This window comes from Cynocephalus volans, chromosome 14 (genome assembly GCF_027409185.1).
Source record: "Cynocephalus volans isolate mCynVol1 chromosome 14, mCynVol1.pri, whole genome shotgun sequence".
In the NCBI taxonomy this organism is placed as follows: Eukaryota; Metazoa; Chordata; class Mammalia; order Dermoptera; family Cynocephalidae; genus Cynocephalus; species Cynocephalus volans.
The window spans coordinates 60,752,410-60,868,522 of NC_084473.1; the positions used below are offsets into that span (position 1 = coordinate 60,752,410).

At 38.7% G+C, this 116,113-nt stretch overlaps 1 protein-coding gene across 7 annotated transcripts; it reads left to right on the forward strand.

The window, feature by feature from the left end:
• The first annotated feature begins 38,231 nt into the window (after positions 1-38,231).
• AFTPH (aftiphilin) lies at positions 38,232-101,469 on the forward strand. Of its 7 annotated transcripts, XM_063078548.1 has the most exons (10): positions 38,232-38,451; positions 63,364-65,306; positions 76,334-76,485; positions 78,638-78,764; positions 79,313-79,369; positions 82,191-82,313; positions 87,755-87,815; positions 89,369-89,452; positions 93,606-93,729; positions 100,351-101,469. In XM_063078548.1, the coding sequence occupies exons 2-10, from the start codon at positions 63,396-63,398 to the stop codon at positions 100,493-100,495; spliced, it is 2,784 nt and encodes a 927-aa protein (XP_062934618.1). In that variant the 5' UTR covers positions 38,232-38,451; positions 63,364-63,395; the 3' UTR covers positions 100,496-101,469. The 7 variants fall into 7 exon arrangements, with proteins under 7 accessions (XP_062934618.1, XP_062934619.1, XP_062934622.1 ...); XM_063078549.1 differs by lacking the exon at positions 89,369-89,452; XM_063078552.1 differs by lacking the exons at positions 89,369-89,452; positions 100,351-101,469 and adding an exon at positions 88,810-88,849 and having other exon boundaries at positions 93,606-93,681.
• Positions 101,470-116,113: the final 14,644 nt, after the last annotated feature.

Consider the following 116,113-nt stretch of genomic DNA (forward strand, 5'->3'; position numbering starts at 1 on the left):
AAAACAAAACAAAACATTTTAAAAAATGGATAAAATTAAATTTTAAAAAAAAGCAATCATATTAAAAAATTTTTGTAACATAGGAAAAAGAAAAATACTATTCATATCATCACTGTTAGCATTTTAATGTATTTTTTCATAGGTTTTCTTTTCTGTGCACATTTGAAAAATTGTTATCTAGTATATCCATAATTTTCATTTTTTTCAGTTTTATATCATAAGCATTTCTGATGGATGGAGAATATTCAGGCAAGTGGACATACTATACTTCGCTAAATATTTCTGTGGTTGTTGGACATTTAGGAAGATCTCAATTTTTTGCTATTACACACAACAATACTATCTGATATATAATTATCTCATGGCATACAGCTTTTCTTATAGATTGTATCCTTATTATGAAACTCCAGCAATAAAATTAGAGAGCCATGATTATTACTACTTAAATTGTCACAGGACCAGCCCAATTCACTATTGCTTTACAACATTAAACATTATCATTGAAATAAAAATTTTTTTAAAAAATGGGTGCCTTTCTCAGAAATGGGAAAGCAGATGTTCTGCCTTCAAATGTCATACATCTAATTCCTTTGCAAATTTTTTTATATATATATACAGTAGGTCTATGCTCAATATTGGGTCCATGAATACATCACATTTGTCATGAGGAAAAAGATTGTGGCAATTAATAAAGAATATTAAAAATACAAATAAGAGGCAAAAGAAATTATGATACATGTCCCTTTTAGTGGGCACTGCTAAAATGTGATTCCTTGTTCTATAAATTGGATTTATGCTGAAATACAAGTGCAAGTCTTGTATTTCAGGACAGTGGGAGCTGAGGTCTGGAAACCTGAGTGAGGCATCACTGTATCCCTGGATCAGAGCAATGCAGGGAAGGGGAAAGCTATATCTTGGATAAGAAGCTGATTCCAAGTATTTTTTTCCCTTTTCAGGCCACTTTCTCAACATCATGATTATTAATTACCCATCTCTGTATTTCCTGTTAGAAGAAAGCCCCTCCAGGGAAAAAGCAATTGACCTTTAAAAAATGTACTCTTTAAAGGTTTAGACCTATGACCATCCCCTCTGTGATGTTCTAAAAATGCTTCCCTCAGCAGTTCAGCTGTGACTGCCATAGTACAGAATAGCATTTCAGGGAAATTACTTTTCTCTGTCTCTGAAATTAGGGCTATATATCATCTAGTCTCTGTCTTGTTCTCTTGCTCAGTCGTCCTGGTGAAGGAATCAGTTATATTTGCAATCCGAGCCTCTCCACTCGCACACGTGTCTCTGTATGGTATAGCAGGGAAGCCAAGACTGGAATTTCCTGCTTTTTGATGTGGAAGCCCAGGACACTCTCCCTGAGCCCTAAAATTCCTGATGAGCCTCCTCCACTGGGATGGGCAGCCCTCCTGAATAAACAAGGGCTGTCACAGCTCCTGTGGGAGCAGATGGCACTGTGCCCTCCCTGGCATGCTCAGCCTTTGGTTAGCACAGAAGCAATTTGACTTGGAGAGTGAAGAAGGGATTCCTTCCCGGGGGACTTGTTTCACTGGCAGCAGGTCTGGTTAGAAACTTACCTGTTGGCTTAGAGAGAAAAGAACAGAGTAATTCAGTGAAAGCTGTACAATCAAACAGGTCAGCCCTCTCTGAGTGAAGGCCTGATGTTGGAGTCATCAGACCCACCAGCAGGAACAAGTGGGCCTATTATTGGATAAAAACAATTACCACCTGCCAGGATGCAGCATGCTGCAGTGAAATGAATGTGCTCTGTTTATGTCCCAGTGCTGCCACTTCCCGGATGAGTCATCTTGAGCAAGTTATGTCAACTTTCCAGACCTCAATTTTCTTATCTGTAGAATTGAACTAATAAAACCAGCTTCATAGGGTTTGGAGAAATAACTAAATGAAATCAGAGCTGGCCAGTTAGCTCAGCTGGTTAGAGCATGGTGTTGATAACACCAAGGTCGAGGATTTGTATCCCTGTACTGGCCAGCCACCAAAAAAAATAAAATAAAATTTTAAAAAAGGAAACACTAATAACACTAAAGTCCAGGGTTTGATCCCTATGCCAGCCAAACACACACACACACACACACACAGAATAAATGAGATCAAGCATGGAAAGTGGTCTGCAAAGTGCTTGACACATAGTAGGCCCTAATTATTGCTGGTTTCTTAACACATTTCCCTTTCCTGCTGGTGCTTATGAAAGGGTTGAGAATAGGAAGAAATAAAAGGTGTGAAGGAAAAAAAGATAATCTAGGCAGGAAGGAAGACAGGACTCAAAGGAAAAGTCTGAGAAGGAAAGCTTAGGATATTTAGAAGCAAAACAATGATGGTATTTTGTGTTCTAGTAAGTAGGTTCTGTGGTGGCTACCTTGCATGTTTTCTCTCTGCTCAATGTCGTTTTGCCCTGTATTAGTCTTCTGTTGCTGTATAACAGATTACTGCAAAGTTTAGCAACTTAAAGTAACACACATTTACTATCTCACAGTTTCTGTGGGCCAGGATTTTGGGGGTGACTTAACCGGATCATCCAGCTTATGGCCTCTCACAAGGCTGCAATCAAGGTGTAGGCCAGGGCAGCTTTCATCTTAAGGCTCGCATGGGGAAGGTTCCAATCCCAAACTCACTCAGCATTACTGGCAGGATTCAGTTCTTTGTGGGCTGCTGGACTGAGAGTCTCAGCGCCTTGCTGGCTATTGGCAAGAGGCAACTAATAGTTCCTTGACATATGGGTCTTTCCATAGAGCAGCTTACAATATGGCAGCTGGCTTCATCAGAGAGAGAGAGAGATTACAGACTTTTGTAAAATAATCTCAGAAGTGATATCCCATCACTTTCCCCATATTTTATTCATTAGAAGTGAGTCACTAGGTCCAGCTCACACTCAAAGGGAGGAGATAACATGAAGGCATAGATATCAGGAGGTGGTGATCATTTGGGACTGTCTTAGAAAGCTGACTACCTCGCTGCCCTTCTGGTAAAAGCAACCCTCCTTCTTCCATAAAGCCACATATGATTCTGAGGGGCTGCTCTGCATAATACCTGCCACTGCCACTCTACCCCATCTTCACACCAGAATGTCATGAGACCTAGGTCTGGTGAATCATTATAGCACATCCTCTTGGCCACAGTGATTGGTTCAAGAAGTAGCCATGTGACCCATACTGGCCAATCAGAGCCTTTCCCTGGGATTTATATATACTGAAACAAGGAGAGAAGCATTTTCTCATTGATCTGAAATCATTATTATGGAATGATGTAAGCCTGAGGTTTCCTGTGGCCATATCTTCTATCAACCAAAAAGGAATTCTAACTGTACTGGGAACAATTGAAGCAATCACCTTCTGGAGCAAAGACAAAAGATTTGAGATTAAAGAGAGAGCACAAATAAACTAGCAACATTTTCTACAATTCTGAAGGCTAATTCCACTCCCAAAAGCTAATATACCTCCCTTTTTCAGCTGAATAGTTTAAATTAGGTTCTGTCAAGACTATACTTTCAGGCATCATTTCTATAGTTCATTAAATTGAGTTCTGTCACTTGCAGCAAAAAGAATCTTGATTAATTCAGCCACAGTTTTTGCATTTGTAAAACAAGAAGCTGAACTAAATGATCTCCATGGCTTTTTCCATATTTCAGGTTCCAAGATTCTGACCTAAAATGACTGATTCTTAACTAAGAAACAGATTTTTCAAAAGCAGGGAAACAGCAGGAGGAGCAGCCTGAAGGAAGCAGAGTGTAAAAGAGGGAGACAGGCTCACTCCTGTACCAATGGGAGCCAAAGACCAACTCTGCCTTCTTCATAATTTAGACAGGCTCTAAGTTTTAACTCAGAACTGTAAGAATACCACTAAAAAGGACCCATGCCTCCAGTGACACTGGGTAAGGCCCAGAGATATATTCCTCTCATATGCTGTTGGAGCCATAACACAGTAGTCAAGGGCATGGGTTTTATAGGCAGCAGCCCTGGATTTGATGATCATAATAATAAATGATAGTAACATTTACTAAGTGCTTACTATGTACCTAGCAGTATCTGAAGTCCCAGCTTCTTCACTTACTAGCTATATGACCTTAGGGAAGTGACAGAACCTCCACTGGCCTCTGCTTCCTCATTGATAAAATGGAAATAATAATAGTTCCTTTCTCAAAAGGCTGTTATGAGAATTAAATGAGTCAATGCAGGTAAAGCATCAGGCACAGCATCTGGCACATACTGTTCTTAAAATGTTCTTCCTTGCTTTTTATATCCAACTCAAATATCAACTATTACGCAAACCTTCACCGACTGCACTCTGCGCTCATGTGTCCCCCACCCCCCACAGCACTTTACTCTTGCCTGCTGGCTTTCTAGCCATATGACTCTGTATTTCATTTACCTGCTCACATATCCATCACTCCTGGATCACCATATCTTATCTATGGGTCCCTGAAGCCTAGATCAATACCAAACACACAGTAAGATCTCGACAAACCCAAAAGGCTCGAGTCAACAATATTATTAGTCTCTCAACAAGAAGAGCAGACAGTCTGAAACCTGCCACACCTTTCAGTTTCACCACCTCATTGAGCTTTAAGGATTTTTGTCAGGCGAAACCCTGATGTGCAATTGTAAAGCTGCTCCTCAAATGAAACCACCAATTGCTCAAGCTAGAGGTAACAATTCCTCACAACTGGCAGGCCAGGCCATCCACAACCAGCCGCGGAGTTCCCTGGTAACGGGTGCGGTGCTGCTGGTTTGGAAGCTGACCAAAGAGACAGTAAACATGATGGTTGCCTGGGGTTGTAAACACAAAGCCAGCTCCTCCTCATCTCACCCCTGAGACACTCCAGTCATAGCATCAGGGACACCACAAGTGACTACTTGTTGGCCCCTGTCAAGTGTAGTGCAAGGGTCTACCACCTCCAAAATGTAGATATTACAGACAAAACCACAGTAACTGCAGTTTTTATAAGAAGTTACACAGTGCGTGCATTCAGAAAAAGATTTTTCTAGGGTGAGTATAAAACAAGGGCCTGTGTTAAAAGAGGAAACATTTCCTCACTTCTGAGACCACATTGTTTTCACCAGTTAGAGGCTGGCAGGGATAGAAGAGAAAATCTATAGTAAGTACACACCCAGCTGACTACAGAAAGGACCTCTGGGTCTGCTATCTACATGGGGCTGACCATGGGGCACCTCCTTTCTCATTAGTGTAAATCTTAGGAAGCAGTGCAAAGTGCCTTTGGAATCTGTAAGGAGAGTGGGGAAGAAAATGAGATGTATACCTGGCTGGGTTTGCATGAAGTTTTCACGGTAAACAATGGCATAAAATGTTTTAAATACAAGTTTTATTTCCCTGTGTTGATTGGAATTCAACTCCAGGGCATGGTAGGGCTTACAGGATCACAGTGGGTGGTCTCCCAAAAGACTGGAATTCTAAAAAAACTTTCTTATTACCAATTCCATTTCTCCATTTCTTTGTTTTTATTTATTCACTCATTCATTTATTCATTCCTGAAAGCAATGCAGCCTTATATTCTACAGGCACTGAGGAGCTATCAATGGTTTTTAAGCAGGGGAACTCCATGATTAAATATGAATTTTAGATCATCTGGAATCAGTGTTGAGGATGGAATTAGAGAAGACAGAGACCGGTAGTCATCCAGATGAATCCTGACTAGAGGCCGTGGAAGGGAAAGGACAGGGATCATTTAAGAGGAAGAATAATCAGGACTTCTTGTGGCAGGGAAAGAGAGAAAAACAACTAGAAACATCCTTGTTTAGCTGACTTTGTAAGTAATGACACTATTAAAGCAGATTGACAATACAAGAGGAGGATCAGTTTTGGTGAAGTGTTGATAAAAAGCTTGAAGAACTGCTTTAGTGAAAATGCCATACAATGATGCTAACATTTCAATTATGTGTCCAGTTACCAGTACAGGTGACAGAATATGTTGCTAATGAGGGTCACTTGTTGCTTCTAGGGTCCGTTGTGGGTTGATCTCCGGCTGCATCACTTGAAGTTGTCTGTCCTACACCCACAGTGTGTCCTTACATCCTGATCATGCCCCAGCATCACAAAAGGAATTTTGAGAGAGGGCAGGAACGGAGCCGACAGCGCAGGGCCACCCTTACAGACCCAGCCCGAAGCCCTCCCCTAGTGAAAGTGGGACCCATGTGGTACCACTTTCACTTTTTCTAAATATTTGGAGGTTGGACAGAAATCTGTTGGACGTGGAAAACTGAGTATACAAGGATAGATGGTCTGACTGCTAGAGGAATCCTCCTTTCCAATCAGCCTAGTCTTCTCTCTTTTCCCCCAAAACACGGTCTGCCTCTCTCGGAGCCTCTGCTGCTCCTTCCATGTCCCCTGAATGTCCTGCTCTCCCACACTGGGCAGATCTTTCCTACTGGAAGAGTTGTTACCTGTTGGAGCAGTCTACTCTGGATTTGGTAGGCTATCTCCGATTGCTTCACAAATCGAAGACTTTCGTGTAGCTTGGGAAGTTTTTCGGGTGTTGTTTATTTATTCTCACCTTGTTTTTAAAAGGTTTGAGGCTTATAACAGGATTTTTCTTTTTAGAATAAGAATGGAGGGACTGGGAATGCCTTCCTTGGAGCTAAGAGCCTAAGGTATTAAAGGCAGAGGCTCCCCCTGCTGGCTGGGTTTTGCTCCGCCAGCCCTCTGGCTGTCGGATCTTGAGCCTTTGTGAAGTCATGTGCAGCTTCACAGGGCAGAAAGTCAGCATCACTCAGCTTCAGAAGACACTCTTGCTTTTTAGAAACAATGGTCAGTGTGCCTTTCAGACTGACCATGCTTAAAATTCATTCCATCACTTTCTGCCCTTCTCTTTCACTAGCTCTTGCACAAATATTCAGGCTGGATTGTGGAGCATCGATTGGGCCCTTCGGCTCAGCCAGCCACTTTGCTAGTACCGGGAACACTAAGGCAAGTGTGACACTCCCCACCTTTGGGAGGCCAGCACAAGTGGAGCTGTCCTCTTTCAGGTAGTAAAGCCCTTGCTAGCTCAGGCTGGAGACACTCAGACTAAAGGTGGTCTCCAGCCAAGGTCCCCAGACCCAGGCCCATTCAGGAAATGGGAGCATGTTATCAGGAGTTAACTTGTTATCCTGGTGCATCCTCTGGGCCAAGGCAGAACCAGGCTGACCCCTACAGGTGGGAGGGAAGGGTAGGCATCCTGAGGCTGCAACCCTGGCTGGCTCTGCTGCACCCGGGTGACCTACACCTCAGAGGGCTTCCCTTGCTGGGCAGTGCTTCACAACATGTGCTCCCCACACAGTAACAGCAGCATCTGGGAACTTGTCAGAGAAGCAAATTCTCAGAGTTGAAAGGCAGCTGGGGGTCGGGGTAGAGGGTGGAGGAGAGAGCAGCAGTCCGTGCTTTAACAAGCCCTCCAGGTGAGTCTGATGCACCCTCAAGTTTAAGAACCACTGGTCCAGACAGCACAGTGTGGCCACCTCTGGGAGCCTTAAGTGATAGTTCAGCTTCATGAGACTCGGCCCCTCCTGCTTTGCATCAGCCTCAATGCTGCAGCATTGCAGAGGTACCTATTGCATGCCCCTTCCCTTTACAGTGAGATCACTGGGATTGCACAGACGTGTGGTTTGCCTAGGGCAGTTCTGGCAGGGGATTTTTTTCCCCCAAGCCTCCCAATTTGCCTGAGAGGAAAACAGAGGCCAGTAAAAGGGACCCTCCCTATCTCAGATCTGCCTGCTCTGGTTTTCAGGGCTCTGCCCAGCCTCTTGCGTGGGTCTGCCTCTCCTAGGCCTGTGACTGGGTCATTGCAGAGCTCTGGGCACAGTACACAGCCTCTCTAGGCCCCTGGCCTAGTTTCCTTTCCTAGGGGGTGATGTTGCATTCAGCTTCCTCCTCTTTGATCACACTGGGCCTGGCTGCCACTTGCTCAGAGAGGGAACATGAAGGGCCCAGCTGTGAAAGGATCACAACAGGGTTTGGTTTTTCTAATCAATATCTAGCATCTAAAAATACTTGTCAATCATCAAGGTAGGAAATCACTAGAAAGACAGGAAACACTGGAGGATGGAAACGCATCCTTCCCAGCCTGGCCATGTGGCATAGATGTCTTTTCCGATAAGTGCCAGGGTCTTTTTAGAAGGCTAGGATTAAGGGTGTGTGCTGCCTCCCCCTCCCTGCAATATTCACAGTGTTGCTTTTCTAGATGGGAGGTGGGGAAGTGCCACACTGCGAGGTGCCGACTCAGTCACCAAAGGCCTTTCCACCCCCCTCCACTTACTGTGGTCTTTGCAGCAGGCCCCACGCTCCTTTGTTTCAGAACATCACCACATGCACCCTATCCCTTACCCGGTGGGCGGGAGTGAGGGAGCACAAAGGAAAAACAATACTTTCTCACCGAATGTGGAGTTGTTTTCCCGGGAGGCTTTAAACACATGCTGCAGCTGGATGCACTGAGGAAACACTGGGGGGATATCAGCCAAAATAAGACAATGTTTTTCACACTTGCCCTCTTGAAAGGCGCACTTGGGCAAGCTGTTCCATTCAGAGGTGTTGCAGCAGGTGTTTGCAGCAGGGTGGGATGTGGGGGCTGGAATTAAGAGAAGAGGGTATTACAGCTAGTTTGGGAAGGGGTGCTCAGGGTACACACACACACACTCAGAGCTACTTCATTTTGGCTATATGGATATCTCACCTCCTTATTAGAAGACATTGCCAACCAACCCTTCTATTTCCTGGCCTCAGGAGGGGTGGAAAGCTAATACTTCAAGAAGATAAATTATTTTCCTGGCCTAAATGGAAGTGTAATCTCATTGAGGATATTATATTACATATTCTGGAAGTGGTGGGGGGGGGTGTCTGGGGAAAGGATGGGGGTTGAGCTGAAAGAGGAGGAAGATCCACCTGTTCATTGAGGGTTGGGACGCACACTCTGTCCTCTCCCAGTGCCCCAGGATGTGGCAGGGCCCCTGGGAGGAGTGGCCATGGGATGTGCCTAAGGAAGCTGGATCTGTGTGTGGGGACACCCAGTTCACAAAAAGAAAGGGTAGTGGTAAAAAGAAATCAGATGGCCTGGGTTTGAACCCAAGCTCTGCCACTTACTGGCTATGTAACATGGGATAGTTACGTCCTATATTGCCTCCGTTTCCTCATCTGTAAAATGAGGATTATTTTCTCTGCAGATCTTTATTGAACTATATGCCAGGTACTGTTCTAGGGGTTGGGAGACAGAAGTAAACAAAATAAAGATCCTACCCTTATAGAGTTTACATTCTAGTGGGAGCAGACAGACAGAAAACACTGTTAGTACGTACAACAAATCACATAGCATAGTGTGTCGGAAGATAAGTGCTATGGGAACAAAAGGAGCAGGGAAAACAGGAGCTGTGGGGAAGGAGGCACAGACACAGGTGGTCAGGACAGACCTCACTGAGAAAGCAATATTTGAGCAAGGACTTGAAGGAGATGAGGGAGAGCCATGAGTTATCTGGGAAAGGAATGTTCTAGATCAAAGAGTAGTTGCCTCATACAAAACTATTTATGTAAAGCACTAAGTCCCTGGCACTTGAGTAACATTCCATAGATATTAATTGTTGTTGTTATTTTCATGCCCAAGTGTGGCCCAGGGAAGCAAAAAGCAGTTGGAGTCAGAGAGAAGAAAGATGTGCTAACAAGGACCATGTTGGAATCACTAGAAGTGAAATGCAGGTGGTTATATCAAGAGGGGCAGGTTCTGAACATGTAGCAAGAACAACCAATCCCCCCAAAAGATGGGAGCAGTAGACACCATAGGTCAATATGGTCAAAGGGGTTGGTGGTGCTGGGGGCATAGAGTGCTGTGTGGTTCCAGGGAACCTACTTCATCCACAGTCAGAAAAGGTTAGACTCCATAGAGGGGAAGGGGGCCTTCAATGTGTCAGAATTCTAAAATGTTAAAATTCTGGAAGAGATTTTAGTGCTCATCTAATCTGACCCCCTCCTTTTCATAAGTGAAGAAACAGACTCATAAATGTGAAACAGCTTGCCCAAGTCACAGTCTACTGGTCAGGACTCCTTCAATCACAGTGACAGAAACTCAACTTATTAACCAACTTAATAAGCAAAAAGGAATGTATTTGAGTTCATGTAACTCTGAGGACCAGAACTGGTCCACGAGCCAGAACTGAGATGGAAATTTGAGTGTGAATAAATCTAGGATTTACAGTAGAGACAAGATGAAAAGCAGACTGCTGTCCCAGTATTCTGTGAGGACACAGGCAGGCATGAGGCTCCCTGGAAGTTACAAGACTTTTCTTAAAGCCCATTGTGGTCTATATCCCAGAACAAAATAAATCAGACTAACTTTGTGGGAGGCAGGAAATTGCTTGCAACTCTAAATAGCACTCTTTTCCAAGGACTGCTCCGTAAGGGTCTAAAACAGAAGTTGTGAACTGACAGTCCCTGAATTGAACAAAATCTCCAGATGTGCTTTGTCTGAACCACAGGGTGGGATGTTTTAAAATTCATTTACTTAACAAATATTTGTTGAGCACTTACTGTTTGCCCGGTACTACTCTAGGCATTTGGCATATAACAGTGAACAAAATGGGGGTGGGGGGGTGGAATCCTCACCCTCATACACTTTGATTACAGTGCTAGGAAATGAGCAGGTAAATCAATGAGTTTTTAAATCTATTATTTTAGAAGGTGATAAATAGGCCAGAGGCAAAAGAAAAAAAAGAAAAAGAAGAGGGAGAGAGTACAAGTGGGAAGGAGGAGATGTTGCAGTTCTAAAGAGGGTGGTCAGGAAAGGACTTACTGAGAAGGTGACAGTAGGGCAAAGACCTAAAGAGGAGAAGGAAAAAAGCTTGCAGGTATGTAGGGGGAAAGCAGAAGGCACAGCAAGAGGCAGAAACATGCCTGTGATGCTTGGGAAACAGCAAGAATGTCTGTTTTTTATTTTTGTTTTTGTTCATCTGTATCGATTGCCAACATTTAAAAATGGGAAGTTTCACATGAAAAACTAGATTTCCAGCTTTTCTTGAAAAAAATATTCAATTAAAATCTGGCAATGCTGGCCCTTAATTATTTCATAAAATAATGAGCTAGATCTGAGCAGCAACTCTTCTCCCATAATGGGACATGCATCCCCAGTTTAACATAGTCCCCCTCCACACCCCTAGAATCTTCTCTTAGACTCCCCCCTAGCTACTATATTCATCTCAATTGGTGGGCAAGCCCCAGCAGACATTTAAGCCCTTGTAGCCTATGTAAGCAAGGCTAGGCTACCCTGACAGCTCAGTGGCTTAATTTAACAGAAGATTTATTTCTTGTTCATACAAAATCCAACAGGGGTAAGGTGATTTTCTCAGACATCTGTCTTTCATGCAGTGATTCCAGGATCCAGGTTATTTCCATCTTGTGGCTCTGCCATTTTAACTTGTGGACTTCATAGTCACCTTCAAAGGGGAAGAGAAAGTATAGAAGAGCCACATTGGCCCTTACATGCTTCACTTCAGAAGTAATGCACATCACTTCTGCTCACATATCCTTGGCTAGAACTAGTCACATGGCCTTGCCTAACCACAAGAGAGCAGGGAAGTGTAGACTTCCCATGTGTCCCAGGAAGGACAAAGAACAGGATATAAGTAAGAAGTATTAGTCTCTTCCCTACCCCTGTTTAAAACTGTGTTTAAAAACTGTGCATCTAGTCTCAGCCACCCAGTTACATCTATATGATGTGGTATCATTGAAAAATTTTCCAGAGAGCTGAGCTTCCCAGCCAGCTGGCTGACTTATCCGAACAATCTTCAGTAATTACATACATGACACAGAGGTTAAGTACATTAGCTCTGGAATCAGACAGCCTCTGTTTAAATTATGGCTCAATCATTGTTAACAGTATGACTTCGGCCAAGTTTTTAACCTCTGTAAACCTATTTCTTCATCTTTAATTTTTATCCACCACACAGGCTTAATGTGAAGATTAAGAGAGATTATACACATAAAATACTTTGAAGAATACTTAGTAAGTTCTTGATAAGTATCCATTGTCTTCAATAAATATTAGTGTTATTATTATGAGATGTTTCTAAACCTTATATTATGAAATAATTTCAGACTGACGAGTTGCAAAAATGGTACAAAGAATTCCCATATACTCTTCCCAAATACCCCAAATGTTAATACTTTACCTCACTTGCTTTATTATTCCCTCTCTGCACACACACAATTTTTTTCTGATCTACAAACCTTATTCAGATTTTGCCAATTGCCCGCTAATATACTTTTTGTGGGTCAGGATCCAATATGGAATCATATGTCACATTTAGTTGTCATGTTTCTTTAACCCCTTTTAATCTGAAACAATTCCTCATTCTTTCTTTTGTGAACTTGACATTTTTCTAAGAGCACAAGCTAGTTGTTTTGTGGAGAGTTCCTCAGTTTGGGTTTCTCTGATGTTTGCTCATGATTAGATTCCAGTCATACATTTTTGTCACGAATACTCTGGAAGCAATGTTATGGCATTCTCGGCGCTTCATGGCAAGAGACACTGATGGTTATTTGTCCCGTGAACGCTGATGTTTCCTTTGATCACTTCATTAAGATGCTATCTGCCAGATTCTCCACTGTAAAATTACTATTTTTACCTTTTAATTAGTATCTTATTGGGGGATAACTTTGAGATTATATAGATACCCTGTTTCTCTTCATACTTTTGCCCATTCATTTTAGCTTTTATTGATGAAGCAATTATTACTGGGGTGGTGGCCAAATGATAATTTTCTAATGCCATCGTTCCTTCCACATGTCCTCATTAGGTATCATTGCATGTTAATGCATCTGGAGCCTCTTAAAGAAACAGGCCCTCTGGTATGTGACTTGGAGACTTGCTTTGAATGAAAGGTCTTGGAAGTAGGCTGAACAATGAAAGAATGTAGCCACATCAAGGGACCTATGGAATGAGCATTATTGTTTCTGTATGAACTGATTATGTAATTTCTAACATGAAGGAATGTGACTGCCACCACCACCCACAATCTTCCAAATTGGTGAATTAGGGTAGGGCAGTCTGATGCAGGCTTGTATACCTTTCAAAATAATCCAAGATAAACCGTACCTCCTAGGACCTTGTATACTCTTGGTCACACTAAAGAAGCAGGCAGGTTCACCAAGATTCCGGAAAGCATGGGAATGAATGAGAAATCAAGGTTAGGTGTACTGAGAGAATAGGAATCAGCTTGAAGAGGAACCTTGGGATGTTTTGACTCTTACAGCCCGTGCAACAGATGAGCCAGTGAGAGAGAAAGGCTAGAGAGAGGAATAGTGTGGTGTTATGAGAACCGTGGTTAGCATCTGAACAGAGCAATCAATGTTATCTTTCACTCCTAGGTATAGTTTTGGATCTGAAATAACCAAGGTTCTTGAAATTAGAAAAGCTTGGGTGAGCATTGTCAATATTCCTAAATTCACAAAGTAAGAGGAAACCTCCCTGTGGGCTCTGGGGTATCTGTCTAACTCCTTTCCCCAAAGCAAAAACCACATGGCTATTTGTCTACCCAGGTAATGCTGCCCCCAAACCCACCAGGAATGTACAGAACCCATTGACCTGGTTCTGACAGCAAAAGCCTGGGAGCCAACCCTGCCCCCTCTGCCTTCAACAAAAAGGAACAAAGTCCAAGTCCCTGGTGTGTTTAACTCAACTTTACCTCTTCGATGGCTGCATGCAAAAACTTCCCTTTCCTGGAATTTATTTACCTCCCTCTCACTCCCTAATCTCACTGTCCCTTCTTTTCTAAGCACGGCCCACAGTCATGGGTGTTGAGTGTTCCAGAGATAAGCAGAATGATGTCTTTGGATCTGGAATTTAGGCAGTTTATTGATAACTTTTGAGAGGCCAGTTTTAATATAAAGTGTGACGATTCCAGATTGCAAGGGATTGTGAAGTAGAAAGCAGATAGAGAAAGTGGAGGAATTGATTATAGCCTACGCTTTCCAGAAATATGTTTGTAAAGGGAAGAAGAACAATAGGTTAGCGATCTGTAGCGAAGCAGGGTCGTGCATGGTACAGGCTTTTGTAGTCGGGACGTCAGGGTATGTTTTCAAGGAGCTAGAGAATGATGACCTAAAGATGCCAGAAAGAGGGAGATAATGGAAGATGGAGATGGAGGTGGAAAATCATTAGTAAATTATTCTCAAGAACCTCAAGAGAAGGTTAGCTTTGGGAACAAAGATCGGATGTGACTTCTCTGAAAATGGGGAGAAAGGAGATGAAAAAGGCAAAGCGTGGATGATGATTCAGACAAAATTGAGATGGTGGAGAGGAAAGCTGAGGCCTTGACCTTCTCAGTAAATTAGGTGTGGAGGTCATCTGTGGGGGTAGAGTAGGTCAGAACTTCTTTGAGAAGAATCAAAAGAACTTGGAACAGCCACCTTGAAGGATTCAGCAGAAAATCAGGAGGAATAAAAGGGCTACTCTGACAACAAACTAAGTTATGAATCTGAAAAACAAACATGCTTAGAAAATGCATCAGGTACACATTGATTTGCTCCAGAAGTCTTTACAGGTCTTGCTGATTGCAGTGCTTGTTGGAACATCTATCTGAATGTCTAAGTCTGATAGAAATCTTTGGCAGACTAACTAATGGCTGGGATAACTATTAGCATGCACTTTTCAATACTTAGAGAAATGAAATTTCCCATTCACAGCAAGCTGTTAAAATCCTAATTATCCCCTTGGAGGCTGACACTCTCCATTTCAGAAACTAGCTCCTTTACAAAGGAAGGAAATCACACATATGCAGAAGTACCCACTCATACACACCATGAATAAAACAAACCAATCTTCATTTCCCCATCCAATAAAGTACTCTAAGTCACTCCTTGACACATTGACTTTCTGGTAATCCCATCACTGATCATTCCAAAGTAAGCTTTGTGCCCATTCCAGTGATAGTAGTGGCTCGTTTTTGTTGGAAGATGCATTTATGTCAACTATGTAGAACATGTACTCGTACCACACTGTGGCCAATTATGAATGAAATTCCAGTTCCTCTATTCCTGGACTTTTGTGGAGAGACTGAGAAAATCATTTCTGGTATACATGAAGGCTGAAAGCCCTGGCAAGGAAGGAGATGGTTCTCTAGAGAAAGGTAAGAAAAGGTTGGCAGGGGGAGACATCAAAGATACTGATGGCAGTAACAAGGAACCGATGTTGATGACACCTTTTTCCAGAACCTCAAGGGCTTTTCACAAGTTTGCACTTTCAGCAAATGGCAGCCACCAGGCAGTGGCCAAGCAGTGACAGGAGTTGCGCTCACTTGATCCTGGGAACAAAGACTGAGTAATGTGGCCTGGGAAGCCCCAAGTCAAACCAAGGCCATGTGGCAGCTTGGTCAAAGGGAAACCCAAGAAGGGAGTGGAGGTTGGAGGAAGTTTGGGAAGCAGAGCCATGCTTTGACTAGAAGGTGAGCAACAATAGAAGGTAAGGGAATGCAAGCCTTCCTCTGCAGTCATCCTGCAGAGCAGATGGAATTCATAAAATTAAGGGACTCACATATTCTCTACAAAAATTTAGAATTTGCAGCATTTTGTTCTTTGGGAGCTGGAGTTTGATTGCAGTTAGATGTGTAGTTTAATACATACACATCATATCATTATATATTGCTGTTGCTTTGCCCCCACAGATTTGTCACCCCTCTTCCCCTGGGTGATGGAGATACAAAGGATTACTCAAAGCCCATTTCTTCTGAGCAGTGAGAAGCTCCAAAGTGGTTAACTTCTCTGGGACCCTCCAGCGAGAGGCAACCCTTCCTTGGGAAATTAACCCCAAATTGGGGTTCTCTTCCTGCATTTATTTTCCAGACCAGGAAGTTACAGGAAGAGAACATAGGTGGGGTTATAATTTAACAATCTAGGCTGTTAACTTTCAGTGAAACAAGCCAGATGACATTCCAGTAAGGCAATTAACAAAAGCTTGATCTTAGCAAACATTCCTTCTTACAGCAATTTCTCAGTATCTTTACATAACAATCAGTAACTAGTCTGTCCTTGAGCCAGCAACCTTGCTATACCACAAATCTTTATCTTACACCAGAGACTTATAGCCTGAGGAAAATTTCCAGTCCTCCACAAGGTCAATATTTGAATCTGCAGGACTTTGGAAAACCAGGCCCTGTGAGGTATATATGCTTTATAGTATATTCCACATATTGCTATAATTATCAGAATTACTTTGCTGTTTGCAGAACAGCAAACAACCATCTCCAAATAAGTGATGACTGAAGAAGTGATTCTGTGAAGAAAAGAAAAAAGGTAACTGTGATGTTAGATACTTCAGAAAAAGTCAAGCTTGGGGGCCAATTCGTATTCATCTCTACAAGATATGCTGGATGCTGCGAGTGTGCATTATGAATCAACCAGTTGTAGTTAGGAGGGGTAGGAACCAGCAGGACTATAAGTATGGGGGATGCCCTGGGGACATAGGTATGGACAGTTAAAGAGTGCAAAGAATATAGAGTTAAATAAATAGAATGGAGCTACCCCCAGGAGATAAAGGTAAGCAATTAGGTTGAAGCACAACCAGACAGGTGATACATTATGTTCTTCCTCAAGGTTGGCTTTTCTTTAATTGTGCTGTTTATCTCTTAAGAACACTTGAGTAATTGCAAAGCAAGCTTCTAAGCTGGGAACTGAAGTCTCAACGCAAGACAGTCACTAACAGCGTTCCTATTGCTGTAGACCCCTCGGTATGGAACTAAAGACCCTCCACAAATTAGTCTCAGGCTGACTTCCCAAATGAATACATGGAAGAGCCAGTAGTTAAAGCATTAGGTTGGGAAGAGATGAGTTCACATGGGGCCTCTCTAACCCCTCATTGGTAATTGATGAATATTACGGGTGGCCTAACAAGGAGTGGGGTGGTGGGAAGTGCAAGGCCCGCCTGTCCATCGATCAGGGCATTGTCTCATCTCCTCAGCTACCCTCTCCACTTCCTCCTTCATTCACTCCATCCCCATTTCCCAGGAGTCCCCCTGCACTCTGGAGGTGCTCTCTGACTAGCCCAAGTTACCATCACAGCCAAAACCAAGCTTGCCGGCCTTTGACGTGCTCCAAACTCACTACCACTTTCTACTCCACTCTCCAGACAAATTCATAAAGAAATCATGGCATCGTGAGTATTTGTCATGGTAAAACACCGTAGGGACTCTGTACTGTTAATCAACATGGGAATTCATTTTTTAAAAAATTATGGTCAACCACATTGGGGAGTATAATACAGCTGCAAAAAAAAAAAAAAAAAAAAACCAAAGGAAAAATCACTGTGTGAATGGATAGGAGGAAATATCCATAATACATTGTTGAGTTTTTTTAAAGAAGTAATTTGCCCAAAACTATGTCTGGAATAAAAAGATTTTATTTTTGTAAAAGAAAAAAAACAAAACAAAACCTGCATTGATGTCTTGAGACCCCCAAGGGTATGCATGAGGAAAAGCAGGTCAGGCTTGGCTAAGGCCCAAGATTCTTGCCTTGCTGGTTGGGTTGAACGTACACACTGAGTGGATCTAGAGGAGGAAGAGGAGAGGAGGAATGGGGGAGGGGAGGAGCAGAACCAGACCCAGTTATGGTGCAGGGAGGCTGGGAGGAGGCAGGCTTGGAGAAGGGGTGGGGAAGAGAAAAGAAAGGGCAAGAGAGAGGCAGAGAGAGCAGATGCCATAGGGAGAGGCACTTCTTTGGAGATGTCCTACCAGCTACCCTGACAGCCATCTTAGGGTTGTCGTGTGATCACCACTTTCTAGAGCCAGTTTCTCAGCTCAGAATATTTTTTAGCACGCTGTGGAAGAAACAAAACTTCTCATTGCTTTTTAGATTTATAAACCATCAGAAGAACTTTTTATTTATTTTTTAAACCACTGGGGAAGGAAGATAACATAGCTAGTGTTTGCTGCCTCAAACAGCAGAGATCACACTGTATGGCCTCAAAGAAGAAAACTGCAGAGAAAGGTGAGAAAGGAAAAGAAAAAGGCCTTGAATTTAACATGTATATATCTTCATGTGACTAATGATAGGTAATTTGTGAACCATCACTATCTGCTACTTTGTTTTATTACCTTTCCTGACTGCCTAAGCCTTTTTATCACAAGCCTTTACATCCATGCAGATGTAGCAGGTTTACATGGATAAGGCTCTGTAGAAAAACCATTTGACAACAATGACGTCCTTATCCCTTTATAATTAATGACAACAGAGAAATCTGTGTCTTGATGGATATCAGTGCACAGACAAATTTATTATAATTTGAGACCTTTACCACCCTCCCAGTAGTCAGCTAACAAAGGCTTTTTGTTTAGTTCATTAGGTCCTCACTTTGACTTCCTTAGTAGAGAGCAGGGTACTTACTACATAACATTGAATAAACAAAATATTTTAGATCCAAGTGATTTGTTCCATAGATTCCATTTTGTATAAACTGATTCCATTCTTAAGGGAAAATATACTTCTGGGGTTTTGATTAGTTTCAAATTCAAACATAGTCTTTTCTGTATTTTCCAAAATGTTTATAACAAATGTATTGTAATTTGTAACCACAAAAATTATTTTAAAAAATAATAGAGACCAAAAACAAAAAGAAACTGCTTTTTAAAAGCTTCAGTCTATATCCTGATTTCTCGCTGCTATGTCTTCTCAAAGAAGAATCAGGTTGTCTTCTCAGACAAGAAAGCTGATTTTAATGGTGGAGTCACTCTGTTGGTGACTCGGTCTGCCTGGCTGGACCATCAGCAGCTGTTGATATCCCTGAAAAAAGCCATGTCCACTCAGCAGTTTCCACCATTAATGAAAAAAAGAAAAGTACCTCAGTCGAGCTTTAGTTGCCTCCAGCTCCTGTACTTCTAACTGAGGCCACAGTCCTGCTCATTCTGTCACCATACCTCAGTTTCCCATGGAAGACAGAATGTAAAGCATCCAAAAGATATATTTATCAGTCAGGGTCCAGTCAGAGATCGATAGAGAAGATTTAACACAGAACCAATTGCTACAGTATTAAAAGAGCTGAGATGCCAAGCAGGGGTCAGTGACATAACCCAGCTACTAGCAACAATCAGAAGCCATCACCTCCCCTAGGCTCACATGCTAATCTCCTTTGGAAAACCCTCCCAGACACATGCAAAAAAATGCTTTATTAGGTTTCTAGGTATTCCTTAATCTAGTCAAGTTGACACCTAAAATTAACCATCATGAGCTGGCCAGTCAGCTCAGTTGGTTAGAGTGTGGTGTTTTAACACCATGGTCAAGGATTTGGATCCCTGTGCTGGCCAACCACCAGGAAATTAAAAAATAAATTAAAATTAACCATCATAAGGAAGTTCAGAAAATATTTATGCTAATAACCCCCATGAATAATTCCAGCACTTGCACACAAGGAGCAAGTACAAGAATATTCATTGCAGCTCTGTTTGTAACAGCAAAATACTGGAAACAATCTTACTGTTCACCTGTGGAGGAATGGGTAATTAAAATGTGGTTATTGAGTCTTAACATGAATGAAGTAGACCTACATGGATAAACATGGATAAATTTCAAAAATAACAGAAAGCAAGTTGCTAAGGATACACAGAGCATAAAATTGTCCGTGTGTATTTAAACATAAAACAGTATGTATGCCATTTTGCAATCTAAAAACATGCATGAGGAATATCACATACCAAACTTCAGGATGACAGAGATCTCTGGAAAAGGACATAAAGGTTGGGAGGTTGGGCTTATCTCTGTGAAGGGAGATAAGGGAGAGGGTTGAAATTTGTTAATAGATGAATAACAGGCCCCACGTCCTTCATCAATACTGAGTATGGGTAGAGGAGGGATCTCAGCTATCCTGACTCTATACTCTAGGGTGGGTGTTTGCCAAAGGTGGATAACCTGTTTTCCCAGCAATTTCTTTGTTTGGATCAGTGTTTCAGGTGTCACAAGGCCCTTCCTCCCTGGTGGCTCATAAAATGGTTCCTGGAGTGGTGTGAGGAAAGTCAAATCTTGAGTTGTTCTCAGGCGTAATAGTGAACCTGTAAAATTTAAAATCTATGCACTAAGGAACTGAAGTTGGTGGTTCCCAACACCTGGCTCGTGAGCTCTCTCCTCCTCTTGGTGATGCAGTTCTTATAAATAGCAAAGCCTTGTTTTCAAGTTCCAAATCTGACATCTTTTTTATCTCCACAACCTCTATTTACAATTTTTAAATTTTTATATTACATAATTAAAAATTAAAAATAATTCTTAAGAATGCAAAAAGCCAAAGAATATCTTTTGAAATACATTATAATGCAAAACAATATAGAAAAAGGGAAAGTGTCTCCTACCCTGTCTCCATAGTTCCCCCTCCTCAGTAATTAGCAATGTTAGCAACTTGATAACATAAACATACATATGTGTATTTATAGACTTTTTTGCCTATATAAACACACACAAACATTTTAAACAATAAAAATAGGATAATACTATAAATATTATTTTATGACCCGCTTTTTTTTCTGTTGGGAGTATATTGGGTACCTTTTTTCCAAGTAAATATATAAAAACCTATTCTAGCTTATTTAGTGGCTGTGTTGTATTTCATTGAATGGTAATATCTTATTAATTTAAACAGTCCCCTACAGAGGTATATTTATGTTTCAATTTTAGATATAACAAATAGATTTTAGATTCTACCACAACATTTCTATTTATGTACTTTTGAGGACTTGTGCCACCACTTTCCAGAATTGAAACTGCAAGATCAAAGGGCCTGAACATTTTGGATGATCTGCACTCCAACTTCTTAAAATTAGGTACAATAAAATTGTCCTGTGCCAAATTATAAAATCAACATACTAAGGATCAAAGCAGAAATACATGAGGTTATCCTCAAAAGAGTCAGAATAGGTCTTAATATGATTAAACATACAAACATAGCACAGGCAATGTCACTCAGAAAAGGACTGGCCAGCAGCAGACACGTGGGAAACAGAGAGTAGGAGAAGCAAGCAGCATTACCTTGTCCGTGGGACTGGAAACATGGCTCTTAACCATGTGACTAAACTGGTCTTTTCCTATAGTGGAGAAGGAAACTTCAAACTTTCACAGCTTGATAACACTCAGCTAATTCTTCCCACACTTAAGCTACCTTCTGACAATAATTGGGTTTCTCAGAAATGTTTATCTACAGACAGAAAGCGCTGACCAGAAAACACCAGTATCTCGGCAACCTGATATTTATCCTTCTTGTTATGAAGTAATTAATTGACACTCCAGTCAGTCTTTTGAAAGTGTGGTCAGCATGAGTCAGATTGCTGGAGCCTAGTCATCCCCAGGTGTCCACGTGACTAGGAATAAGAATGTAGAATCCCTTTTTGGGGAAGGAGAATAGGAAACTAGGGCATCACAAAATCCTACCACAAATATTTAATGTACCGGTGTCTTAGTCCATTTTCTGCTGCTATAACAGAATACCAAAGGCTGGGTAACCCATAAAAAAAAGAGAGAGATTTATTCGGCTCACTATTCTGGAGGCTGGGAGTCCAAGAGCACAGCCCCGGCATCTGGCAAGGGTCATCCCATGGTAGAAGGGCATAAGGCAGAAGTGAGGTCATGAGTGAGAAAGAGTGAGAGAGAGGAAGACAGGGTCACTTTCACAACAAGCCCATTCTTGTGATAACTAACCTATTCCAGAGATAACAGGATTAATTCATCTTATATGCCCCATCTCTTAATACTGTTACTCTGGGGATTAAATCTCCAACACATGAGTTTTGGGGGGACACATTCTAACCATGACAAGTGGTAACATTTTAAAAGCATTCTTTTTAAAATCAGGAATAAGACAAAGATGCTTGGTATCACTGTCTTGTTCTGCATTGTTTTGGAGGTCCTAGCCAGCACAGTAAAGTAATAAATAAAATATATATATGAACATTGGGAAGAAAAAAAAATAGTCAAAGGCAATATAAATGACCATATGGCAAACCTAAAGTACAGACAAATGACTGCAGCTCAACAAGTTTTCTGGATGTAAGATTAATATGCAAGAATCTTTGCATCACTGTACATAAGCAACAGTGAAAAAAGTATAATTTAAATATATGTCATTTATAATGGCAACAAAAATATAGAGATTTGTAGAAGTAAATCTAACAAAAGATGGACAAGCTGTCATGGAGGAAATTCATACATCTTTATTGAAATGTACTACAGTCAGCCTAAATAAAGAGGCATACTGTGTTCATAGAAAGGAAAACTCAATATGGTAAAGATTTAAATTTTTCATGAACAAATCTGCAAATTTCATGGATTTCTAATAGAAATCCAAACATGTTTTTTTGTGTTAAATTTAACAAGCTGATTTTAAAACTTGTTTGGAAGAGCAAAGTGCCAAGAAAAAGTACAAATTTGAAGAACAAGGTGGGATAATGTACCCTATAAGATATAAAGCCTTAACATAAAGCTGTAATTTTTAAGACAATATGTATTAGCTCAGGTATACACAGGTGAACCAATAGAATAGAACAAAGAGCCCAGAAACAGATCTGTACAGATACAGAAACTTGATATATAACAGGGCTGTCATTGTGGATCAGTGGCAAAAGAATGGATAATGTAATAAATAGTGTTAAAACTGGTTATTTGAATTTTCCACTAAGATATAAAGCTAGAACCATATTTCACAGTAGATGAGAAATTAATTTCAGATAGATTAAAAACCTGTATATAAAAAAGCAAAAATTTTAAACTTTTAGGAAAAACAGAATATTTTTATGACTTCATGATAAGAAAGTATTTTAAAAATAAAATACAAAAAGCACAAATCACAAAAGAAAAGTGATAAATTTGACTATATTAAAATTTAAGGCTTAAAACCTCAATAATTTAAAAAATACTATATATTAAAAGTGTAAAGATATGCCAAAAATTGAAAGGAGATATCTGCAATAAATATAACAAAGTATTAATATCCAGAATTGTGGAGTATACTAACATTTATAAAGCAAATGTATCTCACAGGGCCTAGCTTCCAAAGCCCTGTAGTTTCAGGTATAACCTGACTTTTTAAAATTACAGATGGAAATGTTAAGCTTGCAAAAGACAGGAAACTTTCCCCAGGCTAAAGTCTCTGATGTAGATAAAGAATTGTAACACAGCAAAATTGTGGGCTCAAGGACAGACGTCCTTGGTGCAAGTTAACCTAAAGTTGCTTTATTGCTATGTAAAAATACTGAGGAAATCTGCTGTAGGAAAACACAGTATTTGCTAAGAACAAGCTTTTCGTTGGTGGATCGACTTAGCCTTTTGCAAATTGCATTATGGAATGTCACTTTGTTATCTCACTGATGTTACCAGCCCCTATTGTTAAACTATACTTAGCCATAACTTCACCTATGTTCCTTTTCTGTAACTTTCTGGCCTGGAGAATAAATACTGAGAAAGGACCCCAGTTCAGGGTTGTTTTTCCAAGGAGGAATGCCACTCTCTTGAGGTTTCCTGGAAAATTAACCCCTTCGGGGTTTCTCACTGCTCAGAAGAAAATGGGCTTTGAGTAATCCTTTGTGTCTCCATCACCCTGGGGGAGAGAGGTGACAAAGAGTGTGCAACACAGAATATATAAAGAATTTCTACAAATAAATAGGAAAAAGGTAAACATTTCAATATAGAGTGAACAGAGAATATTAATAAGTAATTCACAGAAAACCAAAATGGCCAATAAACTTAAAAGGATTTCTAACTTAGCTGGTGGTCAGGAAAAAAAAAAAAATTAAAACCATAGTAAGATATAAGTTTAACACCACTTAGTTTAGCAAATTAAAAACAAAACAAAGCACCACACAACAAACCTACATCACTAAATGTTGGCAAAAATGTGGAGCAATGGAAATTCTCATTTTCCTGCTGGTAGGAATGTAAATTGGTATATTTGTTCTGGAGAGCAATTTGCCAATATCCAATAAACAAATAGCACACAACCCATGAACCAGCTGCAGCTTTACCTTAGAAGTACATTTCACAGAAACCCTTGCAAGAAAGCATAATGAGACAAGAATATGAATGTTGAAGGCCACATTGTTTGTAATAGCAAAAATTTGTAAACATGTTATTGTCCAGGAGAATAGAAAAATTATAGTATAGTTATATAATATGGAATAGATAAAATGAATGAACTACATGGAGTTACATGTATCAACAGGTACATATCTCTTAAATCTACTGTTGAGTGACAAAGTTGCCAAAGGATACATACAATGAGATACCATATATATTGCCCAAAAACCTACAATATCATTTATCATTTGGGAATACTTACATATGTAATGAAAGCACGAAGACATACCTCGAAATGACAAAAACAAAATTCAGGATGATGGTTTTCATTAGCTGTGGATCAAAGAGAGGAGTGTAATCACAGAAAGGTTACACAGGAGGCTTCAACTGTGTTTATAAAGTTTTATATCTAAAGATATAAAGACCTGGTGGTGAGTACATGGGTGGCCATCATATTACTCTGTGCATTTTTGCAAATTTTCACAAAGAAAAAAGGTGGTGTACTGGCCAGCTGCTAAAGTAAACAAGAAAAGAGAAAAAAAAAAAATGGTAAGGTTTAGTGGCAGTAGCATAGAACTGGAGATGGCTACTGGAAGAGCGAGGGTGGAGTGGTTGCAGGGTCAGATCAGGAGGACTGTGGAGCTGGCTTTGATTCCAGCTGGAGATCCTGAGGAGCCAGTGGGGAGTTTTAAGCAGGGGAGACTGGCATGAAGGCTGGAGAAATTGTCTATGAACCATCTATCTCTTGTGAGATAGATGCTGCACAATCAAGTTGGGAGACAACAGAGAGTGGGTTAAACTAGAGGAAGGGACAGAGGTGACAATGAGCAGTGAAACTGTCAGGTCATAGCGCCTCGATGGTCCCTCGATACTTCTCAGACTTCTTTGCCAAGTGTCTTCTGGATAGCTTCAGTTAACAGGAGGCACTGGTGAGAGGCCAGAGGGTGGGAGGGAGAAGGCTGGGTATTTCTCCCCCACCCCGTTTCTCTGTTTCAAGTGGCCTCTCCAACAGGGACTGTGCCTTTTCTGTGGCCACCTCCCAGGAGAGAGCCCCTCTCTCTGTGGAGCCAGCTCTCACCAGGCAGCCCTGGATTCTGAGCCCTGGTAGTAATGTCGTCCCTCCAGCCTGAGTGGACTGGGTGAGGAAAGATCTACCCTCAATATGTGTGGGCACCATCCAATCTGCTGGGGGCCCAGAGAGAACAAAAACAGAGGAAAAGGTAAATGGCTCTCTCTATCTGCTGGAGCTGGGTTACACTCTTCTCTCCTGTCCAGGGACATCAGAACTCCAGGCTCGTCAGCCTTTGGGTTCCAGGGATAACATCAGCAGCACCCCAGGCTCTCAGGCCTGAGAGTTACACCATCAGCTTCCCTGGTTCTCAGGCTTTTGGACTTGGACTGAGCCACACTGCTCTCATCCCAGGGTCTATAGCTTGCAGATGGCCTATCGTGGAACTTCTCAGTCTTCGTAATCTTGTGAGCCAATTCCCCTAATAAATATCTTCTCAAATATCTATATACATATCCTACTGTTTCTGTCTCTCTGGAGAACTCTAATACATTCCTTATAATGCCTAATGAACTCTGAAATGTTTAAATGAATGTCTTCATTGTTCTATGAATATTTGTGGTCTTAAATGTCTCTGGCTATGTATGGTTTGATCCCTTAGAGTATGTCAACCTAAACTTATCCTAAGAAGAGAGACAGTAAAGTCAGTAATAATGACCCTTGCACTTTAAAAAAAGAAGTAGGGTTTTACGGTATTATCTGACCCTTGTTTGTCTTTTTGTGTTTATCCTAGCCCCCCAATCAGACCATGAGCCCCTTGTCAGGAGTGACTATGTGTTAATCTTCCTAGAATTCCCATCACCTGGGACAGTGACCTTTACATAGCGTAACCTCTTGCTCCTCAGTGTGTGCCTCAAACCAGCACCAATGGGTGCTTGTTAGAAATGCAGAACCTTATATTCTGAATCAGGTTCTACATTTTAACAAGATCCCACAAGATGACATTAAAGTTTGAGCAGCACTGGTGTAAACTGATTGTTGCCTGGATCTTACTAACATGTGGGCTTAGTGTTGGTTGTATTAATGTCCATATCTCATATTCCCTGATCTACCCTTATTTGCTCTCAAGGATCTTAACTGTTACTGTGCCATATGATAAGTGCTACCCAGTGTGCTCTGGGCATAGAAAAAGGTCATTCTCAGACAGGTGAGTCAGAACATCTTCCTAAAAAAGGTGAAGTTTGAGCAAGTCTTATAAGATGGGCAGTCATTGGCCAGTAGAAAAGGGAAGGCTGTTGTAGGTAGAGGGAATGAAGTGGGAAAATGCATGCATGCTTGAAAAATATTTAGGGAACTCCAGGTAATTGAGTGCATATGAAGAAGTAGCACAACAGGAAGCTGATGGCAAATTATGAAAGAGTTCTGTTTTTATCATAGAGGCAGGCTGGGAGAATCTAGTGAAGTATTTTTGGTAATAAATTAGATTTGTAATATAGATAGGTCACTCTGGAAGCAGTTCTGAAGTTGAATTTGGAGGAGGCTGTACTTGCAAAAAAATAAACTCCCAACAGATGACAAGGTGGCCAGCATATCTGGAAGTGATCCACAGACCAGGTGACAAAGGGAGTCTTGAGAAATACCCCACCAGAGAGGGGTTGCCTACGTGGCTGAAAGACTCAAAATCTGTGTTACTACAGATCTAGATTGCTGATGTGTGATGGAACTGGAAAGACTGAGCTTCAATAACACTTCCCTAAGTTGGGTGTTAAAAAAGATGGATAACTGGGATTCTCTCAGCACGTGCCTTGGTAAGATCAGTGCTCAAATTGTTCAGAATGAACACATTTCTATGGAAGGTAACAGACTTACTGCTGATGCTTTTGTGATATATGTGCTCATTCGTTCGATAAACATTTGAGCATCATATGTGCACAACACTGATGGAACGGACAAAAGTGCATGATAAGCTCAGAAAAACTCACAGAGGCTTAGTACCATCCCAGATCCTTAGTACATGGATTTTACAGGTTCTTTTTTACACCAGAGTATGACCCAAGATTCACCCCGCTCTAGGAACTGCTTTGTAAACCCCAGGGAGGAAGAGCCTTGCATCACCTGGAACACCGATCTACCTGAACCTGTGCTCAGGAGTCATGAGAGCCACAGTTTTTAGAGGTATGCCATCCTCTCTTGGCATGTCTCGTCTGTTTCAAACTCCATGATGCTGATGTAGTATTATCTGAAGAATTTACAGTGGTATTTTATAAAAACAATATTATAAAATTCACTCTATTTTTATTGTCAGTAGAAACTTATTGATATTCTATCATGACAAGAATATAAATGGTTAAAAAAAATTTTAAATGATGCCTATTTATATTGCTGGTATAAACATACTAAATTTCGTACCATCAATTTTATTCATTCAATCACTCATTCATCCAACAAATTTTAGATGAGCACTATAGTAGGCACTAGAGACAGATAAAGAGTTAGTTTAGTGAGGTAGACACTTTAGGAAATCAGAAATTATGAGGGATATGATAAGAACAATATTATAGAAATAGACAAAGCATTGCAGGGCCTTAGAAGAGGAGCAACAAATTTGAGGGTGGAAAATGGGGAGATGTCAGTGAAGGCTTCCAGGAGCAGTAACACTTGAGCTTTGAATTTTATCTTAAAGGAAAAATAGGAGGTGGCTAGTTTAAGAGGATAGTCTGTCAGAGTTTTCAGTTACAAGCAACAGAAATAAACATTGGCTGATTAAACAGAAAAGAAATTTATTAAAATGACGTTGGAGGTCACAGATTTCTTAGATAACTCAGGAACCAGGCTCAGAGTTCACACAGCCAGAAACATCTTAAAAATCATGCCAGAGATCTGATCTATTGAGGATGCTGCTAAAGCTGTTATTCCAGTACCACCAGCCCTGGACATTAAACAGCAACCTGCCCCTGCTGCCTCAGAAGTTTAGTCTTGCCACAACTGCTAACATCACCATCAGAGAAAAGTTCTCTGTGGTTCTTGCTTCTACATATCATTAGCTCCTAAATCAAGGCCTGAGACAGAGACATCTGATTGGCCCAGCCTCGGTCACAAGCCTACACCTGCTGCAAAGGAAGGTAGGAAAGTAGGTATCTGCCTGTTTTCATTATCTATTGCTACATAACGAACCACCTTAGTGGCTTGAAACATCAACAGCCATTATTATATCTCAATGTTCTGTAGGTTGACTGGACTTAGCTGGACCATTCTTCTGCTCTAAGTGGTATCTGCTGGCTCTAAAATCATCTGAAGGCTCATTTGCCTGGGATGTTCAAGGCAGCTCATTCACATGGCTGGCTGCTGGCTGAAAGCTCAGCTAGAGTAAGGCAGTTCTCTTCCATGGGCCTCTTCATATAGATTGGGCTTCCACAGCATGGTGCCCCGAGGGAACTGAACATTTTACATAGTGCCTCCCTTCCAAGAAGGAGTGTTCCAAGCAACAAAGTCAGAAGCTTTAGACCTCTTAATGCTCATCCAAGGAAGTTACACAGCACCACTTGCACCCATTCTCTTGGTCAAACCAAGCCACAGGCTAGCTAGCACACACTCAAGAAGAGAGATAAGCTCCATCTCGCAATGCAAGAGTGGCAAAAAATTTGCAGCTGTATTTAATTCCCCACACTGGCATTTTCAGCTTTTATGTTGGAAGGAAGACTTTGCCTCCCATCCTGACTTATAAGTTGGAGATTTTCCAAAACATAGGAATACTGATACTGAGCTGTCAAAAAAGGACAATCATCCACTTTAAGAAACAGGAAGAAGGGTGTTCCAAGCAGAGGGAATGGTATTGGAAAGATAGAAAGAGGACTTCAGCTGATACTGCCCCTTAAATAGTGCACTACTTGTGATAATATAATTTTTACTGTTCTCTTGCTAACACTACATTAGAACTGCTCCTGGTTGAGCAGAGTTGTAATTCTACTGTATTTGTGCACATTAGAGGGTTTAAACTAATTACAATTGATTTGGAAGTTGCAGTGCTTGCTTGTTTTCTCCTTTCTACATCTTTAAAACCCTTTATAAGATCATTGTTTATTAGATTTGTTCCAGGATCGGAAATGTGTGTTTGACAATGATTGCCTAGGGAATGCAGTAATTTGGAAATAGGTAAATTCAGACTTCCTCTGAACACTCACGTATTTTTAATGGTCACTTTTTAATTTTTCACTATGAAAATATTTGAAGTAGCAGAAAAGTAGAAAGAATAATACAATAAACACCAGTGTATCTACCACTTAGATGCAATTCAACAATTGCTGGCATTTTGCCATACTTTCTTTATGTCTACCTAGTTTTTTCCCTGAACTATTTTAAAATAAATTATGGGCATTATGACATTTCAGCTATCTGCAAAAGTAAGAACATTTTCATACATATTCATAATTTCATTGTTATTTCTAAGAAAATTAACAATAATTCCCCAAGAGTATTCAATGCCAGTCCTTATTTAGATTTCCTCATTTGTCCCCAAAATGTTTTATATATGGTTTATTCAAATGAGTATCCTATCAAAAACCATTTGGTTTTTACTTAAGTTTTGTTATTCTAGAAAATTATTTTTGAAGACAACAAATTATCTGTCTTGTAGAATAATTCATATACTAGATTTGTATGACTGTTTCCTTATAGTGCTATTTAACTTGTTCCTCCAGTATTTCCTGTAAACAAAGCTAAATTTAAAGGCTTACTTAGATTCAGGTGAAATGTATTTGGCAAGAATACTGTGTACTTCTATGATCTGTATACTTTATCTATGATCTGTGTATTTCACATTGCATCCCATCTGGAGGTTCATTGTGTCCAGATGTCTTTGTCTTTTAGTTGGGGACATAGGGGGTGGAGGAATAGTATATACTGGGTTGGATGAAGCAAAATAGTCTAAGACAGGGCCACAACAGGACTAAAGGAGTGGAGAGAAGTGATAGTCAGCCCCAGGGGATGCTATCTACTTCTGAGCCCTTAGCTTTGGGCCAAATCCCTCAGCTGAGAGGAGAGACAATCATCTTGATGGTATCAATGAAGGGAGTCAAAGTGCCTGCCCACCCTGATCTGGACTTGGGTTTGATGACAAGACCCCCCGTCTACCCCAGAAAGGAGGAAGCTCCCAGCATAGCCCCTGCACAGGTGTCTCCTGCCCAGTTCTGGGTGATGTCTGGACTGATTTCCTAATAGGGAAAATAGTACAGCAACATTTATTTCATGGGACCTACAGAGCTATAAGAATTTAGAGTCTGGTGTACTTCATATGGGCTCAGAGACCAGAGTACCAGAATTATTGTCTCTGTCAGCTCTAACACACGAGTAGAGGCCCAAAACAGCAACAGGGAGTTCTACACTGATGATCTCTGGAAAGCCAGTATGGCAGGGAGGCTCCTAGAGTGATTTTAGGTTTGGTGGAGCAGCAGCACTTGAGGGTCCCAGGATTAGCAGCCGCAGTGAACAGAATTAGCTGAGGCAATATCAGTAGCAACTGGCAGCTTTAGGGTGGTCTGGATTAGGGTTTCTCAGACTCAGCAGTACTGACATTATGGGCTGGACAATTCTTTATTGTGGGGGGCTGTCCTCTGCATTGCAGGATATCAGAGGCATCCTAGACTTTACTTACTAGATGTCAGTTGCACCCCACCCCAGTTGTAACAACTAAAAGTGTCTCCTGACATTGTCAAATATTACCAGATTGGGGAGGGGGGTTGCTATGGGTTAAATGTGTCCCCCAAACGTTCATGTATTGGAAACTTAATCCCCACTGATTTGTCAAGAGGGTGTCAATAGGGAAATCCTATTTGGTCATTAAAAGGTAGGGCCTTTAAGAGGTGATTCGATTGTGAGTACTGTAGCATCGTGAATGGACTAATAATCGATTGATGGTTCAATGGGTGGTCATGGGCGTGGTTCTGATGGCTTTCTAAGGAGAGCATGTGAGCAGATTAGCTCTCTCTTGCTCAGCCATTTCACCGTGTGACATCCTGCATCACTACAGAGCCACCACCAAGAACAAAGCCCTCACCAGATGCATCCCCTGAACTGTGGACTTCCCAGCCTATGAACTATAAGAAATAAATTTTGTTCCTTTATGAATTACCCAGTTTCAGGTATTCTGTTATAAGCAACAGGAACAGACTAATACAGAGGTTGTGTTAAAATTGCCCCCAGTTGAGATTCAGTGGTCTGGGGGAAGGGTTAATTGAGTTACACTGGGGCTTCTTGTGAAGAGACTAAAACTAGAATCTATGTTGGAATATTTTACATACATTAGTTTATCCCATCTGGATAGCAGCTCTATGAGGTAGGAGCATTATCGTGAATTTTGCAGTTGAAGAAAGGTTCTGTGGTGTTGCTGAGGTTCAGACCTGGGTCTATCCTACTTTAACGCTAATCCTCTATTTATATACCAAGCTGCCTCTCTCACAGCAGGGAGCAGCCACCAGAAGGCCAGGATCCCAGGCCTGGCTGCAGCAAAGGAGTATTAGCGACAGTCTTAAAGGAGTATCAGCTTGGGGCCAGGAGCAGCTTCCAGGTCAGCAGCATTGATCTCGTTAGAGTTTCCAGGGGACAGCAGGAAGTTCCACTGGTGCTCTTCACCAGCCCACTGCTACATGGCAGTGAAGATTTGAAGAAGGGATAGCCACGAGAGTAGCTTTGGAATCGGGGGAACATGGAACATGTCAAAGACACTGAAGAAAAAGTGGTGGGCCCCTGAGAAGGAACAATGGAAGGATTATCCCCAGGTTCTTTAAGTAATGTGCAAATTCTTAGTCCCCCAAGAAGCCTGAGATAATTCAGGAGATGCAGCGTGAGAACAGTGCATGGACAAACCATACTTCACTGGACAGCATGGGGGTGACAGAAGCTCCCTCTGAACACCACCAGTGACAAGGCCTGGTGCTGCAGGGCGCAGGCCCTCACGTGCGGGGCATCAAGGGCCCTGGAGAAGTACCCCTCTGCAAAACCAACTGGATGCACTGGGGCAGACACATATCTGAAATGAAGCATTTCCCAACTCTTCTAGCAGATCTTCCTCTTCTCTGAACTCCAGTTACTTTTACAGTCAGTCCTGTGCATCTCAGCATTTAATTGTTTTCTGTTTGATAGAATCAGAAGTTTCAAGGTCGTGATTGTTTCATATTGGTCTTGTCTCCCTAACTAGACTGTAAATGCTTTTCTTTATGAGCAAGAGCCAAGACTTGTTTCTTTATAATCCCTCAGCACAGTGCTTAGTGCATAAAGGTGTTCAGGAAATTGTTAATTAATTTTAAAACGCAAATTGCAATAATCAAGAATAGGATCATAAATTGATATTAGACCTAGATAACTATAAAGCCATTAAAAAACAAGATGAATAGCAAAGCCTCAAGAAAGCTATTTAAAAAATACATTAATTTCTTTTTCTGGAACTACTCATTCCACTGATTCAGGAGAATGTCATTTGCTGAATAAATATTTATTGCCATCAACTATGTACCAGGCCACGTTCTTGAAGTTGGGAATATGGAAGAGAATAAGACAGACACAAATCTCTGACCTCATGCAACTCTAAGTTGCATGAAAACTATTTCTGTTGTATTTCCCTGCATCCTACTAATACATAGTTAAAGACTGATGTAGGTTTTTACAAAGGTAATGGTCTAGGTCAGCATTGTATAATAGAAATATAATGTGCACCACATATGTGACTTAAAATTTCCTAGTAGCTATATTTTTTACAAAGTAAAAAGAATTTATTTTACTTTGTAAAAAAATGTGAAATTAATTAAATTAAATATAAAATTTTAAAAAGGTGAAATTAATTTTAATGATTTATTTTACTTAATCAAATATATCTAAAATATTTTAACATGCAATAAATATCTTTAAATTATTAATGAAATAATTTACATTATTTTTTGCATTAGGGCTTCAAAATTTTCTGTGTATTTCATACTTACAGCACATTTCAGTACAGACTATACACATTCTTAGTGCTCAACACCATATGTGGCTAGTGACTACCACATTGGTTAGTGCAGCTCTAGTTATTTTTAAGTAGCACTTTAGATTAGCCAATCATTTGTGTAACCATTTCAACGTTAGTAAAACCAACTAAAGAGGAGTCAAATTTAGGCATTAACCCCTAAATCTAGGAAATGTCTTTCGGGGTCCTTGATTTAAACGTATATATTAATGTCCATTCCTAACCCCAGGAGCCTAGCCTTCAAAATTTTATCTTTGAAAAGGCCTATAGAATTTGATAGACCTTTGTACACAGAATTCAAGCCTTCGAAAAATTTGCTGAAAAAGTTTCCGCACCTTTAGAAATCATCTAGTCAAACAGCAGTCTCTTCTCTATCTCTCCCTCTAATTTTACAGGTAAAATTAATAATGTCCTAAAAGGTTGGGATATATTGAATATTTAAATATTTAATATTTGACTTGACATATTGAATATTTTTCCAGAAAATTCTAGCTATCCAGTAGTCCAGAGAGTACTACAACGACAAATGGTAATTTTCATTATTTATGCAATAAACTTGATAAGCAAGTCCAACAAACTTGATAAGCAAGACCAGTGGATGGAAACAAAATCTCTGTTGCTCATTACACTTTGGGAAAGTGATGAATGAAATCTCATCAAATCAGCAACAAAAACATTAACAACAAAAATGTTTGAGTATTCCTGTTTTAAAACAAGCTTATTTTTATAATTTTATTCCACATAATTAACCTAATTTATATCTGACATGAATGTTTTATCTTCAGTACATTCTTATATTTCGACCACAGGCAACTGATCATATAGAAAACAAGTTTATTTGGGTCCCAAATAGTTTTGTGTTATGTGCTTGGTGAAAAAGAGAAGATTGCAAGAAACATGAAATAATTTGGGGTAAAAATGGAAGTTACTCTGGATTAGGAATATGAAACCTGGCTTCTAGCACCTAGTTCTCTATAAACCAACTGGATGACTGAGGATATCACTGTCATAGGACAATATTAATTTATTTGTAAAACTGGAGGGGAAGTAAGGAAGAGACTGCAAGATGATTTTGAAAGCTGATAAAAGTTTTTAAGCAAATTTTTCAGTGGCTCAAATTTTATATACAAACCAGCCCAGCGACGACCACCAAGCTGCAACAAGAAGGGCCCCAGGTTCCTGAGCTGGGGTGGTGGGAGGCAAGGGCTTTTGCCACAACCCCCTGACATCTGCACCCAGCCTGGCAATGACCAAGCCACTGTTGGAACCCCCCGTCCCCTTCCCCCCACTGTCTTCTCTGTAGGAATGTGGGGGGTGCCACAGGCCTCAATCCCACTCCTCCCAGCTGCTCTGTAACAATATCATAGAATGTGAAAAATAATAGTAACAAAATAAAAATTTTAAAAAGTATATACAAAATATTTTACAATATTATAGTGAAGACTCACTCAGTTTATTAATCATACTACTTGTGAGAAGAAAAACAAAACTCCATTAGGAAATAATTTAAACATGAAGGAAATGGAGAAAGGGTATTATATGACAAAATGAGATAAGTTGTCTTTAGCTATGAGGTGACTGAGGGATTATAATATTACTGTTCTACAAAGTGGAAAGGTCAAATGGAATGGGGGTAAAGAATTATGAATCAGAAGAGCACAATTCTAGTCCTAATCCCATCTTTAACTTTTAAATCTTGTACAAATCCCAAAATCTGAGATCGTGTCTTCTGTAAAACAGTATTAACCTGTTCTAAAGGGTCTGTGTAAGAAACAAAAAAGATAATATAAAACATTTTGAAAAGATGTACAGATCTAAGATATTAGCATTATAAGAATACATAAGGAACTATTGATAGGATGCTATTCACAATTCATGATTTTAAACTAATTGGTTCTGGAAAAGGCTTTTTTAACCATAAAAAAAAAAAATACAGAACATGTCAGAGAATTATATAACAAACACCCTTCACCTAAAATTAAATGTAAATGGTGTGTCTTATTTGTTTCAGCTTTTTTAAAGACATAAAACATTGCCATTAAAGATGAAGTCCTCTTTAGTGCTTCTTGACCCATACCAGCCTCTAATGAATTTGGTGTGTATCCTTTCCATCTATATTTTTATACTTTGCTATAAAAATGTACTTCCACAAATAAAGTATTGGTTTTTGTTTAAATCACATACATTGTAAAATTCGTATTTTACTCATTCTGAACCTTCGTTCACTTTTCATTGTTTTTGTAATCTAACCATATAACCTATAGGTCTAGTTTACTTAACTACTGAGTAGCACTCTATAAATGTATTACAATATGTCCACTAAAAAGTACTTATTTAGCCAGAAAATGTTTACTGAGTTGTAACATAGAAAGGACCTTGAAGATCATCTAGGTTTCTTAGGCTGTGTGGTTCTTAGACTCTTGTCCATTAAAGAGCTTTTAGGAGATCTGAAAAATTTGAGTGTCTGTGTGGGTATGAGCATTTTCTACAGAAAGGGACAAAGCTTTGACTGTATTCCCAAAGAGAAACACGTGCTAACTAGTTATTTGTCTTAAGAAGGTTAAGAACCTGTGGTCTATTTCCACTCTCTCATTTGATTTATAAGGAGACTGAGGTCAAGAGAGGTTAAGTAATTTATACAAAATCATACGTGATAACAGAGTCTGCTTATAGACCCAGATCTATATGTATTGTCTTTCAAGAACACCACATTGGTGAGGTTTTGTGCTTGCTTGCTTAATTCACAATATCATGTGAATTAAGTTCCTTCCACTTTTTAGCCTCGTCAATCTTTTTTTATTTTTTTTCCTTTTAATTATTATCCACTGGTGGTGAGATGGTGGTAAAATTAGTGTACTTCTATATTACTGGTGTCATGTAAATTGGAAGAGTCTTTTAGAAAATAATACGAGATGATGACGTGCCAATAAAACACTCATAGCCATTTGGCTTGATAATTTTTAAATTGAGAAAAAATTCCTAAAGTTGGACAAAGCCACATGCACAAAATGTTCATCAAAGTATTATTGGTAATAGTGGAAAATATCCGCTAGTAGGGTAATAGATAAATCATGGTATGTCCACTCCATCGAATACTATGTAGACAATTAAAATTAAGATGTTATAATATATCAAACTATAGGAGGAAACACATACTACATAACATTAGGTGAAAAAAGGATACAAAATCTACTCATTATGATTACAATTTCGTGAAAAGTCTGCACAGGAGGAAAAACTAGAAGTAAATACAACAAATGATAACTGGTCATTAATTTTTTTTCGTAAGCCTTAGAATGCTGTCTTCATAATTACATGTAAGATTACCAATTACAGGTTGTTTGATTGCACTCACAAGTCGGGTGGCCAAATAACTACTCAATTTCCATACAGAAAGTTGGAAGCTGATTTTTGAATTGTTGTCCTTAAGTGAACAGGATTGGCTTCTGCATTTACCTGACAAAAATAATCAATTTGTAATCATATGTTATGTATGAAATCAGGAAAATATTCCCCAAAGCAGGGTTTTCTTCTTAACGTTTCAATGTTTAAATCTATTACTTTAGCTTCAACATTTTCTTAGAATAGGGTCTGTTTTAAGATCTTGTTATGTGTTCTTCTTATTCTTATATTTCTGCCCAGTTGAGCTATCAAATAAAAACAGGCATGTGTTCGTCGTCTAAAATCAATTCATTTCCAGTTTCCACACACACACACACACACACACACACACCCATATATTCATGCTTAACCACGAGCTAAACCAGCAGGGGGCGAAATACAATAGGAATAAATTTGACAAGTCAAATAGATTTTTCTCACTTTAGTGACTGAGCAGTAACAAAAATCCAGCGTCACCGCAAAGTAACTGGTACTCCAATTTAAAGTGATGCAGTCTCCGTATATCCTACAGCGACTGAGCTGTAAAGAGATTAATGCGGGTCTATTTTAGCGCTCCAAGTTAATTTGTCTGTAACATTGCAGAGGCGGGAAAAAACGTGATGAACTGCTATTGTCCTTATCTTTCCCCTCATTTGAACAATTCCTCCAACTTAAAGGGGTGGCCACTTCTCTGTGGCTGAGGGGGTGTTTCCCTTCCTTGTTTCCTTGCGTAGCTGCTGGGCTTTGCTGTTTTGGAACTATTTTAAATTATTAAAATTACCAATGCAGAGGTTTGGCAAATGTGAGCAGAATGAGGACCTGGCAGGGCTCACGTTTTGCAGGGTGGGAACTCATCCCGCGTTCATCATACCAGACGATTACTAAGAATCCTGTAGTCGTCTAGTTTGAGTTTTACAGTGGTCTGTGTTCTAACAGATATTCATAATAAAGGGGGAGAAAGGTTACAAAAACGCAAAGTGACCAACTGCGTAGGACTGATGAAACAAAATCTGTTATGACCTCTGTTAGAGAAATGCGTTTGAATGCATAAGTTGATTTGATCTCTTTAGTTTCATTGGATATTCTCCCGAAGAATCTATGAAAAACGACCACCGTCCCCAAACGTTAGCAAAATTCCGGATTATTTTGTTGTTGGTGGTCTCGAAGACGACTTGTCAGTTCGGTCGCTGCTTTCCCACTTTAAATTTTATTTATAACAATCTCTTCTTTGTTGTTAACTATCAGCTTCCTCCTCTGTTGGCCTAAATAAAAAAGAGGAAGAAATTTAGACTGTGAATGAAAAAGTCGTTTTAAGGGGCGAAAAGGGAAAGCTGATAAATGCTCTCTAGCAGGTTTTTGATGGAGAAGATATGGTTCCGCATTTCCAAACCTTTGCAATTTTATTTGAAGAGCGAAAGACTTCACTCGGTCCTGAGCTGAACGTTAACGTTGATGGGCTGAGAGAAACACCTGTCCTCGTCAGGAGCGCTGCCTCAGCAGGCGTCGGAACGCTGGAGGACATCTAGTTCCCCACAGTTCCATGACTCGCGAGGAAGTGAAAGGTAAGGGCAGCTTGCCCGAACCCAAAATGGCGGCCGGTGCTCTACGTGACAGCGCCTGCGCAGGAGTAAGCGTTCTCTGACACTAATTCCCCCGGAGTGTCCTCCCCCACCTTCAACACCCACCCGCGCCAGGCTCCGACCTAGCCACCTGCGCCCGGAAGTGACGTTTCGGCGGCAGCAGTTCCCCCGCTGCATGATGGGAGTGTGTGTGGAGTGGGCGGGGGGTCTCCGCGGAGGAGGAGGTGGAGGCGGCGGCGGCGACGGAAGAGGGCGGAGGGTAGTGGGATGGGGGTCCCGCGGCAGCGCTGAAACTCCGGGTGGGCGCCCATGGCGCTGCTGTGCTGACAGGACTGCGAGCAGCCTGTCTTCCGCTCTCACCAGTTCCGCGTCAATATAGCCGGTTCTTCCCCGGGGAGCCAGTTCCTCCCCGGGCCCCAGAGCCATGCCCATCGCGGCCGCCCCAGACGAGCCAGGTAAGCGCCGCCGCTCCGCTCCCGAGCCTCGCTGGGGGAAGAGGGTACGGGGACCGGGCCCGACCCACCAGCCGGACCCTCACCCTGGCCGGGAGCACCTGCCCGCCGCGGCGCCGGGGACTGCGGGGACCGAGCCGACTGTGCGGGCCTGCGGGCTCCGGGCTCCGCGCTCGGTCTCTGCTCCCTTCCGCGGCGGGTGCGGGAACGCTGCTGGAGGCACCCGGAGCGCACGGCCCCCTGCTCGCCATCCCGGGCACTCGCCGGGAAAGTGGGAGCCGTTCCCTCCGCGGCCGCCGCCGGCTCGTCCTGCTTCCACCTACTCGCAGCTCGGCGCCGGCCGCTCCCTCCTGGGAGCTATTGAGAAGTTTGGGGTTTGCTCGGGCTTCCTCTTTCTGCCTCCTCCTCCCTCGTGACAGGTGTAAACACTGCCTGCTTCGCCGGGGCCCGAGGTCGGCCGCTACCGGAGTGTTCTGCTTCCAAGAAGTCTCTGAAGCAAGCGGTTTTTGAGTCCTCCAGTAGGCAGAGGAGACGGCCCAAAGCTCGTGCCTCCTTCCTGAGGACATTTTTTGCTCTCTTCTTGCACTACTCAAGTAATAATGTGCTTCTCCTCCCCAGATTGCGTTCGAAAAGTTGCACCATTATTCTTTAAGCTCGTGTCTTGGTGGGTGCTTCGTCTTGCCTGGGACAGGGAACAGAGTATGTAGGGTCCTTTCTCCATTAGGAAAGTAGTGGAAATAGCTGGGGTTTTTTCTTGGTTTATGCAGGTTATAGCTTGGTTTCCCACTGAGTCTTGTATTGGGGCTGAGGGAAGGACTGACTCATACATGTAAATATTTTACGACGGGGGTGGGGGTGGGGGATGAAACAGAAGCAGTGGTTCCGTTTCAAAGTTCTCACTTTTAGAGAAGTAAAGTGTAACTTTATTTTTGAACTTTTCTCAAGATATAAATCTTCCCTTCCACTGGCTGCATCCTCGTACTCCGAAGTGGTAGTGGGGGACACAGAGTTTATTTTTGATGTTACACTTAATTGTTGCTTTTAAGTTAACCTCTTAGAAATATATGCTAAACTCTAGAGGAAACAAATGTTTCAACACTATTGTGTTGAATATAAATCTTACGGTTTACGTCCATTGTGTATGCTTTACCGGCTTAAATGTTGGCTTTGGTAGTAGTCATTTTTAACTTTGCAGAAGTATATTTATTCAGAGTATATGCGGTAGTCGTCTAAATTTTGTCCGTATTCACAGTGATTAAAGGATCCTGTGTAAAACGTGTAGCCCAGTAAATGACACCTAGTAGATGCTCAGTAGATCTCGTCGTTCCTCTGTGTATGTATCAAATTAGCTATATCAGTTCATCTTCAAAGCACAGGAATATTTTTAATTCTTAAAAAAGCTCTTGAAAGAAATTCACTACAATTCACATAATATGTACTCATTTAAGTTTTTATGTTTTCTGAGCTTCTTATGTAGAGACTATTATAAAAATAATCCTTTATCAAAACAAAGATAATGTGTCTGTAATCTCATTGGTAATTTTGAAGAATCCAGTTGTCTATAAAAATTATATTATCTAGATGAATCCTATTATAAAACATCATTTTAAATTTTAATTTATTTTGCTCACAGTTAGTAAAAAACTAGTTCAGAAAAGTAGTGAAATTTGAGTACCACCATATAATGTTTTATTTTGTGTGAAATCTAAAGTGCCTCCCTCAACAGGTGAAATTTTTGAATAACATGTCATTGAGGGATTTGCCCCTTCTCTCCCAACCCTTCCCCCAAATCTCATAAAAGGAGGGTGCTAAGTATTTAGATATTTTTAAATCAATTATTTAAATCAAATGTTTATATTCTAATTTAATGTTATCTACAACTTGTAAATTGAAAAATAAGGGCTTTTTCCTGTCTATTCTGAACGCTCTCAATTCCTAAGTAGGCTAGTGAATCTTTGTAGCCAGAACTTCATAAGTATTTTTAGTTTTTATGCAGTTTTGAAAGTATCTGGCATTATATGATTTTACATATGTCATTTTGGTTATTAATCTTTTCTCAATCAGTATATGTATGTATATATATAGATACACATAATCGCAGATTCATTTGCAGCTTTATATGATAATTAGAAATACTGATATACACTGCTTCCTGTGAGCAAGAAACTTTTCTAAATGCTTCAAATACAGTATTTTAACTCATTTAATCCTCACAACAACCCTGTAAGGTAGTACATAGTATTATTCCTATTTTTTCAAAGAGGAAACTGAGGCACAGAATTATTAAGTAACCTAAGGTTAAACAGCTGGTAAGTGACAGAGCCAGGATATAATATACCATTTATATAGTTTTAAAACATGCAAAACTCTAGTATATATTTTCTATGAATCTTGGAATATGTAGTAAAAGTATAAAAACATGCATGGGAATGATAAACACCAAGTCAACATAAAAGTTATCTCTGGAGAACTGGAGAGGTATGATAAAGGATCTGGGAGAGGCCCGTGGATTTTCAAACACATCTTTACTGTCTTAAAAATAAATCTGAAGCAGATTTGGTAAGTGATTAAAATTTAACACTGCTGTCTGGTGGATGCTTTATCATTCCTTATTTTTTATTCTAAGCTTCATTGTATGCTTGAAATCCTTCATAGTAAAATTAAAAACTTAGGTATTTAACTTTAAGACATATATAAAGTATCTGTCTATCTTTCAACATTGTGTATTTAAATAGAGGACAGGGAAAGAGTTAGTGTTATTTTGTGTTGACTTCCTTTTAAAATACAAGGAGGATCTAATGTAAAAATATTTGGATTAAGAATTATTGACCGCTCTAGGTTCCTCTGCTTTAACTTCCCTTTCCTGGGCTCTCTTCTGATTCTTTCCAGCCATCTTGACAGCCCTGTATTACACTCTTAGTTTCTATTTCTGGCCTTACGCTAAGGTAGGAGTTCATGGATTAGACCTATTCCCCTAGAAAGGGAAAAGGTCAAACTATTCAGTGGGGAGGAAGGGGTGATGTGGGGAATCATTGCTTACTGGTTTGAAAAGAAGTGAAAGAAGACCAAAATAAAGACTTAAGAGTTGATCCTATGTTGTCAGTCACTATCACCCCTATTCCAAATAACTAAGGTAAGCCTGGCGAAGATAAATTGCTAGTAAATTAAAGGTTGTCTGTATGTTCAAAGCTTAATTTCCAAGCAGTATATTAATAAATAGTTCCCAGAGGAAAATTACATAGTAAATTAGAATAAATTCACTGTAGGTTCTATTTATTTAAATATTTACAGTATGCCATAAACCACTTCACTAAATATCTAGTAACACCATGGTATTCTCTTCCTTTCATTCATACAGCAAATATTTATTGAACACCTGTTACATGTCAGGCCCTGTTCTAGGTGCTGGGAATACTGAAATGAATAAACAAGAAAAAATCTGCCCTCATAGAGCTTCAATTTTGTGTGTGTGTGTGTGCCCACACGCATGTTTACACAAGTGTCTGTTTGGGACAAATAAAAGAGCAATAAGATGGCAGATGATGTTAAGTGTCATGCAGAAAAATACAGTCAGTTTTGGGGGATGGGAGTGCTGACTTTTTTAGTTTGAGCCAGGGGTGGGGAGGTTGGTGAGGTTTGCTGTTTTATGTAGGGTAGGGTCAAAGAAGGCTTAAGAGCTGAGTAAGGGAAAGAGTGGTAGAGACAGAAGTATGCCCAGATTATTCAAGGAATTGTGGAAGGGAAGTCCGATGTGGCTAAAATAGAGTGAGTAAGCAGAAGAGTAGTAGGAGATGTGGTCAGAGTTAGAGGGTGAGGGGACAGTGTTGTAGGATCTTTATAGAAGTTCTAGTGACTTTGGCTTTTTACTGTGTGATGGGAAGCTATTGCAGAGTTTTTGAGTTCACGTATGAGATAATCTATGTTTTAAGGTGATCTATCTGCTGTAAAATGGCTGCTGTATAGAAAATATACTATAGGAGTGCAGAAGTAAAAGCAGAAAGATCCAGTTAGGGGGTGGTTATAATGATACAGCTGATAGTGGCTTCAACCAAGATGGTAGCAGTAGAGGTGAAGAGAAGTGCTAGAGCAGTTTCTTGAATTGGAATCTCCAATAATTCCCCCATTGCTAAACCCAAGAAATTTACAGAGGCACGCCCTTCTGAAAACTCAAGTCCCTCACAACCTATGTTTCCAGCTAACTTCCTACTCTTCATATATCCTACAGTGTAACCAAACTCTGTTTTACTGTTCTTTGACAGTTTCCCCATGCTTTACCTTTAGTGCCTACCATTTCCTCTGTCAGTTAAATCCTTCCCATTTCAAATTCTCCTTCTTGAAGCTTTTTTTTCATTTTTGCCATTCTTCCTTTTCCCAATCAAGTGTGATCTTTTTCTTGAAATCCTGGTAGCCACGTTGTACTTCGTGTGGTATTTATATTCTGCCTTGCATTACTTTTACTGTTTTCTTGTATTATTTCCCCTAATTAATTCTAAGTCTCTTTAAGGTTGTGACTCTTTTTACTCAGTTCTACCCTTTGTGGAAGGTAGTATAGTTTTGCATGTAGTTGATGCTCACTAAATAGTAGGTGTGTATGTGGTGTTATAACACCAAAGTCAAGGGTTCGAATCCCTGTACCAGCCAGCCACCAAAAAATAAAATAGGTATATATATGTTTTAATTTTTAAAATAGTTTTTTTTATTACAGAAGCATACAAGAGTATTATCAAAAATAAACAAAAAATCAAAATTTTTAAAACAGAGGTCACTGTTAGTTTATATAACAGTGCCTATTTTTCCACACATTTTAAATATGTTTATATATATGTACTTCTTACCAGATTCTTACCAAATGAAATCCAATTGTACATACTGTTTCGTAGATTTTTTGCTTCGTTTAGTCAGCTAATTTAGTTATCTTAACTAATATTCAAGGCCATTTCAAATTCTTTCCAAGTTCACCCAGAAATGTCTCCTTATAGCTGATTTGCCCAAATCAGTATCCACTCCATATTATATTTTTCTAGTTAGTAAAACTGTTAAAAGGTAATATACATATTACAGAAAATTCGGACAAATGTGGAAAAATGAAAAGAAAACTGGTATGCCCCCTGGTGGCAGGGACAAATCTGTTTTAATGCCTGGCACAAAGTAGCATTCAGTAAATATGTGTTAAAAGGAATAATAGAAGAAAAATATCACTGGTCATCACACTACAAAGGGAAATCTGTTAATATATTGGTTTTCCTTCGGTTTTGTTTTTTTCCTATGGATCTGTGAGTATATGAGTGTGTCAGATACACACATATGAATCATATTGCATAGATTTTTCTTTTCCTTTTAAGTTGTGAACATTTACCTATATTATTAAATATCCTTTAAAACATGATTTTTAATGGCTGTGTAGAATGCCATCAGGTGAATTTCAAGTTATCTCTGCTGCCTATTTCCCACTGACCAGGTTTTTCCAGTTTTTGCTAACATAGAAACGTCTCTTGGTGGACAAGTTTGTGCACAAATCTTTGACCTTGTCTTTGGTTATTTCCATAGGATCCAGTCTCAGAAGTGGAGTGACTACATCAAAGGAAAAGCATGTTGCTTTCCAAAGGGTTGTAATAAAATCACTCCTACCAGCAGTGATTGTATGCCCATCTCCCTGTAATCTCCTCAGATGACCAGTAAATAAGATGTTTTAAAGATTATTTACCTCAGTTTTTATTTTTCATTTAGGCTTTTCAGCAATGGAGAATATTTGCATAATTTAAAATTTCTTGAAGGGTTGAAACCTGAGATATGTCCTTGTTTGATATATAAGGTTAAACTTTTTTTAAAATAACTCCAATTCTGTTAGCAAGCTATTTGAGTACAAGAAATACAATATTATCTTTTAGAACTGTGTTGTCCAACACATGTGCACTTGAAGCTAGTCCAAATTAAGATGTGCTTTAAGTGTAAAATACACAGCAGATTTTAAAAAGTAATGCAGAATATATTAATAGTGTTTTACACTGATCACATGTTAAAATTATATTTTGGATACTTTGGGTTCAGTATACAAATATTAAATTTCATTTTTTTTTAATGTGGCTACTAGAAAATTAAAAATTGCATATATGGCTTTACGGTATTTCAGTTAGGCAGTGCTGTTCTAGAACATGACACTGACCTTTTTTTTAATCTATGGAGAAGAAATGTAAGATTAACTTCACTATTCTAGAAAGTAGTAAATAGATTTCTTAAAATTACGTATTACCTTTAAACCTGCAAATACGTTTTTCATAGTATACACAGTTTATACACTAATTTTTCAAACTGTAAGTATTTGATTATAAACTATAATTTATTACAGTTCTTATGGCCCAAAAGAAATATGTATAGGAGGACTTAGGGGAGGGTGTTAAGAGACTTACCTGAGGGATTGATTCCTCACCTAAAAATTGAAGAATACGTGGGAATGTTTTAGGCAATGGAACTGCAAGTGCAAAGACCCTGTGGCACAAGGGAATTTTATTGTCTGCCTTTCAAAACTGAAAGAAGGCCCAGCCTGGAGCATTGAAAACAATGGGGGAAGGGAGTAGTATGGCTGGTGAGATAGGAATGGCTTATAGGCTTCGTTAAAGATTTTTTAAAAAATCTTTAGCACCAGCAGAGGATTGACACAATCAGATCTGACTTTTAAAAAGACAACCTGGGTTGGGCATGATTGAATACCAGTTAGGGAGGCTAGTTTAGATGATAATGGCAGCTAGCCCAAAGTGGAGTCAGGGAAGCTGGAAAGAGGTGCAGATATTCCAGAATTGAGGGATTTATAAGGTAAAATTATTCTTGAGAGATAGTGGGGAGTGAGAAGCTTTGTCAAAGATGAATCTTAAGTTTCTGGCTTAGTAACTGGGTGGATGGAAGGGCCATTCACTGAGTTAGAGAGCCCTGGAAAAGGACCAGGTTTAAGGAAGATCTTAAACTCTGTTCTTGTTAGCTCAGTTTGAGGTCTTTGAAGAATTCAAGTGGAGAGGTCTAATAGAGAGTTGGCTGGGCTGTAGAGAGAAATCTGAGAATCCTTGAATTTAGATGTGATTGTTTAGGCAAAGTTAAGTAAGGAGAGAACCTAGATGAAACCTGGAAGAACTTATACTACTAATTTGAGTGTGTTTAATATCTATGAGAAATTTTTAGGTTTTTGTGTGTAAAAGTGAAAGTCTATTTTTGTAAAAGTGAAAGTAAGGAATAAGGTCAAATAAGTTAAAAACTTACAGTTTGACATATGTGTAATTGAATAGGTAATCTTACATAATGCTTATTTAATTCTTTGGAAACATTTACCTTTTTTTCTGCAGCAGAAAATAAACAGCTTCCTAATTATTGAACAGGCTGAAACCAATTATGAATAGATATTAGTATTTTTGCTGTATTAATAGATCCAAGAAAGAATTATGTAATTATTTCCATAAATACTGATAAAGACATTTTAAGACCCATTTCTGATTTTTTTTGAACAAAGTGACTTAAAATAATAATTACTGGATAATTCTGTAATATGATAAAACATTGTATACCTCAGCCCAAAAGTCAGTATCTTAATGAAGGGGGAATATTAGATACCTACTACTTCCACTTCTGTGAGATTTGGTATTGGAGACATTAGCCAGCACAATGAGGAAAAAACAGACATAGAATTGGAAAGGAAAAAGTCAAACTACCTTAATTTGCTTATGATGTGATTTTATACTGTGCAAATAGAAAGACTTGTCATTTATATAAACAGTACATAAGAATGGAAGGATGGAAGTGAAGACCTTCATTTACAAGAGCAGAAAAAGATAAAATACCTAACAATGAACTTCATAATAAATGTAAAAGCTATATACAGTATTGCTGCTAACAGATTCAGTTTGTATGTTAAATAAAGTTAGCAATTCTATGTTTAGGTAATAAATGAGATCATTGCTAAGTGATTAATGACTGGTTTATCACTCACTATTCTTTAAATCATTTTAAGTTATTTAAAGAATAGTAAGATGTTACATGACAACATCTGACCAACATCTAACATACCTGGCTAGTTAGCTCAGTTGGTTAGAGCACAGCCTTGCAACACCAGGGTCAAGGGTTTAATTCCCTGTACCAGCCAGCTATCCAAAAAAAAAAAAAAAACTTTTCAAAGCAAGACTTCTAGGAGTAGGATTTTTAATAATTACATACATCTTAATGAGGCCACCGTTTTTTTAATGGGTGACACAAATAGTGTTTCTGCCTTACCCACCTATCCAAGTGAGTTTTTTGTGTTTTCTTCTTAGCCATTGCTTATGCTTTGTAGTATTTTCTACTTTGCTGTAGTTTATCACTCTTGATTGTTTATTGTGTGTATGCAAAAATGTTGACCTGGAGTATTTGCAGATAAAATACTTCTGCTACAGTGATGCTCAAAATCTGAAGCGTTGATCTATTTTCTTAAGGCCCTTGTTTTCACTAGCTATTTATAAAATTAATGAACTTATGAACAGATCATTTAAGACTTTTTACATTGAACACTTTTTATTATTTTTAATAGTATCTTTGTTCCTTAAAAAAAATTACCAAGAGTTTCAGATTATCAAAATTCAAATTTTCTCTTACCTGAAGCCCAAACAGAATTTTTGAATATTCATTACTTTTTACTTGTATAAGTCACTTGTTTCCTCTTACCCTTTTCCATATTTAAAATTCATTCACCAATGTCATAATAGGCTAGCAGATGATAGCTTTCTGTCTCATTAGGTTTCGAAGTCTAATTGAAGCACAGTGCAAGTGTCACACTTTAAAAGTTCAGATTTTAATCAGATTACCAGTGAATAATGTACAGGAACAAGAAGTTTCTGTCTACTTTTTGAGGAGAGGTTGACTTCAGTTTTAGAATTGGAGAATATGAAATGTCTCTGGGACGTTTAGGTAGAGAAATTTTAAAAAGGCGTTTGGGTAGGCAGATCTGAAGGTCAGGCAGCCTGTGTGCAAATAGAAGTTTGGGCATTATGAACGTACAAAAACAAAAGGAGGATAAGATTTCTCGGGGGTAAGAATATAGGGAAACCAAGACCTGCAGAACACTGAAAGTGATGAGGCAAGCAGAAGAAGCAGATCCATTGAAGATCAAATATGATAAATAGGAGGAGAATCAAAAGAGAATTTCTTTCAGAAATGCTTTTTCACTTAAAAAGGTATTTTAGACACTTTCCCATATAGTGATATAGTTTTTTCTCTCTCTTTAATGGCTGTGCTTCTTTCTTACCCACTTCCTTATTGATGCTTAAGTTGTTTTCAGTTGCTTTTTTTTAAATTAAGAAAACAATACTGGAATTAGCATTTTTGTGGCAATATCTTTGCATACTTGTGTGACTATACTTGTGGGATACATCCTTACAGATAAAATTGCCTAAGTCCAAAGTGCATTAAAATTTTTGAAATATTATTAAATTGCCATAAGGTATATGAGCCAATATATACTCCCACCAATAGTGTCTTTTAGAGAACTTTTACATTGTAGATACTGTATACAAAAAAATTTATTTAGCACACTTAAACAATAGGTAAATGACTTCTGAAACGTAAAATCATTAGAATTTGCCAAAATGTTCATGTTCTGTGTGATGTGTGTTCTTTTTATTTTACAAAATTTCATCCTTGAAGTGGTTTGCTTCCCAGTTTGAGGGTAGTATGAATTAGAAAACAAAATAAACAGTATTTTTGTTACTTTTATGCAAAATTCTATAAAGAGAAAAAGAACACTTTTATTTTATCACATTACTCATTTTATCACGTTACTTGGTTCATTGAAATAATGTAATTTAAGAATGCATTTTGCCCTTGTAAGCACCAGATCAAGGAGGAGTTCTTTGTTTTAAAAGAAGGCCTGTTCCCTCCTCTTGTATGTTGGGAGTAGTAATTGAATTTAGAGGAACTGGATCAGAAGGAAAGAGAATATTTTATACTTTGGATTAGGATCTATTTCTGGTTTGTAAAATCAATTTAGGGGGTCATGATCAGCTTTTAAGAAAAAATGAAATAGAACTAAAAATCAGTACACAGAGAATAAAGGTAAATACTGTTTGGTGAAACTTTTTTTTTAAGTATGTTGGCTCAGCACATAAAATGTAATTTCATCTGTGGGTCACGGGGTAGGGCAGAGTAAAAAATTCTGCTTTATATGACAAATCATCTCTAACCAAAGGTATTTGGTACATTGCAAATAATAAATGTTATCTATTTTTTTTTTTCCTTTTACCCTTTAGCCTTTCTACCTCTCAGGAAAAAGTAAAACTTTAAACCAAACAAAAACACATTAAAAGGTCAACCAGCTAGAAATCTGTTTGCCCTGGAATTCCTTCCATAGTTTTCATGGCGTTATCAGTACAGGTAGACCCACTTGTGGCAGTACCTGTGTTACCACACACGCGTATACTCATGAGCACTATTTTGGAATGTGTTTATATTTGTTCAGATATGCAAAGCTTTTGTTTTATGACAAATCCTCCAAGAACATCATTATGTGTTATTGTCTGTGGATCATTTATGACTGTATTGAAGCCTGGTTCATTGTCTGCTTTCCTTCTGTCACTTCATATGCCTCTAGGTCACCTTTTTCTCTTAACTGATGGGATGTCAGAGAACAAATTAAAATAAAACTAATAGCACCTGGCAAAGACTTAATTTGTCAGGTAAATCTACTGTTACATAGGTCATATTTTGTGAGTTTTAAACTCAAATTTGTTTTAGATTATGTAGAACATTGTCTGCTTTCTTACTAGTTCAGATAATTCTAACTGAATTTATTTGCAGTTTTATAAACTTTAATCGATTTTTCTTTCTTTAAAAGGTGAGTTGCTCTCATGGTAGGTGTTTATAATATAGATAGCAGTGCTGTCAGAGGAAGGGCAGTGGCCAAGGTCATGCCAAGGTGTACATTTTTTAGTTACATACTAGAGTGGTGTCTTTAGAAAGTCCACAAAGTAGTTTTTTTGTTTGTTTCTTTCTTTCTTGGAATACCCTGGACTCTTGAGGTTTAACTCATCTTGACCAGAATGCTAATTTAGAACTTTACAGCAAGAAATTTCTTTCAGAGCATGTCAGCTATTCATGTTAGCTAATTACAAAATCTTCTATGGGAAAATTTTTATAAAGTACTGAAGAAATTGCTGGGGAGCAGAGAAAGAGCAAGGGAATCAGGTGGATTCTCTAGAGTAGCATCATGTTCTGGTGACACTAGCTGACACTTCCATGTATGCAGAGAAATTGCCTCAAATCAAAGCATATATTCATGTTAGCTGGTCTGTTAAAAACACACTAACAAGTTTTTTGTCCTTTAGTTATTTTTCCCCCCAGCTTGCATATCAAGTACTGCACCTCTCAACATATTTTTTTTCTCTACACAGGTTGCAGCAAATTATTGGATTTGTTTTCTTTCACATTCATCACGTTTCAGGCCAGCTTCCCTCAGCTCACACTTACCTTGATTGAACTTGGATATTTCCTAACTTAGTTGGTGGAGCACTAAGAGACCAGAGGTGGGGTTATACAAATCTAATTGGAGGGGAGTTGGAGGGGTGGGGCTAAGTTCAAGAGTGGTCAGTAGAATAAATGCCCCAGCAAGAGCAATAGTAATGTATTCAGTCCCTATTGTGAGCCAGGCCCTGAGGATGCATTGGTAAACAACGGGCCTATGCCTTCACAGCATGTACAGTCTTTTCAGCTCAAGTAAAGTAACTTGCAAGAGCAGTTTCAGTGGAGTGGTAGGATGGAAGCCAGATTGTGTTGGGTTGAAGGGTGAGTGGGAGGTTAGGAAGTAGAGATAGTGAGTAGATAGGTCCCTTTCACGAAGCTTGGTGGTGAGGAGGAGAGCTAGAATGGTACAGAAAGAAGGGTTTTTGTTTTGTTTTGTTCTGATTTGTTGTGAGGATGAAAGAGTCTTGAACATTTACAGGCTGAAGAGAAAGCAAATGGAAAAATTCAGAGAGCTTCTGAGCAAGCAATTGAGAAGGTAAACAGAAGGTCCAGGAATTATCTGTAGGCAAGATCGTAAATGTAAGCAAGATTTTAGTGAAGGAGCATAAAATCGAGGTGGTTCCTGCCTTTTAGATTCCGTTTTCATTGCAAAGGATTGGGGTATAAGGACTGAAAATTAGAGTGGCTGATTTATTCTGCCACTATTGCAGTAGGAGCAGAGAGTACTAGGTTAAAAATCGTCTTTCGAGGGCTAAGGCATCCATCCTCACTGCTGCTTCTATTTTGTTTCACTTGTTATAAATAGTTATCTGGTGTTATTTATGCAATTTCAAGTTGAAATAACCTTTTGGGAAAAGATAGCTAATAAATTCTCAAATTTGGTCAGTTAATAGGACGAATTAAAGGTAAAACATTGTTTTTATTTTATCTTGTTTAATTGTTACATGAAACGATCCAAATGCAAATACAATGTGTTCTTATTGATTTGTGTAGAAGATTAAAATGTTCAGTAAAAGAAAAACTTATATGGGAATTTTTTGAAAACCGCTTATATAAAATGACTCCTATTGCCATGTAACAAGGTAATTAGCACGTGAAGAGTGAATGTGTGTTGCTGTTCATGTTGTAATTGACATTATGTATATATTTATACTTTTGTGAATCATCCTTATTGACATCAAAACCAGAAATACAAAAAATTTTATTGTCACTTTTGGCAGTCTGGCTTTTTTTTTAGGGTGATAAACTTAGATATAAAGAGATTTTACTGTTTATTTTCATTGTTTGCTCACATTTGAAACATTAATATTGAAACTAGAGATTTGCTTCTTGGCATTTGTGTTGGTTATACTTTCATCTTAGCTTGTAAACATCATCTTTCTCATTCCAAATTACTGTGGAAGTTTCAGAAACCTTTTTCTGAACAACTCAGAAATCTTTTAGGAACAATTCTAATAATTCTAATATTTGCTGTCAATCATTTCTGTGGTATTTTAAGACACTTAATAAAATATTTGGTTAGTTTGTGATTAATTCACCACTTACTAGTTATGCTACCTTGAGAGATTATTTACCCATTTAAGCTTCTATTTCATCTGTAAAATGATAATTTCAACCTCATATAACAGTATGAGAATCAAATGAGATAATTAATGACTGTTCTTCACGTAATATTGATAAATAATAAGCACTCAATAAGTATTAATATTGATATTGGTGTAAGCAGGGAGTGAAAACACATGGAGATACTGTTTATCAAATGTCAAATAATACTGCATATTATTATGCAGTTGATGACATTGACATATAGTTGATGTCTATGATATCTTGGGTTTTTGGCGGCTGTCCAGTATGGGGATCTGAACCCATAACCTTGGTGTTATAAGGTTGTGCTCTAACCTTGGTATTTTGTTTTTAAGTTGGCAAGTTAATTATGAGATCTTTTAAAAAATATTCAGCTTTGGGATTGCGGAAGTTTGGTTAACTAGCCTTAAAGTTTGCAGCCTGTGTTGGAGGGAGGATGTAGTCCTAAAAACAACAACAAAAACCTTTCTCAATTTTTTATTGAGAGCATGTACTTTTAGAGGCTCTCTCTGTATTTGTTAGTTCCTATTGAGCTAATATGCTGAAGACAAACCACTCAAAAAGAGAAAAAAAAAAGATCAGTTTTATAGATTTTTAAATTTAGAGCCATGAAAACTTTTGTGACATCATAGTCCTCTAGGTATATTGAAAACCAAAAAGTTTACTAAAATTTTCTTATGGCTCAGAGGAAGTGCTCTTTCTTCTATTTCTCTGTGACTCTTAAGCAGAAATGTAGGCTGGGCAGACTTATTGGCAGTACATTTTGACATTAAAATTCCCATAACGTTATTACCACAAAGATGTTGAAGAATTTGAACTACTGAAACATCAGGCAGTGCTTGTAATGCAAATTGATGTTGTTAATTGCTTATATAATGTTTTCCTTCATGTTTCTAAAGAAAATACAGACTTTTTCCCCCTTCATTCACTCAAATAATTTATTTAAAAAGTGAATGATTACAAACCTCAGACGTATTGTGGTAAAAAGTTAGTGATTATTTTTTGTGATCCATTAAATATATATACCTTGCTAGTATGGTTTGTGCACTGATATGGTTTGAATGTCTCATCCAAAACTCATCTTGAGTCTTGATCCCCATTGTAACAGTATTAAGATGGTTGAAAATCCAACTATGGTATTTGAAAGGTTGGGCCTTTAGGAAGTGATTGGATTGTGAGGGCTCTGAATGAATCATTAATTCATTCATGATTGATGGGTTAATGGATAAATGGGTTATCATGGGAATGGTACTCGTGGCTTTATAAGGAGAGGAAGAAGCTTGTTAGAGCACTCTTGCCCTCCTCTCCATGTGACAACCTGCGCCATCTCAGGACTCTGCTGAGAGTTTCCACCAAAAAGAAGGCCCTCACCAGATATGCTCTCTGGACCTTGAACTTCCCACCCTCCAAAAATGTAAGGAATAAATTTCATTTTCATAAATTACCTAGTTTTCAGGTATTCTAAATGACAGAAAATAAACTAATACAAAATCAGTAGCATAACTTCAGATGTACTTGTTTTGCTTTTCCCTTTTCTTATCACCATCCTTTCTGCTTATGTTCTCCTCCACTCCAACCCATCCCCTATTACAGTCCCTGCAAAAATAAGTTTGGAGTGAAGGGTCGTGGGTAAAGCTGGCCTCGAAAGCTTATATACTCATTGATGCAACTGATCTGGTGCCCTGTAGAGGATGGGAGTTTCTCTCTGGTGAGCATTGTGGGCTGTAAGCTTTTAGCCTGTCTAGAAAGAACACTTAATGTTTGATTCTGGGAGATTCAGAGGAAGCCTCTTACTTAGAGGCACTGACACCACCACCACCAAATGTGAGGCCAAGGGCCTTTAGGATAGGTAATACAGTATGTGGATGATACGGGGTGGGGGATTGCAGGGATTAACTAACTCTTAGATGACTATATTCTCTGGACTATGTAGAGAATATCCTATATATTTTCTACATATGAATAATTCTTTCCATCCTTACCAGGTCCCATCTTATAAGCCTTTATTCTTGGAGTCTTTCCTCTAGCTGGGTAGGAGCTATAGCCAGTTTACTTCAAGATACTGGTGAGAACTTCTGGGTCACATTTTCCAATTACACTCCAAAATCTCCATTTTTTAACAGACTATTACTGGTCTCTTGAGTAGTTTTAGAGGTTATGGTCTCAGTTCTTCAGCCTTGGACTTCAGATTTGGTTTGTCATCAGGCTCCCCCAAGCCTATATAATTATGTAGTTTACTTGTATAAGTCAAGTTTCATATTTTAGGCACGGGTTATAAAAATTAGCAACAAAGTCAACTTCATGTATCTTTAGTGTAGTTAAAAATATTTTTCTTTTTTTTTGTTGTTTTTTGTTTTGTTTTTTATTTTATTTATTTTTATTAAATTTTTTCATTTTTAAATTTTTATTGAATCAATTGGTTGTACATATTTTTGGGGTTCAGTGTTGACATATGTTGATCAAATCATTTTTACTAGTATATATATTGTTACAAATTGTACTTATTCTTTATGCTCCTTGACCAATCTCTCCCTATCCCCCTCTCCCTCCCCCATCCCACCATTGATAACCCTAGATTTCTCCTCTCCCTCTGAAACAGTAATGGTTACTCTGCTGATTTGTTGCCTAGATGATCTCTCCAATGCTGAGAGATGTGTTCAGGTCCCCCAATATTATCATGTCTTCTGTCACTCTGGAATGGGCTTTGTGGAGAGAAACATACTCTTCTTTTCTTTGGTCTCTGCTGGTAACTCTCCTTGTGTCAGTGCAATCCAGTGGCTGGTAGACCATCTGCATGGTGGCTGTGATGTCTAGCCACTTTCGCAGCAGCCGTGGTTACTGTGATGGCTGTGGTGGGCCACCCACATGGAGGTGATGTTTTTGGCATGTTCCTTGGAGCTGGCGATGTGCCTGGTTGTGGGAGGTCCTGTCCCCTGCTCTTTGCCTCGGGACCCTGGTCGGGTCCCAAGGCACTGGCAGTGTGCCTGGTTGTGGATGGGAGTTCTGGTCCCCGGCTCCATTCTTTGGGCCCCCAGCTGTGCCCAGAGGCACTGGTGGTGTGCCTGGTTGTGGGTGGGTGATCTGGTCACCAGATCCATACCTCAGGTCCCTGGGTGGGCCCCAAGGTGCCGGCAGTGTAATATTTTTTTACATTCTATGAAGTTGTTGTGGAGCAGTTGGGAGAGAAGGGGAGAGAGGAAAGGGGAAGGAAATGGGATAGAAGGAGGAGGGCCAGAATTGAGGCCTGTGGCGCCCCCCTCATTCCCACAGGAGAGACCAGGGGGCTTCCAGCGGTGGCTTGGTCATTACCAGGCTGGGTGCAGATGTCAGGGGGTGTGTGGCAAAAGCCCTCATTCCCCATAACCCAGCTCAGGAACATGGGGCCCTTCTATGCGGCTCGGTGGTCATTGCTGGGCTGGTTGTGCATGTCAGGGGGATGTGACCAAGGCCCTCTGCCCCCCCACTGCCCTGGCTCAGGAGAGCCCGGGATGCTTCCTGCAGCAGCTCAGTGGTCATCCCTAGGCTGGTTGTGTGTGTTAGGGGGGCATGGCCAAAGCCCTCGCCCCCCCCCCACCCACTGCCCCAGCTCAGGAGAGCCCAGGGCGCTTCCTGCAGCAGCTCGGTGGTTATAGCTGGGCTGGTTGTGTCTGTCAGGGGTGTGTCCGAGGCCCAAGGCCCCCACCCTTGGGACCAGTTGCGGGTGTCAGGGGGCATTACTGAGGCCCCCAGTCCTCCCCCCTTTCTGGCTTGGTAGTCCAGGGGACTTCTGATCCTTCTAGGTGTTATAGGTGTTCTTTGGTAAAATGAGACCTTTACTAGTTAATAACAAACTTTGTCTTTGGTTGTGGGTACTGTTTTTTCTTTCAGTTCTGTGTTGGATTATTTGCTGTTCCCACCACTTAAACACTGAGCTGGAACTAATTTTCTGTCCTTTACTTACTTCTAAAATGGGGGATTTCCTGTGGGGACCAGTACTTGAGCTCTGTAGTTGAGCTAAATTGCTGCTTTGCTGCTGATTCCCTAGAGAAGGCTTTTTGTGCAGCTCAGGTTTTAATGGTGGACTTTATAGGTACTTCCAGATCTAGTTAGATCTGATACACCTGGGTTGTGTAGACAATCCCGTCTGGGCCTGAGTCTGCTCATCAGACTGCACCCCATGCAATTCTGTATTCCTGACCAGTCTCCTCTGAGTGGTTCTATGCTGATTGGGGGGACAGATCAGCTGTCCTTGTTGGGCCCCAGTGTTCCCCCAGTGGGCCCATTTCCCCCACCGTTGCGTGCTCCAAACACTTCCCATGGGACGGGCCAAGCTCCGGTCCCTTGCAATGTCTCACCAGTCTCTGAATGGCTCCTTTTTTTTAGTTGTTGTGGCTCCTAACTCCTTTGTGGGTCTCTGGGAACCCTATTAGTGGTCTTGCTGGCCTGGGGGCCACCAAGGCCGTTTTCTCCCCTGTTGCCTCCAAATAACTCCATCCAAAGGGCATAGCTGTAGCTTTTGCCAGCTCCTGCTGTTTGTGCTCAGCAGCTCTAGCCTGGAAGTGGCCAAGGCTCAAAACAGTTGGAGTGGTTTTTTCTTTCTCTCATCGTGGCTTCTTCCGCCTTCATGCACTCCATAGGTCTCTTCTCCTCTTCCCCTGAGCTCTAGTGGCCCCAGCTTGACTGTTGTTGCTTTTTTATAGCTGTAAATTGGTTGATTTGTGGGGGAGAGTGACACTGGGGACCGTCAATTCCACCATCTTGACTGGAAGAAAACAAATATTTTTCTTAAATGATTTATTCTTTCAGTGATCTTTTAAAATATAGAGTCATGTGAATGTGCCAACTAAGCAAACATTGACTTACATTTTGTTGCTGGTAGACTATCATTGGAGCCACAGACTTGGTGAAAGTTAAAATATGATAGTTGATAACTTACTGAGTGCACAGAATGTACCAAGTCCTGAAGGTCTGTATAGTTTTAGTAAATATTGTCAAATAGTTTTCCAAATCTGTATGCCAGTTTATACTCCCACCAGTAAAGAATAAGAATCCCAGTTGCTCCACATCCTTGCCAAAAGTGGCTATGGTTAGAATAATTTTGATTTCATTTTAGCCAGTATGGTGGGTGTATAGTGGTATCTTATTGTGGCTTTAATGTGCATTTTCCTGATGACTTTTCATATGCTTACTGGTTATTTGGTTATCTTTATTTATGAAATACTTGTTCAAATATTTTGGCTATTTTTCTATTGGGTTGTCTCACATTGATTTGTAGGAATTGTTTACATATTCTGGACATGAGTTCTTTGACAGTTACAAGTGTTACTAACAAATGTCTTCTCCCAGGGAATGGCTTGCCTTTTTACTCTCTTAATGGTGTTCTTTTGATGAACAAAAGTTTTAAATTTTAATGCAGTTCAATTTATCAGTCTTTTATTTCATGATTAGTGCTTTTTATGGCTTGTTTAAAACATATTTGCCTTGTTAAATTCATAAAAATCTTTTCTGTTATCTTCTAGAAAGTTGATTGTTTTACTTTTCACATTTAGGCTTATGATCTATCTGGAGCTTATTTTTATATAAGATGTTAGTTAGAATCAGATTTTTCCCCCCATGTGGGTTGAAAAGGCCATCCTTTTCCCACTGCACTACCAGAATTCCCAAACCCAGAACCCTTTGATTTTACTGGTTGGTAGCCGTGAAGTTTTGCATTGCCTTGCATTTTAAATTATTGTTATTCACCTATATTGTCCCCTAGTTGCCTTATAAGTATGTGATTTCCCACAGACAAATCTCCAAAGTGCAGGAGGCCCACCCAAATTCTTAATCTCCATGCTCTTCTACTTTTAGGATACCCTGTTTAATACCCAATCATGAGACACTGTTGTCAACTATTTGTGTATACTGTGGCTTGAGTGTTCCTTGCCTGCCAAGTAGATAGCTCCATTACTTGTTTGCTCCCCTTCTAACAGGTCTTGGCTAATAAGTAGACATAAAGTGGCAAGTTGAACACAGCCCCCTCCACAAACACACACACACACACACACATGAACACACATGCACACAAGTGCTTTTGTCCTCAGGTTATAAAGAAATTAGATGACTGCTTGGGATTCCTTGTGGTGTGAAGTTAAGTAATACATTAAAAAAGGTTAAAGAAACATTTATTGAGTTTTCTATGTGCCAGGCACAGTATTATTATAGTAGCTCACCCATCCTTTTTATTTTTTTCATGTTGAGTAGGAGTAGCTATTTAAAGCCTGTATTTTTTGTGGACAAAAAAAAAAAAAAAGTGTATTATCTAAGTCAAATTTAATTTTTAAATTCATTATACAAGTAATGCTTCAGTTAACATAAAGCTTCTTTTAAGTAGAGCTGGGATGGACATAGAGGAATTTTATGAAAAGTTCTGAGCCTCCTCCATACTAGTCAGTTAATTGAAACTTAGAAGCAGTGATACTTTCTTAGGTTTCTCAAGGGTGAGTAGGGCCAGAGCCAAGACCTGCTGGAGGGGCGTATGCAGCAGCCCAAGTTCTTCCCATGAATACGTGACTCAGTTTTGAGAAATATGGAAATGTCTGCAGTCTGGAAGGCTGATAGAGTCTGTCTCACCTAGAAGGGGAAATAGAGTACATTACCAAGGTGACAAGAAGAGAAACTACTTTCTGTGTTGCTGCTTTGATTGCAAAGTTCCTGATTCAGATCTTTGTACTCATATTTGCACTAACATTTGAGTTTGCAATAGGCTTTGAATCAATACATTATTTTACTTTTCAAACAATGAGAGGTTTTGGAAAAAGTAATAGGACAGGCTGTATTAGAAAGAAACATCACCCAAAGTTCTTTTAAAATAAGATATTATGGGAATGTAAAATGGTACAGCCACTCTGGAAAATAGTTTGGGTTTTTTTGTTTGTTTGTTTGTTTGTTTTTACAATACTAAACATGCACTTACCATAATACTCAGCAATCACACTCTTGGGCATTTATCCCAGAGAAATAAAAACTTATGTTGACACAAAAACCAATACACAAATGTTCTTAACATCTTTATTACATATAGTATTTATATGTACTATATATACTATTAGTATGTATATGCTATTAGTATAGTATATGTATACTATTTATAATAGTAAAAATATTGGAGACAACCCAAATGACCTTCAGTGGGTGAATGGTTGAACAAACTGGCACATTCGTTTGATGGAACAATATTCAGTAATAAAAAAGACTGACCTTTTTACATGCAATAACCAGGATCAACCTAAATGGCATTATACTGAGTGAAAAGTTAACCTCAAAAGGTTTCATACTTTATGATTCTATTTATGTAACACTTTTGAAGTGACAAAACTGTGGAGATGGAGAATAGATTAGTGAATGCCAAGGGATAGAGATGGAGGTGGGGTGGGGGCAGTTTTATATCTCGGTGGTGGTAGTTGCACAGACCTATACAGGGGGTAAAATGGTAGAAATACACAAAACACAAATGCCAGGGGTTTTTGTTTGTTTGTTTGTTTAATGGTAAGAATTGAATAGGTCTGTTATCAGTAATATACCAACTGTCAGTTTCCACTTTTGCTGTTGTACTACAGCTATATGAGTAGATGTCACGATTAGTGGGAGCTGGGTTAAGAGTGTATAGGTCTCTATACTGTTTTTGCAACTTTCTTTTAGTCTGTTTTTATTTCAGAATAAAAAGTTATAAAGTAAGATATATTGTATACCCATATTCATGGCAGCATTATTTATAATAGCCAAAAGGTAGAACCAATCTAAGTGTTCATTGACAGATGAATGAATAAACTAATTGTAGTATAGACATAACAGTGAAATATTATTCAGCCTTAAAAAAGAAGGAAATTCTGACATATGCTGCAGTATGAATGAACTTTGAAGACTTTATGCTATGGGAAATAAGCCAGTCACAACAGGATAAATACTATATCATTCCACTTATATGAGGTACCTAGAGTAGTCGAATTCATAGAGACAGTAGAATGATGGTTGCAAGAGCTGAGGGGAGAGAAGAATAGGGAATTATTGTTTAATGGGTACAGAAGATATTTTGATATTTTGGAAGATAAAGATATTTTTCTTTAGAATGATGATGGTGATGGTTGCACAACAGTGTGAATCTACTTAATGCCACTGACCTATACATTTAAAAATGGTTAAATTGATAAATTTTATGTTTTGTATATTTTACCATGATTTAAAAAATAAGGTATTATGTTAGTATTGTATAAGTAGCACACATTTATTGTAAAATGTGCATATTTAAATGCAGACATAAATCTCCTTGAATGCTTTTAACTTTTGTTTCATTTTGAAACAATCACAAATGTATAAAAAGTTGCAAGTTCAATACAAATAACTGTTTTTGGAACAATTTGAGACTGTGTTACCAACCCGATGCACAATCACTCCCAAATATTGTAATGTGTATTTCCTACAACCAAGGATATTCTCTTTCATAACTACAATACTATCATCAAAATCAAATTAACATTGATATATTGCTGCTATCTAATCCTTGGACTCTATTCAAGCTTCACAATTATCCCAGTAATGAACTTTATAGAAAGGGGTCCAGTTGAGAATCAAGTGTTGCGTTTACTTGTCGTGTCTTTTTAGTCATCTTCAATCTGAAACAGTTCTTTAGTATTTTCCTTGACTTTCGTGACCTTGATACTTATGAAAATTACAGGCCAATTATTTTGTAGATTGTCTCAATTTGAGTTTTTTGAAGTTTCCTCATGAATTGAGGTTATGTATTTTTGGCAGGAATATTCCAGAAGTGATCCTGTAATTTTCTCATTGCATCTTATCAGGTGGTGCATGATTTCAATGTTTCTGTTACTGATGATGTTCGTGTTGATCACTTAAGGTAGTGTCAGGCTTCACCATGGTAAAGTTACACTTTTTCCCTTTGTAATTAAGTATATTGTGGGGAGGTACTTTAAAACTCTGCAAATATCCTGTTCCTCATCTAACTTTCAGTTTATTCACTTGTTTATCTTTATTTCGATGCTCAAATTGTCCCTGATTTGGCTAGTAGCCCCTTCAAGCTGGCGTTTGTGACCTTTTGACATGTCCCCCTCATTATGAATGCTTTTAAATTTTAGAAAAGGGAATCATGCAATTAATGGCTACATAATGTGCTATTGTAGGGATATAGTATAATTTGCTTAAACAGTCCATTTGGAGCATTTTATTTTAAATTTCTTTTAAAAAGAGTTTGCGTAATATAGCCAGATCGCCTTCTGGAGTTAACAGTTTACACTTCCACCAGCACTGTAGATCTCTTTCCCCACACTATTATTAATAATTGCAGTGTTTTTAAATAAAAGGAACTTCATAATTAGAGGGAAATTGTCAGAGGTCAAATTACCCTGTACACTGAGCACTAGAAGGGGTTATCAGGATAATAGATAGGGGAAGAAAATAGGATTTATGTGTATCTTTTACTATTTTTCTTTTTAAGTCAGCAGCAGCAGGAGTATCTCAGAGCTAAAGCAGTTATTTCTTTCTATATAGTGCTTACTTCATGAGGAAGATAATTTCAAGTAGATATATGACAATGGAGACTTTTACTTTTTTTGTGATTTGCTCATTCCTTTCGGGTAACTCTCAGTGACTGACCAGCCATTGACCTCAGTGTTCCTTTTCAAAATTCTGAAGCCATTCTCCGTTAAGCATTTGTATGAACTTTGGGAAAGTTACTCACCAATAAGCCTCATTTTCCTCATTTCTAAGTTGAATTTTGTGGTTTCTAAGGTACCTTCACTCTAAAACAAGAAGATTTTAGGAAATTTTATCCTGAGAGTTGAAAGAATATGACTTTTTCTAACTTGCAAAACTAGTTGGATTTTGTAGTAAATGTTTTCCTCATATGTCTTACTTGGCAACTGTGAGTTGCAAGAAGTATTAATTCATTATTTATGGGCTGGTTTTATTCTAGGGCTTTGGTTGTTAGTCTTCCCATTGCTTTTAATGTTAAGTCTGAAATTGTGGCACTTTTGACTCCTTAGCTCAGAGGAACAGAATAACGCAAACAGAGTCCGTTTAAGAATTAAATATGTGAAAAAAAAGAAGCTATCATAAATTAATGAGTATGGGAAGGACTATTCAACAAATGGAATTATGGTTATTGTGTGGCTGTTTAGGAAGAAAAATCCACTTAGATCTTTGTTTTACATCATACACCAAAATAAATTCTCGATATGTTAAAAATTAAATGTAAAAACAAAACAAAACCCTAAAAGTAGAGGGAAAAATTTTTTTTTTAAATCTTAAGCTTATATAGAAGCAATTTAATGAGAAAATTGCAAATAGAAAGATTAAATAAATTAACTTGAGAAAACAGTGAACATACCATATGACTCAGTATTCACATATCTGGATATACATATCTTATAGAAATGAAAACTTATGTTCACATAACAATCTGCACACAAATGTTCTTAGCACCTTTATTTGTAAAAGGAAAATACTGGAACAACCCAAATGTCCTATATGGAGTGAATGAATAGACAACTGTGGTACATCTGTACAACAGAATACTATTTAACAATAAAAAGAAATGAATGGGTTGGTCCCGAGGCTCACTTGGAAGAGTGCGGCTCTGGTAGCGCCGAGGCCGCGGGTTCGGATCCTATATAGGGATGGCCAGTGCGCTCACTGGCTGAGCGTGGTGCAGACAACACCGTGCCGAGGGTTGCAATCCCCTTACCAGTCAGAAAAAAAAAAAAAAGAAATGAATCATTGATACATGAAGCAACATGGATGGCTCTCAAGGGCAATAGGCTGAGTGAAAAAAGCCAGCTTCAAAGGGTTACATAGTATATGATTCTATTTACATAACACTTTTGATGTAGCAAAATTATAATGATGGAGAACAGATGAGTGGTTGCCAAGGGCCAGGATTTAGGAAAGGGTGTGACTGTTAAGGGGTAACACAGGGGAGGTTCTTTGCATTGATGGAACAGTTCTTAGTCATAATGATGGTTACTCTAATATAATCTACACCTGATAAAATCTCATGAAACCACACACACACAAAGTTAGTAAAATCCAAACAAGGTCTGTACCTTAGTTGATAGTACTGTACTGAATGTCATTTTCCTGGTTTGTGTACTATGGTTATTTACCATATTACCATGGGAGGAAGCTGAGTGGAATATTCAAAGGAACTCTGTACTATTTTTGCAACTTCTTGTGAGTCTTTATTTCAAAATTAAAAGTTTTTAAAAAATTGACTTGAGTCAGAAATAAGCAGTGAGTGAGGTGGTTAGCTCAGTTGGTTACAGTGTGGTGCTGGTAACACTAAGGTCCGGGGTTTGATCCCTGTACTGGCCAGCATAAATAAATAGAAAGAAGGAAAAAAGAGGGAGGGAGAGAAAGAAAAGAAAGAAATGCTTTACAAAAATAGAAATAAACATTGAAAAGCAAAGTGAAGAAAGTATTTGTAGCAGTTATTAGAGAGAAAACTTTCATGTCTTTTATTTATAAAGAACACATACAAATCCATAAGACAAGCACTGAATTCCCCAGTGAATTTGAAAGATCTTAACAGAACAAGCAAGTGCCCAAGAGAGAATTTTGTAGGTGTACCTTTGCAAGTGTATATTCAAAATTTTCTGAAGTCCCCAAATTTCATTAATGTACTTACCTGTGCCCTTGGTAACATACACTAAAAGAGAGAATATTTTTTTGCCAGTATGTTATAGCTGTGTAAAGTAATCTCACCTAAGAGGAAAATAGTTTAAAAGATACAAAACAGAGCAGTGTAAATTTGCATTGTTTTAAAGTAGCTTTGAGAGAATTTTGAAAGACCTTGTTATATAAAATAAAAAAATCTTTTTTTCTTTTTTACAGGTGTAAATTAATTATTTGAAAGCAATCAAACAATGGAGCCAGACATCATTCGAATGTATTCTTCATCCCCACCACCACTAGACAATGGAGCAGAAGATGATGATGATGAATTTGGGGAATTTGGTGGGTTTTCAGAAGTTAGCTCCTCTGGTGTAGAGTTTGTTGATTTTGATACACCAGATTATACTCGTCCCAAGGAAGAGTTTGTACCTTCAAACCATTTTATGCCAATTCCTGATTTCTCAGAGAAAGTAGATAGCCTTACGAGCTTTAAGTCCATTGAAAATGGTAATGATAAGAACATCATTGCTGAACTTTCTACTCCTATGAAGGGACAGTCCAATGTTTTACTTTCTAACACCAGCAAAGAAGTAATTTCATCTAAAACTTTAAATATTTCCATTGATGGCATGGAAAATTCGGGAGATTTAAATAAAGTAGAGGAGCAGAAACAGAATGTTGGAACACCGGAAATTTTCTCTCCGGGAGATTTTAGAACTGATATTAACGTTGTTCATCAAAACAAGCAGTCAGAGAGCTGCAACGGTGAAAAGCCTCCTTGTCTGGAGATTCTAACAAATGGGTTTGCAGTGTTGGAAACTGTAAATCCTCAGGGAACAGATGATCTGGACAATGTAGCCGATTCAAAAGGACAGAAGCCTCTTAGCACTCATAGCACTGAGTATAATTCAGATTCTGCACCTAGTCCTGCTGAGGAATTTGCAGATTTTGCCACATTTTCTAAAAAGGAAAGGATACAACTAGAAGAAATAGGATGTTTAGTTTTAAATGATAGAGAATCTCTAACCATTCAGGAAAACAAAATTAACAGAGTCAATGAACTGAATTCTTCTTTGGGTAGAAGCTTTGACAATAAAGGAAACACTGATGGAGAAGATGAGGTTTGTGTTTCAGAAATAAACATACTGACTAACAGAGGTTTCAGTGTTGAAAAACAAGGCCTTCCAACACTGCAACAGGACGAATTTTTAAATTCAAGTGTTCAATCAAAGGCTTGGAGTTTGGTAGACTCAGCTGGTAATTCAGAAGCCATTAGGAGAGAACTATGTAAAACTGAGAAAAAACTTGATTTAATTACTTCTAAATATGCTGACCTATGCATGGACTCTATCAAAACTTCCGATGCTTACAGTGAAATTGATTCTTCCAAAGAAGAAAGTAGAAAGTTTTCTAATTCCCAAAGCCCAAACATTGATTCCACAGAAGAAAATGTTTTGGATGATTCTGTAAGTGTAAGAAATGGTGATAGTAGTAATGACTTTGTGACTTGCAACGATACCAATGAGGATGATTTTGGTGACTTTGGCACAGCCAGTGGTGCAACTCCACCTTTTGTTACTGGTACTCAAGATTCAATGAGCGATCTCACATTTGAAGAATCCTCAGAGCACTTTCCACATTTTAGTGAACCAGGTGATGACTTTGGAGAATTTGGGGATTCAAATGCTATTTCTTGCCAAGAGGAAATGATATTTACTGAGTCAGATCTAAAAGAGACTTCTGAAAGTTTATCAGAGGGATGTCAGTTGGCAAAAATATCTAGTGGAACACACACCGAACTTGTTTCAAAACTGAAAAAAGGGCAGGAAGGTGAGTTTGGAGATTTTGATTCTGTGCCAAATATAGATGATTCCACTGCTTTTCAAGACTCAGATGATTTTGCGGACTTCAGTTCAGCTGGTCCTAGCCAAGTTGTAGATTGGAATGCTTTTGAGGGTGAACAAAAAGATAGTTGTTCTTGGGCTGCTTTTGGAGACCAGCAGGCTACTGAATCTCATCATCGAAAGGAAGCCTGGCAGTCACATAGGATGGATGACAATATTGATACTCCAGGAACCCCCACAACACACGATGTCCCTTTAGCAACTTCCAAAGGAACAGTTGCTAGTGGCCATTTACAGGAATCAGCCACTTCAGTTCAGGTATTTAATAATTTTCTCTGTTTTGTGTGACATATTAATTGTTGTGGAGGCTTCTAATTCAGCTTTTCAAAAAATATTTTTTCAACTGAATACCTGTTAAAGGAGTCTCTTTATAATAATTAATGCTTGCCTGATTTGTAGATTACTTACATTTTTCACAACCCTTTGGGAAACTATGAATAGATAGTCCTGCAATAAAGCTTGGTAAGATTTTACTTTATATCAGTGAGTTTCTTTAATATTTACAGAAATGCATCAACTTGGATTTTTGGTGAATGTAAATAGCATTCATGTAAAAAATCATTAATTAGCTAATTAACTATTTCCAATAAATCCTTCAGTTTTTACCTTTACAGGGATTTTAAAGGAAGGTTAAACTGAGATATAGAAGATTTCTTTTTAAGCTCAGAAAAAAATGTCTGTTAATTTTGTCTATCAAAGACCAAGGAGATTGAAGTACAGTTTTGATTGCAGGAAAGAACAAGCAGAATTTGAAACCTCATCCTGTGCTGAAGCCTATAGTGAATTGAAGGATAGAGAAAGATTTAGGAAAAAAGCAGATTTGGACCTCATAGTTTAACAGCTACTAAAAGGCCTGGGGTGAGGGTATGAGATGAATTAAGGCTTAGTCCTAGAACAAAAAATGGCTTATAGGTTGACTTATTGTGGTTGTATTTATCTGCTTCTCACAAATGTACGTGTGTATTTTACTCTTCTTAGGGAGTAGGTGTGACAGAGAGAATATTTTTACCCCTTAGCCCCTGTATGTGGTTCAGACCCTTGCAGAGAAGATTCATTGTGTTATTTTGACCTAAAGTAACCCCTAGAAGTGTAGCTTGATATCCAGGTTGTTACCCCAGTCCGAAGTTGTACCTTGTGCTAAATTTCACCTTTCCTCAACCTTAGCCGTGTGGAAGAGGGCACTCCCTTGAAAATCACTGCTTTATACTGATAATTGAATATATATGTAACACCTGGTCCACAGGCTTATTTTAAAGATACTGTGATTAAATCAGAATCTACAAACTTCTCCAGTTATCTTTTTTAAGAAAACCAGTTTCAATTGGAAATATTACAAAGTCTGTGTTAATTGAAAAGGTTATATATACATCATTGCTTCGATACTTTTGACACATTATGATATTAGAGAAATTATGGTGTTACCAGTTGGTGTGCACAGCTAATCACTTTTCAGTTGGCTTTGGGTGTCTGAATAGTTTTATTTGCTAATTCAGTTATTACATGGTTTGGTTAATGAATATTATTCCTATTGAAGGATTTATTATTGAGTCAGAACCTTGCAATTTTAAAGAAGAAGTGAACTAATTATAATGCAAAATGAAGACTGTTGGTTTTGACCTGACCCTTTCCCTATTCAGTTTCATCTCAGTAGAGTATAGGGTGACACTGGTATTGGATGATCTTAAATTTGTAGCCTTAGAACTTTTAACATCGGGCCGGCCCGTGGCTCACTCGGTAGAGTGCGGTGCTGATAGCGCCAAGGCCCCGGGTTCGGATCCCATATACGGATGGCCGGTTCGCTCACTGGCTGAGCGTGGTGCTGACAACACCAAGTCAAGGGTTAAGATCCCCTTACCGGTCATCTTATAAAAAAAAAAAAAAAAAAAGAACTTTTAACATCATCAGATAATGAATTTTTAAAAGTATGACTACTTCAAATAGGAATTTCTTACATCATACAAGTTGATTGATTTATGTATAATTCGATAACTGCATATGGAAGGTAATAAATTATGGGCTTCATGGAATCTGACAGATCTGAGTTAGAATCTTGACTCAGCCTCTTAAAATCTTTATGATTTTGGGTAAGTTACTTCTATACTCAATTGTATATAAAAAGAAGGCATAGTATCTTCTTCACTTTTATGAAGATAAAATTAAATTTTAAAGTAAGTGAACAATCTGCTGAAAAATAAGAATTTTGTAGTATGATTCTATTTTTGTAATTTTTCTTTCAACCTCCCTTAATATTCCTTTTTTTTTTTAACAGCCAGCAGGTACAGGGATCTGAACCCTTGATCTTGGTATTATCCACACTATGCTCTAACCACTGGCCAGCCTCTAATTCTGTTTTTGTAAATATGAAACAAAAACTGTAAATATCCAAAATGTAAACTGGCAAAATACATTAAGACTTCTTGAGACTTGTTTGGCTTAGGCCTCAGGCTGTTATTTTTGCTGAATGGGTGATGCAAAATGAGCAGAATTTGGAGATGGATGGGAGGAGAAACTGCTGGAAAAGGCTGGAAGGAGAAATTTGGGAAGAAAGTTGAGGTAGAAAAATGCGTAAGCCCTGCTAAGTGAGTGAGTGATTCAGAAGTCAATAAAGATTGAACAGTGAAGTTCATTCTTATTCTGCTGTTGTGAGGGAGACTTTGGTCTGCACTTTCTTCCTTGGCCTTCAAATTCTGCTGGAAAAGTGCATTATCTAGTCCTTTTGATCAGGATTAGATTTATTATTATTTTTCTTAAAATGTTTCTTCTAGTTGCTGCAATGTTAAGGACAGCACAGACATTCTCACAAATTAATGACAGTAAACATTAGGGTTTTTAATGCTAAAACTTGAAATGATTTATTCCTGTTGAATCTTACCTGGATGCAACTAGTGTACTGAATAGAATGCTATCAAGTGATTTTGTCTAAATTGTGCTTTGACAAAATGTCATGAGAGTCTTTTAGAATTTCAAGCTCAGATAGTTTAATTAAACAAATATAGGAAACAATTCTTCATTTTTTGAAGGCAGAGAAATGGTGTAGTTGTCATTTCACATTTCTTCCACTTCACTATACAGTTGACCTTTGAACTGTGCAGGTCCACTTATATGTGGGGGATTTTTTTCAGTAAATACAATACAGTACTGTAAATGTATTTTCTCAATAACATTTTCTTTTCTCTAGCTTACTTTATTGTAAGAATACAGTATAAAATACATATAATATACAGAATATGTGTTGATTGGATGTTCATGTTATCGGTAAGGCTTCCTATAAGTAGTTAAGTTTTGGTTGCGTCAAAAGTTATGAGTATTTTTGACTATGCAAGGGGTCGGTGCCCCTAACCCCCTACATTGTTTGAGGGTCAACTATATTTGGTATGTGACATTGACCAGGTTCGTATTTTTTAGCACTTTTTTTTTTTAACCTACCAAAAGGATATCTTCAAATTTTAATAAATATATCTTCACTGGGTTTATTGCAATAATTTGTTATTTAGGTAGGGAAAAGTCAACCAAGCAGAAATCTTCCAAACTTATAAAATGTTCTCAGTCAAATTAATTCTCAGATGTGGCTCCAAGCAAACTTCCAAGGGTTCAAGCCTTGATGTGAAAACCATACACGAACATCGAGAAGTAGATACTCTTCTCCTTCAGTGAATAATTTTTTCTGAGAACTCAAAGTTCAATATATTTCATTATCTTGTTAACATTCTTATAAATAGCAGAGAAAGACAAGTACAGCAGTAGTATCTCCACTGTGCAAAGGCAAAAGAGGTCAAAACTGTTCTTCACTTTTGGGGCTGAAATTTAAAACAAAACAAAATGACAGCAACATAACCCTCCTTACTTCCAAAACAGTCCTTCCCGCCCCCCCGCCAAAAAAGACCATTATGCATGTTTTTTAAACAATTTTCTATTTTTTTAAACCTTTTAATATTTCAGAAAAGAACCTTTTTCTTTTTTTGGCAGCTGGCCAAAAGAATCTTGATTGAAGTAGCCAAAATGCCTTTTTCTTAGATGTATGATAAAAACAGATAATGTTATAAACATTGTCTAACCCTGAGCTTTTGTAAATTTTTAACATCAGGCTTTAGTAAAATTTTAAAATATAGCTCTGGATGTTATTTGAGAATTTAAGTAATTGGCAAGTAATCTCTTCATATTAATTGGCTATAGAAAAGGAGGCTATGAGTCATTTTTTGTTGTTAGCCATCTAATTGATAGTAAATGTTATTGGCTGAAGATTTGTTTTGAGAGCTTTAAAAATTAAGAGTCTCACAAAGCGAGTGGGGGGAGAATCACTAATACTTTGGCTTGTGTTATTTTGAGATTAAGTTATTGGTCTTTTCACTAGAAAATCAGCATTTCTCAAACTGAATGTAACCAATCCTACATTTTCAACTTTGTTTATTTAATCATCTGTCTAAGATTTGTGCATGTTTTCCCTTATGTGGGTGAACATTGAACCTATGACTGAAAACAGAAGTAAGCAACAAAATAAGGGAATGAAAATTTAAGAATTTGGCCTTATAGACCTTTACTTACTTTAAGTACTTGAATAGCATTTCCTTTTGCTATTTTTCCTTCAGAAAATTTGACATTCTGGTGGTCAGTTCCAAAATAGATAGAAATACTTTACTAGATTCATCCAGACATTGGGCAGAAGAGACAAGTCATCTTTTTAGAGCATGGTAAATATTACAGTTGGTCACTCTTTTTGTATAACTTGAAATTGGGGATTGATAAGTATACAATTATAGATTGTACTTGATATCTTATTTAATATTTAATGGTGGGGAGGCATAAAGTATCCTCTTAAATGGAAGGTTAAATTACCCAGTGGATTTTATGTTTCTTCTAAACTTCCACTTAAGAGCAAAACCTAATGCTGTTGATATTGAAACTGACATTAATCAACTTCTGTTCCTGAGCAAGAAAGGAAAACTAACTGGAAATATGTTGAAGGAATTTTAAGAGTTACCTTAAATACAAGATACTTTAAAGTAGATAAGCATTAGAGTGGCATAAGAACCAGAGTCTAGGATCCCAGGTGCTGGTCTTACACACCCCTCTGGAAAGCTGGATGAGACTTTCAATACTCTTAATCTTTTTATACCCCATTTTGTACTCTATATATAAAATAGAGGTGTATTAGTTAGGGTTCTCCAGACAGTCAGAACCAATAGGATGTATGTGTGGATAGAGAGACAGACAGGGAGACAGATAGACAGAGATTCATTGGAGATTGACAAATCCTAAAATCTACAGTCAGCAAGCTGGAGACCCAAGAGCGATGTAGTTCCAGTCTGATTCCGAAGGCCTGAGAACCAGGAGAGGCAATCGTGTGAGTTCTAGTCCAAAAGTCACCAGGCTACAGATCCAAGAAGAGCTGATTTTTCAGTCTGAGTTTGAAGGTAGGAAAAGACTGATGTCCCACCTCAAGAAGAAAGGAAAGAGAAGTTCCCTATTACTCAGCCTTTTTGTTCTATTCAGGATTTCAATTAATTGCATGAGGCCCAACCCACATTAGGGAGGGCTGTCTGCTTTAATCAGTCTACCAATTCAGATGTTAACCTCATCCAGGAACACCCTCACAGGCACACTCAGAATAATGTTTGACCAAATGTCTGGGCACCCTGTGGCCCACTCAATTAACTATCACAACAGGAAACACCATATGTCCATATATAGCTTTCAGGATTTTTAGAAGAGTAACCTGTTTGTGACTAAGGCATACCAGTTCGGAAGCTCTGCATTAGATAATATGGCTTGTTTGCACCAGTGGATAAAATTCTTCCCCTACTCCTGACATAGGGATATGACAGAATTGGGAATGAGTACAAGTTGTAAATTCATGCATGATGCTTTTCCCCCTTTGATGAATTAAACCATTGGGTAATCATTTTTAGTTTCTCACAGATCTAATTTGGTTTGAAAAAATAATAACTATAGAGACATTCAAGATAATAAAAGATTGTCTTAGGAAAATATATGAGAAAATTGGGAAAGATAGAGAAAAGCTATAAAAATCAGTGTACTTTTAGAGATGTAGTATAGCCCAAGCTGCATTATGACTTTTGTGAGCTCATTCTTTATAAAAGATCTCTTCTGAGCACAAGTGCACTTCTGTGCAAATAACAGACCTCCTCTATTGGGTTCATAGCATTGTACCCTAACAGAGAAAATAAAAAGGGAGTCTGACACTTGCCTTGAAGAGCATTTGATTTGCAACTCTACATTTATCAGAGCCCCTGTTCTTAAAATGTTTAATGGCCAAATGTGCTGCTGTCTCCTAGGCTTAGAATTTGGTATATGTATGAATGGAAGGACATGCCTGAGTTACATAAACTGGTATTCAGCTAACCAGTCATCATTTTCCTTATTCCATATTCAGGGAAGAACTGATGACTATTTTTTCTCTTATACTTTGAAGTTGAAGGCATTTAAAATTCAACTAATTGGTTTGAATATTTATTTACTTTGCCATTTAGTTAGTATTGTAACTTCAACTAAATAGCATGCCAAGTGTGTGTGCACTTGTTACCTTCATATTCAGAATACAGCACTGATTCTTTAGTAAAAATTTATAACTTTGTTGAAAACTATGAATTGTAGTGTTAGATGAAATCATTTGATTTTTTTTAGTCATCACCTTAGCAATTAACAGATGAATTACTTAACTAAAGGCTAGAAATGTCTTAAAGACCACAAAAGTAAGCAAGAGCATCATTTGGTGGAAAGAATGTAGGCTCTGGAGTCAGAGTTTGTATGAAACCCTTGCTGTGCCCCATCCTAGCAGTAAGACTGTGGTTAATTATCTTAATCTCCTTGAGCTTTAGTTTCTTCGTCTATAATATGGAGACAGTAATACATCTTGCTGGGTTTATTTTAGAATACTCGAGTAATACATGTGGAGAGTCAAGCATAGTATAGTAAGTGGAAGGCATTCAGCTATTGTTATTTTTGTATGTTATCATTACGTAAATATGCCCAACTGATGTACAAAAATAAATTATTTCTATGGCTTACAATAAGATGTACTTTGGTAACTAGAACAATTATGCCCCCTGCTGCAGTCTTAAATAAGTGAAGTACTTTTTTTTTTTTTTAATTAATATTCCTATACCAACTACATGCAGGAACCTAGGTACTAGAGATTCAAGAATAAAACATAGTCCCTGCCCTTGAAGCTCCTGTAGTTTTTAGAAATTGAACTTAGAACTGCTTTGATGACAGTGTAATATAGTGGTTAAGAGCACCTACTCTGAAGTTATACTTCCTGGGTTAGAATTCAGCCTCCATTTAATACTCATGTGACCAAGAGCAAGTTAACCTAACCTCTCTGGGCTCCATTTTTCTCATCCAGAAAATCAAGACAGTATTATTGTTACCTCCCTCATATGGTTCTTATGAGTCTTAAATGAGCTGGTATTTTAAGGCATTTAGAATAATGCCTGGCACATGGCAAGCAGTATGTAAGGGAAACTGTAATGCACCATATCAAGCTTTTACAATTTCTGAGTATGTTTCAGAGAACATCTTTTGATCTTTTACTAAGTTTAGGCCCTCAGTTTCCTAAACTGGGTTATACTGATACTGTATGCTTTACATATGCTTTCTTATTTGCTTGAGGAAACTAGAGCTCAGCCAGTCTGACTTTCTACTAATTGCAAATAATTAAGTATAAGTTTTTGAAATTTTAAATTTAATACAAAGCCACATGTACTATTATATGTTAATAAATGCCACTGTTCAATGCAGTCTTTTTCTTAGTTAATCAGCTACACAGAGTTTAAAAAATTGGGTGGTGCCCCCAGTTTATCAAAACCAGGATTAGACATCCCCTATTTAAAAACAGGAGTTCATATAAACAGGATAAAGTAAACAGAGTTCCTTTTTACTAATAAACATTAGATTAAATGCAAGTTTAATATTTTACTTTATTGACTCTAGTTTCAATGTGATACTAAATTTTAATGCTGATTTGGCTTAAGGCTGTTGCATATATTAAACTATCCTTGGCTGATTAGTGTTGAGGGGAAAATTATATATATTTTAAAACAGTTAAAATTATTTAACATATTTACAAAAAAAGAAAAAACCTGACCTCTCCCCAAAAAACCTAAAAACCTTTGCCTGTATCACAGTTCTGATATACCTTTTGCCTCAAATGTTCAAATTTTATGCGCAAAATAATTTTTTTTTTTAATTTAGTGCCTGATTATAATCTGTTTTGGAAAATCTTTCTTGAAAGAAACCTGTTTGGTCACAAGAGAAACTTTTTGTAGTAGGTTGTTTGATTTCTCTTCTTCTGAGCTTTATATTAGTTATATTCTTGTACCTGTTCTATTTACCAGGTTATTTGGACTATGTTCCATCACATTTTTGACCTTTTAACTTTATTGTGCTTCTTGGGAAGTGAAGTATTCTTAAACACATCTAATGTGTGATTTATATACTTTGTGTTTCATAATATAATCAAGATTTAAGTCACAAATGCAAATAAGCCAACCACCAACGTAAGTGGCTCTTAAAAATACTTAAAAACTAGGTGCTTTTTCCCCCGACTAAATAGGGCAGTCTTGGGAAGGATCCAAAGTACTTGGGTTATTTAATTTCTTGTTATATCACATTATGGTAGAAATAGATTGAGACAGGTATTTTCATAATAATTTAAAATACTAAACAGTGGTAGAGAAATATCCTTAGTGGTCTTTGAACCTAGTTTTGACACTCATTTATTTTATTTCCTAGAAGGCCACTGTGCCTGTATATATCATCTGTGTGATAACAGTAATAATGATAAAAAAAAAACTGCCACCTCTGATACACACTGTGTACCACGTATTTAATCCTCTAATTCGTCATCCACCCTGTGAGGAAGACACTGATATCTCCAGCTAATAAATGCAGAAACTGAGTCTTAGCCCCTGGGTCTACAGCCCTCTGTTAAAGTGTTATATCAGCCATTTACTTACTGGAATTAACTAGTGGTAAATGAAATTTAGCATTACTTATTACCATGAACAGGATAGTAGTGAGAAGCTCTTTTTGCAGGATGCTCTTACCACCAAACTGGTCTTGTGAATAGTTAGAAGTTGGTATATACTTTTTAAAGTAAAATGTCAGAGCAAATTTAATTTTAATCAAAGTCTTTGTTAATTCTGTTAGCTGCTTTTCTTGCTGAATTGTTGAGTTCCTTCCTTGTGGTGGGTGATGCTGTTAGTGGATTCTGATTATATGTTATTTATTTATTGCTCTACTTCAGGGATCAGCAAACTGTGGCCCACAGGACAAATCTGTCCCACTGCCTGTTTTTGTAAATTAAGTTTTATTGAAACACAACCACACATATTAAGGATGGCCTACCAGGCCTAAAATACTTAGTATCTGGCTCTCTGTAGAAAAGATTGCCAACCCCTGCTCTACCTCATTCAACAAAAGATTTGAAGCAATCAAATTTAATGTCTAATCTTAAAGATATATTAAACTTTCTTTAAAATTTTCCATGTAATTTATATCCTTTATGGGAAGAGATTGGGAAGAAGTAAAAATTGAGGTGATTAGGTCAATGTAATATTTCTTTTCCTCAAATACATTCTGCTTATTTGAGGATTTATTCACTGGTGTTATCTAAGACCTGGTAGGTAGTTGTGGGTTATATTGCCCAAATGATTGAATGTGTTTTAGGTCTATCTTTCTTCCTGTGATAAACATTTTTTTTCTATCCCATTAAGAGAATAACAAAGAGGATACAAGAAAGATTTAATTTACAGAGAAATAAAATTTGGTCATATGTGAATTTTTGTTTACCTTCCTTGCCCAGGAAGAGCCAACACTCATCATGTTTCCAATTATGTGGTTATCTGATCCCTTTAAAAGTAATGTCTGTCCGTTCCCTCTGTTGAAGTGAGTGCCGGGTCCCCCTGACACACTCAAATTTCACAAGCCTGGGGATCTCGAGTCTACCCTTTACTTTGGGTTCATAATTGATAATGAGAACCTTTTCCCATGTCACACACATGAATATAATGAAGGTGTTAAAGTCACTTTTCTAGAGTTAGCCCAAGAGTACCCTGAGACTAATTATTCAGTGTTAAGTTTTTTGCTCTGGCACAGCCCCAAAAGAGAGGTTTTGGTTTGGAAATATGTTTATGAAAATTTTTTCTTTTTTCATTTTTCTGGTTGCTGACTATACTACACAACAGAAATCAAGCATTAACTTGTTTTTGTTACTTGGCAGGAAGTACCACCATGATGTGGCATTTTTCTTGAACACTGGTACATTTAATCTTCCAACAGGCTTTAACTTATAACAATCTGTATTTGATGTTTAAATAGTAAATTGGGCTGAATTGAAAAATACCTTAATGTACTTGAAATACAGGTAGGGAAATGGAAATAAATGTTACTGTAGGTTGCACATATACAAAAAACCTAATGGTATGCTAAAATGTAGGCTAATCTAAATCCAGCAGGTTTTAATTAGTAAAGATACTCCAAAATGCCAAGGTATTTATCTGTTTGTTCTTGGTGAAAATACCCTAGGGAATATGCAGGCTTTTCTTGGAGGGAAGGTAGTGTTCTATAAAAAAAATACACATATAGCATCATAGAAGAGTGTAGAAATGGAATTTCTGAAAGGTAACACAGATTATCAAAATGTTAAATTTCTTTTCAGTAAAAATTAAGACATTCTTTTCTACTTTGGCTTGTCCTATTAGCAGCAGAGATATTTTTTAAAAGCTTTCAAAATTCAAGTGTTTATGGCCAGGAAAATAGTTCTGTTCAGCTGTAATAGCATACTATGATCATCCAATCTTATTATTCCTAAATCTAGAGTATGTGAGTGGTGGTAAGAAACATCCCAGTGTGGTGGAAAGGATATAAGTGCTATCTGGTTTTTTGTTTTTGCTTTGGACAAACTATTCAAATTCTGAGATTGCTTTCTCATTGTACAATTGGGTAATAAGTTTTCTTCTTTGTGAAATTTTGTAATGGATTAAGTAAGATAATGTGTGTAAAATACCAGATAAGGTAAGGTGCTTGGTGTGTAGCTACATTTGTCACCTACTGTATCATCATCATGATTATTTAAAGTAATCATTTATAACAGTTGTTCTATAAGTAGTTATATTCCTTTCTCTTAGTTGTTTTCTGTACCTGAATGGTAGATTCCCTCCCTCTCTTAAAGTAGCAGACTGGGTGTGCATATGTGTGTTTGTCTTCATGATAAAACTATGACATTATTAAAATAAACTTTTTGGGGGGGGGGTGTTTTGATGCAGACAGCATTACTAAACCGCCTAGAACGAATTTTCGAAGCATGTTTTCCTTCTGTATTTGTCCCTGATGCTGAAGAGGAAGTTACTTCCCTGAAGCACTTACTGGAAACAAGCACTTTGCCAATAAAAACAAGAGAGGCCTTAGCTGAAAGTGGGTAAGTAGTGGACAGTTTTTAGATAGCATGTGTTTTTCTTATTTACAAGATTCTCTTAAAACAATTCTAAAACATTATTGTGTTAAAGTTTAATCATGTCATGCTGAAAGACTCTATGAAAAAGCTCCCTGCTTCTCCAGTTTGAGCTATTTCTTTTGATATTTCTAAATCAGTATTTTAATCAGTGTTCCTAGTATGATAAATGAGAATTTAGATCTTAACTCTGCTATTCTCTCTTCATCTTCCCAGTATACTTATATCACAGTTTTTGGTTAATTTGTTGTTTGGTATTTTTATTATTAGAATCATTTATATATTGTTAATTGCTAAGCCACTCTTTCCTTTATAATAAAGTGCAACTTTTTCCTGGACTTAATAATTGCCTCTTTTTGGGCCGGCCCGTGGCTCACTCGGGAGAGTGCGGTGCTGATAACACCAAGGCCCCGGGTTCGGATCCCATATACGGATGGCCGGTTCGCTCACTGGCCGAGCGTGGTGCTGACAACACCAAGTCAAGGGTTAAGATCCCCTTACCGGTCATCTTTTAAAATAAATAAATAAATAAATAAAAATAATTGCCTCTTTTTCATTTACTAAGTCTTTCCCTACCCTTCCACAGCCTGTTAACACCCAGTTTTACTTGTGACCAAACCTATCAGGCTATCTATGCCATTTTTTTCCAGGAGCCCCCCATTGTACTGTTTCCACCTAAAATTATTTCTAGGCCTCTTACACATGTGTTGTTTTGGGACTTCCCTTCACTTAGATCCCATTTTGATAAAGCATATTCTCTAATAGCCTCCTGAGAAAAAAGATAGATGGGAGGTAAAATTTTATTTTGTTCTATTCTCACATCAAATTTATAGTTTAAGATCTTTTCTTTGTTGCTGATATTCTGAAATTTCGCAATGAAATATCTTGGTGTGAGTCTTTTTTCATTTATTGGATTGTCCTCTAGGTAGGACCATTCAATCTGAAGGCTTCTGTTCTCCAGCACTGGGTATTTTTTTTTGTATTATTACCTTGACAGTTACCTCCCCTTCATTGTTACTATTTTCTTTTTCTGGAACTCTTATCTAGATTGATTTTCCAATTTTAATTTCAAAGCTATTCTTATTCCTGAGCTGTTCTTTTGTATTTTAATACTCTGCCTCTGCAAACATTGTCTCTCTGCCGCTCTCTCCTTCCATTTAGCTAAGTCAGTATACTACTTGTTTGTTCCTCTTTGTAACTTCAATATTTGTGGCACAGGGTTTCAAGTATCTCTTAATTTCACTGAAGATGGAGATTGTGGTTTTGATTCTTGATTTTTGTTTTGGAATGATTTCTGAGAAGAGAAGGAGACAAAAAGGTTTATATTCTGCCATTTAAAACTGTTTAGATGTGGGTTTTTTTAAATGTGCTGTTTATACAGATAGGTCATACTCTTGGCTCCAGTATCTCTCTCCAAGAAATTCATTCTAAGGAAATAATACAACCATTCAACAACACACCCCCTAAAATACAGAAAGATATTCATTGCATTACTGATAGGAGCCAAACAGTAAAAATAACATTCTCTACTATAAGCTTGTGGCTAAATAAGTGATGGTGCACCAACCTACTAGAACATTACACAGCCGTTGAAAAAGATACATATATGGACTAGGAAATGCATAAAATCTGGAGAAAAAAAAAGTACAGAATTACATATATGCTACAATTGCAACTATGTGTTTGTGAAATCAAGGCTTAAGGAAAAAACACAAATACAGGTTGAGTATCCTTTATCCCAAATGCTTGGGACCAAAATTGTTTAGGATTTGGGATTTTCAGATGTAGGGATGCTCAACCTGTATTGAATAGGTATATTAAGTGATTTCTTTCTTCCTTTTAAATTTTTTCCTTTGGTCAATAATAAAAAGAGAATAACACACAGACTACATTTCTGCGTGATTACTGGCACATTGTTTCATATGAGCTTAACTTAGTTACTTGTCTAATGACTATACAGTAAATATTGACTCGATTTCATTCAGATAATAGTTGTACAGTTGTGTTAGGCACAAGATTAATTGGAAGGTATAATATGTCGTAGTCTTATTAAAAGTAGAATTCATAGTGAAAGCTATCCAGTAATCTGTTGTTGGTGGCTTCATCATGGCCTTTGCAGGGAACTGCTGGATGTGTGGACAGAGCTGCAGGATATCCATGATGCACATGGCTTGAGATATCAGTGGGGCGGCTCCCATAGCAACAAGAAGCTTTTGTGCTCCTTGGGAATAGACACCAGAAACATTGTGAGTTTTCTTAGTACATTGACAAATCCTTTAATAGATCTGTGGGTGTTTTGAAATTTTTTTACACTTCTGTTTAAGCTGTGATAAGCTAGTTCCTCAGAAAAACAATTATTAGTTGGTTTAAATGTTCATTTATTTTGAATATACCAACTTTTAAACATCAATCTACCTATGAACAAATATGATGTTGATGGGGGAGAGGAGAGAAAAGGAGGAATTGGTAAATGGACACAAAAATCAACTAAATTGTATATTGATAAATTTTTTAAAAAGAAAAATATTTTTAAAAACATCAATCTACCTAAATTTTTCTCCAATCGATATTTCCTATTTTTAGAAAAAGTTGTTTTAGTGTTTTTCCTTAACTATAAAATGAAGAATTAGATTGGGAGATAAAAAGTGTAACCGCATGTGGGAAGTTTAACAATTTCTTTAATATTTATCATTCTCAATGTTTGTATAAAGCATTGCAAGAATATTTTGGAGACTATTTCATTGTTTAACATATTCTCTCTGTATGTATTCTTTCTCTCTTAACACATGTGTAGCTCTTCACGGGCAATAAGAAGCAACCTGTTATAGTGCCCATGTATGCAGCAGGATTGGTAAGTACAAAAATGTCTCTGCATTATTTATCATTACTGCATTTATTCTGTAAAGTCATCTTACATAGCGTGATGCAAGTGTATTTTAAGAGACATTTAGTATTGGAATCTTAAAGGTATAACTATAATATTCTTTTTGATTTCATAAATCACTTCAAGTCTTAATCTCAGAGCATTTTTCTATATTCCACTAATTACAGATACTGTTCTATTTTAGATTGAGAATTATTTTTATTTAAGTAATATTAGCGCTTATAACTCTTTGTAAATTACATCTTCTGAGGATTCTTTTTTTCTTTTCTAAACTTGCTTTTTAAAAGAAGCTGAAGTATCTGAAAGCCTAAAGATATAATTTGTTTTAATCCAGTTTTAAATAATGCAATATTGAAGCTATGGCTGTACATAAAAGCCTTAGAAATACCAAATTATAGTAAATGTCAGTGAGCCAGGACCTGTAGTTGGTCCTTAGTTTTTCCATTAATGTTTAAATGTGTTGAATTTTGTTTTTTCAGATATGCCAGGTAGTTCCGGAAAACTGAGGCATTTTCATTCTGTTCCTTATCAAGATTCAGTCACAGTTCATAAAGTTTGATGTTTGTGTTTTTTTGGTGTGTCTTTGAGTTATTGGTGAATAAAAGTGTCCTATTAAACTAAACATATTGTTATTGTAACCAATAACTTGAAAATAAGGAAAAAAATATTATGTTGAAGAATGAAAGAAAAAAATAAGGAATCCTTGGTATAGAATTTAAATTATACAGCCCATTATGTGCATGTGAAAGTGAATTTGCTGTGGAACTTGACTTTTTTTTAATCTACAAACTTTTTCCATGAATAAGCACTAATCATTGATATCAAATTGAAATGTTTTGATTTATTTTTGCAGTGTTATTTGTTTGTGGAGTTTTCTTTTCTGTGCTTGAGCTTTTTTACCATTTTTCTCCTTTGTAAATGGTTATCTTGTACTTTAAAAATACTTTGATGATCCCTGCTCTTTTCGGTTGTGAGTAAATATAATCCAGAACATTTTCTTAACTTTTTGGTTATTTAGATTTCTTTTTTTTCTTAAGCAGTGGCACTCCAGAGATTGTTGGTGTTATTATTGTCATGTTCTGAGTAGGAACTAGGAATTTAATTTGTAGGAGCTATTGGGGGCAGTGACCGACTAATGTTTATGTGTAGCCTTAGCACCTTAGCCAGATTTGTGAGAAATAAGAAGCTAGAGGTTATGCTTTATTTTTCTACCTTACTTAGTCTTTATTAGTAACAATTTTACTATTTTATAAGCTTTAATACTATCATTGATTTAGTGAATTTTAATGTATCTCCCCTCCTCCTTCTTTGTGATGTCTTTCATTTAGAAAACTTATTCTTTTTAATATCAAATGTTAATTATACCTAAATTTTTCCCACAGTGCTTTACACACATGAGATGTTCAATCTTTTGATCTCATCTGGAGGAATATAGTACCTGAAATGATCATTTAAGTCACTAGTTCTCAAACTTTAATGTGCATCAGAATCACTTGGAAGACTTGTTAAAACACAGATTGCTGGGCACAGCCCCTGGAGTTTCTTATTCAGTAGGTCTGGGGTGGGGCTCAAGAATTTGTACATCTGACAAGTTCCCAGGTGACACAGAAGCTGCTGATTGGGCACCACAATTTGAGAACCACTGATTTAAGTGATAGATCAAATTTAAAAACTTGGCTAAGACTAGTCATTCTTTGCCAAATGTTTGTATCCTTGCATAAGGGTGCTCTAGACCCTGTATAATGTATGTAGTATTGAGTTAGACATGAACTTTTCATTTTTCTAGCTGCTAGATTAAAGCCTTCAACATGTACTATTGTTAAGTAAATCTGTAAATTGCTTTAGTTAGCTTATACCCTATTTTATTAGGGAGGGAGGTGTCTCCTGAAAACTTTTTAGAGATTTACAGATTCTAAAATTACAACGTAGCAGCTTTGGGGTTTTTCCCCCCACTTAAGGATGACTTTTATCTGGGATATAACCTTTAATTGATACATATTCAAGAGCTTATCAAGTATTTTAAAATATGTAAAAGCTTGGCTTTTATTCTAGGCCATTAGCCTGCATTATTGCCTGGATTATTACGCATTTTGTGTTTGGTAGAGTGTTAATGCAAAATGCTGATTTTTTTTTTTCCCAGTCTTGGTTTCTCCACCCATCCTGAATGTCCTTTCATATTCAAAAGGTGTATTAGATTTGAACAAACCCAGTGGAACATGTAAGATGTTTTCCCCTCTGAGGGCTGTGTAGCTGGTTTGCCAGTCCAGAACTAAGTACTAAGGCTCCAGTGCCTTTAGTGGAGATGAGGATCAAACAATAAATTCACAGTGAAGGATACAGATATATTATATGGCCTGTGTTAGAATCAGCTCTTACTTTCCAAGCACCATCATCGTGTAATGTGTACAAAGGGTGTCCTTTCCTGTAGTTTCAGTGTCTGAAACATCATAAAAGTGTTGGATTCTTAGGGCCTGGGTATGATAAATTATTGTGCTCCCCCCTCCAGGTTGTGCTTATGCTTTCATGTGATAATAATAACTATGTACTTTAAAACACTTGATTTAAAATATAAGGTCTTGATTCAAAAACTTTTGATTCTAAAGGTATTATTGTGAAACAGTTCCCATTATAGTGCTATAAAATTTTCTGTAAACAATTTTAAAGTGGTTCCTTTTTGTCTTTAGTACTTTTTAAATGACCTGTTTTTTTCCTTTCTTCTTTTTGTTAGATTAACTTCCATATAAAGTTTATGGATTGATACCCCCATTTAATAGCTGATTTTTTTTAGGGTATGTTAGAACCCACAAAGGAACCATTGAAACCACTATCTGCTGCAGAAAAAATCGCTTCCATCGGTCAGACACCCACCATGTCACCAGAGATGAACACGTGTACATCTGATCAATTCCAGGTAAAAAATTTATGTGTATGGGTATGTTTATGTATGTATGTCCACATATGTCCACATACACTGTTTTTTCTTTAATATATGTTTCTTTTAAAAATATTTTTAAAACTTGATTTGATGATGAACGTGATTTTGGTTGTTAATTAACATCCTTTGGAATACAATGAACAAATTATCTTTAATTTTCAAAAACAGAAAGACACAATTTGAGAACTGGGTGATTATGAATACATTCTTAAACCTGTCCAGACCTTAATCTCTTGACCTATAAAATAAAGAGTTTGAAGCAGATATCTCTAAAGTCCCTTGCAGTTAGAATATTTTATGATCATAATTACTGGCACAAATCTGGTAAGTGCTGGATTTTCAAAAAAAGGGGAAGGGGGGTGGAATGCTGTATTTAAACCAACTCTTCAAGTCTGTTACTGTTTGTTTTAACTGAAATCCTGTGAAATTTTATAAAGCAATAAAAGTTAGGTGCGTCTATTGCCTCAAAAACTATTGTTTTGAGAATTTGAGTAAAACTGTTACTTAAGTTGAAAATGATATGACCTTTAACAAAACATTCTGTGGATTAGGAAAAAAGAAAATTGTTTTACCTTTTTTATCCTTTACCTCCTTGGCACTTCTAAACACAACTTTTATTTCAGTCTAATATGTTTAATATTAAAGTCTTCCCTCTCACTTTTTATCTGGAGAAAATGGGCCACTTTGCATTGCTTACTTGTTCCACGTCAAATTAGAAACTGACTCAGTGGTAGTTAAACATTGTTTTTTAGATTAGTGTTTTTAAGTGAACAATATTACCATTTCTAAGACATGTTCTTGCTATGTTTGTCACTTAACCCTAAATATCATCTTCATTTGTATCTAACACAAAAATGTATGTTTGCACAGCCTTTCCCAAAATGTGTGTTCCATTGAACACTAATCCCCAGAGATGGTCCACTAAAGAAGGGTTCCAGGGTAAAGTAAGTTTGGGAAATACTTCATATCATACCCCCATAGGAGATTCTCAACACACACATTAAGGACTCTGAAGAGTCCTGCAGTAAGTAACCCTATTTAATTTTAATTCATTTCTTAAATTTACTTGGCCATGGGACCCTTTTCTGCAGGGACAAGGGGAGAGGGGAGTCGTAACACCTGTAGAACTAATGTTTTGAAGGACATACTTTAGAAAATAATATGTAAAACATAGGTCCTACCCTTTTAGGTGTGTGTCAAGAAACATCTAATGTTACTGCTGTGTACCATTGTGGTTTATACTTGGGCATAGCTTGAACATCACTTTGAAGACAGCTTATTAGTGGCACTGAATTAATAGGCAAGGGGGGCCTGATGTGTACAATGCCTGTCCTTATTGATGGTTGGACAGCAGACAGGGTGGCTTTGGCAAAATGTCTCAGTCAGGAGAATCTGTCCTTAGTTCCTTTCCTTACCTTGCTTGATATTGCTCTCTGGCCTGTCAATTGCTCTCCCAGGCCTACCTTATCTCTGCCAATTCCAGAATTGCCTCCCCTACAGCACATTTCCACTTGTGTCTCAATCAGCATTTTTATTCCTACAGTACAAGATATTGGGACGGTATTTTGAGTAACTTCTTGGTCCATTTACTGAAGATGGAGCTGTGCTTACTGGGACCATTTGTTGCTAGTTTTGTTTGCCTCTTTTCCCTCTTCCCCTCCTTCCAACCATTTCCACATGTTACAACCCCACAAAGTATTGCTTATTTTATGAGTTAGCTGTCGCCTGTCATTTTTGCCCTTACCCAATTTGATCTTATGTACTCTAGTCATACCTCATAGCTTATCATCTTTCTTATATAATTTAATTATAGACTTCACTAAAGGTAGAATATACCAGATGACCTAATAAAAAACATGTGTGTTAATTTAAAATTTTGAGCTGAGATGCCTGACCTCCATCATGGAATTGTATGATCCTTGCTTGGCTCCATACCTCTGAGTCAGGTTTAAATATTTAATAAACATCTGAAATGCATCGTAAAGATTCTCTTTATAGAAAGTGATATTTCTTACCACTATTCTTTGGCATGCTGAACAAATACTATTTTCAATTTACTTTTTAGCCATGCAGTAATAACTTAAATTTTCCCACTAGTCATATTTTTCAGATGAAGTAGCCATAGTGTTTCAGTGCTAAGAAGATTAGCAAAATGTGCCGGGAAACACCTGACCAATACCTCATTTTTTTTCTTTTTTTTTTTTTAAAAACATATCAAGTCTTCCTTTTGTTTTTGGCATTATTAAACAGTGACTTTCAAAGTTAGCACAGTTGTATAATCCCCATTATGACTATACTTTTGGATCTGTATTCTATCTAAATTTAGGTACCCATTCAGTTTTGATTTTTGTGTTTTCTTCCAAATTGGCTTGTACTCATTCATCTTGTAACCACTGCAACTCTTGTTTAGCAATTTAATAACTTATTAATACCTGTTAATTGTATTTTTTCTAGAATACAATTAACTTTTACCTGAAAAGACAGCTTAAGGGTGTAAAAAACAGTAGTGATACCTTTTGCTTGTTGTTTTGTTTTTGGGGTTTTTTGTGTTTTTTTTTTTTGGCTGTTTTATCTTCATTCAAAGAAAAAGAATGTCACGGTCACACCATTCATGGTGCCATTACTGACTCCCCTCTTAGTAAGATCAACACTTTAACTGTACTTTATTCACTGCTAAATGGAATCAACTCTCTGACCAGCTAGTCACCACTAGCAGCTTCCTCTCAGGCTACTTGATGTGACTATTTTAGTTGTGAATCAGAATTTTGAGCTAGAAGTAAGAAAAAAACAATTATCTAGTACCATGCTCCCGTTTTACAATAAGAAGACATGTTTAGAAAGGCTAAGTGATTTACCCAGAATCATACATCAGGGGTACAGCTAGGACTAGAATCCATCTCCTATCTCCAGTCTCCATATTTTTGTTGTTTTGATTATGACCTTGTTTCCGTAGTGCTTTTGTCTTTGCAGTAATCATTCGTACTACACTGCTTCAAGTTGTTTCAAAATGCTTTATTCCAGTGCTTTCTCTTCGAGTTGCCTTACTTATGATTAGTTAGCCTTTTTTTGTTTAGGTGTCCTGTTTTTCATTTCCTCATTTTCACTAAATGTTGATTCATGTTTAGCACCTGATTATAATTTTGGCTATGTCTTCAAAATGCCATACACCTGTATGAGAAGCTAAAATTCCAGCAAATCACTGAAATATTTCTATTCACCCAGCTACTTGACATCTAGATAGAACATGTTAATAAAAGCGCTTGCTCGTTTATCCAGAAATTTTGTTATTGCATAACCTAGATTTTGTCTATCCATTCATTGTTGAATATGACTCGAAGGTGTCACTGATCTAGAAGTGGGATAAATTGAATCTGCTGGAATGCTTAGAGCTTTTTGTTTGTTTTTGAGATTAGCTAAGAAGATCTTTTCTAAATGTTTATTGGTCCTGCAGATAGGTTATAAGCTAGGTTTTCACCAGGATTATTTAAATTTTATTTGAAATAATTATAGATTCACAGGAAGCTGCAAAGACAGAACAGAGAAGTCCCTTGTACCCTTCACCAGTTTCACTCATGGTTAAGTCTTACATAATTATAACATAATGTAAAAACCAGGAATGTGTATATAGTTTTATATCTTTTTATCAAATGGGTAGATTCATGTAATCACCATCTCAATCAAGATAAAGAACTCTTCCCCTCACCACAAAGAACTCTCATAGTCACACATTCCCCTCCCTGCCACCATACCTTACACCTGGCAGCCACTAATGTTAGCTTTTTTTCCTGTTTTATGCCTCCCACCTCAACATCCTAGCTAGACCTGATTTTTGGAGACTAAATACTTATATCAATTTGCGTATCATTGGTATCCCAATTAATAAGACAATTGTATGATAGTTTCAGGGGATTAGACTTTCACAAATAACTGATTTATGCTCCTTTCCTACAGGGGACAGTGTCTTTACCCACCCCCCAGAAAATGAGTATAAGATTTTAATAGTGCCTACCTTATAGTGAAGTACAGTGATAAGCAATTCCAAAAAACAAAAAAGACAATGACATGTTGATATTAAAGTCTGAACACAGGTTATCAGGTTATTTCAATAAGTATTATCAGCACCACCACCAAGACAAAAGAGAAACCAAAAAACCAACAATTTTTTTCTCATAAGAATATTCTTAAAATGAAGTGAATGCTCACTTAGAAAATGTTTTTGTACTGCCTTTCATCTTATACTTACCATTTGCTTATTTTATCTTTATATGTTTGGCACTTATGAAATTTAAAAATATAGAATTGTCAAACCAATATTGAATGTCCTATTTAGTGCATTATTTTTTTGTTTGTTTTTTTTTTTTTTTCCGTGACGGGCACTCAGCCAGTGAGTGCACCAGTCATTCCTATATAGGATCCGAACCCGCGGCGGGAGCATCGCTGCGCTCCTAGCGCAGCACGCTACCGAGTGCGCCACGGGCTCGGCCCATAGTGCATTATTTTTAAAAATTAAATTCTGATATCTGATAAGTAATTTCTAAGTTAGAGAGGTTGATTAAAATAAATATTTGGGGGCCGGCCCATGGATCACTTGGGAGAGTGTGTGCTGATGGCACCGAAGCCACGGGTTCGGATCCCTATATAGGGATGGCTGGTTAGCTCACTTGGGAGAGCGTGGTGCTGACAACACCAAGTCAAGGGTTGAGATCTCCTTACTGGTCATCTTTATAAAAAAATAATAATAATAATAATATTTGAAATTGACACTTAAAAAATATGTCTTATTTATTGGTCCATAATTTCCTTCAAAATTTGGAAAACTAAAGAATCAGAGACCTTGGACTTTAAACCTTCTCATTTTATATCTAAGGAGACCAACTAAATTAATTGAACTGCACAGGGTCATACTAGTAGTTACTTAGCGATATCTCTGTCTTGAATAACCCAAAACTCTTCACTTTCAGTATGGTACTATCTCCTATGCATTATATTATCAGTTAAGAACTTTTAAGTGGCTGGTCATTTAAAATAAACTAATACTCTTTAGTGAAAAAAGTCAGTGAAGTTTTTAAATATTTTAATATTTTTATTGTAATCAAGCCAATAGTTATCATGATTTGAAACTAGACTGAAATCTTGACATAAGATCAGTCCATAAACTTGTTTGAAAATATAGATAATTCCATTTCTCAGATACAACTTTTTGGATGTCAATAAGCTATACTGTTGGTAAAGTTTGCAATTTCAGTTTGTGTTAATATATGCAGGTAACCCTCTGAAATTGTAAATTATCCCAATTTTGTCTTTAGGTTCTTGGCTGCCTAATAGTCTTACTATAATAGTTTTTTTTTTTTTAAAGGATTCTTTACGTTGCTACAACCTGTACTGATTAATTTTGATTTTTTGGTTTTCAACTCTAGGAGTCTCTTCCACCCGTCCAGTTTGACTGGAGTAGCAGTGGCCTTACTAACCCTTTAGATGGTACGTCTCTCCGTAGAGCCTCTAGCACCAGAGCTAGAGTTAAGAAAGCTACAAAGTTCAGACAAACTTCTCTCTGCTGATTTCCCTTTTTGTTTAAACATAACTTCTTATTCTTATCTTTGGAAATTCAGGCTTTCTTTCTGAATAGTAATTGCTCAAGAAACCAGCCATTACTGTTATCAACAGTATTAGTGTCCAAATATAGGTAGTAGTATTTAGGTAAAATTTTAGTTTCTTTATCTTCAGTCAAAAATAAGCTTCTTTGTTATTTACAAACATCTAGGTAGTTTAAATGATATTTTAGCTAGGATCAATTTATTTGAAATTTTTTTCTGTGCTTTTAATTTATGGAATTTTCTTGGATGCAAAGTCTTGTGGCTAGAGGCTGCTTTAAAGCACAAAGCACAATTATTTAACCAGAAACAATGTGCAGATAAATTCATATTTATTGATTCAAAGTAGTTTTCAGATTAATAATATTTTATAGAGCACTTATATAAAAATGGAAAATTAATGATTTTCACAATCCTTTTCTAAACTTATCTCCAAATGCTAGTAGGCAGTTACAGAAACAATTGGTTTTACTCATGGCTTTAAAAGAAAATCCTGAAAAAGAATAACTTATTCTAGTAATGTGGGGTCTTTAAATAACACACAATGCTAGTTTTCTAGTGTTGACACCACAGGTTTTAAGTGGACCCCAATATAATTGTTCTTACTCCCTGTGCTTCTTGAATTATTGAGCCATTGTCTAAAACACCTGTCACCATCTAAATGGCAGTTGTCATTGCCATTGTCTGAAAACACTCTATCAGCTTTGCCTTGTAGTGGGGGTCCTAGGATATCTGGAAAGCATCCAATTGAATAACATAGTGCTGAAGGAAAGCCTGGATGCACCTTTTGCTGTTGTCTGGTGTCTTCAGTCAAATCATCATGCTTTTTATTAACAAACAACTTTTTAAAAAATGTATTCTATTTCTGATTACTGTTTCAGAGTTAAAGGGGAACAGTACAGCTTGAGGTTGCACATCAGGGTAGGGCAGTAATGACATTCCTTATTACTTTATTTTAAACTAAGTTTATGTATCAGTGTGTGTCCTGAAAGTGACAACTTTGTCATTTTAAAAAAATAATTAGAAACCAACATTACTAACATGAAAGACTGATTTGGGCATGTACGGTGATTTAATGTTGGGTTGAGATTAAAGTATTGTTTCCCTTTAACGGGTACACTTTCCCCTTGGTGTTTCTGATATGGCTTCCAGTTTTGATTGAAAGAATTGAACTCCTAACTAAAACCTTACTAAGTGTTACATTCTTTACATTGTACATGAGAAAATGTACATTGAATTAAATTGTTATTTTAGAAATGTCCTTAGTAATGAAAAACTAATACTGTACATTGTTTTAATGCTGATTTTTAAAATGTGTAATGACTACTAATTATAACCTGCATGTTCAAGTGTGTGTCTTACCCCTTTTTACACATAACCCCTCCTCCCTTGGCTTACCTTCTGTGTGGCTGCCTACCAACACGGTCACTGAATTTCAAGCTAGTGGAGGTTCCACTCTTCTGAACCTTGATTTCTTTGGGCCCGTGGATGACAGTAGCTCTAGCAGCAGCACCACAATCCCAGGTCAGCAGAGTGTTAAAACCACAATTCTAGTTGATTTACTAAAAGCATGACTATATCACTTGACTTTCCTATAAACAAGGAAACAAGTAGATTGTATTCTTTATAATGTCTTTCTAATACTTTTCTTTCATCTATCTGTTGTTATTTTCCAGTATCTGACTATAACAAATGACTTATGTGAACTGTATTTTAAGGAAAACTTTCTCAGAGTGTAATGTTCAAACCTGGAAGTAGTATCTAGGAATAAAACAATCTTAATGTCCTTAGACAGTTAAAGACAGGGTTTTTTCCCCCTCTAAGTGGAAAATGTGATATTTTATACACTTATTTTTAAAAGCATATTCTATAAAGACATTTGAAAAAATACAAGTTTAGAGGATAAGCATATTTTAGTATACAAAGATGACTTTACATTGTAATGCTTGTAATAATATAACCTTTATAAATTCTAGCATTCAATTAGTTGTTTATTAGTGCTACTAAATATATAATTAGGTTCTAAAATGTTGGAGTCTAGTCTCTAGTTATGTAGTCCCACATAGAAGTATTACTGTTTTTATGTTGCTCTTAAATAGAAAGTATACTGTTAGTTTTCCATGGGGAAAGAAATGTTACAAAAGTTAATAGTAGAAAATAATTGCTATGAGATACTAAAAGCTAGAAATTAAAACTTACTGGAGAACCTGTTAAATTAATGTTCAGCCCTGTGAGAGTTCAGTTCATTGACCAAAGGACTAATGTACTTTGTCATTTTCTAACTGAATAAAAGATTAAAATTATAATGGCATTTTTATGTTTACATTTTATTTAATATGATCTTAGTGAGTCCCTGTCATCCTAACCTGTAATCTGGTAATCATGCCCATCACCAGATGCTGATGCCCAGAGATCGCATAGCAAGAATCCCTCTCTGTCCCCACTAATGGCCAGTTTCACAGCCAGCCTGTTTGCTGAGAATTTGCTGGTTTTGGTCTATTCCACTAAATAACCCTGCCACCCACTTCCAACAGGTTAGGGGCCATGATGGGATATGTGGGAGACTAACAAAGTGTCAGCTAAGGGTGAGCCTGGGACCCAGGATGCCCTTCTCTGAGATCTGGTCATAGAAATCTGATCCTGCTACAGGGAAGTTCCAAGGCCATTTGGTATACAATGACTGGATTCCTCAAATCTAAAACCCTGGTTATCGTTTTTATTGTTTTCAAGATTTTGCAAGCATGTGAAAAACCAATCTGTATCTAGTTTAGACTTCAAAATGATATATTTTACTATTTACTTAAATTACTTCTAAATATATTTGTTTTATCTGTGGAATGACCTGGGTGATCTATATAGTTGTCTGACATTTCATAATACTTAATGGGGGTTCGGGGCAACCAAAAATTTGTATATCATTTTCCTTATTACTGTGTTCCCAAGAATTAATTATCCAGCTTCCATTTTAAATTTCCTCTCAGCTTTGTTTTGCCTTGAACTATATTATAATTTAAAATGAGGTCACTATTTTTCTTTTGGGATGCCTAAAATCTGGTTTAAATTTAATTTTTGGTTACATTTCAAACTCATTTAAAAACCATCCATAAGGAGCACAAATAACCTGGCCATATAAAGAAGTACAGAAATGACCTGATAATCAGGCTCAGTGTACACAGCTGCAAGAAGAGCAAGCGGGTTCAGAAGCTTAGAGCTTTAAATGGAAGTGAAATCAACGTGGTCAAATGTAGTCCTCATTACTTTGGAACTTTTAAAATATTTTCGTTCAGTATTTTCATTAATATGCTCTAGCTGCTGTATAAATTTGATTACTATAAATCTACTTTGGCTTCTTTTTATTGCTATTGGGTTTTGTTAAAACTCACCATCAAGCTACAGGTATCAATACCTTCCTTAGTATTCCATTTCACCACCTGCTTGCACTTTTTCTGACTTGTTTCTGGGAAAGTCATTTTGTCTTAGCTTGCAATTATTTAGTTATTTTGTGTGTGAGACTTAGGAGGTTGGCATAGAACTTGGTTGGCTAACTTTAGTTATGTAACTAAACTATGCCTCATTAAGGTTCTATTTTTTAAAACAACTCTTCCATTAAAAAATTACTCTCCAGTTATTAGTGTATAGTACATAGTTGGCTTATTTTTGAAAAATTTAACCATAGGGTTTTTTGTTTTGGTGTGGTGGTCATGGTTTTGCGCTGGAGGAGTGTGATTTTTTTATTCTTCTTTTTTTTTTTTTTTTTTTTTAATTAAATCTGCCACTACTGTTTGACAGCCAAGTGGCCAATATTTTATAAGCCTAATTTTAGTTTTACTAGCACTTTCCTGTTGCCAGTCAGAATGCAGTTGTTTATTCTGCATTATACATTAGACATCAACTTAAATTTTGTGGTTGCTTGGAATCTAACCTCTACTGGTAGAGAAGGAAAGTGCTTTGGGTTCATTTGGTCCCTTTACAGACATCTACAATTTTTTACATTTTAATTGCAACCCATGTACTTACAGAAATATAAAAAAGGTTTTTTTTTTTTTTTTTTTTTTTTTAAAGATGACCGGTAAGGGGATTTTAACCCTTGACTTGGTGTGGTCAGCACCACGCTCACCCAGTGAGCGAACCGGCCATCCGTATATGGGATCCGAACCCGGGGCCTTGGTGTTATCAGCACCGCACTCTCCCGAGTGAGCCACGGGCCGGCCCATAAAAAGGGGTTTTTTTAAGTATATTTTGGAACTGTACCTTAATGAAATATTGAGAACTTGGGAGAGTCAACATACATTTTCTATAGCCTTCCTCCCTTGTTAGACTTGGTAACTGTGGAAGCCGCTTTTGCTTGTTTGATTTCTGTAAACATCTGAGATCTGTGTGTATATCTACTGGTCGTCTGCAAAGTTGGTTAATAGAAGGCAGTTCCTCATTTTTGTATTCCACCTTGAAATATCCTAAAAGGAGGAAACTTATGAAAATATACACGTAAATATAAGCTTTATGTATAATTTTATCTGCTGATCTTGCAAGGTTGGTTGGTTGGTTTTTTAGAAATAAGCGAACATTGAAGAACCTATAAGACACTTTTCCTCGCAGTCTTCTTTTCTGATATACCCTGAAACTACTGAACTTTGTTCCTCAAATAATTTCCTGGGACTAAGGAGAGATTAGGATTAAAAACTTTTTTTTTTTTATTTATGTACTATCCAAAGTTTAGCTTGAGTTTAAAATATGTAACTGTTCTTTTCAGTGTTTTTTGTGGTCATTATTGTTATTTAATATAAATCTACATTGTATGGAAAATAGAAAAAAGTTATATGTGTATTTTAGTGAAGTCAGATGGGGGAGGGTTTTTTAAAAATTTTTTATAGATTTTTGCAATAAATCTCTAACTCCGCTTCCTTTTGAATTATTCTAACAAGGTAGTTGAATTATTGGCCACCAGATTCAGATATGAGACTACTGAAATATAATTAACTCTGGAGACAAGAATTTTCATTTTGTCCAAAAGTAGTGCTTTTATTCACTTTTTCTGAAAATGTTTTACTCTCCCCACCTCTTACCTGAAGAACAAATGTGATATATATATATCTTTAGTAATATTTTGATGCTTTAAGTTCATGTTCTTAGTAGTCATAATGTACTTAACCAAATTATTTACCATGTTTGAGACTTTATATTAGCTTCCAAATCCTCTACTGAGGAAGAAAATAATGGAGGGAAAGTGGTCAGGGAGATAGGAAGAGAGGAAGTTTGAAAAAATGAGGTTATTCAGTCAATTTAAAAATTGGGGATGTCATAACAAATCATGTGCATTCTATTTATAAAATATTAATAACTTTCATATCACAAGGCTAATCCAGAATTGGGGAAGTTTTCCATAGCAGATAGGAATGTTAGAAATATTTGGATAGGATCTGCTACATAAATGTTAGGTTAAGGGTATATTTATTCCAAAGTGGAATTTTAAAAGTACTTTTCCTATTTTATAAAAACTCCAAAAAGTGGAGTTTATAATTTAAAAAATAAATGCAGTATTACAATAGTGTTCTAAGGATGTGTTGTGCTCATAAAAGTCTCAGATGTTTATAGAATATTGCCTTTCGCATCTTGGATTGTGGCTAATTGAGTAACCCATTGCAGCTTGCCATCACTGACTATTATTTTATACTATAAGGTGTGGATCCAGAGTTGTATGAGTTAACAACTTCTAAGCTGGAAATCTCCACCTCAAGCCTCAAAGTGACTGATGCGTTTGCAAGACTCATGTCCACAGTAGAGAAGACAAGCACATCTACCAGGTAAACAGCCAGTGTTAATTATACCCTACTTTTGAATTCTGAGTTAAAACAGACCAAAGAGTAAAGCTCATAAGTTGGCAGTATTCCAATATATTGTATTAAAATTCACTTTATATTTATAAAAGCCAGTAGATGCCTAAGTCCAGAAAACAGTATCAAATGATGGTTAATTATGAACTTTATTAGAGCAGAGTTATTTCATAAGAGACTAGAAAGGGCTGACAAATGTGGTTTTCTTTCTCCACCGCCCCCCCCAACACACACTTTGTAGAAGATAATACTGATTAAGTATTGAGATCATAAAGCCTTTGTAGAAACACTCCCCCTTTCCCTTCATAATTACTGAAAAGATCTTCGGGAACTCAGTTTCATACTCCAAGAGTCACCTAGGCTAATCTTTTCACTTCTAGACTAAGAGTAGAGAATAGTCTTTTTTTTTTTTTTGGAATTTTCACTAATGTGCATCTCTGATTTGGGACATGAAGGCTTGCTTTAACCAAGCTTTCTGGGAGCCCTGTCAGGGGCATGGCCTTTAGTAAAGCAGTTATTATTGCCAAGTGTTGGAAACAGAGACAAAAACTGTCACTTGGGCCTTGTGTTCAAGAAACTTTAGTTTTACATATTTAAGCACTGGAATAATCTGTTGCTTTGACATGTTAACCATAAGAATAAGCCAGTTCCTAATATGAGGATACTTCAAAAAGTTTTTAAACTTTTTGAAAAATGGAATTAAAAGTTAATATGAATCTTTCCATAAACCTTTTGAAGACCCCTCAAAGAAAGGTAATCATTATGAACCAGGAGATCACTAGTGCAAGAGCAAATACTGGTTGATTGGCATGCCAGCTCTGCTGTCCTGATTCATCAGCATTTTAATGTGGAAATATTTACTTATTAGTTGTCCCTTTTGGGAGAAGTATTATAGCTTTTTTTCCTAAATAAATATATGCCACTCACATGTTAAATTCAGATTTATGTTTTAAGCAATTCTTCTATAGAAGAAGTTTCATCTTAAATAAGCCTTTTTTTTTTTTGTCAACCATAAATGTTTATCTGTCTTAACACTTTACCTTAAATTATCACATTGCCTTTTAAATTTTTGTGTGCTTATATCCATTCATTCAACAGATATTTATTATTAACACTATTAATATTTATAATTATGAAAGCCATTATTATTTGTTTTATAATTGTAGATACCCTTAACTCTTCCCTAGATAGGATTTGTAGCACGCACGTCCTTGTTTGTCCACAGATTCTCCATTGTTCTCACTGCCCCATGTCTTTGTAGTATGCTACCTGGTACTGCCAAAGCCTCCTATTAAATTAACCTACTTATAAATGCAAGTATTATGGATTTTTTGCTTGCTTTCTAATTTTTTCTCTTTCCTAACAAATCATTTCTTCAAATTGAAACTCATCTAATACAAATTTCTCATCCATTTCTTCTATGTATGTTAACTAAAAGCAGATTTGACTTTAAGAACAACGACAAACTGATGCTTTTATTGTTTGGGCTTCGCCATGCTATTTTTAGGACAACCCTTTCTGGAATAACCCTGTTTCCTCACCTTTTCTCCCCTGCATGCCATCTCACTCCTGAACTATGGCAGTTTTCAAAGTCCCAATGATGAGAATTAATTCTTTGTGCCATTAGGAGGAGCTCTAAACCACTTCGTTAACCTGCTTACTCTCCTAATTTTTTAACTCATCCTTGAAACATGCTGTACACTAGGGAACTTTTCCAACCCCTCTCACTTTAAGAAGTTATTTTCATTTTTTCCCTCTTATTCTGTATTATTGGGGAATCAACTAAAACTATACTGTATATCCTGGAGTCAGTATTATAGCTGCATTGAGTTACTCTCTAGTACCCATCCAGCTTCACATATAAAACAAAATAAATTAAGAAAACAAGTTCCCAACTTTGTATTTTCTGTTTTGAGGAATGTATGTTATTTGAAAATGGTGAGAAGTGCAAATATCCGTGAGTTTTACAATTTGTGTGTAAAATCTTAAAATACTGTAAAATGTCCCCAGGAGTGATTCTCAATTGTACAGAAAAGAGACAGGTTGGATGGCATATATAGTTTCAGAAAGCATTTTCAATATTTTGGCTGTTTTTAGGTTGTTATGTTTTTCTTTTTGTTTTGAATAAAATTGCAGAAAGTAAAGTTCATCAAAATCTTGAGTCTTGACAATACACGGTAGATAGAAAAAGCCTTGTGAGGTGCTTCAGGGAAGACAGAGTTTAACAGTGATCAAGGTAGAGGAAATTTGACATGGAACAAACATCATTCCATACCCTTTTCTAAGTGCCTTTGAATATGTAAAGGACATATGTGTGCTCTTCTCTTTCAGTACACAGGTTGTGAAAATGATGACTCAGTTTTAATTTCCTAAGGAAATACAAGTTCTTAGTTTTAAAATAGTTTCATCTTCTTGCTTGCCTTCCCTAATGTGGAGAAGAATAACACTTCCTAATCTAAATCAGTGGATAGCCAGCTGGGTAGTAGCCACAGACCTCTTACTGAAGTGTATACAAGCCCTAGTTGCCAAAAGGGATCCATTTTTTTGGGGGGGGGGGGGGCTTTTTATTGAGATATAATTAATATACAATAAAATTCACCTTTCTCAAGTGTACAGTTCACTGGTTTTTAGTATGATCACAAGGTTGTGAAACCATCAGCACTGTCTAATTCCAGAACATTTTTAATCACCCCCAAATGAAACCCTGTATCATTAGCAGTCACTCCCTCTTCCTCTCTTTCCGCAGCCCCTGGCAACCACTAATCCGCTTTCTGTCTCTGTGGATTGCCTATTCTGGTTATTTGAAATAAATGCAATCCTGCAATCTGTGGCCTTTTATGTCTGGCTTTTTCACTTAGCATTACGTTTTCAAGTTCATCCATGTTGTAGCATGTTTCAGTATTTAATTCGTTTTTATGACTGCATAATATTTCATTATGTGGAAATAACATTTTGCTTGTCCATTAATCAATTGATGAACATTCGAGTTGTTTTCACTTTTTGGCTACTATGAGTAAAGGTGGTGTGAACATTTGTGTACAAGTTTTTGTGTGGACAAATGTTTTCAGTTCTCTTGGGAGTAGAATTGCTGGGACATATGGTGACACTGTGTTTAGCTTTTTGAGGAACTGCCAAATGTTTCCACAGTGATGGCACCATTTTACATTCCCACCAGTAACATATGAGTATGCCAATTTCTCCACATTCTCACCAATATTTGTTATTGTCTGGCCTTTTGGTTATAGTTATCCCAGTGGGTGTGAAGTGGTATCAAATTGTCATTTTGATTTGCATTTCCCTGATAGCTAAGGATGTTGAGCATCTTTTCATGTGCTTATTGACTATTTGTATGTTATTTGGAGAGATGTCTTTTCAGATTCTTTGCTTATTTAATTGGATAATTTGTCTTTATTGTTGAGTTGTAAGAGTTCTTTATATATTCTGGATACTAGAACTTTATCAGATATATGATTTGCAAATATTTTCTCCCATTTTTGGGTTGTCTTTTCACTTAATAGTATCCTTTGAAGCACAAAAGTTTTTAATTTTGATGAAATCCAGTTTATATGCTGTATATATATTTTGTTCTTTAGTTGCTTGTGCTTTAGGTGTCATATCTAAGAAACCTAATTGCCTAATTCAAGGTCATCGAGATTTACACCCAGGTTTTTTCCAAGAGTTTTATAGTTTCAACTCTTTGGTCCATTTTGAATTAATTATTGTATATGTTGTGAGGTAGGGGGACCATATTCATTCTTTTGCATATGGATATACAGTTGTCCTTGCACCATTTGTTGAAAAGACTTTTTCCCCCATTGAAAGACCTTGGCACACATGTCAAAAAATAAATTGACCATAGATGTTTATTTCTGGAATCTCAATTATATTCCATTGAAAAAAAGATAAATCTTAGCTGGAGAGAATATCAATCAAAATTATCATTGCCTTTTTCTTTCAGAAAAGGTCATAATATAACTTATTTTCAAATTCTCCTCAAGTATTTACTACTTTTATTCTAAGAAGACTAGCTTACATCAGTGCACAGTGACTACAGATAAATACACAAACTATAAACTATGTAAACTTTTAATTTTTTTTTTTTTTTTTTTTTTAAAGATGACCGGTAAGGGGATCTCAACCCTTGGCTTGGTGTTGTCAGCACCACGCTCAGCCAGTGAGCAAACCGGCCATCCCTATATAGGATCCGAACCCCTGGCCTTGGTGTTATCAGCATTGCACTCTACCGAGTGAGCCACTGGCCGGCCCTTAAACTTTTAAATTTTAAAGCACACCTTCATATTGCCTCCAGGTAGTGCCTCTGAAATAAGGCAATTGGTAAAAACCCTAGAATAATGTTTACCAACTGTGTCGGGTAAAAGCTTCTTCCTTGCTCTCCACAAATGGGTAAGTCTACTTAGGTGCAATTTTATTTGTAATTGTTTTAAATAACCATTTGTCATTACAAAAGCACTAAGGTATATTGTAGAAACTTAGAAAATACAGAAATACAAACTACAAAAAAAAAGTATCACAGTGTTACCATTCAGATTTCTATTACTCCTTAGTGCATATTCTTTCCAATCTTTTTCTGTGCAAAATATACACTATATTTTTTTTAACCAAAAATAAGATTTTATAGTTTATATTGAAACCTACTGTTTTAGTCAGTGATCTCCATCTGCCAAGTTTAGCGAGTTTTCATTTCATCCAATATCTAGGTTATATTCAAATTTCTCCAACAGTGTCCTTTCTCTCTGCTTTGTACAAACCAATATTTATTCCAGGACTATTATACCTGGCTGTTATGGCTGTTAAGTCCCTTTTAACCTAGCCTTTCTCTCCCATCCCTTTTGTTTTCTGTTTAATAACTAACACTAGAAGACCAACCAGTCCAGTTGTCCTGCAGAATGTCCTAAGCTCTAGATTTGTCTGTTTGCTTCTTTCAAGTAATATGAGCATTTACTATGTTCTTTATCCCTCTAATTTCTTGTAAATTGGAAATTATATCTAAAGGCTTGCTGAATTCACGTGAACGTTTTGGAATACCTCACAGATGTTATATCACATCAGAAGACGCATAACATCTGGCTGACTCTATTTTTAGTGATGCTAAGATTGACCATTGGTGAGAGGTTGACGTTTTGCACCATACAGTTTGTTTTTAACTTTGAGACCAGAAAGTAATGTATCTGGTTTTACTTTGGAATGATACAGATATCCAGTTCCCTACTAAACATTCACCTAATAGTTTTGCCAACATTTAATTTCAATTAAAAATGTAAATTTTAATCAGAAAAAAATTTGGATTGCTATTCCATTTTTCTAAGAAACTCTAGAACTAAGTTCAGTATTGGATGATCTGCTGATATGCCTGAAGCTGTTTCCCTGTTAAAGAACTTTGGTCCTAAAAGTTTGTTGTTGGATTTTGCATTCATTCTATAAAATCTTTATTTCAGCCTGGATTCGGAACATCTTCTGTGGTAACAACAGAAAAGCCTAGGTATAAAATAAAGGCCTGCAACTGTCCTTCCTTTCGTGCTCCACATCTCCTGACTTCCTGCTCCCCCTCCCAACAAATAAAATATTTAGGTGAAAGAAATAACTTGTGTCACATCTAATAGAGTACCAACTATCTTTTACCATGAAAAGAGAATTGAGATTTTTATAGTCAGCAATTTAAAATGATCTTTGGCCTAAAATTAATCATCTGTATGACTATAACTATCCCTTCAATATATTTAACATCCTGTGAGAAATAGTTTGGATTGCAATAGTGTGCTCAATTTGAGCTACATTTGAGGCTCATTTGGCATTTTCTACAGCTCACCTGCTGGGAATTCCTGGGTCTCTAAGAGTTTTTCATATCTGTGCTGGGCACCAAATTGCTCACTTCTCATTATTGGGGCCAGTGTAGTAAAATATACAAGACTTCATCTACAAGACCCACAGGATTTAGAGTCCCCTTTCCGCAAGTCCTTTCCTGCCCGTGTACATGCTCAGCACCAGCAGCCAGCCCTAGTGCTGCAGCAATTGGACCTGCTCTCTGCATCCCAATGGGGCCGAGACTGGGTGTTTTTGAGCCAAGGGCTCTCACTCCTGGAATTCCCCATTGGGGATAAAGCAAGCCTGAGGTTATAATGACTTACAAAGCCTTATGCTAGATATACTTTGTTTTATGTTGAGGTAATTTTGGTAGTTTCACAGGGGGCAGGGGGAAATCCAGTTGGGTGGAGTGTAATAGGACTTCAGCATTATATTTCTTCTTAGTAATATTTAAAAATTATGCCTAGGTAGATGCTTCTAGCCTTAAGTAAAACTGTGATCTGTACACCTGCACATGTGAATGTCTGTACTTACCTGCCTAGCTTTAATGAACATACATAATAGGCTATATGTTGCTCTTCCTAAGAGATTTGGCATCTGGCACAGGAAGCACATAACACAAAAATATTACAAGATTCAGGGACTAGCAAAGGAAAAGATACTTAAGTCCCCACAGTTTGCTTACTACCTGCCTTGACAGTGAATTTTCTCTCATTTAACATACAGCAGAGTCACATTAACAAACTTGATGTTTTCGTTTGTCAATAGGAAACCAAAAAGAGAAGAGCACCTGAGTGAAGAAGCTATCAAGGTGATCGCTAGCCTTCCTGACTTAACGTTCATGCATGCCAAGGTGTTGATGTTCCCTGCCACGTTAACACCTTCCACAAGCTCCCAGGAAAAAGCAGACTGATAAGTGATATGAATTGGACAGTTTTAATTGCTTTCCCATTCCTCCATCCCTTCCCTACCATCAAAAGCATAACTGCTCTAATTAAAAAAAAAAAAATTCAAGTTCAGCTGATGTGTTGGTAAGCCGCACTAGAAAGATATACATAGTAATGTATATTTATTTACATACTAAAGTCCTAAATTTATATTAGAAAAATGTAAATAATCGGGGGTGAACATTTTTGAAGATTTATTCTTTTGTGTTGCTGGGATGTATACATTTATGTCTTTGTGAAATACACTGGTGGTGTCCTTCTTATGAAACTTTTGAAATAAAAAAAATTAAAAACTCAACTCTCCACTGTCTGTGAAATCCCCTTCGGTCTTTTCAGATTGCATTGAATGTCCTCTTAATTTTTCATATCATATGTTGAATTACTTTTGCTATCAAATAAATAAGCTCCAAAGTCCCCATTTTAAAAAAATTTTTGTGTGTGATGGGTTTATTTAGGATCTGGCTTTTGTTAACATTTTGGGGCTCTTTTTTAATCTTTTCAGTCTGGCACATTGCTGTTTGACCTTTTGCAAGGTACTTCATCAATTGCTCTTTAGTTATAGGGTATTGATCATTGTCAGGATTTGATTGGGAGGGTTTAAAAAGATTGTGTCTGTTTTAAATCAGTTTGATTTGGAGAAGGACCAAATTATATGAATGTCTTACAATGAAATTTACTTGTTACTGATTTTTTGTTCTATTGTACCACTATTTTTTGAGGATTTTGCACAGTGTAAAATGACATAATCATAGATTGCTATGGTTTAGGCTGTAAATACAGTAAAAACTATGGGTTTTAAATGTTTGGGGAAATTCCTATGGAAAAAGAGACATGTAGAAGAACCTCTAACAAGGTTAATGTGCATGCCCAAGGTCTTTTGAGATTTCAGTGTGTAAATTTCCTTTTAGCTTACACAAAAAATAAAATAATTTAAAAGAAATTTAGCCTGGTGTCATTGTGCTTTGGTATCTGAGGAAGAGTATAATGCATTTGGATGTGAAGTTTTATTCGCTATTAATTTATTTCAGTCCAGAGGAAATCATTTCATAGGGATTCAGCTTTGTTGAAACCAGGAAGAATTAGAATCTCTGGCCTATAAGAATTGGATCAGTACTTTTAGTGGCTGAACTGTTCTTTGTTTTGTTTTTTTAAAGATGACCAGTAAGAGGATGTTAACCCTTGACTTGGTGTTGTCAGCACCACGCTCTCCCAAGTGAGCCACGGGCCGGCCCTTAGCTGAACTGTTTTTATATATAGAACATGAGGTCATAAAAGAAAATCCCATGATTCATTATAACATATCTTCATCAGAATATTGACAAAGTTAAATAGGGATTTGTAGGGAATTTTTTTCTTTCCAAGGAAATATATGCATGAAATTAAGGTGAGGAGAAAATTTCTAAAAAGTAATTTTAGAATATTGTTACTAGATAGTGCTTCACCAAAAAGTCATGACATTTCATAAGGAATAGGCAGTCAGCCTGACAGTCGTCTACCTCATCTGCCATGAAATGTTCCAGTGGAACTCTTCTGCACCTCCATCATTGACGGATGTTCCTGTGTTGCCATGTTGTCACATGGACCATTGGAACGCTTGTCTGAGTGTAATGTAAGTATCACCTGGAGTTAAGTTCAGAGCCCACTTATTAGCTGTGTTACCATGAGAAGGTTAATCACCTTCTCTGAACCAGAATTATATTACTTACAAAAATGGGAATGATACCTACTCCATGGGGTTGATATATTAAAATACATAAGACACTTGTCACACGAGTAGACAGTCAATAAATGGTAGCCAGAGCATAGCATCAACATACCCTGTGAAGGCTCCTGGAGTCCCAGTAGATTTAAGAAGTAGTCACAGAAGAAAGCACCACTTTAAATAATAATGCAATAACTTATTTTAAAACAATCAAGTGGGACTTCCTTATGAAAGTGGCCCCTCTTTAATGACTCATAGAATGGATGTTTCATCTTATAACCACTTTGAATAAGCCAGACTTCCTTTTTGTTTGCCATGTTGGTCTTTGATGTTTTAACCACAACAGGTACACTAATACTGGATCGTCATAGGTTAAAGTCAGTGCTCCAGTACTGAGGACCAAAACTTCTCAGCTTTGCGCCAGACCAGGTTCAAATTACACCGGAAGGCAATAGCAGTGGCTGTTGTGGAAGAGCCTTGAGCATCTCCCTGGGATCTCAGGTAAGGGAGGGCCTGTCAGCTGCAAGTTTGTCTTGGTCATGAGCTGCTTCTGGAAGCAGCCGCTCATCCATCTTTCTTAAAGTCAACCAGGAAGACCCTGCAGAGCTGTGAAGGGGAAGTAACCAAGTAGCAGGATCCCCAGTAGACCAAAGCACACAATGATTTAGCAATCAGCTTTGTGTCCTTTACATCTTGAAAGCAGCTCACTCATCCCCCATAGTCTCATCCCACTTGATGGCCAAATCCAAAGAGCCATACATAATCCAAGCCAGACTGGGAAATATAGGAGAAAACTTCCCTAAGTTGAGTCATCTCTACTATTTTTATGAGTCATTTTTTTTTTAAGAGAGAAACTTGCTCTTCTCTCTACGTGATTTACAACTTGTCATCTTTTTATTCCTCATATTTCTTGAATCAGTTAGGATTAGGCTTGGCTGTGAGTAACAAAAACCCAAAATACTACATTTCATGTAATAAGATTCATCCTTTTGTGACATTTTAACTGCTCTGAAATTGGGATGTGTCATATAATTGGATGGGTTTTCTGTTTAATTGGCAGTGGTTTCTTTTTCTTAGTGATGTATTAAATAATGCTGTCTTACAACCGTTGTCCTACATTGACAGAGTTGATGAAAATGGTAATGGTGGCTTAAGAAACAGAAGTTTCTCTCTCCTGTAGAATGCTGGAGGAAAGCAGTCTAGGGCTGGTGGGGGGCTCGTAAGATCAGAGACTGAAGTGCTTACGATCTTGTCGCTCCACCATTCTCAACACATGGTTTCTATCTCATGGCCGAAGGTGGCTGTTCGGGTTACAGCCATCATGCCTACATTCCAGCTATCACGGAAGAAAGGATGAAGAGGGGATTCTCCCTCCTGTTAAAGACACTTTCCATAAGGTGTACACAGTATTTTCAATTACAGTCTATTTTATTGACCATAACAATCTATTGGTTGCATCAATGACGGAATACAGACCTGGATGAATGATGATAAAATTATTTATTGCGTGCTTACTATGTGCCAGTGATGATATGGGTAATCTTCCTTTAATCTCCCACCCTGAGTAGATGTTTTATCCTCTACTTGTTTTGTCATCCTTATGCTGCTTTTAGAGCACCGGGTCATAGAAATTTTCAAGCTGCCATGAGGTTTGGGAGGTCATCTGTAGAAATGCTCTGGATGGCCATGAGATGCCAAAGGTGAAGTGTGACTAGATTCAGCAAGGCTTCTCCTGTTCTTATGATCTGTGGGCCACATGACGAAACCTGGTGTTGTGTTGGGAAGCGATACAGAGTCTTCCTGGCACACTGGGTGGGGAGTTGCAGAGATTTTTTACTGGTCAACATTTGTATCAGGGATTTGGATCACTAAGGATATTTATCAATCTGGGATGACAAGCTGAGAAAGGAGGGGAAGTGTGTGCTGGATGGTACAATGAAGATTTGATGAGGTGGACAGGGCGAAATCATCGTCACACCAACAAAAAGGTTGGAAAAGGATAAATGTAAAATGCTGTTTTTAGGTTCTAAATCTCAGTGACACCAGTAGATGCTAAAGAAACTCTGGCTTGATGGCAGTTAGGGGAAAATCTGGTTGTCTTCCTGACGGTAAATCAAGAAGTTAGCCTGACCTCCAGAATATTAAAATTACCCGTAAGTTGTCTGTTAGGCTTCAGGTACCCACCACTTCAGTTATCTTTTCAGCCTGGACCATCTCTGAGGATAATATTCATACCACTTTACATAATTTTTATTTTATTTTAAATTTACCTCTTTCAAAACTGCTCCCTTACTTCAGTTTTCAAAAGCCAGGATTTGGGGAATCAAATGATGGTCACCTTATTTCAACCTTGAATTACATGGTGAACTGTGACTTCACCTCCTTTGGCGCCCACCCTCCGGACTCTCCTTTTGACCCGAGCTCACGCGCCTCTCCCGTCTCGCTGTCTCTCTCCTGAGGCTCAGGGACTGGGGTCACAAAAGATCAAAAGCGTCAAGGAGTGAGAACGGGGAGGCCTTGTGTCTGCTCTGTCTACCTTAAAAAGGGGGCTGCTCTTGTCTTCTATACAGCATTTCCTCTACAGAATCCTTGATCGAACAGCCAGTAAATGTCCTTTACCAAGATCCTCATCCTCGACCGAGCTCTTTTCTGATGGCCCCCTAGCCACTCCCACCTAGATGTCCCAGACTCCTGAAATTAAGCTTGGGCACCACAAATCTGCCACCCACACCCCTGCCACGCCTCTGGCCTCGGTAGGCCCTTTCTTCACTTTCCCACATTCCATGCTCACTCTTGGTCTGCTTCCCTTCCTCAGCCCTAGCGCTATCGGTTCTCAAGTCCTTTGAAATATGCCTCCTAAATATCCATTTCCTCTCTCTTCAGGCCCTCATCATCTCTTACAAAATTACCTTAGCCTCCACAATGACCTTCCTCCACCTTTCCTCCTTTGCATCTAATCTCACACTATGCCAACAGAATGCTCTTTTCCTGCTAAAAATTCTTCACCCCCTCGCCCTCTGGACAGTCAACTCCTCGGCATGTTGCACAGCACCTGGGATCTGTCTCCTCTCTGCACCATGGGCCCCTGCCTGGCTGGCCAGCTCCTTGATGGTTGCCAAATGCCCCTGGGGGCTGGCACAAGCTAGTCCCCCTTCCAGGAATACCTTTCTCACCATCCATCCAGCGCCATTTCCTCTGGGAGCCTTTCTGGGCCACTCCCACCAGACAGAGCTGGCTCAGCAGCCGCCCAGAGTGCTTTGCAGACCTCTCTGATCATGATCATATACCACTCATAATAAAGCTAGTTTACATTTATTAAGAGCACCAGAGACTACCAGATAACTGGGCTTTACACAAATTCTCTTAATCCTCACAACAACCTTAAGAGATGCCTGAACGGTACTTATCCCCATTTTATTGCTGAGGAGACTACAACCGGGAAGATTACATAACTTCCCCAAAGTCACAGTGCCAGGAAGCAGAAGGTTCTTGAACCCAGGTCTGAATGATCGCAGGGCCTGCACACTTAACCACAGAGTACCAGCCTGTGGGCAGGTGAAGGCTATTAAAGTGCCCATCAACTTGCTTCCTGATAACCCGTCTTCCTTGCTTAGGCTGTGAGCTCCTTGAGAGCAGGGACCGTGTCTGGCTCTCGTTCGTCTCCCTGGCCCCTGGCACAGTGCCCAGCATGTGGGCAGACTTTCACCTGGTTTGCATCCTAAACCAGTTTATACATGAACCTCAGTAAAATGAACAGGGTTCTTTCCAGAATCTGTGCTTCACCTTCTGGCAAATATTGTGAACCCCACCTCAGGTCCCGTCTGAATTTTTCCCCAAAATATCGTATTTTATCAATCACTGACTCAATTCTCCAAGCTCTGAAACAACCCCCAAACCCATAAGGTTTCTGTTTTGCCAAATGCTATTTGTTTTTCTTTGTTTTCTCCTCAATCCCAGCCTTGTGCAAACAGCAAGAAAGCACTGGATATGGGGTGATCTCGGCTGCTCCTGGGGTGCAGCTCTGCAGCCCACACCACCAGGTGGCCCCAATTGGAAAGCACACAGCTCTGTGGGAGAGACTCCCAAACCTAGAATCCATCCTGACCATTCCTCAGAGGGTGGCCAGAGTGGATGATTGTGGGATATCAAAAAGATGCCTCTCAGTCCCTGAGCGAGGCCTGAGTGTGCCTCAGAGGGGCTCAGATGACCATATTCTCAGGTCCTCAGACAAAGCATAAGACCCCTGAAAGGGGATGTCATTAGACATAATAGAGTCATGAAACTAGTGACATGAAAGAGGTGTCTGAAGGCAAGCTCCCTGTTGAACCCTGCCCAGCCATCCATCAGCTTTCAACATCCCATTGACATTACCCCTCCTTTTCTGTTAATCAAAGCAAGACATCTGTGTCTGGGCTGGACGTGGGCAGGCAGGGGATAGGGAGTTGCTCCTGACTTTGTGGTTCTGTGGCCAGTACCCCAAATCCAGCAGGATTACTGCCAAAGCGAGCCACACTCCTTTCCTCACAAATTCAAGCCACAGCCAGAGAGCCCTTACACTGACTGTAGACATTTTACTGAAATCAGTACTTTTACTCAGTGGGAGGACAGAAGTGTTACCAGGACTGTCCAACTCATCACTTAGCGCTTCGGTCATGGGAAGCATCAGTGTGAGCAGGGTTACAATTTGTTTTTATTTTTGCCGAGTTGCCTTGGGAGCCTGAACTTTGATCTGGGTGGGAATCATTAATTCACTGGCTCGAGAGAACAGCACAGACCAGTGTTCAACCTCCCGTCAGAATAAGACATTCTCCTTTGGCTCAAAAAGAGGCCTGAACTCTTCCCCCATTAACCTGATATTCAACTTGGCACCCCCATTCCACCTCAAGCCCTTCTCCCCCACCCTATTTTAATCCCCTTTCCTGGCTACCGATGACCTGGCAGCAACAGCCTACAGCCCAGAAGACAGGGAGGCGTTGCTTGCCTTCTGCTACTATCTTGTAACTCCCTCCTAATTTACAATCTGTTTGCTGTTTCAGATGTTTGGAAAGAAAACTCCTTAGTCAGCAGCCCTGGAAAGCTTCATTTTCAGTGAAATCTGGCCACTTCTTTCCCACCTCAGGTTTTTTTTGGTTTTGTGGCTGGAACCTAACATCTGTGAGGCAGACAGGACCTCATGGGTCCTGTGTCACCAGACACCTGTTGAAAGGAGGCAGTCAGGGGTAGAAAATCTGGGCAGAGCCCACCAGTGACAGCTGGTCTTTATCTAATATCAGCCTCCACCAATAGGGAAATAGATGGTCAGCCCAGCACCGAGAGGGGAGCAAGAAGAGGTGATCGGTCCTAGCTGCATTTGCTGGTGGGGACCTGCTGGGAATCCCGTTCCCTAATGATTGACAAGAAAGCCAAAGGTGCTTGAAGACGTGGCCATTTTCCCTGCCGAAAGGGAGTGTGTACCACTGTGGTATAAACCTCCACGGGCTGGACTCCAGGGAAAGGGTCCTCTCAGGCACTTCCATAAAGGGGATACTTGTCAATCTGCCTGAGTTTTAATTGTCTGTGGTGTGCTTCTGAAGGATTGTGAAAAAGGGCATGAGCGATTGTTTTAGGTAATCATTTCAACATGGGGCTTGGTAGGGAACAAAGGACACAACCGCAGTTGTATGTGTGAGGCAGCTCTCAGGCCCTGGTGGCTCAAGGTTTTCTGAGGTCACTGTCCTCATGCATGCACCAACCCCAGGACAAAAGGAATCCTGAGCCTGTGAGGGCCACAGAAGATGTGGCCTGAACATAGGTCCTGGAAGAGAAGCAGGGGTGAGGTGGCCAGAGTTTGAATTCTGACACCACCACAGCCTAGTTGTGAGACCGTGGACCAATCTGTAAAATGGAAACAGAAATTAAGGTAAAAAAAAATACCGAAACAGCCTTCATAGGAGAATTAAAGAGACAACTTATTGTCTTAGCATAATTGGGCTGCTATAACAAAGTACCTTAGACTGGGCAATTTATAAACTGAAATTTGTCACTCACAGTTCTGGAGATAGGAAGTCCAAGATCAAGGTGCCTACAGATTCGACGTCCAGGGCAGGCTCCCTCTCTGCTTTGTAGATGGCGCCTTCTCACTGTGTCCTCACATCAAAGAATGGGCAAATAAGCTTCCTCGAGCCTCTTTTCTAAGGGCATTAATCCCATTCACGAGGGCTCTGCCCTCATGACCTAAGCATCTCCCAGATGCCCCAACTCTTAATACCACCACACTGGGGATTAGGTTTCAACCTATGAATTTTGGAGGGGACACAAACATTCAGATCATAGCACTCATGTGAAACTCTTAGCATGACACTTGGAAATAGTAAGTGCTCAGTAAATGTTAGGTATTCTAACTTAGGGCACCAGATTCTTACTGAGTGCCTACAATGTGTATTGCCTGACTTGGGAGCTTTTTAGGGCATAAGGGTGTTTAACATGCAGCATTTGATAAAGGAAATGACTAGGACTGCCCGGCCAGCTGCTCGTGAACAAGTGATTATGAGCAACCTGCTCTTGACCTGAAGGATGAGGCTGCAGAATTAATCAAGCTCCACAGGGGAGCCCTCCCTGCCAGGAAGTGCTGAGTGGTTCAGGCTGAAAGATGCCCATGTTCTCCGGAATCACCCAAGGAGACCTCAAAGGGCCATCCAAGGCACTCTCATGAAAGGTGACCCTTGACAGTCTGCCCATACTTTTATTATTTTATGGTGGGCCCATGTTTTTAATTGTATTGTGGTGGCCTTGAAGGTGGGTGGGATGTAAACATGTGGGGAGGGAGGACTCAACCAGAGCCCACCCTGGGAAGTGAATCCTGAAAAGACCATCCATTCATTCATTCAACTTCTATTAAGTACCAACTGTGCCGGGTGCTGGTACATATTCCCTTCCTGAACATACAGAAAGTGCACACACTGGGGTGTGGCGCGAGCATTTGGTGCCTGGCCAAACCCAGGAAGGTGAGCAGTGTCACTTGGGGCATCTTATTCTGCTCCCTTGAATCATCCCAAACTCAACTATCTTAGGTTTTATTAACTTATTTACTTTGCTGAAAATCTTCAGAATAAATTACAGCCATCATTACATGTCACACTCACACACCAACATCACATCCAAATTTTTCCTATCTAACTTCAGTACTGTTATCACACCTGAGAGAGTCACAGATAATTTCTAAATACCATTTGAAACTCAGTCTATATTTGAATCCCCCCAAGCGTCACTAAAATGTTCAGACCAGGCTTTGCACAAGGAGTATGCATCCCATCGGATTGTACGTTTCTTTTAACCTAGAACAGTTCTCCTGTCCTTTTATTTTTCATAACATTGATTTTTTGAAGAAACCAGGCCAGTTGTCTTGTAGAATGTCCCACATTCTGGATTTATCTGATTGTCTGCTACTGGTGTCATTCAGCTTGTCCCTCTATCCCCTATATTTGCTCTAACAGTATAGCCTATGAGCATGACAAGTTTCAGCAACCTTGTCATCTAGAAATCCCCAGCAGAAACCCCTCAACCCTGTGGGTCATCACCCCTCCAGGGCTGTCCCAAACTAGGATTGGCCACCTGATAGATGAACCCCTTCCTCACTGGGACTTTCCCAGACCTCTGCATGGCTGCTCCCTCACTCCTTCAGGCCTCTGCTGAGAGAAGCCTTTCCTGACCACCATCAGAACTAGGCCCCCCACCTACCCACCCCCAGGGCCCTCTACACTCCTGCCTGCTATCTTTTTCTTTTTAGCGCACATGTATTTATTGCTTATTTTTTGTTCTCTGTCTCTCCTGCCAGGACTGCAAACATCATTAGGACAGGGACCTTTGTTGCCTAGGTCTCTGCTGTCTTCCCAGTGCGTAGAACGGCTTCTCACATAAAGACACCTAAAAGGCCTTGAATGAATGACTGAATGAATGAACAAGTGGGCCCCACAGCAAACAGACCAATTCTGAGTACATAATTGACCCCAAGTATACAGATATTGTTTGAGGTTATCATCTTCCCAGAAATACGTATTAAACTTCGGAAACTACACTTAACCTTAAGTGGAGAAAAAACTTACATCATCTGTGAACAGCAACTATGAAGTCCCCCCTCCAAGCTGTCTGATCTTCCAGCCCTCAGGCCCCGCCTCGCCCTCTCCTCCAGAGTTTGGGCAACTCCTGGATCACTCGGCTCAGGGTGAATCCAGGGCCTCTTGGCCATAAATATCATTTAGTCCCACTCAGCAAATAAGAGCTCTATGAATTATGGCACTTGGCTTGGAGGATGATTCCTTTTGTCTGATTTTTTAAAAGTTGAGTCTGCTTTTTTTTTTTTTTTCCTTTTTCTTTTTTAGTCCTCAAATGCTGAACAGGTGCTGCATTCAGCTCTTAGCCAAGGGTTGTGGCTTGGAGTTGGGCACTGAGCCAGAGGCTGGGGGGCCGCTGATGAGTGAAGGGGGAGGCGAGCTTGTGTTCTGTCGGGACAAAGCCAGCACATGAGACATGGGACAGTGTGTCATCTACAGCGGGGCTTCTCGCCCTGGCTCTCAGGAGCTCCAGGAACTCCCTGAAACTCCGAGCAACATACTGTGAACATTTGCTTCCGAGCACCTTTCTGGGGAGAGGGTTTGTGCTCTCAGCAGTTTCCCAACAGTTTCCCTTCTCTCCTCCACTCCCCCCAGGAAGGGTAAGGGTAAGAAAAACACATGGACAACGCCCTGAATATATGAATCGACAAAGTTGTGTCAGACCCCTGCTGTGCCCCCGTCTCCCCAGGAGCTCAGGTCATTGAGGAGACAAGGCCAAATGGGAGGAGGCAGGTTGGGGTTTGGTTTGGTTTTTCTGAGTTATCATCTCTTGAGGGCTCCCTGTACACACAGCACAGCGTTAAGCTCTGTAAGATTGAGAACAATAACAATAATACTAAGTAGCTCTTACCTAGCACTTAGGAAGAGCCGGGCACTGCTTGAGGTAGGAGCCATTATTCTCATCTGAGATGATAAAACTGCGGCACGGAGAGGTGACATAACTTACCCACAAGCCCACGGCACACTGGAAGGTCTGGCCCCAGGCCCATGTGCCACACGACCTCTTGACCTCCGTTATCCCACTTGAGCCTCACACCCACCCACTCTGCAGGTGATAACACTGAGGCTGGGCAACTCGTCCAAGGTCGCCCACGCCTCCTGCTGTGAGGGCTGAGAGCCAAAGAAGAGTTAGAGGAATTCAGAGGGGCAAGGGGACACTCTAGGCAGAGGTGACCGGGAGAGGAGTCAAGTAGGGGATGGCGGAAGTCTAGAAGGCCAGGAAGCTCAGATGTGTGTGCTTGAGGAATGGCTCCAGGGGGGCAGGGAGCAGCCAAGTCTCCTTCCAGAGCCCGCAGCCCAGGAGAGGTGGCTCGTGGTCCTGGAGGAGGAGAAGGAACCGTGATCTCAAGTTAACAGCCACTCGCATTCCATATTCTGCCTCAAAGTCCTTGGGTCCCACAAGGAGTGCCTTCTAAGGGTAGAGAGAGATTATTAAAAAGGCAGCCTCCCCAGCCTAGCCCCACTGTCTCTCCTCCTCAGGCCTGTTGTCCCCTTCTCATGGACCTGTGCCTATTTGTAGTGCTGTAGCAGAGGCCTCTCTCTCATGGAAAGGGAATCCCCACCATGCCAGGACTCGGACCATGTGGAGAAGGGGCTCATGAGGAGCCACACTACCAGGCCATTGCAAGAAAGATCAGGTGTGAGCAGGCACCTCAGGAAGCTGTTTCTAATGTTTCTAGAGATCCCCAAGCTGCCTGGTTGTTCTAAATAACAAATGAAATGCCTTCAGGACCACATGCATTGTGCACTGCACGACTCCAGAGGGCACCTTCACAGAGTCGACAGTATAAATGGCACCCCCAGAGCTTCAGTGCACAACCCGCACCACCGCACACGATGGCCTTGAATACTTCTGCTAACAGGTCAAATACCCGTATGGCCAGTCCTTCTGGTCCCAACTCTCCCACGGACTGGTTGATGGGTCCCAGGCTGAGAATTCTTGAGCTTCATTGGTCCTGGGGGTGAGGACCTTTGTATCTTAGAGCCATTAACAGAAAGCAGGGCCTCCAGCAGAACTTCTTCAAATGTTCTGTGTGGTTGGCACATTCCTCTGCCACACTGAGGTAGCCTTCCTTCTCCTGGTGACCCCTGGGACTGTCTGCTTGCATCCACTTCCCGAAACCCTGTCAGTGTGGAAGCCGCAGGGTCTAGCCCCGGCCCTGCTGATTGGTCCAGAAGTGGGCGCTGGGCACAGGCCCCTCTAATCAAGGTACCTGGACGTCTTGGCCACAGTTGATTGGTGAGGGATCAGCCTTTAACTTCAGCTAGGCTAAATATTCCCTTGCTCTAAGTTTTTGGAGAACAGTTGCCTTGAGACTTTAAGTTGTTAAGCTTGGAAGCTGCTATTGGAGATTCTATTGCATTCAGGGCCAACCACACGACCTTCCTACTACTTATTTTACCTCTGCCTGGATTCTGTGACCCGAAAGAAGATAAAGAAATAAATAGAAGCATGTATACACACACATATGTCTTTAAGCTACTTGGAGGGGCATTTCTGCCCCCTTGCAGTTAGACTATCTTATATACTTCTCTGAACCATGTGGACATTTTGTGGGAGCTTCCTTTTGTGCAGGGCGCGGGCAGGGGATGGCTGCGGGGGGTGGGGGTGAGGGGACATGAAGGCCTTTGAGTTAAGGTGTTGGAATCTGCCGCCAAGCTTGAAAATTAAGAACCAGGATCTTTGAACACATTGAGTTAATTTATAGGAAAGTGGATTAAAGTAGAAAATAATGTCGTTTGGTCTTGGAAGCATTTGGTGTGCACCAAAGCTAAAAGCTACTAGACTTTCTGCTCAAGAGCTGGCAGCCCAATGGCAGTCACTTCCCCGGACCCGGCTTCCTGGGTTCCAGCAGCCCACACGTGACTCGGGGCAAAGCCAAGCAAAGCTTCAACCTCCAGTGTGAGGTACCTCCATGGCTGTGTCTCCTGCCCAGCTGGATTTTCCAGTCGAGCCTGCGTGTTCCTTCCTGTTCCTGCCCTCCTCCTCTGGCACACACTGCGCAAACCCACGCACCCAGATAGCGAGGGGATTCCCGTGGGGCCTTCCGCGGCGCGGGCGCATGGGGCTCTGCCAGTGTGTCTTGGAGGCCAGGACTGGGGGGCCAGGCTGGCAAAGGTATCCTCGATGCCCCCTCCTGCCTCCGGTCTTCCTGTCCTCCACCCACCTCATGCCCCCTGCCGGTCTTTAACCCCAGCTCTCCTCCCGGGACCAGAATGCATGCCACCCTCTGCCACTCACCCTTTTAAGGTGGACCATCAAAGCCCTTTGGGGCTGGAAGGGGCCTCAGAAACCATCTCCATCCACCCCCGTTGCTTTACAGCAGGAGAAACTGAGGGCAGGGAGGGGAGGGGCGCCGTTAGGGTCACCCGCTGTGCGGAGGGTCACCCGCTGTGCGGGGCGCCACCCAGGACGGAACCCGGGCTCTAGACCGGCGGCCCGCGCCTTTGTGCCCAGAGCGGGTGGCGTGTGCCTTCGAGGCTTTTTGTCTCCGATGGACAAGGAGAGCCCTTGCTCGGCCAGGAGGCAGGAGAAGAGGAAGCGTTTGAGAGGCAGGGGCCGTCAGCCCGGACCCTCGGGAGGGAAGGCGGCGACAGGCCTCAGCTGGCAGACGTCCCTCGCGCCCTTGCCCTGGAGTGGCGGGCCCCGCAGCAGCCACGCGCCCCGGCTGCAGACGCTGGAAATGCAGACGTGGAGCCAGCCGGGCCTACCGGGGCAGAGCCTGCACCGCGAGCTGTGCTGCCCGGCCCTCCAGGCGGGTCTCAAGCCTGCGAACCGCTGCTCTGGAGCCTGGACGCCGCCTGTCCTGCAACCGTGTGCGAGGGCACACCGCGCTCCTCGAGGACAACGAGCCTGTCTGTCTTTGTTCCCTCAAATAGCAGGGTGTCCTGCCGATTATGGATTGGTAAGACAGGGAGGATTGCTCCTACAGGCAGCCCTGAGGTTCTTTAATAAAAATTGTCTTTCCTGGATGATGACTAGGAGTAAGTTGGAAATTGACACAAATTTCCTCAAAGAATTGATCCACTTAGCATCTGTTTAGATTAAACCCCAAGTTGTTTACAATGGGGCTGGGGAAGCACTCTGGCTCTCTATTGTTGATGGCCTCTGCGGGGCGTCACAGCACCTGGTGTGGCTCATACATCCAGCCTTCTGCTGGGGACACTCGGGCTACAGCTCTATGGATGTCATTAAAGGCGGAATGAAAATCTATCCAAGAAGGTTTGGGATATGATTGAAGATATTGATCTATAGTTCACTAAAGGCTATTCCCATTTAATAGAAAGAGACTACTGCCCTGACCTAGACAAATAGGGAAAAATTTTAAAGATGTGACCATGACTTTTTGTCTTTTTTTTTTTTTCTGGGATATTCTTTAATTTTGACGTAATATTTGCAATAAAATGTAATACATGCATAAGTATAATGTGTCCCCATCCCCTAAGGCCCACGTCCCTGCTGTTAGTCTAGTGACAGAGAAGGTTAACCTGGTGGCTGTGGTGAGTTAAGAACCATTGGCTTAGTGCACAGTATCTTCTGCCAGAAGTCTATTTTGCAGCCAACAACCTTTGAGCCACACTGTCCCAAACCCAAGGGAATAATTCTGATGGTGAAGTACAGATCAGAGAGGAGGAGATTTGGGATAGGTTGGCCAGGTCCCTCAAGTCCCATCTCTCGGGGGAGGGGGGGTCGCCTAGAGGATGGGGCTTTCTGGCTGATCTGTGGGTGCCCCTGGGTGGGTGAGGATGGGGGATGGTTTAATGGAGCAGGGGTTTGTTCAGGGCCAATTGTGCTGTGTCAAGAGCCTTGAAACATCCTTTCTCATTGTCTCAGCAATTCTGCTCCTACAGAAATAATCAGAGAAGCTTTAGATGAACAACAATATGGGAGTGGTCTAAAAAAGAGGGGCACAGTCACATAAGTGAATACCGTCTGCAGCCACCAAAAATCACATCATCAAAGAATTTCTAACGACATGGCAAATCACTTGTAAAAGGTGAGAAGCAGCATAGAAAATGACATTGTCTGATGCCTACATTATACAAAATATATATCATTTGTCTAAGAAAAAATATTTTTAAAAAAGAACTGGAAAGAAATTTGCCAAAATATTAACAATGGTTTTCTCTGGGTGGTGGGTTCATAGGCAATTTTTGTTTTCTGCTTTATTTTTCTCTGCTTTCCATTTTTATCTACAATGAGCATGTGTTACTTTCAAATTAGACAAATAATTTACGAACCTACAATGTTCTAAAGGTTGTGCCAGATTCAAAGATGAGTAAGATGCAAAGACACGTTTTCCGCAGCTCCTGGGGACAAGTACATAGAAGTTCAGCACGGTGGGCTCAGAGTCCTGGTTCTGCTCCCTAATGCCCTGTGACCTTAGGCAAGTTACAGTGAACTAGTCTGGCTTCCTTCATCTGAAGACTGAGATGATGAAAAGTTTCTGTGAGCAATTAATTAGGTAATGAAAACAAAGCATGGTCCCTGGCACAAAGTAAGTGCTCAATAAAAATTAAATTTACAGTTGAATTTTTAAAGTCAAGTCTGGGCAGGAAAGCACAAGGGGTGCAGGGAGCTGGCGGGGGAGCGTGGGGTTCGCAGGGGAGGGTGGGTGATGAGGCAGGGAGGTTGGGTGTGGCCTGGGGGTGGGGGGCAGCTGGGAGACCATGCGGGCGGGACTGTCTCCTGAGCAGAGGAATAAGTGGAGGACAACTTGGGGATGAACAAGAAGATGGGTTCCAGGGCTGGACTTGGAGCCCTTAGCCCTGACTGGAGACGGAAAGGACAA

Coding starts and splice junctions, on each gene's coding strand:
- AFTPH (XM_063078548.1), top strand. CDS start 63,396: ATGGAGCCAGACATCATTCGAATGTATTCTTCATCCCCACCACCACTA. Junction 65,307..76,333: donor AATCAGCCACTTCAGTTCAG/GTATTTAATAAT, acceptor GTTTTGATGCAG/ACAGCATTACTAAACCGCCT. Junction 93,730..100,350: donor AAGACAAGCACATCTACCAG/GTAAACAGCCAG, acceptor GTTTGTCAATAG/GAAACCAAAAAGAGAAGAGC.